Genomic DNA, 107,735 nt, shown 5'->3' on the forward strand with positions numbered 1-107,735 from the left:
TAATTTGCCTGGTCAGACTTCTCTTCCAATGTATTTTTGGGTTCACATCATTGTTCTGCAAATTAAACCATAAGTACATGACTTTGCTATCTCTTCTGATAACTACAACCAGACTATAGCCACTCTAATACTGTACATCAGCCTGTCAGTACTGTACAGTATACTACACAGGGTTACAGTTTCTGAATCAAATGCTAATCTCCCTTGATATTGGTATATGAATATATGAAGATTTTGTGTTTGTTTTGTATTTTTTGCTAAATGACATGCATATTGTTTGAACAAACTGGCACCTAGTTTTACACAATGACTGATACCTCAAAACTAAAGTAACTATGTATTTTTTTTAAAGGAGAGTGGGTAACTTGAGTCCTAAATAGCTTCTGTTTTAGAGCTACTAAAGTAATTCTCTCTCCCCAAGGTTCTATATGGCATTTGGAGATGCACAATTAGTGTGTTGATTTAGAATTGGTGTTGGTTACCTGGAATTCGCATGGCAGTGCAGGACTCAGTGGAGCAATCATATATTTGCCCTGTCCTATTTGGTGAATACTCAGCAAAGGGGGCGCTGACCAGCAACCTGAAGACAAATTAGCAAACAGCTTGTTAGGTTAGCACAAAACCTTCAAGAAACCCCACATTTTCTGTATCAACGAAAGCTGTGTCCACATCCTCTATATCAGGGGTTCCCAAACGTTTTTGCACCGCGGAGTGCGGACTGGTTTAATCCTGACAATATTGCTGTGGATCGGGGGGGGGGTTGGTCCGTTGCGGGCTACACACAGCACATCGTTTTAGACACAGCGCGTATTTTCCTCATATAAACTTGCACTTTAACTCATTGAGTGCCAAGGACGAGTATGTTCGTCAATTCAGATACTAACGTAAAGTGCCAAGGACGAGTATGTTCGTCAATTGCGTTTTTTGACGGTGGGACGTGGATCAAAGCCTCAGGCATCTCCTGTACAAATATTGTAGCTATTGAAGGTGTATAACCTATTTTACGGACTCATTAGGTGGCGACAGTGCTCTCCAGATTAGAGATTAGAGAAATATCTCATGATATTCAGCCTTGACTTTGATCCAGAATGCAGAGATGTTATGTCAAACATTAATTTGCAAACGTCCTATGCCAAGTTGAAAACTTTTTTCTAATTTATTTTCCCAACCCACTGCTCTCAGTGATTCCCAACCAGGGGTATGTGTACCCCTAGGGGTACTTCAGCAGCTTGCAGGGGGTACTTGGAAAGATTGGGGATCACAATGTATTTCCAAAATGGTAAAAACTGATAACTTTTTCCAATTGAAAACTGTCAGAATTGTATTAAAGATGAGTCATTAAAATTATTTTAATATTGAGATGTGTTAGACAGGTCATCTAAAAGTTTAATATAAGTTTAACAAATTTAGGAGAATTATCGACACGCATGAGTGAGGGGTACTATTGGCATGGTAAAACAGCTCAAGGGGTAGATAACACAAAAAAGGTTGGGAACCACTGCTCTAGATCACAACAGGCTAAAGATGGTAGCCAACACATTTGGCCTATAGAGCCATGTTCACCCACACTAATCCATTCTCTGTACTCACCCTGGTCCTCTTTGCACCACCTGGTATCCAAAACCTGCAGCATCTTCACTCAGGGACTTCCAGGCCACAGGATCGATGTTAAAACCAACTGTAGCTTGGAACACTGAGGAATGAAGGAGGTAGAAGTAGACTGTTTATCTGATTTAAACAATTATTTGCACTTTTTAAACTTATTAGGGTTATCTATCTATCTATCTATCTATCTATCTATCTATCTATCTATCTATCTATCTATCTGTTAATCTGTTAAAATGTGAAAATGAAAAAGGGCAACTTTAGATGCAACTCATGTACTCAATGTAACTTCACAACAAGAAGCACCCACTTCAACCACACATAGAACGGCAAAGCTATCAAAATTAAAGGCAAAATCACATGTTCCACTACCAGTGTGATTTACCTGCTTAAGTGCCCCTGTGGATTGGGCTATGTGGGAAAGACTAACAGAGCTTTGAAGGCCCGCATAGCAGAACACCGTAGCACCATACGCACAGGTGATATAAAGAGTCCTGTTGCGAGACATTTTAATGAACTAAACCATCCTGTGGCTTCTCTCTTGTGTTGAACATGTTCTCCCACAAAGAAGAAAAGGAGACACAGAAAGATGTCTTCTTCAACGAGAACTTTACTGGATATTAGGGGTGGGGGAAAAAATCGATTCACCTAAGTATCGCAATTTTTAATGTCACGATTTTTTTAATCGATCTTTTATTCCAGAATCGATAATCGCAAATATATATATTTTTTTTTTGGGTGCTTGCAGTCAGGCCACTCACTGAACAGCAGGCCAGGCGCCGCCTACTGGTTTACTAGTGGTTTTATTACTTTATTAGTTAGTCTGAAGTAATAATTACACTTCAGGGTTAAAGTGGGTGCATCTCATTGTAAAATTGGACTTCAAACGGCCCAAATCTGGCTTCAAACGGCCCAAATTGGGCTTCAAACGGCCCAAATTTCACGCGCGTCGGCCCATATCGGCCTGGCCTGCTTGGTATCTAATGCCCGGCCTGAATTATGATCCCAGTCCACCCCTGTTTTTAACTATATCGCCCAGCTCTACTCATGATATATAATATACAGTCTCTAGTGTATGATTCAACTTTTCCCATGTTCTAATCTCGTGTAAAAAAGCAAACAAACTGAAAAAATAAAAGAAAAAAATAAACAAAAATCGCAATAAATCGTAATATCGAATCGCAATAATCGTAGAATCGCAATACTTAAGAATCGCAATATAAATCGAATCGGCACCCAATAATCGTGATAGTATCGAATCGGGAGATAAGTAAATCGCCACAGCCCTACTGGATATACTACCTACAGACAAGGGCCCCCCGTGGTCTTAATGAAGACTTTTTCATCAAACCCTTCCTGTAAATCCATTGGTGAATGCTATGGGCCTAGAAAACCACATTTTCACCTCTGAGAAAGTCCTCCATTCTGACGCCTCGCCTTCTTTGATTAATATATCTTTTGATAAATCGACGAGTCAATATCTTCTTCCACTATCATGTATTGTTGTTGTTTATATTTTTTGTTGTTTCGTTCCTTATGGGGGGTAGAGTGTTAATATATCTCACGAGATCATAGTAGTCTACCCTCAAGTAATTTTAAAATTTATAGGCCACATGAATAAAACTTAATAGGCCCTTATTGTGTATTTTCGAACTTGATGTATATATTGCTTCTTTTCACTTTATCTATATATTCTTAGCAATGTCAGACTCTTTCTGGGTTAAACATGTCTTTTGACACCTGATATCCACCACACTGATCACCAAACATGATCATGGCCACACCCACAGGTGGGACCCAGACTAGGGCTGTGCGATTAATCGATTTTGAATCGTAATCGAATTAATTAGTTAGGACGATGTTAAAAAAATGAAAATCGTAAAATCGATTTTCACTTTAACTAGGGTAATTACGGTACGGCTCTCATGTCTCCGGGCTGCCGTAGTAACTTCCTCGTCAGTCCGCCCCTCCTTCGGCCCGAGAGCTCTCTACCCCTCTCCAGACACACGTGAAAAGAAATGTAAACATGTCCGCGTTCGCTAAAGGAAGCGAGGATTTTGTTCTTAAAAAGGGCAAAAGCAAGTCAGTTGTGTGGAAATGGTACGGCTTTGAAGTTTCGGATGAAGATCAAACTACTCCCCGCTGTAAAGTGTGTCTGAAAGCCGTGGCTGTTAAAGACAGCAACACGACCAACTTATTTCAACACCTACAGAAAAACCACACACCGGAGTGGGAGCAGTGTGTTGCACAGCGGGCTGCACACGGTAACCCGGCTACACCACCACCAGCTCCGAAGCAGGTAACGCTAGCGGCTTCATTTTCACGTGGTGTCCCATATGCCAAGACAGAAGCGAAGTGGAAAATGATTACGGATGCGGTGGCGTTTCACATTGCAAAAGACATGGTCCCGATATATACTGTTGAGAAGACTGGGTTCAAACACATGCTGAAAGTGTTAGACTCCCGCTACATGCTACCAAGCCGAAAACATTTTGGTGAAGTTGTTTTGCCCCGTATGTACAACGATACACGTAAACGAGTGACAAAGCAGCTGGAGGATGTGCCATTCTACTCTGCTACGACGGACATGTGGTCCAGCCGGACTATGGAGCCATACATGAGTTTGACAGCGCATTTTATCACTGACGAATGGAATCTGGAAAGCATCTGCCTACAAACCTCTTACTTCCCAGATGACCACAAAGGCGAAGATATCGCCCAGGCGTTGAGTGAAGCACTTGAGTCCTGGAACCTGAGTGAAGACCGTCTCGTTTGCATGACAACAGACAGCGGCTCCAATATCATAAAGGCTCTGCAACTGAATGAATGGCCCAACCTACAGTGCTTTGGGCACAAACTGCACAACGCCATCGGTAAGTGTCTAAAATGGCAATGCATAGCTGCATCTGAACTGTAGTGCTTTAAAAATAACTTACTGATTGCTAGATTAATGAAGCAATCAAGCAATAACCAACATTCTTAATTACTTAGCCTACTTACTTAAATTATTACTACTAGTATGAAAAAGGTGATTTTAAGACTTGTATAAAAATATTTGTATTTCATTTCAATCAAAGATACATATTTCCTCAAAATGCACACATGCATAGTTACATGCTACATTACAGCATATATAATAGTATAACATAAAAGTGTGTGTGTGTGTGTGTGTGTGTGTGTGTGTGTGTGTGTGTGTGTGTCCTTTTATGCATCAACATTTTGAAAGGTGAAACAAAATTTAAAACAAAAATAGACATCTGGACTCTGGAAATAGCCTAGCCTCTTATGTGACTGTAGTCCATGTGATGTCACAGTGTTGTCTGTTTCTTCTATATTTCTTTTTATACAGAAAACGGTGTGAAGGACTCACGGGTTGATCGTGCCATCGGGGTGTGTAAGAAGGTTGTCAGTTCTTTTTCATATAGTTGGAAAAGAAGAAGAGATCTGACTGCAATACAGACTGAGCTCGGTCTACCCGTTCATCAGCTCATCACAGAGTCCACAACGAGGTGGGGATCCAGGCAACAGATGATAGAACGTGTCCTAGAACAAGAGAAAGCCATAGCACGTGTCCTGGGGTCAGACAAGAAATGCAGGCACCTCGTGCCCTCCTGGCAAGACCTTGAGGTTTTAGAGTCGGTGAATAAAGCTGTTAAACCACTGCAAGATTTCACTGATGCTCTGTCTGGGGAAAATTACGTGACAGTCTCTTTCATCAAACCAACACTCAGCATGTTCAGAAGCACTCTCCTCAAGCCAGACAACGATGACACTGAGCTCACAAAAACAATCAAAGGAAACATTCTGAGGTACATGCTTGAAAAATACAGTGAGCCTGTCAAAGATGCACTCTTGGACATGGCCTCACTTATGGATCCCAGGTTCCGCACGACGTACATTGACAATGACAAGGTGGAACACATTAAGAAGAGAGCTGTCACAGAGCTGCTGTCTCTGGCCACTGACAACACCACAGCACAGCCTGGCCCAGCTGTGCAGGTGCGCCAGGAGGAGGAGGAGGAAGAAGAAGAAGAAGCAGCAGCAGCTCAGCCCGGCCCTGCGCCGAAAAAGAGGAGGAGCTTGGCAAGCTTCTTCCAGAAAAAGCAAGTGCCCATTTCCTCCCTGTCAGAGACAGACCAAATTAAAACTGAGCTGGCAACCTACCTGTTGATCCCTGAGGTAAGCGAGGATGCTGATCCACTTCAGTGGTGGAAGAAACACGAAGAAAACTTCCCAAGGCTCAGCAAGCTAGCCAAGAAATACCTCTCAATCCCTGCTACGAGTGCCGCGTCAGAGAGGCTCTTTAGTGTTGGAGGGAACATTGTAACATGCCACAGGGCATCCCTCAAGCCAGATTCCGTAGACAGGCTCGTGTTCCTTGCAAAAAACTTGCAAATGTGATGAGTGACTGTCTGAAACATTGTGACTGACTGACTGACTGACTGACTGACTGAAAACAATGTGACTGACTGACTGACTGAAACAATGTGACTGACTGACTGAAACAATGTAAGAGTGAGTGACATTACAGAAGCACCTCTACCTCTCATGTATAATTTTGTTAGCATGATGCAACTAACGTGTTTCATTTTGTTTGCAAAAGTGTTTTTTGCCTCAGGGATACAATGCATTTTTCCAAGCTTTACTTATTTTACAAAAAGTTTTGCACTTTATTCATTCATCTTTGTTTGATCAAGAGGATAGAGAAACCTTTTATTTATTTTTTAAAAGCTAAGTTTGGTGAAAGACAGTTAAGGTTGTCACTTTATTCCCAAAATAGGGAACTTCATCTTTGTTTAATCAAGCAGAACCTGTTATTTATTTTTAAGTGAAGTTTGGTGAAAGTGAGGTTCTCACTTTAATAATCCCAAGGGATTCATCGTTGTTTGGTCAAGAGCAGGGGTCCTCTGAGTTTACAAGAAGATAGCATGGAGCAAAGACAGATGGTAAACATTAATTGTCACTTTATTAATCCCAAGGGGGATTGATCTTTGCCTTAAGCCAGGTTTGCACTTTTATTCCCAATAGGGAAATGCATTTGTTTGCTAATCTTTGAAATAAAAACAACATATTTGAAATAATTCTGTGTCTTTTGTAGTTTTACAAAAAAATCGAAATCGAAATCGAAAATCGGGTTTTGAGAGAAAAAATCGTCAATTTTATTTTTAGGCAAAATCGCCCAGCCCTAACCCAGACCCTTCATGAGGAACACCTGAACTTCTCTTGATTATTGCTGCCTGACCTGACGAAGAGCCTGCAACGGCTCGAAACGTTGTCTTTTAAAATGCAAAATTAAACAAAACATTGGGAGCTATTCAGTGTCGCGAGTAACTTCTTGTATAGTGTCATGATGAAAGTAAAGATACAACAGGGTGAGATAAAGGATACATGCCGCCAATATTCAAGTAGCCTCTAATAGAGTGTGTGTGTGTGTGTGTGTGTGTGTGTGTGTGTGTGTGTGTGAGTGAGTGTGTGTGTGTGTGTGTGTGTGTGTGTGTGTGTGTGTGTGTGTGTGTGTGTGTGTGTGTGTGTGTGTGTGTGTGTGAGTGAGAGAGTCTCCCCCTCCAATGATGATCACAGGTACCCAATATATTGCATGCATTTCTGATCACCAATACCATTATTATTATTTTTAGGGCTTTATAGCATGAATGAGAGATAAATAGAGGGGGCAGCTATTATTGTTTTTGTAAAAATGGCAGCACTCAAAGCAGGCAATAATACAGTCCACAGCAACTAACATAGGCTACTAAGAAAGGCTACCCCAAAACGCCCGGGTTACACACATTAAACTGGGACAGAGAGATGACTTCTACTAACAGTACCCACAGGTAAGTTGGCCGCCCACAGTAAAACCCTCAGACTTTTCTTCCTCTCCTTTTACGCACGACATACAGGAGCAGGGAGGGAATGATGCACGCAACTTTTAACATGAATGAAATGAGGGTTAAAACTAAACTCGCCCAGCTGGCGAGACCCCCCCTCCCCCCAGGGTGCTTATGGCACTGTCCGACTCCCGGGGTAAGCAATGGCTATTGGTCGGCAGTGCTGATAGCGCACGGCGGCGGGCTGGACGCTAGACACAAAACTGGAGAGCGGTGAGTCCTGGGCCCACTCTGCAACACCATCGCCCCAAACGTCTCCTCCCACAGCAGTGGTGTGTGTGAGTCAAGCTGTGTTCACACCGAGATATTTATTTTTCTCTCTGTCGCTCGACTGAACCCTTTGGAATCGCTCTGTCGCTCTGTTTAAATCGCTCATCAATAGGCACAATAATTGACGGACATCTGGGGGCTATAACGTTACGCAATGTCATGATATTTGTCCACTACGAGCCACTGTAGTTGTTTACAAGCTAAGCCTATCAGCGTGCTCCTAATGCGAGCTCTATACCGGTAGTACAGACTTCACTTCATGCCGGGGCGGCTTTAGCTCAGGAGGTAGAGCGGGTCGGCCAACGACGCAAGGGTTGGCGGTTCAATCCCCGCTCCCTCCCAGCTGCCGTCGTTGTGTCCTTGGGCAAGACACTTAACCCTCCTTGCTCCCGATGGTGTGTAGGCACCCTGCGCGGCAGCCTGCCGCCATTGGTGTATGAATGGGTGAATGTAGACTATCTACTCATTGTAAAGCGCTTTGGATAAAAGCGCTATATAAATGCAGACCATTTACCATTTACCATGTCAGCTGTCAGCCTGTCAATGCGGTTTGTTGCCACACAATAAACCAGCGGTTTGTTCCAAGCCAGTGTGATCCTTGACTCACTCTCACACGGCAGCCAATCAGCGTTGAACAGCGAGCGACTGATGCCAGCGTAATTTCGCTCGAGTTGGGATATTTCATCTCGGGCGACGAGCGTATTTTCTCCCTATCGCTCTGTCTTTGTCGCTCGGAGGCTCAGCGATTTTTCTCCCGGGCGAATATACGCTCAATCGCTCGTTTGCATTGACTTTGTATGTAAACTCGATGCCAGCGAAAAACTTTAATAGGTCGGTGTGAACGCAGCTTCAGTGTGTGTGAGTTGAAATGAAGGCAGCGTCCCAAACGGGCAGGGTCAGGCGTATGGAAACAGACCACCCCTTTGGGAAATGAGAGTGAAAGTCATCCAGCGTCCCTGAAAGTGGAAAGCGTCCTTTCCGTTCTATGACTTCGCACATGGTAAAAAAGAGGATGTGGACTAACAGCTAGCAATGGCGTAACTTTTTTTAAACCTGGCTAGCTAAGCTATCAGTTAAGCTATCGATGTTATGAAAGCAGGGTACACAATTACCACCAGTCACCAGTCAAATGCTGGTAAAATATAAATGCAAGTGGCTGGTAGATTTGCTTCACTCACCACTAGTCAAAAACAAACAATGGTAATCTATGGAGTGGCTGGTAACATTTGAACATTCTCCAGCCATTTGGCCGGTGGACAAAAAAAGTCAATTTTGCACCATGTATGAAAGCCATCAACAGGCTAATGAAATATGTCCTAGGAACTTGAGGAATTCTAATTATATGTAATGTCTTTTTCTTTGGTGTCAGATTATTTATAAAATAATGGTGATGAATGCCGGTTGGAGGGCCCCCCAGGGAATTTTTGCCTACGGCCCCAACAGACTCTAGAATTTCCACTGAGAATAATGGAAAAACTGTTTAAAACTACAGTAATTCTATCATTTTTTACTTACAAACCACCAAAAATGAACCAATAAGATGCAGCAGCGATACTTGATGCATGTCTCTCTGTATATGGAGAGATTGCGACTTCTCTGTTTGTCTAGTCTGACTGTCTGGAAGCAGGCTGCGGCACTGGTGTTATTATAGAACCCACTGGAGAGGGCAGAACACACCCTGCGCCCGCCTACGCAGCAGTCAAGCGCCGGGATTGGCCTGGAGCGAGCCTTTTGTTCCCTTTTGACACACACACACACACACTGCGCCCAACTGAATTACTCTTGATAGATGACATTGAACGCTAATGTGGCTTCATTGGATCAATATCGCTCAAACATGTAACCAATATTAGTCTTTTATTTATTTGAGTAATTATGCATCCCACCTTGTACCCAACAATCGGATTTCTGACGATTTGTTTGGTTACACCCTGCCTTTTCGAAACCCCCCCACTCCGAAGATCGACCTCCATTCTTCGTAATGGAGGGGTTTCCCATTTTTTTTAAAGGCACCGCTATTCCGAATGGGGACATCCCCTCCATTTCGAAACTCCCCCACTCCGAATTGATTTTCAAGTCCATATTTCTCCGAGTTTCCTGCATCAAACACTGTTTTTTATTGAAAATATGCATAGGCGGCGCTAGACCATCGGGAATGGGGAAGCTAAATTTCCTCAGATTTTCATGAAACAAAATCAGTTCAACCCGACTGGCATTCACAAATAAGAACATTCACAAATAAGAACGTCCTCATCTTGCTAATATGACTCAATGAACCTTATTCAACTGTGAGCATTTGACTCAAAGTTACAATAAATTTTTTTCAAACACTTTTCACGGTATGAATGTGGGCGTGTGTAACAGCTCACCTTTAGATGTGTAGAAAAGATAATTTATGATTAGATCCTGTCGGCGTGTCAGGAGATATAAATAATCAGTTGAATATGCTGCTGTGGAACAGATCCTTGCGCTCTCGGATTACGCATTTGACAAATTTAACAAACTGTGTGGCAAGACAACATAAATGAACAATGTTGAGTGATTGTAGAGAGATATCTCTGTGCACCTGCAGAAAACTGCGAGCCAGGAATGTGCAAGACCACACCTGGTATTTAGACCAGCAGAGTGGAAAGTCTGTGTGCCAAAAAATAAAAATAAAAACACTGTTCCGGGCCCGATACGCGCTTAACTAGAGTGTGCGTTGTCAAGGTGTAGCCTATTTCTTTGCGGAGTGGGGGAGAAAGCGAGCAGCGGCTCGCGTGATTCTGAACAACACAGAGTGCAAACATGTCTGTGATCCACAGCTGATTTTAGGATGTATCCAACGTTCACATTCCTGTATCTATCTGAATGCAGCAGGCTCGTGTTTACTGCTATAGCGAAATTATTTGAAGACAGTGACATATAATAAAAAAAAACAATGAGTTGAAACGTTTATTTCAACTGCAGGAATGCAGGAAACTCGGACCATTTCTGCCATTGGCTCTGACTCACTCTGACCAACCGGCTCCGACCATTTATGGATTTCCTTTCCACCCCTGTCGCTCTCAAATGCCTCCGCTGCTGTGAAACAACAACGCTAGCTCGTTGCTACACGCTAAAAATGGCAAGTTTTGACAAAGATTTGGATTGTGCAATAAAGCGGGCCTGCTTGGTACTTTCGGTGGATGTTTGTAAAGATAACAGAGCCTTCCCCCCCCCCCCCCGATAGACCAGAGTGAGAGTAACATGATCTATACTCTCTCCTGAGCGTGAAACAGAGATAGTCTGGCAAGTGTGGCGAGAACTTATTACTTACTTATTACGAATAAGTATTTAAAAGTTATTACAATGGTCTTATTTACAGAAACAAAAGTCTTTATGGATCCGGGGCATTGCTACAAGTTACCCTGCATCCCTGAGTTAAGCAAATGACGCCGAGCTCAGGTCAGCCTAGGACACGCGCCCCCCCCCCCTGCCCTGCTGTGGCACAGATGGCAGGCAGCAGAGCAGAAGTGAAACTTAACTCCATGAAAGTGAAAGCAGAAGGTGCTGCTGCCCAGAGAGGATGCTTAATGTTTACAGAGTGTAATTCGAGTAGTATTTGTTAAGCCATTTGCTGGGGTTTTGGTTTTCAGAGCTGTGCAACCACTAAGTTGTTTAATATGTATTGTTGTTTGCCTTGGAGTGACGTTTGTATTGTGTTCTGCCATGCGGTGGACTCGTCCAACATGTGGCTCCTCGTCAATGCTAAATTGCAGTGCCCGTTCGCCGTTTACTGATAGTGCCTTGATTTCACATTTATTGGTGTTTTCTTCATACTAATGTATGTGGGTGCCAATTGTTTGGGCTGTGTTGCATTGACTGTGAGTGTGAATGTGCAACACGTTCTCACTCCGAGCACGTAGCATATTCACGCTTTGTCCCGTCCCTTGTGCGTCACTTGTTACTAACATGGCACCCTTGAGCGCCCCATGAAACGACTTGGGCTTTCCGACTAAACTCAATGCAAACCCATGGAAGTCATCTTTGACGCTTATGGCAACTGCTCCCCCATTAGCCTAACTGCTCCCCCATTAGTCAACTGCTCCCCCATTAGGGTCTGGGGGAGGTTAGGTTTAGGCGTGGGGGGTGGGAGAGGTTAGGGTTAGGGTCTGGGGGAGGTTAGGTTTAGGCATGGGGGGTGGGAGAGGTTAGGGTTAGGGTTAGGGTCTGGGGGAGGTTAGGTTTAGGCATGGGGGTGGGAGAGGTTAGGTTTAGGGTTAGGGTCTGGGAGAGGTTAGCTCCTCCACACCCTAATGGGGGAGCAGTTGACTAATGGGGGAGCAGTTAGGCTAATGGGGGAGCAGTTAGGCTAATAGGGGAGCAGTTGCCATAAGCGTCAAAGATGATTTCCATGGGTTTACATTGAGTTTAGTCGGAAAGCCCAAGTCGTTTCATGGGTCGCTCAAGGGTACCATGTTAGTAACAAGCGACGCACAAGGGACGGGACAAAGCGTCAATATGCTACGCACTCGGAGTGAGAACGGGTTGGCAGTGGCGTGCCGTCCATTAGGCGAACTAGGCAAATGCTAAGGGCGCTTGAGCCGTAAGGGGCGCCAGAGAGGGTTTTTTTTTTTTTTTTTTTTTATATATTTTTCATGATAATAGGCCTACTATTATTTTACAATAGTAGACAAAAAATAAGCACAACAACATCTTAAGTCTTTAAATAATAGTGAAATCATTTTTCTAATTCTGGCTTTCTGGCTGCCTGGGCTGCAGCACTTTCACCATGGTCCCTAATCCATACCACCCCACCCCCTGCGTGGCCGCGCCCCCTTTTACCTGCTCGGAGCTTTTTCCCAGAGTGGGGGGGGGAGCAAGGGAGCTGGAAAGTGGGTGCTGAGGGTGCTGCAGCACCCCCTGGTGGCAAGAAATGGGATTTTCGAAATTGTTGGATTTGGCTGTCTTGTGTTTATAGCACCAACAAAATGCATTAAAAAACAGTTTGTGCTTCCCAGCTCTGATCTTATTTAATATGCTCTCTCTTCAAAAGTGTTTGATTTTCATCATAATCTGGCTTTCCATAATAATAATAATAAGTTCAGTGTGTTGCTGTCTGTTGTAGTGTAAAACGACTAAAGGGAGAGCAGGTGCTTATATGAAAGTGAGTGAGAAAAGGAGAAGATACTGAATAATGACATCACAACAGTATAATCCTAATGTTAATTTAAAATTAAATATTCTTCTGAATATGGATTAAAGTCCAAAAAACATCAAATTTTCTTCGCCGCTGCCCTTGCGGGCAGCACCGAGAGTCCCTTCCTTACAGCACCCCTTCCTAAAAGTACTTCCAGCGCCACTGGGGAAGGGCGATTCTGAGCCTGCACTGCAGTGGTGGAATTCGCTGCGATATAATTTTTATTATATTTTCTTTGGGGGAGGGGGGGCACCAGCACAAATCTTGCCTAGGGCACGAACTTGGTCAGGCACGCCACTGCGGGTTGGAATGTGTGCAGTGCAGTGTCTGCTGTTTGCTGGGTGGTTGGCTTTGTTGGGGAGAGAGATTATATAATTTCTATGTGCTGGAGAATATGCTCAGCTGATGGCATAATGCCTTGTTTATTTAATTATTTATACATTGATGTTTTATTTGCAGATTCATGCTCGAGTAATGCATATTTTTGATGTACGGTATACATGTAAGGATTTCCTGTAACAACCTAAGTATATGCAGATTGTAACAGCTACTTTACTTTGGTTTTCATTTTGTCATTTCATCAACGCTTTCCCACGCCAGCCATATGCTAGGTTTTGACCTAGCCTTGTTTTTTTTTGTCAAAGTAGTTTGTGGAAAATTTAAAAATGTATTTTAAACAAAAAATAATAATGTTGAGTCCCTGATCTGTTTCTCTATCAACCAAGGAGTCCTTGTCCTGTAAAAGGTTGAAGACCCCTGCTCTAGGAACCTTCCTAGAACTAGCAGCCATTGGGCAGCCACCAACTCCAGTTTGATTGCCAGTGCCTTGGTCAAGGGCACTGACAGGAGTATTAACCCTAACATACATAGGGCTGGCAAAATAACCCAGTACCAAGTAGTATATAAAAAAAACTTCTCCAGTCAAACGATACGTGCAGTCTGTGCTGCCGTGAAGTTGAGCACACTGTATTTGACAGTGCTGAGATGCCACCAAATGTTCAAAAGTACTGTATGGCTAAAAAAAGTATCAAAGATATCGAATGAAGTATATTGTATCGGTAGGGTTGCCGCGATATTGACTTTTTCCATACCGCACAAATTAGTGGAGCCAATCAAACCGTCAAAAGAAAGAAAGAAAAGGTTATTAAGTACGGTAATTGTCCTTAAATAAAGGTTTTGGATGCATTTATTCATCTAGTATATTCTTTATATAGTCCGTAGTCTATCTTTATTCCAATAATAATAATAAGAGTACTGCTGTGCAACATAGCTTTGGTCGCCATTCCAGCGCACGCATTCAACACGCATCTATTATTGAAAAACAAATAGGATTACTGAACATACTTGGTTACACTTGTTAGTGCTGCTCGTCGCCACTTGTTGCTGTCTTGGCTGTATTTCTTCACTCTGGCAAAGGCCTCAGATACTCCTCCTATTTGGCACAGTCCCGAGCGCACAGTCCCCTATAGCGCCGTGGGATGAGTGGTCCTCAGATGCGATGCGAGATTTGTCGTGTTTCCTCGGATGGAATTGATTTGATTTACTTGCCACAAACATCAAAGCACTTTCTCTGATCAGAAAACTGCCAATTGGTGAGTGGAAACTTTCATCACATGACAATTATAATGATTATTTAAAAACTAATATTGCATTTATTTCAGATCACATAACTTTTACAAGCCAAAGAAAAAGAAAAAACTGATTATGCGATAATCAGCTTGACCCTGCGGTAGGCGTGACTTTTTGTATAACCGCGGTAATGCGATAATCGTGGCAGGCCGATCTATCGATATCACTTTAAAGGTACTGGTATGCATACTGGACTGGTATCATAATTTTTTAAACAATATCCAGCCATTAGCATACACATCGTTGATGGTTGGAGGATACCTGAGCACCCAGAAGAAACCCACACGAACACGGGGAGAACATGCAAACTCCACACACAAATGACCTGGGACAGACAGGGTTCGAACCCACTGCAACCTTCTTGCTAACCACTGAGTATGTAATATTGTTTTGCGCTACGGACGCTTCATATCCAGGTCAAGTCACACATCTGTGTACATTGTACATTTTATGTACCACTTTTATATGCAGTATATCAATGATACTGCTGAAACTAATCTCAGAAAGACTGACAGACATGTGATGTGCATTGTTTTTGGAAATATGACTCTCATACAGTCTCTAGAAATGTACTGTATGATTCCACCTTTTCTTACGTCTAGTGTTAAAAAAGCAAACGGAAATTGCAATGATTGTAATATCGAATTACAATACTGTACTTGTAGAATTGCAATATTTAAGAATCGCAATACACATCAAATCGGCACCCAAGTATCGGGAGATCAGCATTGTCCCAGCCCTAGAACTGGTCATTGGTGAAATATGGTTGAAAGTCTGTTTCAGGGTGTCAGAGCAGTCGGGTAGGTGAGAAACAAAAGCTGCCAGTAGGTGTGAACATCTGAGTGTTGAGCTTTCTACCCCCTCCTGGGTTACTATAATGCCACATTCATGTCATATCAAATGTACCATAAATACAAGCAGCCGGCTGGAAAAGCCACTAGGCCAACTTTCACATTCAGTGGAAGTGTCAACCATCAACATTTTATATTCACACTAATACAATTATGTCTGCACACAAAAAGCAAGTAATATCTGCTACACTTTGTCTGTGGTTGATTTGAAATGACTAAATAATTATTTTTGACATTTGTGCTTGCACATACTGTATATGCAGCTACATCTGTTTGCTTGTTTTTGCTTATTCCAAAATAAAATAAATAAAAATGAAACAGGAGGTACTTTGACTTACCTGACAAGAACAGTGCAGCAGTAATTATCCAGTCCATTGTGTACTCCCATGGAAGACACAAAGGTGTAATGTGAAGTCTGAACTGTTAGACCTGATTTAGAATTAAACAGGAGGAGACTGTCAGAAGGAAATGCTGAAAGCAAAATGAAGAAATAATAAGTTGGCTGTTCAGAGTCAAGCCAGGCATAAGAGGAGGAACAAACTTGTGTGTAGGAGGGGTCTTTGTATAGAGGGTTTTAACTTGACAGCAATTACAAATGGTCACAACCGAGATTCAAGATTCAAGATTCAAGATTTTTATTGTCACTCCATGGTACAAGTATCACGTGTGAAATTCTTGTGCTGTGGACTCCGTTTACAACATAGTACAAATATAGCAAGGCATATGAGTGCAAAAACAATAAGCAATAAGGCAATAAGCAATAAGCAATAAGCAATGTGCAACAATAAGCAATAAGGCAGTATAGTGATAAGACAAGTCCGAGACAGTGGCATATTCACTGCACATAGGTGCACATGTCATGTGCATACATTAGACGTGCTTAGACATTTTAAATTCGGCGTATTTGACATACAGGTGCAAATAGCATGTACCGTAAATTCCGGACTATAAGCCGCGGCTTTTTTCCCGTTTTTTGGCCTTTTTTGCCCCCTGCGGCTTATATAACGGTGCGTCTTATCTATGGATTTTTCCAGCAAACGGCCACTCGGGAACCTCCAAAATCTATGGATGTTGGTATGAGGCAGAACGAGAGCAAGACAGACATTATGAGAGCGAGACCCTGATTGGATGATGTTGCAAAAAATGTGCCTCGCGACCTGATTGGAGCACTGTGCCACTACTCTCTCTCAGCCACTACGGTAAAACACCCTCCCTCCCTCCTCCCTCGCTCCGGGGGGAAAAAGGCAGCGATTGAGCCTGTAAGACAGTCTGAATGAAATTGAATGTAACATTCCCAATTCTATGTATTACATTCTAAAAAACTAACAGCAACATTTTGGAAGGCTAAGCCACATAACTAGCTCGTTGTAATCTAACATCATGCTTCAAAAGATGGAGAACTGGCTGTGTTACGACGATGGCGGCGATTGAGCCTGAAAGCCATGTCTGAGACAGTAGCGAGACAGGAACAACAACAGCAGCAGCAGCAAAGGATCATGCACAAACCCGAGACGAAAGGGACTGTCCGTCAGGGCGCGGACGACTGTGTGTCAGCAACTCCCTCCCGACTACCAGGAGAAAATTACAAACTTCGGCGAATTCACACAAAGAAAGATCAAGGAATATTCCATCGGACCGGAGCAGATCATAAATATGGATGAAGTGCCTTTGACGTTCGACCTGCCTCTCACTAGGACTGTTAACAAGAAAGGTGAATCGTCCATCACGTTGAGAACCACAGGTCACGAGAGAACGAATTTCACTTGTGTTCTTGGCTGCACAGCAGCTCCCGCCGATGGTGATTTTTAAGCATCTCACAATGTGTGATTTTGTCTGGGGATTAGTGACCTGACTTTTGTTTTGTTGAAATGTTAATAAATGGGAGCTTCCCCAAACAGCCATCTCTTTCCCGACAATCCCCTCTGTGCACGAAGCCTTACATATGGTAATTAAACATCAAAACACCCGCGGCTTATAGACCGGTGCGGCTTATAGAAGAAAAAAATAGTCACCTTTGAAGGTGCGTCTTATAGACCGGTGCGCCTTATAGTCCGGAATTTACGGTACCTTATTAGACATACAGTTAAACATTAGACATACGTAATGGTAGCAGCTGCAGTGCGGTACGGCTACTACACTATTTGTGTATGTTAAGGAGTCTCGTGGCCTGCGGATAGAAACTGTTCCTCAAGCGATTTGTGCGTGCTTTTGGAACCCTGTATCTCCTCCCTGAGGGTAACAGGGAGAACAGGTTGTTGTGGGGATGGTTTGTGTCTTTGATGATCTTCAGGGACCTCCTGAGGCACCGCTGGTTATACAGTTCATGCAGTTCTGGCAACTCACATCCTGTTACACGCCGCGCGCCTCACCCTCCGTAGCGCCCTGCGGTCCATGGTGGTACAGTTCCCGTGAAGCCGCCAGTCAGCAGGCTTTCAATGGTGCCTCTGTAGAAGTCCCTGAGGATTTCTTTCCTTAGCCCAAATTTCTTCAGGCGCTTGAGTCCGTGTATTGGCAGTTGGGCCTTTTTGACAACAGTGGCGGTGTGGCCGGCCCAAGTCAGGTCCTGGTGGATATTGACTCCCAGGTACTTGAAGCTGTCCACCCTTTCCACCACTGTGCCGTTGATGGTGATTGGGGGGTGTGCGCCCCCCCCCCTCCTGTAGTCTACAATGATCTCCTTGGTCTTGGAGACGTTCAGAGAGAGGTGGTTGTCCTGGCACCATTGTTCCAGGGGCCCCACCTCCTCTCTGTAAGCCCCCAGGAATAGTGCTGGGCTGTGAAGCCATTTGAACATGGTGTTGTTAACGTTAGGCCGTGGCTCCGACAGACACAGTAACAACATAGCCTATTTCGGTCTTGTAGTAGTTAGTGGTTGTTGATAGTTGCCATAACATCCACCCCTGTCGGAAAGACGTGCACACGCTGGGTACAGGGCCCGAAATTAGAGCCCGCCACCCACCAATGGCGGGCTGATTTTAGGTTTGGCGAGTTAGGTTTGGCGTCTGTCCGCCACGTGGCGGGTCCCAAAATAGTCGTCATGTAATATTAAAACTGTGTGTAGCCAGCTAACACGAGTGCTTCCTGAGGCTGTTCCATTCTGGCTCTCTCGTATAGGCTACCAAACGTGACTCTGGAATGAAATGCAGTCGTCAATTTAGCGGAGGTAAATTGACAGCCTACGTCGGATGAATCAATCGCTCGCACTTGTTGCCGACACTCGTATGTCACCCGAGCTTTGGGTCTGGATTTGGGTCTGGATCGAGGCAACAAGGAAGAGGGTGTGTGTGGTGTGATGTCACTCAACTGGAAATGATGTTACGCAATTGCTCGACTGTGATGTCATCAGGCAGTTGTGATATCATCAGTGATGTCACTTGAGCAATTTTCTTCTTCTCTTAGTTAAAATTGGTTAAGTGGTATCTGTTTGCACCGCTTACTTCAGCACCTGGGTGTGATTTTTCTATTGTATTTGTCATTGTGGGTTGTATGGATTGATTATAAATTATATGATGATGTATTGAGTATAATGTTGTATTGTATTGTTTTGTATTGCACCTATGGCATTGTGCATCTGATTGTTGTCTGCTGATTGGCTTAGGCCACATCCCTTGATTATTTATAATGGGCACCTGTGTACTCCTGTTTGTTACCCCTGATGAAGGCAGTCGAACACTTGCCCAAATCAGATTTGTGGCAGTGCGGACACACTCCCAAATCAGATTTGGGAAACCAATCAAGATAATGATGATTAAGGATTTTAGTCTTTAATCTATCTTATTGACAGATTAAAAGGCTGTTATTTACCCTTTGTCACCACCTGGTGAGTAAATATATGTGTAACTAAAACCATTAAAATTGACAACAGCTCTGCAACTTTTTTCCCCCATGTATCTACTTGGCTGGTTGGGAACCCCTATGTTACATAACTGGACTTGTAATTCAGGGTACAGCTCAAAAAACATTTTGAAACATATTGAAATTGATCGAATCGGAATCGAATCAAAATTAATCTATTCGCAACCTTGTGAATCGAATCGATTTTTGAAATTTGAACCAATACCCAGCTCTACTCAGAAGCAAACACTGGGATACTGCAACCTCATCGGCTGCACGCACACCGGCTACAGACAGCATGGATATGCAAGTAAGTCGATTAATTTCAAGTTATCCGGGCCTTCTATTAAATTCGGCGTGGAAATGGTTCACCGAGCAGCGCTATTTTTTTCGTATTTATGTTTCATGCTGTCATTTTTCCTGTCATTTACCGCAACCTTAAATTCCCACATTTTTTAACTGAATTTGGCCCGTAAATCCATCGCTGACTGCGAGCTCGTTTTTAAAGCGTGAGTGGTAATCTTTATACCATATGAGAGTAGAAGCAGGGTGTTTTCTCGAGAAATAGATACGCACAGTTCCGCGTGCAGTTCAGATGCAACTTCGCCTCGTCCACTTACATTAGAAATCTAACATGCATAATGACTTTACGTGGAAGTTATGGGGTTTAGGGTTAAGGTTAGGGTCAGGTTTAGGTTAAGGGTTAGGTTAAGGGTTAGCGTTAGGGTTTGGGTTAGTGGTTGCGAGTATGTTAACATAGTTTGCCACCATTGTTGCCGCAAAACTGCACGCCAACTCGCGTTTCCGCGTATCTATTCCACGAGAAAACACCCCGCGTGTCATACATACGCATTTCATGAGATTGGGCTGGAAATTTGGCAGAGAGGTCTTGTGTGTGTGTGTGTGTGTGTGTGTCTGTGTCTGTCTGGAAAGGTGACAAGTCTGACTGAAACATAACGTATAACAAACGGTCATATTTCATTTGCGGCCAGAGAGCAGTGCTTTAATTAAACAATGAATATGTCCGTCCGGTTGGACTGTTTTGGCTCTTTCACAAGTTGTCCTGGATGGACTTCTGCATGTTTTCAAACTTATTTTCAAGCTGCTCAAGCTTCTGAGCTATGTCCGACTTGATGATTATTGTTTCGCAGAGTAAAGGTGTATCTCCAGCTTCCACAGGTGAGTCACCTCCTCGGCCATGGCGGCGATTGCTTTGTCTTCTTCTTTCTGTTTGTTGGTCTTCAGTCTTGAAACTCTTTCAACAGACATTCAATTCGCCCCGCTATTAGCTGGGTTGTTTAGTTGGTTCTGGTCAACCTGTTTAGTTTATCAGCTTGTTAAAACTCACATTGTTTGGTCTGGTGAGTAGCAGCTGTCTAGCTGAGCTCCATTCACCGTCAAAGTCGAGAACTTTATACAGATACATCCAGAGCTCTTCTAGTATGATTTTTTTTATTTAAAATCAGAAATGTGAATTGAATAGACATAAAGGCATTAAATGTTGATTCCACTGCTTTTCTCCCAGTTCATGTTTAGTGTCTCCCTTCCACAAAATAATGGCTACAGCCCCCCCTAGTGTTGGCTGCAGGCCTGGAGCCCCTGCATCTTTCATTCTGTAACTTAAAAAAAAGAAAAAAAAAGAGAAAAAACATAGAATTATAATATGTGTTTAAAACAGATGAATATGGCTGAAAAAACACTATAGAAAATATACTACATATAAATCAGAATGCTTAATAGGACTAGATGTTACAATCCCTGATGAAATCAGCACAACACTTGAGAGATGTCTTCTTGAGTAGGGTTGGAGATGTTCTCTTTGGTGGGGTTGGAACTGGCGATGACCACCAGGAGCCACCAGCACAACACATCGTCAGTTGTGTACCCCAGACTCACTGGGTGTTTCGGCCTTTTATCACAATACACCCTCGTCCGAGGCTGGCCCACCACAGGCTGATCAGGCCTGGGTCTGTGTTGCATGGTTGCTCCTTGTGGTCATTTTGCAGCCCATGCTGTGTCCTTTCGTTTCAGCCACAACCAGTGACTGCTCCTTTCGGCAACAGTGGCAAGTTCTTTGATGACCTTCCGTTGGGCCTGCCCTCTGATCCCTACTTCCTTCAGGAGCCTTGTGGTGGAACTGGCTACAAAGCCTCTGCAGCCCACCTCCACTGGACGCAGCCTCACACTCCAGTTATAAGTCAGTTGTTTATTCTAAACAATAATAGGCACATTTAAGCTGTCGCATAGGGCAGTGAGGGCAGCCTGCTGAAAATATGTTCCCGCACATGCATCTATATAAAATAAGAATACATGCAGATCAGATAGAGTAGAGGAAGTGAAGCAAAAAGGAGAAATGGGCCTCTATATATTATTTTGTATTTAATTTAAAAAAATGTGAAGAGACATTTTTAAGATGTTCTTTGGTGGATGTTGATATGGTAAATGGACTGCATTTTATCCAAAGCGCTTTACAATGTGCCTACATTCACCCATTCACACACCGAAGGCGGCAAGCTGCCACGCATGGCGCTGGTACAGCCATCGGGAGCAATTTGGGGTTCAGTCTCTTGCCCAAGGACACTTCGACATGCGAACTGGAGGAGCCGGGGATCGAACCACCAACCTTCTGATTAGTGGATGACCTGCTCTACCTCCTGAGCCAGAGCCACAGCCGCCCCATATGATATGTCTGTGGTGAAGTTGGAACTGATGATCAAATCAACTGTGATCACTGATAGTGATATGAATTTAACTGTAAGTTGCTAATGAGCACTCAAGGATTTTTTACATTTCATTTAATTTATTCATTTATTTTGGCGAGAGGAGACATCTAGCTGAGCTTCCTTTTTTTAAGGGAACCACCCAAACGTTGTAATGCTTTCCACTGCAGCTTAAAAAACTGGTGTAGCTCATATAACAGAAACACAAGTGACTGTGGATAATCAACATTTGAGTTTCTAAGATGATAATAAAATACTGGAGCTTAATGCATTCACTTTAGAAAAAAAATCAGTTTTTCTGAATTAACAAGATCATTATCTCAGAATCATCAGAATAGAGCTGAACAGTCACGTGACGTCTCTTGCTCCGGAAGTGAGTTCCCCGTTCACTTTCTCCATATAGATATAGAAAAATCCTTATATAACGAGTTTTAAGGCTGGAACCAAGCCAGCCCGTGACCTACTTACTCGTGAGTGACCATAAAACATTGCACTTGGAGCAAAAGCAAAAATAAAGATGTGGAATGTGCACCTGGGCCAGCGACTTGTGAGCGGCTCAGAAGAGTTTGAGTTGTCTTTGGATGTTATGGACATCGCAGTGAGCACCATGACGGGTTTCAACATTGCAGTACTGCAGCTGGCTAAACCAGTCAGCTACAGTGATTATATACAGCCCGTGTGTGTGGACCAAACCAATTCAAGATCCTTCCCCATTGGAAGCCAATGCTGGGTGGCAGGCTGGGGGCAAGGGAACAAGATCAGAGGTAAATCCATGAAGCTTTTCTGCTCATTGTTTGTTGAAATAGTGTTGGTTTGACATTGTAATTTTCTGAGATCTTTCATTATGTCACTTTGTGTTTGACCAGACATTACTGATTGTATGACTGCTTGTATTCATCTGAGTAAATATAATTATTGTAGGCAATGTCAGAGCTGGCTCAGTTCTACGGGACTTGGAGACAAATGTGACAAGTTGTGGGAATGATTCTGACCCTGAGAACATCTGCACTTATGCCATGGACATTCAGCAGGTAAGTTATCACATCTGCCAAGGCTTCTATTTTATGTACCAAACTCTGATTGCCTTGCCATCAGTCTATAGATGATAGATGTTGGTGCATGTTCAGAATAGGAGTATCAGTTGTATCAGGAGGACCAAAACTTTCATTAATGTTCTTTTCTTCTTTATTTCCTTACAGGGCGATCAGGGCGGACCTCTGCTGTGCAAGTCAGATTCCTCTTGGTTCCACGTGGCTGTAGTCAATGTAGAGGAAAGTAGACATGTCCGTTCAGATATACAGACCTTTGCCAAAACATCAAGATTTGGGTCCTTCCTAAAGGAGAAAGTGGGTGACATGCCTTCACCTGCAACAACTGCTACTGGAAATGCATCTGTTTTCTCTGTTTCCTTACTCCTCTCCCTCACTGTCCCCATTCTCTCCATGTTCCTGCTGTCATGCTGATAGTCTGTTGTCATGAGGGGGTGAAAGTACTTTATCAATGCACTTAATAAGTCAAGTTGACTGACATCTTTGTAGATTCTTCATAAGGGTTCATGCAAATTCTGGGTAAAGGCACTTGCACTATACTGTAGGTCAAACTGAAAAAGCCATGAACAAACAGGCTTGTAAAATTTTCATCTTCATGTAAGTAATGAGATACTAGTAAATGTTTATATTTTTTTATTTACAACAAAAATGAAAAACAGCAGTAACTAAGGATTATACATGATTAAATGTTTTCTAAACAAATTCATTGTAAATTTATCTGCAAATACCTCTTAAATATGTTGTCACTTAAAGAAGCTTGTCACTTTAATCTATTCACTGACTATTCCATTGTCGTTCTACATGCAAAATGAAGTTTTTTTCTATTTTGTTTTAAGTTGACTGTCAACTTCTTTCAACTGCAATTGTTAAAGCATAATAAGGTAATTATTTTATTATATGTGAAATAAATATTGATGAAGCATAAAACATAAATGACTTTTCATTGGATGTATGGTGGATTATATATAATTTAATCCAAAACATTACCAATCCACACGCAATTAATAAAAGTTATATCAAATACATATTGCAGCCTTTAGCGAGGAAGCAAAGCAATTAAGCAACATAAAGATACAATTCAATTACTTTAGAGATTAGGCTAGAATCTGAAGATTATAAGTGTTCATTACCCTCCTTTCAAATGTCCTTTATGAACCACACACTAGCGAAGAGAAATGTACATCGTTAAAAAAAAATTGTTCACCCAAAAATGAAAATGCTGTCATTATTTCTACTCACCCCATGGATGTATTAAGATACTAACCCTCATGTCATTTGAAAACATCTGAAAGGTTTATCAGCGAGTTTACGTTAGCTCAGAAGCCCCATATCAGCCTTCGCCAAAACAGCTGGAGTGACCGCCGGGTCCTAGTTCTTTAGACCAGTGGTTCTCAAACATTTTCACATGCCTAAACTAACACAAATTAGACCACAGACCCTTATGATTTCCCCCCAGGGGCCCCCATCTGATAAGATTTTAGCTTTTAGATGTTTTATTACAGAAAGTGTATGAACCCATAACCAAAATATTCACACATTCTGTCATTGTCATACTTATGGATAGAATTATAGTGAAATTAATTATATTAATAGTCAGGGAAGGCAGGGTATGCACTGCCTCACCTAGATTGATAAGAAGCAAATATAAATTATATATATATATATATATATATATATATATATATATATATATATATCGTATATATATACCTATATATATATATATATATATATATATACGGTATATAACACGACATATTATACATCAAACTCTTGAGCAGCCTCTGCTCTCACTCATAATGTAGTCTGGGCACCTTTCACCCCGCTGTTTGTCATGGGGGCGTAAACCACGGAACCAGAATGAACACCGGAAGGAAGTGCGCCAAAAAACGTCTTTGTTGCCGTTAGCTTGACGTCTCTTTCTTCGATTAATTGTCTGATGCAAAGCTTCTGTATTGGCTTAAAATATGTGAGATTGTGAATCCGCAATGTTTCTACAAGAACTTCTTCAAAAACTTCGTTCGGTACGTCCATTTTTTGTTTTGTTATTTGCCGTTCTGATACGTGTGTCTAATTGTCAAGTTAACGTAAAAGTTGCCGCTGTTACTTCCTGTCTAGGGCGGGCTCTAGGCCGGAACCAGGCAGGGTGACAACATCAATTGTGAACGGAGGCCAGGCTCTTCTCGTGACGCGAGGTTACTCATAATGTCAAAATATAAGCGATGTCATGTATAGTTTTTGAGATATTAACGTTTGTTTGTTTGGCACAACTCACATCATACTAGTTAACTGCCGCGGTTCCGGGTGTTTTGAGGTGATTTATTGTTGTTTTGACATCACGCTGATTCCTCGTTATAAGGATGAGGATGCGCTTTCCTGCTTCTCAACAGGTACGGCGATTTCTTGAATTAATTTTGACTCCCTGACACCCGTCTCGCTCGCCGTCCTCTGACCTCTGCACTTGTGGCGGGCTGTGAGTTTTCGCTAGCTATCGCTGCATTGATTTCGCCTACCAACATGGATATTGCCCAGTTAAAACAATTTGCAACATTTACTTTTGTAGTTTTGAGGGGGGGAAAGACCATGGTCGCAAAATGGAAAGCCAACACCTGACCTGGCGGATCGTGAGGACTTTTCAAACTGAATGGTACCGAAAGAATGAGTGGCGCGTGCAGCCAGACTAGCAAGCTGTTGTGCTCCCCGTGTCTACTGTTCTCCACCCAGCGACAGCGTGCATCTACTGCGACCTGAACAATCTACCGAGGGCTGGGCTTGGCTGAAGGCTCAAGGCTGCATGACAAATCCACGACCCTCATACACTCTCAGATAGCCAAGCCATAGCCCTGAAAACATTTGGTAAGACTAGAGTCGCATTGACATTACGCTGCAGGAGACTGTATCAGAGGCCACAAAGCTGGTCTTATCGATAGCTGCTACAACCGCATCTGTGGAGAGGACCTTTTCGGCATAAAACGCATTAAGACTCACAATATACGATGGAACAGGATAGGCTTTCCTCCTTCTTGGCTCTGATTTCAATTGAAAAGGAGAAATTGAGGAATACACCTGATAAGGAAGACTTCTACAATAAAGCATCTTTGTTCCGAGGGGAAGGCGCATGGATCTGCAAATAAAGTGAGTGCCTTGTGGCAGTTCTTACATTATTCGTTTATTTCTCATTTTCTTTCTCTTTTAATGCTTTGCTCCAGTACCGGGGACAGTGCCGTCTGCTCCCTCTTTATCTCTCCCTCCTCTCTCTTTCAAAGTCACCCCCCCCCCTCTCTCCCTCTCTCAGTGCTGCTCCGACACAATTCTATGGTTGATCTTTGGTCATTCAAACGATTAGGTTAAGATAGCCTATGTATTGTCATCATATCCTGCTGGTTCAGGAGTCTAATGATTCGATGCATGTTTGGGTGTTAGGGGTGTGTGATGCTGATATTAGTGCGATAGTGCGTGTGCACTGATGTAGCCTACTTTCGGCTTCTTATATCAAATTCATGTCGACATATATAACTGCATTTTACATCTTTGACAAAGGTCATTTGATTGACTTTGCAGTGGGCTTATTTATTGAGTTAATAATCATTTTTTCGTATGCATGATGGGCTATGATTTGAGCTCTGGCTGCTGCATTAATTGACTATCATGATAATCATCTCTCTGTTTTTGGAACTCCAAATAACCAAGAAGGTGATTTGAAGCTGTGCTAGCTAGCTGCGCTATCGTTAGCTGCCCTGTAGACACAAACTTCACTGCTGTTTCAAACGATGGTGAGTTGACTTATGAACTTTCATTGTTGGGTGAGCCATTCATTTAACCCATTGATACCTGATGCAGCATTTGTGTGTGTATCCCTTTAAGACCGCGAACCGCGTATGATGCGGTTTGCGGTCTTAAAGGGATACACACACAAATGAGGGATATACACGCAAATGCTGCATCAGGTATCAATGGGTTAAGTAGCTACATCATTTGTAACTATTTAAAATCAAATAAAAATAGCAATTTGCATACAATAACAATAAAAAATTGATTTCAGCAAACTTTTGTTTTCTTAAGCCAGTAAAGCCACATGCTCCTCACTGCTCCTACCACGTTAGTACACTTGACCTTTTCAGTAGCCTACATTGAATTGAAAATGTTGGCACGAGGCACGTAATGTTTTTTCAACATAAACTCCAGTAAAATGCCATGGTGCTAAACATTTTCCATTTCATTGAGTGGACATTCAGATGAAAAGTTGTCAACAGGAAGTAACTTAACGCAAATGGTAAAAAGAAAAAAGAAAAGATATAAACCGCACTGTGATGTTGTATGTTGTGATGTTCATGCTGTTTGTGCTTGAGTATGGATCGGGTTTCTTTGTAAGGTCATTATAACGTTATGGTTACTGCTGTAATCAGCATGCTAGCTGTGTGAGTATAGTACAGTATATGGGAATGGCAGGTGTCTGTGGGATGTGATCTGTCCTTGTGTTCATTGTTCTGCTGGTGGTGCATCCCCAGGACCTTGTGCTTCTCCTGCAGCCCCTGCATCATTCTCAATCATCTGCTTGTAGTGACTCTTGAAAAACCCAGCCTGAGAGTAGGAAACACACCGTTACATGGAGAGAAAAGTAATCACAAACACATCAATACAGAATTAGCTGCCCAATAAATAAAAACGTTATAAATAAATTTATAGTATTCTTGACTACTGCTTGTTTGACTTTACGTACTGCCTGGTGTACACACGCACACAGTATTTATCTCATAGTAGCGCTGCCCCCTATTAGTCTATTCATCAATGAGAAGAGTCTTTGTCGACCAAGATTCCATTAGTCGGTTTTAGTCGCGGGAAGAAAACCCACCAACTCCATTCGGGAGCTGTGCCTTGTCGTTAAAAAGTTGTTATACCAGGGTTGCCAACTTTGGGTACCTGACTGGAGTGAGATTTTGATGCCATCAAACTACAAAGCAAGGTGTGTGTGTGTGTGTCCTTGTCCTCGTGTATATGGAGCATATCTTGACAACCCATTTGTCCGATCTACTTCACACTTAGCGGGTGTATTGCTGGGGAACCAAGGACGTGCAAAGAATCAACTAATCGATGAATTGCTTGAACTAATGACTTAGTCGACTAAGAAAATCTTTGGTCGACGGCAGCCCTAACGCATAGATACTGAAAGTGTATACCATAATTCCCCCACACACTGCGATGCAAAACGCATTACAAACAAACCAAAGAACAAATGCTCATAGAAAGCTGGACATCCAATAACAGACCCCAGAAGCCTTCATTGGCCAATCAGAATAGAGTATTCAGAAAAGCAGTGTAATAACCTGAAATATTATCCACAGTGTGTTACCTTATATAAGCCAGCAGTGATCAAAGCCAGCAGAAGCAGCCCTCCCAGGCATGCTCCAATAATCTCTTTGGTGAGGTCTCTTTCAGTATACACTTCTACCTGTGCCTCAATCTAAGAAGTTGGGAGTGACATTTGGATCAAAAATCACATGCAGTCTTTTAAACACTTATAAGTTAAACAAATGTGTAATTACCCTTCTGACAGGGGGGTTATTTTGGGAGCCTGTTGAAAAGAAGATGTACTGGTCTCTGTCGTACTCCAGAGTGGCTGTGCTGATCAGGAGGAATGTGGCAGACATAACTCCAATCTATGGGTTTGAGACAAAGAGGGAGTAGGATGAGCGCTAATTTTATTTGAGCTTTAGCTCTGCAGATTTAACATAAAATATCATGAATCAATGTGTTCAATATTACAGATAGAATACACGTTACTTACCTGTTCTATCCATCCAGAACTAAGATTGGCAGAGATATTGTAAATGTCGCGGTCATCTTTCCCCATGAACTTATTGCATTTGAACACTGAGCACCTGGCTACAGAGCAGTCCTATGGATGATTAAGAGAGGTAATAGATTTATTACTGAAAGCAAATAAAAGTCTAAGACAATGTAATGTATTTTTTTGGGGAGTATTTTGCCTTTATTAGACAGGAGGACAGTAGGCAGACAGGAGAGGTGGGGAGAGAGAGGGGATGAACATGCAGCAAAGGACCTCGGGTCGGATTTGAACCCGCGTCAGCCGCGCGAAGGACGTAGCCTCCGTGGTACGCGTGCTACCAGGTGAGCCACCAGGACGCACAAGCAATGTAATAGTTTTAAGAAATATGCCTGCATATCTACAAGCAGCTACAGGTACAACACTTACTAAATGCCATAATATAATGGACATTTCTAACTATATGGCCTGTTTCCATTTTTCTAAGGAACATTGCATATGAAAAATATTTACCACGGTCTGATTTTTCTTAAGCTGATCCACAAAATCTGGGACAGTAGGTTCCTCATCTTTGTATCTTTGGCAGCCTTGAATCTGAAATAGAGCGGTTTCATGTTAGTCCAACTGAGAATATGATGTGAACCCATGACGAGAGGACGTTTCACCTCAGTCACCGGAGTCATTCAGTTATAGAAGTCACTTGAAAACGGCAACCTGGACAATTTATCGGCCAGATCAGGACGCCCCAGGACGAGGACGGCCGGGAAGGATTATGGACGAATTAGCGGACGTTATTGTGGCGTGTTTGGTTGCGTTGGCTAAGGGGAAGTGGACACTAACGTTAGCATGAGCCAGGAGCTAACTGCCTGCTTCCACTGGGGCTGATGTGAGCTGTACGCGACCAAACAAACACGGAATTGATCTGTTACTGCATTCAAACAATGTTCCATAAGCATCACGGTAGTAAATCCACACAAGATAATGAGTTATTTTAAGGCACAGATTTTTGTAATTTTCATAGGATTTGTTGGCAGTAAGCATTAATCAATGCATTAAAAAACACCAGCCTTGTTCGTTAAACACTTATAACTATAACTGCATGAACAATATAGCCACACGAGACATGTAGGTTTCAGCAGCTTTGAGCTTCCACATTATGTCACCTGGATACTTCTAGGATTCACCCAGATGTCTTTGTCACCAAGCTTCACTGGCACCTTGAACACCACAGTCATATTGAGCCCTCTCAAAACATTTAACACCTGACAGGAGAGGGAGGACAAATGACAGATTAGTCAGTAATAAATCCCAGGCTGGATCAAGTCAATGAAGCTTAAAATCATTCTATAAGATATTTTACCTTGATTGAATGTTGGACTGGTTTCTGCAAATTATTATTTCCAAAACTGAAATTGGTGTAGCTGAGTGAGCTGAAAAGAAAAATTAAGTGAGATTTCATTATGTAACACAGTTTAATTTTAAAGTTCTAAATTAAATGATCCATCGTATATGTTTGTGATGTATGTAAAATAGAACAGGAAAAACACAAACCTCTCAATTGAAATTGAAGCAAAAATGCTGTACTTCACAGCGATTTCTTTCATTTTGTAAAGTTCACTTTCTTGGGAGTGCTCATTTCCGCTAAAATAGATGAGAAATTCATTTCATGTATGTTAAGAAATGGTGTGTGCACACACACACACTAGTGATGCGTGGGCCGCAGTTATAACCATGCTGACCGCGGATATCCCGCCCTGCGGGCGGGCCGGATCATAAAAATAAACATTCTGATTAATAGCGGATGGGTTGCGGGCGGTTGAAACGATGTATCATTAATGAGGACAAATAATATGAATTACGTTGTCTAGTCTATTTAACAAATTTACCACGAGAGGAAGGTTCGCCTCGTGCCACAACCCTGTACCAGTGGTAAATGTGCCCACAACCCCCGACCTCGAGTGGTAAATTTGTTTTCTACAACAGCTACCAAATAATATAAAAAATACACAATTGTAACATCCAATTCACTTCCATCTCTTTCTCTCTCTCTCTCTCTCACACACACACACACACACACACACACACACACACACACACACACACACACACACACACACACACACACACACACACACACACTTATTCACAGAGACACAAACACATATAGTACCGTACACATTGACCCAGACACATGTAACACACACATCCATGCACGCCGCAGTGTTTACATTTCCAATCCCCTCTGTAAACACAAGTGTAGCCATACGGTGAGAGACAGGATGGTCCAGACAACGACACAAGGAAACAGGGAGTGAGAGAGCAGTGACTGAGAGAATGGCATCGGAAAACAGATTACACCTCTAATCTGTCCGCCCAACCACGTCTCCTCCTCCTCCTGTATCACATATCATTGAGCCAGTTCTCCTGTATGCTGCTTTTTCAACATGCTGACATTTGTTAATAAGAACAAACTCCTCCAGACTCCAATAACTACAAGCTTTGAATAGGAACACTCCCCGTTCCTGGTGAATATTTAACAAATTTACCACGAGAGGGAGGGGGTTGTGGCCACATTTACCACTGGTACAGGATTGTGGCACGAGGCGAAGCCGAGTGCTATAAACCCTGTACCAGTGGTAAATGTGGCCACAAACCCCGACCTCGAGTGGTAAATTTGTTTTCTACAACAGCTACCAAATAATATAAAAAATACACAATTGTAACATCCAATTCATTATTTACAATCATTACTGGTTTCAGAATACATTTATCCTTCCGCCACAGAATATAGTTCCATACACAAGATCAATAATTGCACTAAACATTTAGTTGCCTTTGAGCCAAAAAACAACTAACCTATTCCTTAACGGGATTCACAGTTATTGATACATTGCCTGTAAAAGTACAGTTATTTAAACAGTTATCTAAAGCAGCCCATTTTGGTGGTGGTGTGTTGATATCTGGTGACGGCAGAGGGCGTTTGTTTGTTTGACAGTCCCAGGTTCGGGGTCCGGGCGCTAGTCCGACCTCCCGCTAGTCCGACCTCCCGCTAGTCCGAACTCGTGACAACTCAAGCTCAGCCAGTTCTCTCTCCCCAATTTCACCATGTCGTTCTTTGTTCACTTCACCTTCATCTTCATCTAACCACTGCTCAAAACTCAATCCACCCAGTAAATCAAACGTTACTACGAAATCGGACATTTCCTTGTTAGAGATCGGCCATTTCCTTGTTAAAGATTTGCAGACTGACAGGCTAACAGTGGGCGGAGTCAGCACAGGGAGCGGAGTCAGCATCAGGGAGCGGAGTGATACTGCGGTTGGAGCCGAACTGTAGATTGTTGGCGTATTTACCACTGTTGCTAGCCAATCAGAATCCAGTATTCACTCATGCTGTTGTAGAAGAATGTATTTAAGCTACATTTTTCATCAGGCACATTCTTAGTAGGGGTGGGAATCACCAGATGCCCACGATACGATACTAAAACGATACTTGATTCACGATACGATAGTATTGCGATATCGCCGATATTGCGATATATTGAATATTGAGATATTTCGATATATTGTCACTCCTAACTAATTTTCCTACCTTTTCCTTGAGCTCACCAGAATTAAAAACATGCAGTGTTTTTTTGTTTTGTTTTGTTTTTGCCCCACACGTACTGTAGGCTACATTATTAAGCTTCTCTGGACTCAATACGCCACTGCAGGCGTGGACTGCACCATCGGGCGCTTCGGGCAGATGCCCGGTGGCCTGGCATGGCATGCTTGTTTTTTTTGCAATATCGATACTTGGCGTCCAAATATCGATACAATATTGTCAGGCAAAATTTCGCGATGGTGTATCGATTTTTTTCCCCACCCCTAATTCTTAGTCGCCTATTGTAGGTCCCCCAAAGGACCCACGGCCGTAAACAAAACAATAGCCATGTGCTAGGTCGCTAGGCTCCACTTTTCATCCATATATGGTCAATGATGTCACCCTCAAAAAGGAGTCTCCGCTGAAGACGTGTTTGAAGAGAAGACCCGTTCGTATTTTCCCATACAATGAGGCAATCAAGTAAACTAAACTTAAAGCTATAGCGTTAGCCGAGTAAACTACATGAGGGCAAGTGGTGGACTGGATATAATACAGCATGGAAGTTTATTTGGAGTCTTGGACTGCAGCGATCGCACCAACGGCAGCAGAAACCGTTAGTTCGCTCCTTTTATAGCGTTTTATAGCGTTTATAGCATCGGTTGCATGGTGGGCGCGGATCTATAAATAGTATGAAATAATTTGCGCGGATTTATGGCGGGCGGACGGTTCATGCATACACGCGGATTAGGATGGCATAAAAGCTCATCCGCGCATCTTTAACACTAACACACACACACACACACACACACACACACACACACACACACACACACACACACACACACACACAGTTTGTAGTGTTTCAGATTTCCAGATGAATAGTACCTGGTGGCATTTGCAGTAATATGGATCTTCCTGTCAAGTTGACTGTTGCTGTCTAGTATCCCATAGGAGACGATGAAGAGAGCCTAGAATGAAACGGATGAGAGGATTTTATTCGTTCACTCAAAATTCTGTCTTGTATTCACAGCGCCTCCTGTGTTGGTTAACGGTCACTGCAGCAGTGTGAGACCTGAAGAAAGGCTTGGGCACAAAGGACGAACCTTGGTGTTGCTTTTGAAAATAGGCTTGTCAATGGTGCAGTCAGTCTTTCCCCTTCTGTCTTCACTGTCTACAGAGTTGCATTCAACTCTTCCAACTCTTCCCTTTATGAAAATGAAGAAAACAAAAATGTCAACCAGAAACACTGCATGATGTTCACATCACCATGAAGGATGAATCTGGGAAGATGACCCTGAAACTGATTGATATATGTTACCTGCAGTGATAATGCTGTGAACTTCCTGTACGAGAGCTCAGCTGGGTATGTGAGAATGACGCGACTGTTGTAAGAGTTTTCCTCTGTGTTCTCCACTGACACGGTGACATTCAACAATTCATCAATGCCCACTTTAACCTCTGAAGATCTGACAGATGATATGAGAAAAGAGATGACTGAAACATGTCACCCCCCCACACACACAAATAAGGCTGGCACACCTTGTGCTAATCCATAACAAAATGCATCATCTCTCCACGTTCATCAAGATTAGATTGAGCAGTTATTCAAAAGTTTGCACTTTAGTTAAACAGTAGCAATACCACTCATACTTTTTCTATGCCAGAGCATAGTGACAAAATGCATCATCCCTGCAAGTTTTATCAAAATTGGACCAGTGGTGTCTGAGATTAAAAAAGAAAATACAATTGAGCCAATCAGTGTGATGTTTTGTCCCAAATGAATCATGTTACCAAGTTTCATCAGAATGAAACAATCACAGTGCACCCATCAGGCTTATCAGTGTCATTGTTTAAATGCCAGAACACAGAGCTACAATGTATCATATCATCCTTCCTCTACACAGCCCAACCCTCTCACCTGGTGAAGTTGAAATCCACTTTGAGCTTATCAACACATTTGCCATCAGCGCCACAGTTGATCTCAAACTCCAACTGTGATACAGGGGATGAAGTCAACCATGTGAATACAAACGGTCTGTAGCAAACAATAAACAGCCAACAATGACTTGATGAATGATAAAACTGCCTACTGTCATGCATAAATTGAATTTGCATTGAAGTTTGTTTAAAAAGATTTCTGGCCATTCTGTTTGCACCTGAAAATACTGGTTACTTGACTTCAAACTAAGTTTATATTGTCTCACTAGGGCCTGTGAAACTCATCAAGAACTCACTAAATAGTGTAAACCACACAACCTTTAAATAAAAAACAAGTTGTTTTCTTAATTCCACAAAACTTGTAAAAGATGTATGATAAAGTTGTAAAAGATGTATGTATGTAACACAGGCCTTCTGATGACATGCAATGTAACAGAAAGCTCCTTATTTTATTTATATTCATAAAAAATTCAGTTTATGAACTAAGACTCAGTAAAGATCATCCACATGCCAGAGATGTTAGCAAATAATTAAAACGAATAAATAAAGGAAATCACCCATAAAAGAAAACTTACAGGATGGTTGGTTTTGGTCTGAGCCTGCTGGGCAAGACTTGGCTTGAGCTTCTCCACAGAAGGTATACCCTCAAAGGTGAATCTAAGCTCATTAGAAAGTTCATTGAGGGCATCATCTGGACAAGCCTGTAACAAGAGAGCATTGTGATGAAAAAACTATCAGCGCTGAAGAACAAAACTGCGATTTTTCAGTAGTGTGACATTACTGTTACTATTGGGACAGGCTCTGGACAGCAGGTCACCCAGCCGTCCCAAGGGTCCTGTTGTTGTAGTAGTTCATATTAAAAAATGCACAGAGGACATAGTCCCCACAAAAACAGTTAAAACAATGCCAAACCAGAAACCCTGGATCAACTGTGACGTCCGGGCTGCACTTCACGCCCGGACCACCGCCTTCAAGTCCGGGACGCCAGAACAATACAAGCAGACGAAATACGCCCTCCGAGCTACAATAAAAAAAGCGCAGAGAGAATACGGAAGGCAGCTGGAGGCAAAACTGGACTCCAACAACCCCAGACACCTGTGGATAGGGCTCCATGCTGCCACAGACTTCAAAGTAGGGCTGCACGATATATCGTTTACACATCGTCATCGCAATGTGCGCATGCGCGATAGTCACATCGCAGGACGTGCAATGTCAAAAGCAAATTAACTTGTCATGTTGCTTGATAAACTCTCACTTTAGGGGTAGCCTACTGAGTGAAATGAGGTTCTCTCAAAGGAGAGAGACGCCCCACTATACTCACTCATTTAGTGCTTAGCTTCAACACAACAAACATGCACAGAGCTCAATTGAATTGTTTTTGCTTATGTTGCGTTGCTGACAGTAGCCCGTCTGTAAACGATGTGATTGCGGAGGCGGACTTGTCCACAGCTTGCAGCGCACTAGTATACAGCAGGCTGGCTGCTGTAACTCATGTCCGTGGAGTGGAGAGATTTACTCTTGAAACTAGGGATGCACCGATTGCCATTTTCTTGGCCGATTCCGATTTCCGATTTTTGAATAGTCTGACTTGCCGATACCGATTTTTGCCGATTCCGATTTTTTTTTCTAAAAACAACAATTGACAGCTTACACAAACGTTTTTGTAACTTTGTTTGAAAATTAAGATTCATAGAACAATTCTTACATGTAATGGGGATCCAAATAAACAAATAAACAATTCTTATCATTTGCATGAAGTAGGACCATCTCACTCAAACACATCTCAAAATAAAAGTGTTCCAGGTTAGGCTACTGGACAGAGCTTTTTTGTGCAAATACAATGAATACAAAAATTAAATTAAATCCAATAGCCTATATCCCACAGCTATCATGCATTTACTTTTCCAAAAGAAAACAGGTGCAACAGAACATCAAAATGATCCATGGACAAGGAGTTTATAGACTGGCTCCAGACCAGTCCTCCTGAGTAGAGGGGAAATGAGTTTATGAGTTACAGTAACGATCTTCAGTCTGAATATCAGGCGGAGTTTACACACAGTCCGAAGTTTGGTATGCGTATTTTTATCTGCCATCCGAAAAAATATCATCACGCACAGAAAACGTTGCACACTTGTGAGTCCGATGCATTTTTATTATTATGTCCGTCGTTCTTATGTCGTTCTATTTGCAATACGAAACAAATAGTCTCTCCTGTATCCACCACGTTGCAACATGAGTGACAGGCTGAGGCAGCAGCGCTGATGTGGAATGGAAAAGGCAGGTCGGGGAATGGTTATACTGGACACAATGCTCACGTTCACCTCGCCAAGCCGGCTGTGCGCGGTGGCGGGTTGCTGGAGCACCGCTTCCCGGGGAGAGAGAGCAGAGAGAGAGGGGCCAGTGAGGTGAAGCGAGCCGCTCAAACTGGACTCCAGCCGAGCGGGACTCAGCCGCACCTCTGTCTCCACGGCTTATTTTTGACTTGCATGTGTGACAAACTGTGAGCTTTGTCTACTTCACTGACGGTGAAAAAAATCCACAACGAGGAAGGTATGCTGGCGTGTGTGGCGTGGTGGCTGGGTGCCTGTCTCGGTGCTTTGGGGTGCGCGCACGTCATGTGAAAATCGGCTCACAGAATCGGCTATTTAGAGTGACCGGCGCAGATCACCGATCGAGGCCGATCACGTGGAAATCGGCCATTTCCGGTCACGTGCCGATCGATCGGTGCATCCCTACTTGAAACACCAAAAGGCAAGACCGCAACTTATAATGACACGAAGGCTGAAGTGATTACTGAGAAGTTGTCCGTGTATCACCGCAGCTCTCTCTCCCCCTCAGTCTCTGATGTTGCATCACATGATAGCAGTAACGTTACGGTAGAGTTAATCATACATAGCGACTCATTTACACAAAACATGTCGGTGAAAATAAAAAGACAATAGACATAGCTGGGCAATTAAATGTATATTTATTACTTTTCACGAATGAATTGTTTGTCACCGGTCGGCTGCATGTGAATCCTCGTCTCTCTGTACTGCCCTGCGTGCGCTCAAAAACCGGAACTCCCCAAATGCGGCGCGTACCACTTGGTAGTTTCTGGAGGGGGGTGAGACCAAGTGTGTGAAGTAACCATGTGTGAAGTGGCAGCGGTGTTTCATTGTTGATTTATTGAAACGTTAGAAGAACGAAAGAAGTTGAAAGCAGTGGTTATAATCAATTAAATCTAATGTTTTTCTGCAAATAGCATCATTGGGAGGTAGATTCTGGCACTCAATATTAGGGGTGGGCAATATATCAAATTTATATCCATATTGTGATTTGAGACTATATGGTCTTAGATGTTGGATGGTAATATGGTGATACAGCATACATGTTGTCTTTCCCTGGTTTTAAAGGCTGCATTACACTAAGTGAAGTATAGGCTAGTGACATTTTAAAGTAGAATGTCATAACTCACTCACTTTTTCATGTATGTAAGTCATGGAAATCCATTGGTCAAAATGTGTATGCACCCTGATAGATGACGCTCTGAGGCCTACCAGTAGGTCACAGCCCAGTGGTTGAGAAACATTAAAATACCTAATTTCTCCTCCAAAATCAGATGGACTCCTCTACAAAATCATCCCAATCATTCTAGAAGTATTCTTTTCTTTCAAATAGAGCTATTCTGGTAATCTGGTGAAAATCTGTATTTTTTCATATCGCAATATATATCGCATGGGCGGGGAATATCGCAATGTCAGTTTTTTCCAATATCGTGCAGCCCTACTTCAAAGGGGAAAAACAGCAAAACGCCAACGCGTCACCCACCCTGCCAGACGAACTCAATGCATTCTACGCCAGGTTCGACCCCTCTGCCAGAGCGCCTCCCCTCCTCCCCCCCTCCTCTCCTACCCCTCTTCTACAGAGGCACCATTGAAAGCCTGCTGACTGGCTGCTTCACCACCTGGTACGGGAACTGTACCACCATGGACCGCAGGGCGCTACGGAGAGTGAGACGTGCGGCCCAGCACGTAACAGGATGTGAGTTGCCAGAACTGCATGAACTGTATGAACAGCGGTGCCTCAGGAGGTCCCTGAAGATCATCAAAGACACAAACCATCCCCACAACAGCCTGTTCTCCCTGTTACCCTCAGGGAGGAGATACATGTACAGGGTTCCAAAAGCACGCACAAATTGCTTGAGGAACAGTTTCTTCCCGCAGGCCACGAGACTCCTTAACATACACAAATAGTGTAGTAGCCGTACTGTACCGTACTGTAGCTGCTACCATTACGTATGTCTAATGTTTAATTGTATGTTTAATAAGGAATATGCTATTTGCACCTGTATGTCAAATACGCCGAATTTAAAATGTTTAAGCACGTCTAAAGTATGCACATGACATGTGCACCTATGTGCAGTGAATATGCCACTGTCTCTGACTTGTCTTATCACTATACTGCCTTATTGCTTGTTGTGTCTTGTTGTTTTTGCACTCATATGCCCTGTTATATTTGTACTATGTTGTAAACGGAGTCCACAGCACAAGAATTTCACACGTGATACTTGTACCATGGAGTGACAATAAAAATCTTGAATCTTGAATCTTGAAATCTTGAATCATATTGAACTACTATTAGTAGATTTATGTAATGTTATTCAAAACCCAACAGAAACAAACTGCCATATAAACAACACACCTTAATGAAGAAGTTATGATTAAAGCATTGTTGTCGTTGGAGGTCAAGAGTAAAAGATTTGGTCTCCTCTCGTTGTTTCCAATCAATGTCCACTGAAGCTCGGTGGTTTGGGGGCTTGCGGGTGAAATCCAGTGTGAAAGTATAATTAATCCTTGCTTGAGCTGGAACAGATTAAAGTTTCATTAAAGGGTTAACATCATACATAATGTAAGTATTCAGATAGAGAGAACATGGCTCAGTGGTTTATAAAAAGTAAGGAAGGTCACAAACCTTTCTGTACTTGTGAGTGTGGCGTCATGGTAAAGCAGATTTCAGCTGTGTTCCTCAAGGGATTTGAGCAGTTCTCGTTATTAGGAAGATGAATTTTGGTTGGGTTGAATGACACTTGTGCTTCTACCATTACTATAGGCTGTGATCTGGAAGTGGGCAGAACAGAGGAAGCAAACGTAAGCGAAATATATGAATAATTTCCTTTCCTTTGTAATTCTTATAGTTGAATAGTAAGAATTTGATTAGTCTTTTTATGGTACGATAAAATAAGAGGGATACCACTCAAATTGAGAACTGGTGTATCTTCTTCTAACTGCCTGATACCACCCAGTCAGTATTTGTGAACAATAATATGTCCTAAAGTTAGTAACAATACAAGAGACTACTCTGTGTCTGTGTCTAATGTAGAGATGGAAGACTGTCTTTGTGGGCTCATGTTTGTCTGAGCTAAAGTTTCAGCCAAAGAATAGCCTATAATATGATGGTATTGTTACTGGAAGATGTGCCCTAAAGGCCGTTTCACACCGGTGCGGATTTCCGCGTGAATAATCGGCACGGACATTCACAAAAAAATGTTTTTATTAGTTGTAATTGAAGCTTGCACACCGCGGCCGAACATTCGTGTGGCATTTTATTTTTCCGGATGGACATTGACGTCTGCACGGAAAAATACGTTTGACCAATGAAATCCTTTGTTTACAGCTGATGTCATACCTCCACTACTCTTATTGCCAAACCCGGCTCATCAATTTGGTTTCTCAACATCCAATTTTATATGACAAACATCATAACGATCAACACCGAAATCAAGGACAATAGATCTTCAGATCGCCCAGCAGCTGGGATCCACTGAAGATGGAATGCAGCTGTTATGTAACAAATTCCTACTTGCTAACGTTGTAAACCACTGTTGTAAATGGATGGAGCTAACGTTAGCCACTTGTATCCAAGTGCTAACTAGCAGTTTAGCATCAAATTTGGGGTCCGCGGCGCTGCTACTGCCTCCATTTTCTCTTCTCATTGTTTTTTCAGCTGACGGAAATTTCCCTGCCTCCAGTTTCTTCTCATGGCTCATCTCGCTGCTGTCTGTCTGTCTGACATTAACCGACTAGTAGCTAGCTTGTGGGTAGGCGGTGCTGTCCTACTAGATGGGAGCCCGGGAGGGACACTAACTACTGGTTACACGGAACACTGTTTTTCCACTGCGGTAAATGAATGTGGGACTGCGAATAATTTGCCACTGGACCTGTGTGTATAGGTTGCAATGCGGAAAATTCGCACGGAATTTCGTACCACATTCCGCCTCTGCATTCGCACCGCATCTGTGTGAAACGGCCTTTATCTCGCCCGTTTGTTGTCTATGAGGTTCGGAATAGTTGGCTTTCACACTCGTCAAATGTTCCGAAACTGGGGTCAATTTGGGGACAAGTGTGCTCGGGAACGGTACCTGGGCGCCAGTGAGAAAGCACCCTTACTGTAAGGTTGTAACTGTATTGATACAACCTATTTTAATTATTCGCTTGTTTATAATTGTCTTGCCTTATTATACCTTTGGTCTTTGGTGTGCTTATTCTGATGTACAAGCACTTTGTAACCTTTTAAGAAAGGTGCTATACAAATAGTTTATTTTATTATTATTATCATAATGCTGATTTGGTGGACATATCCCACAGTGTATCATCATAAGGCAAGCAGATGACAGTGTTCTGAATAAACACCTGCAGCATCAGAGACAATAGTGTTTGCCCTAGCTGCATCCAGTGAAAATCACCGACCAAAGACTAATAAACGTTAGACACTGGGTGTTGTTGAGTATATCCAGGTAACGTTGGCTGCTATTTGTTTGATAAAGGGAGCAAAGATTGTTGAAAGCATAGCCGCATATTAAGATAGCTGCTAAATTATAGATGGTCTACCAGACAGCATGCATAATAATAATCAGATAGTCAAGTCTTTAGTCAAGCTAGCTGCTTTCACGACTGTGTTGTCACATACAGTACGCTGCGTGTGTGAGCAGCATACTAGCTGCTAATGATAACATCGCTAACGCTACCCATCAACAGTAAAATGCTAACTAGCAATCTCATTCATGCCAGCCAGCTGACGCTACCTACTGTAGAACTATTGTCTGCTGCAACTGTAGCTTTGTCTCCCATGTACAAAACCATCGTCTGACACATTTTAATTCCATCTGTTTATGCAAGTCTTCATGCCAGCTAGCTAACACGTAGTTGGCTTGTTTACAGAGTGGCAGAGCCCTTCCGCTCTTCCGCTGATGAGTGGATCACATGCTTTTTTCAACGGACACCATTGGTTCCATGCAGTGTTGTTGCCTTCACGTCCAACTCGAAAAGACAACCACAGCATTAAAAATTAGACATTGCTGCCTGCAATACGAAGAAGAATCGATTCTTGGGAGTTGGGAATCCATCCAGGAATCGTGGCATTAAGAATCGCGATCCTTTTAAGAATTTTTTGAAGCACCCCTAGTAGGAACCCTGTAGTATGATGGGGAGTGGACCCTATTCTACTGACCCTGCTCAGCCAAACCAATTTATTGCCAAATGCTTTGGGATTCAAAACATTAACATTGATTTCCATGGTCAGAAAAAGTCACCCGATTTTTTGCTAGTCACTTTTGAGAAATAAAGTCACCAGGGTGGTCTGAAAAGTCATTAGGTCTCGTGATAATGTCGCCAAGTTGGCAACACTTGGTGCGCCTGTGGTGTGTGTGTGTGTATGTTATCATAAGTACTGTGTGTGCTACACAAAATGTGTGTCAGCTTCATTTTCATCGGTATTCATTGTAAAGTAGGCTTTTTCTTTATTTTTTCAACTTCCGTCCCAAATTCGTTCCCAAATTAATTTATATCCTCCCCGACTGTATTTTTATCATCCCTGGGATGACACGAGGTCCTGAAGCTAGAGCCCTGCTTCAGCTGTATTCCACTTCAAATCGTGGAACTCACAAAAGTGGAAATTCTATGCTTACAATCTCATACAAAGTGAAAATACAATACACATTATATAGGGAGTACAACAATAACACAGTTACCTGAGTAAGAGCACTGTGCCCTTTGAGCCCACTGCCAAATCAGGAAGCCCGTCTCCGCTAAGATCCAAAGAAGACTGACTGATCGACAGGCCAAAGAACTGCAGTCCTGACTGGACTTCAGAGCCAGCAATTCTCTATGCAAATGGAGGAGAATGTTCTCATTTACGTGATCAAATTGCAATCTCTGGCTTGTATTTTCATAGCTATGAAAATAGCTTCAGTTTCGTAGCTGCTGTAGCTTTGATTCTCACACACCTGTGATGTAGGGTCGATTGTTCCTCTTCCACCATTGAATATATAAATGCTTCCTTGACCATCATTCTCCAAAGGTGCCCCAACAGCCAAATCATTGAATCCATCACTGTTAAGGTCAGGCAGTGGGGCAAGAGACGACCCAAACCGTCCTTTTCCAACTGCATCCCCTTTCAATATTAGTGGAGCTTCGAAGTGACAGTCAAGTTTCTGGTGTGGGAAAAAAGATGAGAATTAATGTTTTAATCGTCACGCCCAATAGCAAATGGACATGGATTTAAAGGCCCAAAATAAAACCACCATTTACCGAAACAGTTAGGCTGCAGATGTAAACCCTTCCCTCTCTATCTGTGTCCATGAACATAGGAGCAGATATGAGGATTACGTCAGTGTACTGGTTAGGGTCACCATCCACATCCATGGCACAAACCTCGGCCCCAAAATATGCACCAATCTGAAACTGTATAAGTCATAAATCATCCATATAAACCAATACAAAGAAGGAAAAAAAAGTGAATGTTTACATTCAAGAGCATCTTTTTCTGCTTTTTCAAAGAACATCAATCCAATTGTTTGAGCACAAACCTGGGAGTCAATCATTTGGTTAGGCCTTTGAGAGGGGTCAATCATTTGTCTAGTAGTAGTTGTTGAGAGTGCCATTACTATCCCGCTGTGATTGCATCTTGGTGCGCCTGCAATTGTTATAATGCCATTCTGTGTTTTGGCAATTGCCATGGAGTAACCTAGGATAAAAGAGCACAGATGAGGGCCAGGATGTATTTGGATTTGTAATTCTGGTACATATCTTGCATTGCAAGAAGTTTCCTGGAGATTTTTTTTTTATGTTCAGCAAACAGTGAATGAGGGGACTTGTCGGTAGTGTAGAGGCAAAAGCACTCGCCTACCACCACGGAGACCCGGGTTAAATTCCCAGCAGTGGTACTTCGGACTTGATCAGATGTTCCCACAGACACATTTGGCCGTGTCTGGGTGGGAAGCCGGTGGGGTTATGTGTCCTCGTAGCTGCACTAGCACCTCCTCTGGTCGGTCGGGGTGCCTTTTTGAGGGTTGGGGAACTGGCAGGTATAGTGTGATCCTCCCACACGCTACGTCCTGCCGGTGAAACTCCTCGCTGTCAGGTGAAAAGAAGCCGCTGGCGATTGTACATGTACTAGTACTAGTACAACGGGGGGAATTGGCCAAGTACAATTGGGAGAAAACAAGTCAAGTCAAATCAAGTTTATTTGTATAGCCCTAATTCATAAGCATGTCTCAAGAGGACTTCAAATAAAATATGTCTAGAGAGCAGGGAAAAGGAGGAGGTGGGAAGGGAATGGGAAATGTGGGGGAGGAGAGAGCAGGGAATGGGAGGAGGTGGGGAAGGAGCAGGGGAAGGGGGAAAGAGGAGAGAGCAGGAAGAGGGAGGAGGGGGAGCAAGGGAGGGAGAGCAGGGTGATGTGGGGGAGGAGAGAGCAGGGCAAGGGAGGAGGTGGGGAGGGGACAGGGAAAGTGGGGGAGGAGAGAGCAGGGAAAGGGAGGAGGTGGGGAGGGAGAGGGGGATGTGGGGGAGGAGGGAGAAGGGAAAGAGGAGGTGGGGAGCAGGGAATGTGGGGGAGGAGAGAGCAGGGAAAGGGAGGAGGTGGGGAGGGAGCAGGGGAAGGGGGGAAGAGAAGAGCAAAACAAATAATATGAATATACTGTGGCTAGGCGATATGGTAATAGTCACAGGGGACAGTAAAATTTAGCAGTCAGATTATGTATTTACTTATCAGGCAAAAAGAGCCAATGAATAAGCAAGAAATTAATTGACATTTATCACCCAGCCCCAGGTAGCAACGGCACACTGGAACTAGCAGCAGAGTGGCCAGGCCAAGTGAGCAGCAGTTCAGACAATCTGACTACTATAGCCATTAACCGGAACTAACTAGAACACAGGGAACGTAGCTAATCTACAGCCTAGTCTGCCCTGTCCTATTCTACTCTAGTCTGATTTGAGCCTAAAGATTATAACAGGTCTACAGCCAGCTAATCTAACGCCTAACCTAAGCTATTCTAACCTACCGGCATCCCTTGACCAGTGATGGAGAGCACCGATGCCCCCCACCCCGGCCCCCGCCCACACACACATAAGGCATGAGAGAGAAGGCCAGGCCGGGACACACCTCCACCCCCCTCCACCCCCAGTGCGCACAAGGAAACCTTTCCACCCCATGGATTGCCTCAGTGACTGGCTGAGGAGGAACCTTGTGAGGGCCGATGTACTGTAGGGGCCCAACTATATGGAGCCCAGCTGGGGACCCCCCTCCGGGATAGGCCGAGATGATGCCGGGCTAAACATTTGACAAGAGTTTCAGATATAGAAATAAAATGTACAAAAGAACAGAAAGTTGAAAATGTAAATAAAAGTCCAAAAAATGAATAAGACAATTTTGTCTTTAAATGTTCATAAGTTCAGGGAAGAAAGTTGAAAATGTAAAAAGGAAGAGTCCAAAAAAGAAATAGAAAATTGAGTCTTTAAGTGTTCATAAGTTCAGTGAAGGGAGGTAATTAGCTAGGTGAAAAGGGGAAAATTAGTCTCTAATGATCGAGACTAATCGGGGACTAGGTCAAAAAAAAAATCAAACAGCAAATGAGATTGCTACTGAGCAATTGCTGCTGTGCCACCATACAGCCCAGCTAAGGACCTGAAACACAAGGCAATATTTAGGGCTGAAGTGAAGGAAAAACAAAAGATCCGCACACCGTGGTGTGATCCAGCTCCTGCAAAAGGCTCTTGGCAATATATCGATACTATTGATATTGTGATATGAGACTAGGGATGCATGGTATACCGGTACTACAATGGTACCGCCCCCTCCCCTCTCTCTCTCTGTCACGGCTCAAATTTCACTCCTCTCTCTGCAGCCTCCCCCTGACAGAGTGACAGAGCGAAAATGGCTGTGGCTTCTTCTGACTGAGTACAAGCAGTCCAAAGCTTGTAGAGAAAGCAGATGCACGAAGCGAAATATGGAAGTATTTTGCTTACGTTGCCGACAGCGAAGGCAAGCCCCTGGACACATCAAACTAAGCCAGTCTGTAAAAAGTGCTTCAACACGACGCAGGTGAACGGATAAACATCGAACCAGGCTATTTCTCGCCGACAGGGATCCCAACTTCTTCAACGATTTCAGTTCAAAGACTGGTAAGCGAATGTGAAGGATATGACATACATACCCTCTTAACACATTCACTGCCAGCCGTTTTTTTTTACTGTAGGTAGCTTCTGCCAGAGGGTTTTTTTGAGGATTCTGGCTCATTTTACAAGAGGCGAGGATTATTTTCTGCTTGGACTTTGTGAACACAAAGTTCACAAAAGTACTAATAGAATGTGTGCTTTCTCTGTCTAAAAGAGTTAGTTTGTAGAGTTAGTAGTTATGTAGATATTAGCCGTTGAGTACAGCATGGTTTCAGCGTCTGAGACTGAAAGCTGAGATAATCGCAGTTTTGTGAAATTCAATCAAACAGGCAGAACAGTCACTTTAACCATTTATTTTTGGCATCAGTGAGAGATCAGACATCTAAACAATATAGTTCTGAACGCCCTCTCCTTCAAACTCCTCCCTCCGTGGGCGTGTCTGGTGGCTTTCAGCAGCGTTTGTCACAAGCGAGTTTCTACTGCCTGTCTGAGCAGTGAGCAGCCTCCCTCCCTGGCGCCCCCCTCGTCGGCAAGTCTGGATGGGGCTCACTCGTTTCTTGGGTTTGAGAGCTTTGATGAAGCTTTGTGCGATTCTAGGCTTTATGCTGCGTGTTTCAAAGTGTGTTTTCCACCCAGTCTATTTTTGGAACCCCCCACCGTTGTGCGCCCGTGTGCACCAGCGTGAAACCGTTTTCGCCTACAGTATGAGAATGAGGCTCGTTCGTTTCTGGGTTTTCGGTTGAGCTCAGCTGCAATGAAGCTGCGTGTGATTGTGGGCTTTCTGCGGGTGTTTCAAAGTGTGTTGCACGCATAATCTATTATGCAAATTTGCAATCCCCCACCGCCAGCTCCCAGTGCGATAATGCGCGAAAGCGAAAGCGTTTTCGCCAATCCATTTTACAGTATGAGAGAATGGTTTCCTCGCGCGTTCCCCTGCAGTTTTGGCTCTGCTTTTTCTAGTCTGGAGAGCACTGTCGCCACTTAGTGGGTCGGTGGAATGGGTTGTACACGTTCGGTGGCTCCAATATTTTTATAGGAGACGTGGGGGGCGTTGATCCACGTCCCACCGTCAATTTTTTTTTTTTTTTTTTTTGACGACTCAACTCGTCATTGGCAGTCAACTGTTGGATTTTTTTTGACGACTCAACTCGTCATTGGCAGTGAACGTGTTAAGTGAAACGAGTGTGATTTATTGTGTGACAAATGAACTTGTTTCACCATCTGAGTTTTGACGAGGCAATTAAGGCAATGCATCTGTGCTGCCTAGTAGTAGGCTATGAGCACAGGTGGTAGTCACGACGGTGTATATAACGTAACTATCAAAGAGATCATAAACTCAATCCAAAGGCCCCAATAACACCATGGCCCTGACTCAAATATGTACTAAATAATTAAATCAAGGCCATAGAGTGTCAATAAAGCCCTTACATGGCATGCAGCAATCTAATGTCCCCCATAGTAATATTTACAATAATACAACTATAATGTTATAGTAATTAATTGTCAAAAACACACCTACATGTATGAAAAATTACACCACACAATAAACCACTGTATTTCAATAGCCTATTTATTGTGCATGCAAATAATAAACATAAATGACCTGAACTGTAAATCTGGCACTTAACACATTGACTGCCAGCCGTTTTTTTTTGCTGTAGGTAGCTTCTGCCAAGCCGTTTTTTGAGGATTCTGGCTCATTTTACAAGAGCCGAGGATTCTTTTCTGCTTGGAGTTTGTGAACATACAATATCTCAAAAGTACTAATAGAATGTGTACTTTCTCTGTCTAAAAGAGTTAGTTTGTAGAGTTAGTAGTTATGTAAGCATTAGCAATTGAATACAGCATGGTTTTAGCGTCAGAAAAAATATTCAGAGATAAACGGCTTTTTGTGAAATTCGATCACTTTAACCATTCATTTTTGGCATCAGTAAGACCTAAACAATAGTTTTGAACAGTAATTTCCTCCATAACAGCAGGAAACTCCCCTCTGCTCAACTCCTCCCTCCGTGGGCGTTCTTCTTGGCTGCAGCGCCGTGTCACAAGCACTTTCCTACCTGTGCAAATGCACTTTCTCATACTCTCGACCTCTCAAATAAATTTCTGAATAGAAATTAAATTACTCTAAATTAGAGCGAAAAAGAAACAAAAAAGAATGGGTTGAAAATCCCATTCTAAAAGCCTTTTATGGCTGTTTCCAATTTGCAAAATAGCCTGCTGCACCACAAGCGTGTCACCAGTCTCACTGCCCCGCTGCCGCTGTGCGGCTGTGCCTGGCTGTGCCTGTCTGCGTGGCCGCTCCCCGAGGAAGCCCGGCTGGACTCGCCCGCCTCCCGGAGCCCTGGCCGAGAGCTCCGATGAAGCCCCTGCGACTCTGGTCATATTTACGCTGCGTGCCTCAAAGTGTGCTCCATCCGCAATCCACCATGCACGTTTGCAATCCCGCACCGCCAGCAATCAGCGCGGAAACGAAAGCGCCTCCGCCAATCCATTTTCATGAGAATGGAAATGGATCACACTGCTTTTTGCTTGCCTTCCTACTTCCTTGTCGCCACTTAGTGGGTCGGTGGAATGGGTTGTACACGTTGTACACGTCCAATACTTATATAAGAGACGTAAAAGGGTTAGATCAACGTCCCACCGTCAAAAAAAAAAAATCGATTCTGAAAACGTGTTTACACGTCGCTGGCAGTCAACAGCTGGATTCTGAAAACGTGTTTACACGTCGTTGGCAGTGAACGTGTTAATGTTGATGAAGCTCAAGCCCAGGATGATTAGCCCACATACAGCACTGAGCACACTACAGTTGATGTGCACTAAAGTAGACTGAACACAAAATGAAATACACCTTGGCAGAGTTCTGCACTCTACTGAGCACATTTCTCCTTTTCTATTAGTCAAATTTAAAATGTAGTCAATTAGACTTAAAATGACAATGATATCAAACTGAAAAATTTAACATATTATTATTATTACATTCCAGAATTTTTCCTGATGTTTTAGGTTTTTGCCGTGGTATCGTTTGAGTATCGGTATCGAGATACTTAGGCAGGTATCGGTATCGAACTCATAATTTTGGTAATGAGACTAGATATCATATAGAGGGTATGCATGTGATGTCACAGAGGCAGAAGTCACTGTGGGGTCACGCCCACTGAGTCACAGCAAGACTGAGCTTGAATGCAGTAATCAGCCTAGATAACTGACACCTGCTGCTCAGGGAGGAACTTGACACTCATTTTGACACTCATTCCCGATTGAGGGGGCGTGTTCCAGTGGGTGTGCATACCCTCTATTAGATTTTGGATATCGTAATATCGTGATATATGGCATACAGTAAGTGTTGTATTTTTCAGAACTCATCAGACTATTCCAGCCGTTCTATTATTTGCCTTTACCCACGTAGTTATTATAGCCACATTACCAATAATTATTTATCAAAAATCTAATTTTATTTTGATCACAGTCTTGTTTTAATGAAATGCATGTGACATGATGTCACATGTTGTTTTGATTTACATCTGAACATTTAGCCCACTTTGTAGAAAAGAGATATATTGTAGGGATCGACCGATTATCGGCATGGCCGATTATTGAGGTCGATATTGAGCATTTTGCGATTATCTGTATCGGCATTTTCATTGGCCGTTTGCCGATATAATAAATTAATTAAAAAATGCGCTACTTTGGCTCTGATGCAGCTCCAGCAGCCTCTGTGTCAGTTCTGTGCTGCTGAAGTAATGTCCCGCCCACAGCGCTATCTGATTGGTTACACATTGAGTAATAGCCTATCAGAGTGCTTCTCAGATGAAATCCTCCCTGCCTTCTTTCAGTAGTTTTCAGTAGCTCTTGGCTGCCTGTGTGCCTCAGTGTGCCTGTATCTGAGCGAGTGGACTGGACAGACTGGAGCGGTGGGCAGATAGGCTATTGCTAGCGGGGCACTAGTTTAATTACGTCTTCTTCAGTAGCATAGCTCCACATGGCCATTGGCCAAGGTTGTCGAGAAGCTGTCGATCCAAACCGTAGCATCCACAAAATACATTTCCCCAGGCATTTCTAGAGCGGAGCTTTCTGTTCTCTGTCTGTCTGGGTTCGTTTGTGGTGAGAATGTGATCCGACACAACTTTAATAGTGCGCGTCTTTTCGGGGGCTCATCACATCAGCAGTTTGAACTCGACCAACTAATTATCTCTGGTCTCCATTAAATATATGAAAACGAGTCGTGGTAATCAGAGCCAGCCTTCTTTGTGATAATATTCAGACAATCAGACTGATTGCATGTCTGTCTTCCTCGCAATGTCCGTAGGCTATTAACTCATTGAGTGCCAATGACGACTATAGTCGTCAATTCGGATAGTAACGTAGAGTGCCAATGACGACTAAAGTCGTCAATTGCGTTTTTTGACGGTGGGACGTGGATCAAAGCCAGATCCATCTCCTGTAAAATTTTGGGGCATGTTGAATGTGTAACCTATTTTACCGATCCATTAGGTGGCGACAGTGCTCTCCAGATTAGAGAAAGTTGAGTAAAAAACAGAGAAGAAGTCGTTATGGAAACGGAAACGGCATCGGTATGCATCGATATGCATGAAGCATAACGTTAGCTGTGCCTGTGAACAGCAGTCAATCTGCTGCCACAATTGAGCCCCTCCGTCTCCGCTGCGATAGCCCCTCCATATGATTTAGTTGCCGACACCAGCGTCTTTCTGAAAAGTTACATTATTCTCAGCTGGGAGCCGGCGACACGCTGTGAAAAAGCGGGGTGCAGCACACTTTTCAGTGCAGAGCAAACGCACAGCAAACGCAGCAGAGCCACCAGAGACACTCCCATGGAGGAGGAGGAGGGGGGTGGGGCACGCAGGGCAGCATACAACCATTGACAGTAAACACAGACCCAGACAGCAGGCTCGATGGACAGAGACAGGCAAACAAGCTAGAATATCTGATGCCCACCAGCAGTAAATCAAGACCAGCAAGAAGGTGTAGGGTCTGCGCACGCAGGGGGCAGCGCTGCTGGTTGCAGCTAAAAAATATTATTTGGCCAAACAAAATTCCTTTTTGAAAAACCGTTTTCACTGTTTTATTGAAGGAAATTATTTTTGAGGTGTCACATCAGAAAATATTAGCTTCAGAGTCAGTGAATGTGCTTGAAAATGCTTCATTTCACAAAAGGCTGACTATCTCAGCTTCTAAATTGAAACGTGTGTTTTTGCTGAAATCCACCTATCTTCTCCGGCTGATAACTAAAGAACGGAAAATGATATCAATAAACTTTTTTTTGCTGATGATGGAAGAGAGTCTCCTCGTTCTTTGTGCGTGTTCAGTGTTTACATAGTAATATCACACAATATTCTGTGGGCCTCGAGAAATCACTGAAAACGCTCTGAAACTCTGGCACTGGGAGCGTCCGTTCTCCAAAAGTGACTGGCACTCAATGAGTTAAATTATTTATTAATATTTTATTCATGACAGGACAGTTCATATGCGTAATCCACATTACATTACATTACATTACATTACGTCATTTGGCAGACGCTTTTATCCAAAGCGACTTACAATAACACATTTTTTGTCAGCAATAGAGCAATCAACTATGGAGCACAGTCTATGACAACTACAACTTCTGAAGGAACAGTGGTACAAGTTTAGGTTATTTATTTTATTTTATTTTATTTTTTAATAAGGAAAGAGAGAGAACGAAGTTAGATCAAGAAGGGCCCAGATGGAGCCTGAAAAGGTGTGTCTTTAGTCTTTTCCGAAAGATCGGCAGTGATTCAGCTGTCCTGACCGAAGGTGGAAGCTCGTTCCACCATTGAGGTGCCAGGGACAGTCACGAGAAGAGTCGAGATCGGGATGAGAGACTTTTGAGCCCCCGTAGCGAAGGAGGGGCGAGGCGACCTGCACTGGTGGAGGAGCGAAGGGAGCGCTGAGAGGTTTGGAACCTGACCATGGATTGCAGGTACAGGGGAGCTGACTGGTGTACTGCCCTGTAGGCCAGTACCAGTGTCTTGAATTCGATGCGGGCTGAGATGGGAAGCGCCTGGAAGAGGGGAGTGACGTGAGAGAATTTGGGTTGGTTGAATACCAGACGGGCTGCAGCGTTCTGAATGAGCTGAAGCGGTCGGATGTCGGTGGCAGGTAGGCCGGCCAGGAGCACGTTGCAGTAGTCCAGGCGGGAGGAGACAAGAGACTGGATCAGGAGTTGAGTCGCTTCTCTTGTGAGAAAGGGACGGATTTTGCGGATGTTGTAGAGAGAACCTACAGGAGCGTGCTGTAGCAGCTATGTTGGCAGAGCAAGACAGCTGGTTGTCAAGGATCACCCCAAGGTTCTTAGCTGTTTGGGAGGGAAGTACAGTGGTGTTGTCAATGGAGATGGAGAGATCTGCGAGAGGGCAGTCTTTTCCTGGGAGGAAGAGTAGCTCTGTCTTACCAAGGTTGAGCTTGAGGTGGTGGGCAGACATCCAGTCGCCAATGTCTTTGAGGCATGCAGAGATGCGAGCCTCGATTTGAGTGTCGGAGGCGGGGAAGGAAAGGAAAAGCTGGGTGTCATCAGCATAGCAGTGATAAGAAAAGCCATGAGAAGAGATCACATAAGCAAGAGATCTGATATAGAGAAGGAAAAGTAAGGGGCCCAGGACTGAGCCCTGGGACACACCGGTGGTAAGAGGACAGGATCTGGAGAGGGACCCTCTCCATGAGACCTGGTATGAGCGGTTCGAGAGGTAGGAAGCAAACCAGGAGAGTGCAGAACCTGAAATGCCGAGGTCAGACAGAGTGGAAAGAAGGATTTGGTGGTTGACTGTATCGAAGGCAGCAGACAGGTCAAGGAGGACAAGAACAGAGGAGAGGGATGAGGCCTTAGCAGTGTGAAGGGCCTCTGTGACAGCAAGAAGAGCTGTCTCAGTGGAGTGAGAGGCCTTGAAACCGGACTGCAGAGGGTCCAGGAGGTCATTTTGGGAGAGATAGAGAGAAAGTTGTTCGGACGCTGCTCGTTCGAGGGTTTTGGAAAGGAATGAGAGAAGAGAGACAGGTCTGTAGTTGTGAATAGCAGTAGGGTCAAGGGAGGGTTTCTTAAAGGCCGGCTTTACCGTGGGGAATATGAATATATATTAAATCTCACGCCCCTAAGGTTTTCGAATCCGTTGAAATTTTTGAAATTGGTTGTTTCCCGCCAGAGATATCACCAGAAATCCACTCTGTGTGGAGGGGGGGGGGGGGTGGTGGAGGGGAGGGGCGGGTGCGGGGACCCGAAATACTACATTTCCCACAATGCACTGGGCTCGCGTGGCCTTCATTTTCATGCCCACCCCTCAGGCATTTGGCTGATATCAAACTCCAGTAGGTGGCGGTAATGCACATATGTTTGCCAACCGCCATAAAACTCAAAGAAGAAGAAGAAGAAGAAGGCTTCGACAATAAAAGATACAAAGAAGAAGAAATAAATCGAAAATAAAATTGCCTCCAAATTGCACCAAATGTAAACGGTAGTATATATGTCGGGAGATGTCTTCATAAAATTTTTTTCATGCATTTTAAGGCATTTTCGTAGGAGTTACGCGCATCTGATGTTGTAACTATTTTCTGTAAAAATGTGTAAAAATGGGTACATTGCTCAGCGTTGATTTCGTTACTTCAACTCACCTACTACTAGATGTAAAATTTGACGAGCTTTCCAATGCCGCCAGTCCCGTGTCTTTTGGTGCTTCCGTTCCAGAGATATGGTCTCTTGGCAAGGAGCTATGGAAAGCTAACCTAGCTACAGTATGCTAAGCGGGTGAACAAGATGGCTGCCTTTTGCTTTTCGTCGAGAGCTCTGAAGGGGCGTGGAGGACCTCTAGAGGCGGGACCATGGCTCACAAGACTTGTAGTTCATAGGCGCTCGAGTTCCGCAAGCGGGGAGGGAAGCCGGGTGACGCGTAACGCGTCATCCGGCTTCCCTAAAAATGTGAGAGATGCCTGATAGGTCAGGCAGTGAAGCTCCAATTTCAAAATATTTCAACGGATTCTAAAACCTTAGGGGCGTGAGATTGATATATATTCATATTCCCCACGGTAAAGCCGTCCTTTAAGCAGAGGCTTGACTCTTGCAGTCTTTAGAGCAGGTGGAACAAGACCAGAGGACAGAGAGGAGTTAATGAAGGTAGTGAGGAAGGGAGATATGTTAGGTGAGATGGTTTGGAGGAGAGAGGAAGGGATAGGATCGAGGGGGCAGTAAGTGGCTCGGTTCGAGCTGATGAGTTTAAGCACTTCATCAGGAGAGAGGGGAGAGAAGGAAGGAAATCCAGGGACAGGGATCCAGGATTGGAGTCGGGAGTGTTAGTGAGGGTGCCTGGAGGATGGAAGGAGGAGCTGATGTCATCCACCTTTTTAGTAAAGAAGATTACAAAATCATCAGCAGAGAGGGAGGAGGGAGGGGGAGGGGAGGGAGGGTTGAGGAGCGTGGAGAAGGTGGAGAACAGTTTACTGGGATTGGATGCAGAGGACTGGATTTCAGAGATGAAGAAGGAGGTTTTTGCTTTGGAGACAGCATCAGTGAAGTTGGAGTGGATAAGGTGGTAGGAAGAGAGATCTTCAGGGAGATGTGATTTTCTCCATTTTCTCTCAGCTGCCCGAAGCTCAGTTCGATAAGTTCGCATTGATTCAGTCAGCCAAGGAGAAGGGGGAGAAGATCGGGCAGGCTTAGTGGTGAGTGGGCAAAGAGAATCAAGAGCGGAGGAGAGAGAGGAGAGAAGAGTGGTGGAAGCCTCGTCAGTGGACAGGAGAGCAAATTGCTCGGCAGGGGGAAGCAGGGAGAGGACGGTAGAAGAGAGGGAGTCGGGTGAGAGAGATTTTAGGTTGCGTCGGGTGGTGGTAGAGTGAGGGGTTGATGGGTGGGAGGAGGGGAGGGGGATGGGAAGGGAGAAGGTGATAAAGTGGTGGTCGGATACAGGAAGAGGAGTCACAGTGAGATTAGAGGTGGAGCAGGATCTGGTGAAGACCAGGTCAAGCACATTCCCTGCTTTGTGAGTAGGAGGAGATTGAGAGAGGTAAAGGTCAAAGGATGAGAAGAAGTTAAGGAAAGGCAGAGATTGTAAGGTTACTGGCTGGATGTTGAAGTCTCCCAGAAGGATGAGTGGAGTACCATCCTCAGGAAAGACGGAGAGGAGGGTGTCCAGCTCGTCCAGAAAGTCACCAAGCAGACCAGGCGGGCGGTAGATTACCACAATGTTGAGTTTGATGGGTAGAGATACGGCAACTGCATGGGACTCAAAAGATGAGATAGACAGATGAGAGAGAGAGGTGACAGTGTAGGTCCATTTGGGAGAGATGAGGATACCAGTGCCTCCGCCACGGCCAGAGGCTCTGGGGGTGTGCAGCAGAGAGAGCTGCAGGAGTAGCAGTGTTTTCAGGAATGATCCAGGTCTCTGTGAGAGCTAGGAAGTGGAGAGTTTGAGATAGAGCATGAGCCGAGATGGTCTCAGTTTTTTTAACAGCACTGACAGTTCCAGAGACCTCCGGCAATAGTAAAAGGACTATTTGCGCGCTTAGGGTAGGAAAGATTACCGGGGTTACTACACCTGAAGCTTCCGTGTCGACGGCATCTGTGGGCTGATGTTACAACAGGGATGGGGAGAAAACACATAGTTAGGTAGATGAGTAGTTAGAATAAGAGAGGTAGTAAAAACCCTATTATCTGGCCTCCCCTCGATAGACTCCCGCAGAAAGACTCCCTTGTCTTTGTGCCAAGTCTTCGTGCCAGAGGCTTTGTGCTACTTTACAGCTGCCACTTTAGACTGACTATGCTAAGAAATACTCGTTCAGCAGGGGCTCAGAGCTCCGCCTACGCCAGGTGTAGCAATCAGAGGGTCGTTGAAAAAATGTGTTCTGATAAGCAAGCCAGGTGGAGCACTTTTAAACTACAGTGACTCCTCTCCTCACAGCAATCAGAGGGTCGTTGAAAGAGGTCACCTGATACCAGTCAGCTGATTATCAGAGCCCACAAGACACTTTTCTTTTAAAATACAGTAAAGCTACTAAAAGTCAAACTAAACTTACCAATTATACCAGCAGAGTAGAGTAGAGTAAAACAGATCAGTACAGCACACTAGACAGCTTAGAGCAGAAACTCAAATGTGTTCTGATAAGCAAGCCAGGTGGAGCACTTTTAAACTACAGTGACTCCTCTCCTCACAGCAATCAGAGGGTCGTTGAAAGAGGTCACCTGATACCAGTCAGCTGATTATCAGAGCCCACAAGATACTTTTCTTTTAAAATACAGTAAAGCTACTAAAAGTCTAACTAAACTTACCAATTATACCAGCAGAGTAGAGTAGAGTAAAACAGATCAGTACAGCACACTAGACAGCTTAGAGCAGAAACTCAAATGTGTTCTGATAAGCAAGCCAGGTGGAGCACTTTTAAACTACAGTGACTCCTCTCCTCACAGCAATCAGAGGGTCGTTGAAAGAGGTCACCTGATACCAGTCAGCTGATTATCAGAGCCCACAAGACACTTTTCTTTTAAAATACAGTAAAGCTACTAAAAGTCAAACTAAACTTACCAATTATACCAGCAGAGTAGAGTAGAGTAAAACAGATCAGTACAGCACACTAGACAGCTTAGAGCAGAAACTCAAATGCGTAATCCTCTGAAATCTCTGTGATAGTAATAGCAGAAGTTGCGAGGGTCTTTGATCTTCTATCTCCAAATTCCAGATAGATAGCCTAAATAATATACATACCGTAAATTTCGGACTATAAGCCGCGGCTTTTTCCCCGTTTTTTGGCCCTGCGGCTTATATAACGGTGCGGCTTATCTATGGATTTTTTCAAAAAAAAAAAACTATAAATCCACTTCTGTTTTAATTTCCTCTCTTGCCCTCTTTTCACCACACCGCGGACACTGTGTGCACTGTAAAAAAAAACACAGGTGGTGTTGTGTTATGTTGTTTTGTTGAAATGTTAATAAATGGGAGCTTCCTCAAACAGCCATCTCTTTCCCGACAATGCCCTCTGTGCATGAACCCTTACATATGGTAATTAACACATTGAGTGCCAGCCATTTTTTCAATCCTGTAGGTAAGTTGTGCCAGGTTTTTTTTTGAGGATTCTGGCTCATTTTACAAGAGCCGAGGATTATTTTCTGTTAAGAATTCGTGAACACCAATCATCTAAAAATAACTAATAGAATGTGTGCTTTCTCTGTCTAAAAGAGTTAGTTTGCAGAGTTAGTAGTTATGTAGATATTAGCCGTTGAGTACAGCATGGTTTCAGAGATTTTCAGAGAGTTTGGAGATAAATGGATTTTTAGAACCACCTCACGTGCCTGTGATTATGGGTGCCCTTGTCTCCCACTCTGTGCGCTCTCTCTCTCTCTCTCTCTCTCTCTCTCTCTCTCTCTCTCTCTCTCTCTCTCTCTCTCTCTCTCTCTCTCTCTCTCTCTCTCTCTCTCTCTCTCTCTCTCTCTCTCTCTCTCTCTCTCTCTCTCTCTCTAGAGAGTGTGTGTGTGTCTCCAAACTCCTCCCTCCGTCTGTGCTGCGCAGTGCTCTGCTGCTGGGAGTTTGAGCAGCGACTCTCCCTGGCAGCGAGTGTGGATAGGTCTCACTGTCTCTTGGGTTTGAGAGCCCCGATGAACCCCCGTGCGACTCTAGGCTTTATGCTGCTCACCCAGTCCATTTCTGGAACCCCCCACCGCAGCAGCGCGAAGCGTCCCCGCCTACAGTATGAGAATGAGGCTCGTTCGTTTCTGACTGTAAAATCGCCAAGCCATTTCCGCGGGAGGCGGCTGCTTTTGGTCCACGGGTCCCGTGGCTGTGGCTTTGTCTCTGTCTCTGTCTGGAGAGAACTGTCGCCACTTAGTGGTCGGTAAAATAGATTATACACATTCTCTTGCTCCAATAGTGATATAGAAGACGTAAAAGTTGTTGATTGATGTCCCACCGTCAAAAAAAAAAAATGTTTATGTAAGACGAGATATCTCGGCTCTGGCACTCAAGCGTTGGATTATGTAAGACGAGATATCTCGGCTATGGCACTCAACGTGTTAAACATTAAAATACAAAAAAAAAAAAAAAAAAAAAAAAAAAACATTAAAACACCTGCGGCTTATAGTCCGGTGCGGCTTATATATGTAACAAACAGGCAATTTTGCTGCTGCGGCTTATACTCCGGTGCGGCTTATAGTGCGGAATTTACGGTACATGAATAAATAAATAAATAACTTTATCCCTCTCTCTCTCGATCCCCCCCTCTTTCTTTCTCTCTCTCTCTCTCCTCGCACAGAGATGCTTTTTGATCCATATCGCCTTGTCCTAACAATATTTCTATCTCATTCCTTCTCCAAAGCTCTTGCACCATCCAAGTGTTTCATGTTGCCTTTTCCAGGGAAAGGGGACGGGATTGCAGAGGGGCAGTGCATACAGCATATCACAATTCACAGTTGTCTATTCAATTCATAGTTTGGTATTAATGTTCTTACCTAGATAACTGTCGGGCTCCATATAATTAGCCCCATGGGTGGAGGTCATCTGGCCTTCACTGGAGTATACCTGGTAGCCCCCCCTCCATTCGAAGGCACCAACAGTAGCCATCTGAATCCCCCCCTAAGTAGACACAATCTTTATTGAACAATCCTGATCCATTTCGTTCCATATGTCCATAAAATTCTAAACAAATTTATGATGAAGTACAAGTGTGTTTGTCACGAATAAAATCCACATTATCCACATTAGTAAAGAAGTAAATATATACAGAGAAATACAGTTACATTCTGTATTATTACATTCTGTATTATTGGTCTCTTTTTCAGCAGCAAAGTGAGGCATGAGCGTGCGTGCGAGCATGCACGTGTGTGTGTGTGTGTGTGTGTGCGTGTGCGCGCGTGTTGATTACCTCAGGCTCATAAACTGCACTGAATCCCTCCTGAGCCATTTCCATTTTCAGCGAGTCGCCACTAGATTGAGATCCTGTGATAGCAAAATGAATGGAGACAGTAATGATTTCTTAATGTAACATTCTGTGTCCATAACGAGCCATGCATTTCACTTGATTTCCATACAGTGACAGACTTCATGAAACAATTTATGTAAATGCTTACATTCAAATACGATAGTATATGCTCGGAGTCCTCTCTGAACTTCCCAACAGCTGTGCAACAATCTCTGACACTGGGGACAACTGTTGCTAAAATACTTATTCTGAAGGAATGGAAGTCCTCCTCTTCACCTTCTTTTCAAATGTGGCTGATGGACATGATCTCTGTCATACAGATGGAGAGACTCAGGTCCCTGAGAACCAACTCGCTCAAGAGGTTCTCAACTATCTGGGACCCGTTTTTGGCCTACTTTAACGAGGTTAAGAATGTTAAGTGACTGAGGTTAGGGTCGGTGTCTTGTGGACCCCTTGTGTGGGATCTTATGTGCATTGTCTTTTGCAAACACATAAGCACTTTGTGCGGCTGATAGCACCAAGTTGTAACAATGAATGTCAATGATGTATTATTTTATTTTATTTTTGGGGCCGGTGTGCATGTACAGCAGGGCCCCTACATTCGACTCTGTCGCCCAGATTTGAGCACGGATTCAGGTTCTAAATGTCTTTCCACACTCCCAGCATGCATTTCGGCATAAGCAGAGGCAGAACGCAGCAGAGAAGACGCCATAAGCTCCGGAAAGTTTTTTACAATTTAAAGTTTTATTTCATCACTAAATTAATTTCTGATGACTTTTGATGCCTACAAGCAGGGTAGTAGGTTTCAATAAGTGCCACTTTACGAACATTTATGGCGAAAAATGGCAAAAAGTTCCAGAGCACAATTGGCTGCATCTACATCAGCTGAGCTTTTTATTTGTGTAGTACTGCAGGCGGCCTCTGCGCTGGTATTGCGCAATACCATCAAGAACGCATCGTCTCAAACTGCCAACAGCGTCATGTGTGCTTGTGACCTAGCAAGTTAATTCTTCCAAGAACGACTAGCAAGAACGTTCTCCCCAAGAACACAAGAACAAAAATGCATTCTTGGTATTGAGAAACGGCCCAGGTATACTGTGGCTAGCTCGTTACACGGAGGACGCTGCAGCTCCACAATACTTTTTTGCTCGTTACACGGAGGACGCTGCAGCTTGACATGCCACAGTAAGGGTAATGAATATGCTACGTGAACGTTAGCAGGTACTTTAGCCTATGCAGTAGGCTAAGTAATAGGCTATCATCTCATTGTTGCTAGGTATGTCTCCACTATATGCACTCGCCGAGTGGAGACATGAGGAGTCTTTGTTTAGAAAGAGCTGGGGGGAGGGGGGTGCTGGCGAGTGGAGTCCGTAGCAGTTGTATAACATAACACAATAGACAGGCAGTAATTTAAATGAAATCTCCATAACGTTACAGCGTATAATAGCGTATAATAACCAATTGCCCGAACGATTAATTAATATGCTACGTGAACGTTAGCAGTCCATAACGTTACAGCGTAAAATAAGCTATTCCCCGAACGATTAATTAATTAATATGCTACGTGAACGTTAGCGGGTATTTTAGCCTATGCAGTAGGATAAGTAATAGGCAATAGGCTACCATGCACCGGCCCTATGCCAGGTTTCCACCTGGCCTTGTTTCCCCTGTGTCTGAGCCTGTTTGTCTTGTTTGTATGTTCTATAAAAATAAAAATAAAACTGTAGTATGTACATTTGCTCAAAATTTGATTGTACTTATGAAGTAATTAGCCATTGATTATTATTTCTTTGAGTAAAAAGGTGGTAAGTATAAGTACTTGAGTCTTGCTCATATTTTCCTCTTCATTAATCTATAATTACATTCTGGAGAATTAATTTGAAATGAAACTCCCCAATTAGCCGCATGAAATAATTACATTTTTGGAACTCGAACATCTCAATTCAGCTGAGAATGTAATGTTAATGATTAAGTAAGTTAATCTAAGTAACTATTGTGGGAACTATACCTTCAATAGAAAAGAGTCTGTCCTGCAAGCTGTCCTTCAGTTTTTTAAGTGCTTCAAAGTTGTCCACTCTAAACACATGCTCTGGTTTTGGAGAGGATCCAATGGTGTCCAATTCTTTTCTTGCTGTGTCAGACGTAAATGCGTTCCCCACCTAGAGATATTAAGAAAAGGTGTTTCAGAGTTATACTGCACTGTGTGACAGAGTTGATCTGTTTAATGATATCATAGAGGGCAGGTCACTAGCTGGGTTTCCATTTGACTGTTTTTATTCGCATTTTGAATATGCACATCAAAAAAGGTAATGGAAACGCCCAAATTCTGGGGGGGAAATCCTCTGATTCGCAAAAAAGTTTTACGCTCGCTTGAGGTGGATTTAGACTAATGCGAAAAAGAGTTAATGCGCATAATCTGAAATGGAAACACATTTTTCAAAAAAACTGACATGTCAATATAAATCATATAGGCAGCGCGAGTGCATCACGCATGGGACAAAAGCACATAAGCTCAACTTGCACTATATAAGATAAGAAAGGCCACATCTGGCCATGAAATAAAATATTAAATTATGATGCATAATTTGTGTGCAGGTCTCCATGCACTGCATTCCACAACAAAACAACATCGCCAGCTCAGATTTTTAATTTGTTTTGTTTTCTCCAGATAGTCCCGTATACTGGTTTAACACGTTTTCTCTAACTTGGCCCAGTTGTCGTTATGGCGTTGTGGCCGCTGGTAGATGCATTCCATAAACACACAGTCAGAATGTAGGCTATTCTGTTGCCCACTGAATGTATTCTGTTACACACTGTTAATGAGTTAATTGTAGCAATATACAAGTTCATATTCTCGCTTGTGGCATACGAATCGGGGGCTGTAACCAGGGCTCGACGCTTACCATTTTCCCAAGGAGCACATGTGCTACTGAGTTGAAAAAGTTAGGAGCACATAAAGAATTTTAGGAGCACAATTACAATTTGATACAGAACAATATATAGCATGTATTCGATATGATTCTATTAATCTCTGATACGTTACAATTAAGTTTAATTCAATTCAAAATATGATCATGATGCAACATGCATTTCCTACCAGAAGGGCTCAATACAGCGCATTGGCTATTGTTCTAATTCAATTATAATAAACCTTTATGTAGTCATGTTTGCCTAACAATGTGTCCATACTATCCACTTTTTTTTTTTTTTTTTTTTTTTTAATGGCTTTCCATTTGTATTTACAGCTTATTATAATTCTTCTATGCTTGTTGGTTGTTTAAAATTGTTTATCCTTATTATACCATTGGTCGTTGGTGTGTTGGTGTGTTTTGCCCTGCATGACGCCGGGATTCCACTGGTTGCATTTGCGTTGCGTTGCGGTTATGCTACGGTTTTGCTCCGTGCTCTGTGCTCCGCCAACACTCACTGGCTGCGTGCAGAGCACGTCACGGCCCCGCTCCGCCAGACAGCTGGAGTGACGAGACCGACAAGTTCTCGCGGTGAAATAGCCCGCATTCGCGCGAGACAATTTGTATGTGGGATAAATACAAGAACAAACAGGCAGAAGATCATTGTTCCCAACTGGAGAAGCAGAGGAGGGGTGGACTTGCTTGGTGTTGTCCTTGTAAAAAGGATGTGTCGTGTCATATATTTTGTGGTTTTCCACTTCAATTATGAACTTTTCCTCATACATGTTTGTCCTCTGGCTTGATCTTGAATGCTGTAAGCACCTCTAGACCTGTTGACTCCATGCCTGGCTCCGCCCAACTTGCTGCGGCTTTGCTCCGACATCTGTGAAAAATAGAAGCCTTGCGTATCTGCTTCGGAGAGCTCCGGATCGTCGGAGCTGGGACGGAGTAGACACGCAACGCAGCGGAGTAGGTAGGAGTTGACACATTGATTAGAGTGGAAACGTATCGGCTCCGAAGCCGTACCGCAGCGCAGACGGACCGAACACGGACTCAGTGGAATTTGGCCGTGATGCAGACTGCATCCAGTCAAAATCACTGACCAGTCTAGTAGTAACGTTAGATACTGTTGAAAACCATAGCTGTGTAACATTATCAGATAGCTTTTTGAAGACGTTAGCGAGTGGCATGCTAACGCTTGCGTTGCTAACACAAACATTAGCTGCTAAATAACTAGCGATGTCATTCATACAAGCCAGCTAACGCTAGGCGCTAGCCATAACTATCGTCTGCTGCAGCGGTAGCTTTGTCTCCTGTGTACAAATCCATTGCCTGACACATTTTAATCCCATCTGTTTATGTGACTCTTGTCTTGCCAGCCAGTAACTGGCTAACGCGTATCATTACAGAGTAGACACTTTTCTGGCTGTCAGTCTTTCGTCAGCCAGCCGACTGACTGACTGAGCCGAGCCAGGGTCCTTCTGGTGACGAGTCGATCACATGCTTTTGTCAACGGACACCATTGGTTCTGCGCAGTGCTGCCTTCACTACACACACTACACACTGCAACAACATTGAAACTGAGTGTGACATTAAAAATTAATTGAACGGTTGAATTCTGTATTCGCACACGTGCCCCTTATTGCGTTTTACAATTTGCACTGTTCTATTTTTAGTAGCAAATGTGATCAAAATTATCGCACTGTCGAGCACTGGCTGTAACAGAGATTAAGCGGCTGGATCAGGTGAGCTGGCGCAATTACGCACAGGGGTGAGACCACGGCTTCAATGCGCAGATGAAATATCATCAAAGTTGCCAATTGATTTGTACTGCCGCCACCCACGGCTCATCCAACGGGCATTTCTGCACTCCTCCAGTTTGCCCATGACAAATATTCAGGTGTTCATCGTTTTTCTTCCTTGGGAATTTTAGAGAAGTTCAGTCATCAAGCCTTATTTCCTATTGAGTGACGAGACCTCATTGGCGCCTGGACAATTCCAGCGCTTGACTGCTGCGTAGGCGAGCACAGGGCGTGGTTTTGCCAGAACGTGCATTGTTTATTTGCGCTTCGACCCATTTAATGGAAACCTGATGGAAACGCACCTAATTCGCATTTTAAATGGAAACATGGCTAATGTTGTCGATGTTACAATGTGAGCTATTTATCTCCTAAGGTTTTACAGTCTTTTGTTCTGACCACATATCATTCTGTAAACTTGGTGATTATCCTGGTTGACCAGAAATCGACCACAGCTCCGACCAATCGATTGGTCGAAACGGGGTCTAAAAAAAATTAAAAAAGAATTGCAGTGTACTTTTTTGTTTTTATTTTTTGCAGTGTACTTTTTTTTCTTATTTTGTGCAGTGTACTGACTACTGAGCACACTATACCCGATAGCTGATAATTATAAATAAAAGCTATTTGCAGTGTTGTAACGTTACCGGAATGGACGGACTGATCAGCGTGCCATGCAACACCTGGCCACCTGCTCAGTTCAGAGAAAGCCTGTGCGATGGTTATGTAACGTTAGCACACGTGGCATGGTTAATTAGTTGGTAGAAAGAATAGCTAGATGGCTTTTGCGATTTATTTCAGTAACATCTTATAACAGCCTGTCTAACATTATCGGAGTTTGAGTTTATCAACTGTGAACTGTGAGTGAAAGCGGCTGGACGTCCAGTCTCACTGATGACTCAGTCTCATCTCATAAGGTGCATACTACGCTCGTTAACAGCTTGTTAACAACTGATGGCTGACGGCTGCCTGCTGCAGGCTGAAACGTGTCCATTGTTTGCGCTGATAGCTGAGCCATTTAATTGTTAATTCCATCACTCTGCTGGTTCCTCTCCTTTCTGCTAACTGTTGTTGCCTGTCTCTAGCCTGGATCACTCCCTGTGTGCTTCTAGAAAAGGTCCGTGTTGCAACTTGCTTCCACTACTTTGTTCCGGATCGCTTTTATTTTTATGAAATTGAATTTCTCCTATGAAATTATTAATAACAGCGATTGCTCGACCAACGTGAATCTTGTCGACGGAGCACGTCGACCAAACAATCGACCAATCCTACTTGGTGCACAAGGGCCCAGAACTCATATTCAAATGTAAAGAGAAAGTAACCCACCTTCTTGTCTCTGCTCTTTGGTTGTTGTTGATTCAGAATAGAGTATCTCACTATTGATCTATACTATGTTAAAGTGAGCCAAATAACTTACCCCAATTGCAAATCGGACAATGCTTTTTCTATCAGCTGAGTCTGCTGCATCTTGTAATAAATCCTTATCATGAGATTGTCCATCCGTAATGACTATCAAGACCTTCTTCCTGTTTAGTCTGGATCCCCTTGATGTTGAAAAGACGTCTTTGCTGTCAAAAGAAAGATGCAATGTGGTACTGGTTAATTGGCCAATATTTTGTGTTGTTAATTAGTTAAAGCTGCATTCAGCGATGTTTTTGTGTTAAAATAAGTGTTAAAGGGCTCTGTATTCTGACAGCAATCACTTAAATAGAGTGTTTGGTCCGTGACTTGAAACCCCCAACCCCCCACTGTCCTCTATCTCTCTCCTGTAGTCCTGCAGGCAGGGCGGACGTATCTCTGCAACCGTAACTCGTAGAGACTCAGGGATGGCGGCATTGGATTCCGTGTGAAAAAATACATATAGGTTGTGTCTGTAATGCAAGGAAGCTTAATATCATCTAGATACCTACCTAACTAGATGATTATTTAATTAGGTATCTCATTTTAATATAGGTGATTAAAAAAAACTTGTTTCAGACATCCTCATTCTTGAAGGTAGCATCGCACGCGACAGGTCGCACTGATGCTGTTTCCATTGAATAGACAGACCTTTTCTGACCAAGCTTGATGAAGTTGTTTCCCAAAGCATTTGGCAATAAATTAGTATAAAACTGCATGGCTGATGGCAGTTTTCTCTAACGTTATTATAATCCAAACAGGTCAAGGCTTCACAGGCGAACGTTTCATTGTTACACTTTTAATTTGAAGGCGAAGAAGTGAAATGGTACATGTGAAATGATAGAATTGACAGACCAGTGTCAATTCAATCTACTCAAACCATTTCCCGTTTCGGCCTTAAAATTAAAAGCGTGAAACCAAGCTAACGAAAACGTTGCATTTCACCAACAAATTTGTAACGTTACTTAAGCAATGACAGCTTGTCATTTAATAAAGCACGGTTAAAACAAACTCCACTTACACTTGAAGGTCTGCCATGCTGCTATCCTCCTGGCTCTACAGTGTAAGTCCTGCTTTGGGGCATGCGGAGTGGGTTTTCTAAACTAATGCTAACATTAGCTAGCAACCTAACTAGCCGGCTGCTGTCCAGAACAGTCTCAGGTAAGATGCTTCCTACTATTGTTCAAAAGTGACTTTCCTGACACTGTACAAACATCTGACTGCACTGAAATTAAGTAAAGGTTGACATTATTGACTATTCTAGAATAAAAATTAAAAGAAAGTGAGTGACAGATGTTTGTTATTTAGCCAACAATGTTTCACTTTTTCTGATGTGGGAAGCTTTGTGGGCGCCGCCATTAGGGGCTTGCTCGGGCTTGCTCCGTTCTTCTTCGTCGTTTTGGAAGGGGCGCAAGGTATTATGGGATACCCTAACCTAGGGCTGGGCGATATGACCATATTTCGTCTGGACGAAATAAAATGTATTTAGTCTCATATGATGCTCTATCGTTTATATCGTGTTGCAAATCACACTCTTTATGGCGATATTGTCCGTCATTTGGATGACGCTGTGCTTTCTTCATTCTGTTTTCTCTTTTTACTCACGTCCGCCACACACGCACCAGACTCTTGCGTCCCTTTATAACTGGCACAAATCAGCCGGTGAGTAGGCTAAAGAGCAGGGAGATGTTACCTCCACTCCGTCCGCCTAGTCTACCCAGGCATTTGCGCTGTGTTAAGTCCGAGTTTGATCCATATTTGCATGTGTCCTCCTAACGTTAAACCTGGCAAAACACCTCCTCCCATCATCCCAAGGAAATCCATTGAGGAGACGACAACAAAACGTCTATCGTTAGCTTTAGCTTATAGCTTTCAGAGTTGTGTTGGATAACCGTGAAATCCCGGATTGGAGTACTTTTGTTGAGTGAACTGAACTGGAAACATGGAAATCCCGAAGTGGAGCATTTGTGTTCCTTTATAAACGAACTGAGAGAACTGGACTGAACTGGACTGAACTATAGGCTAAATAACTTTTATTCTACCCGTTTTGCTGTAATGTAATCTTTGAAAATCGAACTGGTGGTGTGGTTCAGTTTGTGTTTCATTCTACTGCCCTGCAACTAATTATTATTATTTGTGTTGTAAAGAATAGCCATGCTTATCTGTATTCTGAATGGATGTATCCTTTGTGAGGTTTGACAACATTTTAACTGGTTTAACTGCTACATAAATAAATGACCAGGTGGTCATTTTATATAAACTATAAATTGAATTTACAGAAAATATGCTATATCGTGATGTATATCGTTATCGGGATATGAAATTACCTATATCAGGATATGAGATTTTGGTCATATCGCCCAGCCCTACCCTAACCCACCAAAGTATGCATGGTATGGTTCCTCGAGAATTATCCATAACCAGGTACCTAGAAAGGTACCTCCCACCCAGCTGCCTTTGTCACTCACTGACGGTGACGTAATAGTCACTGACAAGGCTCGCATGCTCAATATTTTGAATCAGCATTTCATCAAGTCTGGTCACATTTTTGACTCTGCCAATCCTGCCTCCTCCTCTCGCCCTGCCCAATGCAAGAGCCGGGAATCCTTTGACCCTCAAAGCCCGGAACCCTCCAGTCATTCTTCTCACTCCCCCAAAAAACCTGCAGGGTCTGACGGTCTTGACTTTGAGCCTTTCTTTTTTAAGCTTGTGGCCCCCATCATCGCAGCTCCAATAAAGGAACTCTTTAACCTGTCCCTCCGCTCAGCAGAGATTCCATCAGCATGGAAGGAAGCGATAGTGTGTGCACTCTTCAAAGGTGGTGATCAGGCTGACCCAAACTGCTATAGACCCATTTCAATACTTCCCTGTATCTCAAAAGTAGGGTTGCCAACCGTCCCTTAAAATACGGAATCGTGCCGTATTTGTAAACAAAAAGACGTGTTCCGTATTGAACTGATACGGGACGTGCTTTGTCCCGTATTCCAGAGACACTGTAGTACAAAGCTATTTGAGCGAGTAAACTCCACAGAGGAGTCTCGTCCGCTGGCAATGGCACCGCTGCCTTTCCCCCTATGTAGCCGGTGACACCGGCCCGATGTTATGTTACAGCAGCCTAGCGAGAGGCTGTGGACAGTGTCAGCCAATCAGAGGCAGAGAGGGGCGATTCATGCATTCGCCTAGCCTTCGCCATCATGGGGAAAAAAATATTGCGCGCAGGACACAGGGAGCACTCAAAACAAGTTCCTCACTCACCAGGCATCACAATGCCATTGTTTTTTCACATTGTCAATATATTTAGATGTGATAATAAAGGCTTCGAGAGCCTGGTTTAGGTACCTTGAAAGTGATTGAATTACTCTTAAAAGCTGTAGCCCCTGCTTAAAACAGTAGGCTATTGCAGGTGTGAGACTTGTTACAGTAATCAGAGATATCCTCAGTCTAATCCATACTTTTCAATAGCCTAATTGTCCTTTTATTCAGAAGATTTCATCTGAAATCTAAAATGTTTTGCACTAATGATGTAAACTCTTGCAGGTCTGTCTATTCAAAAAAATAGCTATGTAAAATTGCTGTTTGCACTGTTGAAAGACATTTCTTGAATGAGTAGGCTACATGTGAAGATAAATTAGGCTACATCAAAATGTCACCTGTTTATTGTTTTTCTTAAAATGTTGAACTTTATCCATAGCACAAAAAAATGCAAAAACTGATCAAAACCAGGTCTGTGTGTTTGCTTGTATTAACTCATTGAGTGCCAGCCACTTTTGGAGAACGGACGCTCCCAGTGCCAGAGTTTTCAGAGCGTTTTCAGTGATTTCTCGAGGCCCACAGAATATTGTGTGATATTACTATGTAAACACCGAACACGCACAAAGAACGAACTGGCTCTATTGTATCATCAGCAAAAAAAAGTTTATTGATACCATTTTCCGTTCTTTAGTTATGAGCCGGAGAAGATAGGTCGTTTTGAGCAAATACAGCCTTTTCAAATTATTAGCTGAGATATTCCGCCTTTTGTGAAATGCAGCATTTCAAGCACATTCACTGAGTCTGAAGATAATATTTTCTGATGTAGTGACCTGGTGTAGTTGTGTGATGCCCTGCGTGCCCCACCCCCCTCTCCCCCCCTCCCCTCCTCAGCTGCAAACTCCTCCCCACACTACACAGCCTCACGCACCCACTCTATTTTCGGAGTGCTCCGTTTGTGTGTGCCGGGCGGCTCCCAGCGCGATAGAGAAGAGCCAAACCGGACTGCTGAATGGTTTGGCGTCGGGTGCTGCTTTTCTGGTGGCTAATCGTGTGGAGAAACTATACAGACAGACAGACAGAGACAGAGGGGCTCAGTTGTGTGCGCGGATTGACTCATGTTCGCAGCCAACGTCAGCTCCAGGCAGAGCAATCTATATGGCTCTGGCTGCAGCATGCATCGGTTTGTCTTTGATCACGGCTTTTTCCTCCTGTTTCTCAGGACCTGTCTCTAATCTGGAGAGCACTGTCGCCACCTAATGGGTTTGTAAAATAGGTTATAGACCTCCAATAGCTACAATATTTGTACAGGAGATGCAGAAGGCTTTGATCGACGTCCCACCGGCAAAAAACGCATTGGACGTCGAAAGACGTCCTTGGCACTCTACGTCACTATTTAATTGGACGTCGAAAGACGTCCATGGCACTCAATGAGTTAATGGGTTGCCTAAATGGTTGAAGCCAAAGCCATTAGTTAGCAGCATATTAGGTCCAACTTTGTTTTCTGTGTATATAAATGACTTAGCTACCTCTGTTGGTGATTCACTCATTCACCTATATGCCTATGACACCATTCTGTACGCCTCTGGCCCTACCCCAGATGCTGTAGTCACAATGCTCCAGTCTAGTTTCAATAGCTTACAACAGGTTTTCTCCTCCCTACGCTTCATCCTAAACACCTCTAAAACCAAGGTCATGTGGTTCAGTGAAAAGGGCACTGTGCTCATGTCACCACCTTTGATCAGTACCCTCAGTGGAGCGACCCTAGAGCAGGTCTCTGAATATAAATATCTGGGCATATGGCTGGACAACACTCTGTCATTCTCTCAACATATCAAAAAGTTGCGAGCCAAGGTCAAAACAAAAATTGGATTTCTTTATAGAATGCGCTCCTCTTTCACTCACTCTGCTAGACTCACCCTGGTTAAAATGACAGTTCTTCCCATGTTAGACTATGGCGACACCATCTACCGATCTGCCTGCAAAACTACTCTGCAAAAGCTAGACACTATCTATCACTCTGCCATCCATTTTGCTACAAATGCCCCTTTCAGAACTCACCACTGCACTTTATATTCCTCTGTTAACTGGCCATCTCTACATACCCGTCGCGAAATACACTGGTTCATGCTAATTTACAAAACTCTCCTTGGTCTGTCACCCCCCTACCTGTGTAGCTTGTTGCATACTGCTCCTGCCGCGTACAACACCCGTTCTGCTAACCTCATCCTGCTGAAAGTCCCCAAAACTCACTCTGTAATCGGTCAGTCATCTTTCCATTCTGCTGTGCCCACAGACTGGAATGGCACAAAAAACACTAAAACTGGACAATTTCATCTCCAAATCAGCTTTCAAGGACTCTATCATGGACATATTCACTGACACCTGCAACTGCTTCCTAAACTAACTCTATTCCCCTGCCTGTCTGCTCCGACTGTTTTTGTTTTATTTTATTTGCTCTGTCTGTCTTGCTATGTTTTAACTGCGTTTTAACTTGTTTTAATTTGTTCTAAGTAACTTTGTATTTATTGTATCCCCTACCCCCTATCCCTCAAAAGGCTGTGCCTTCTGCCAGGTCGCCATTCTAAATAAGAATTTGTTCTTAATTACTTACCTGGTTAAATAAAGGTTAAATAAAAATAAAATAAAAGAAAGGTTGCAAATTCAGTGAACTTATGTATCAAACTGGCCTAATTACAACTTCTTACCTAGAAATGCCACCTATATAGCTCGTTCACTTGAGAATCAGACAGGCCCATAGTCCTTACAGGGATCGCGATCTGACCTTCCGTTTCCAAAAAATGTCAATTTTTCTCTGATAGGATAGTTTGAGGTCGGCGCCAATTTTGAACCAATCAGAGAAAAGTTGACATTTTCTGAGAAACGTCCGCCCTGCCTGCAGGACTACAGGAGAGAGATAGGACAGCGGGGATTGGGGGGTTTCTAGTCACTGACCAAACACTCTATTTCAGTGATTGCTGTCAGAACATAGAGCCATTTAACACTTATTTTAACACAAAAACATTGCTGAATGCAGCTTTAATCCAAGATTGCCGTTTGACACAATATAACCAAACACTGTTTCATATCGATTTTGTTTATTTCTGATCAAATTAATTGGCCACACCTCTGACCAGACAACCAATAGGCTCGTTCTGTGATCATCTTTGTGACATTCAGATACATGATAATATACAACAAGGCTATCTTTGTTGGCAATGTTTTTTGACAAAAGCATTAAAACAAGCAAATAACAATATTCTCCAGTCACTGGCAGATAGTTACTAGCTACAAATGGTTCAAAGCAAATCTCAATCTCAGGAGAGCAGAAGATTATAGCGTCAATTTTCACAAATCCTTTGATCCTCTGTTGTGTGTCCCCATCACTGGTACTGGACGGCCATCCCTTGAAGAAACGAATGACACCGTTAATCATTGTATAACTGTATTAATCGCTGTATAACGTTAACGTTTGTTTACCCAACACTACGTGCGATTGGTAAGTACCGTAAATGCAGAGGTGGATAAACTATCTAGAGTAGTTTAACCCCCTTGTTCCCCCTCATTGATTGATACAGTTGATCTAACATTAGATAGATATAGATGAGTATATGCTCTGCCTCATCTCAAAGAGGTAGGTAAGCAGAACTGCGTTTGTTTACCGTCTACGTCCGAATCTGTGCAGCATGTAATAATGTTTAACATTAGCACGGTAACTTCTGCTACTCTAATGTTAGTCCTCCTGTAATGACAAATGCACATGTAGCGTTAATGTCATGCTATGCTATTACGCTAGCAAATAAGATTACCTCGATTTTGTGGAAGATAGGAAGATGTCAAGCGGCAGGCTGGTGACGCGAGGTCTGGAGATAATATCCACACTCTGGCGTTTTCTTCTGGCTAAAAGTTACCCAGCAACAGCTAGCATAGACTACTGTATGCACTGTGAGAGCAATGGAGCAAGGCTAGCAATAGCAACTAACGTTAGCAACATTCGTTAGCAAGCGTAAGCGAGGACAACAAAGATGGCTGTTGTGGCTGTGAGAAAAATGTTCAGAGAGCAATTTGGACACTCCCCCGACTCCCGCCCATGCCTTTCTTGTATTTGCGGCTTGTGACAGTAAAATTATTGATTGATTGCTTATTAATTGGTTGTTGATCATTATCAACTCTGTTCCATAATGATCTATGGCTCTTCTAAGATGTCTTTTGTGGACTCTGCTCTCCATCCTGCAGAGAATTCCTGAAGCCGATAACATGTATTTTGTCTTGTGACTAGACCAAGGTTGTATTGTCTCTTATGAAAGATCAAGGTAGCTGTGGACTGGGAAGTGGAAATATACTGGAACCTCTATGAGCTAATGGAATTTCACAGCAGAGATCAGGGTGGAGTGCAGTCACAAAACTTTACAGGTCGTTGACATTAGGGCTGCTGCGATTTGCGATCAAATCGTATATTGACGATTGAAGGGAGTGATCTCCAATTGGCTTTTCTACAGCGATATTTAAGGCGATTTCCCCCCCCCCAATATTTTATTTTACTTTTTCTGAACATAAAAAAACAAATCAAGAACAGGAAAAAAGGAAAGGAAAGGAAAACATATATACATACATTCAACATTACAATGCTACAAAATGGTGCTACCAGTCATAGAAAATATGCTTACAAAAAAAAATAATAATAATACTGTGCAAGGGATCCAAAAGAAGTCAATTACCGCTTTTAGCCTGATCAAAATAGGTCAGAACGGCTCCCAAATAACAAAAAATGTGAATTTGACCTCTGGAACCTGAGTCTCTCCATACGTATAACTGAAATCATGTCTGTCAGCCACAGCTGACAGACATGATTCTTCAGAATTAATTCTTCAGAATTAGTTTCTTGGCAACCGTCATTCTCTGTGTCAGAGATTGCTGCACAGCCGTTGGGAGGAGCAAAGAGGACTCCGAGCAGCCGAAGATGGCGAGTTCCGCCTCCAGTTGGAGGGTTATTTTGTAGGCCTAAAGCCCAATTTATGCTTTGTCTGCCGACACTTTTGAAACGGTCGCCAACAGAAATGAGGACTTGAGTCGACACTTTCAAGTGTCGGCTACCTAGTGAAATTTCTAGTGTCGCTGACTACGTCACATAATGTCGCGCAAGTGTGATTGGCTATATACATGTAGACGGGCACGCGCTTGACTTCCTTGTTTTAGTTTTCGCTGAAATGAAATGAATGAACGTGTCCCCGCTATTTTTATCAGCATGTCCTTGATGTATGACTTCGTGAAAATCACAAAGAACACCGTGACCAACTTCCCAGAGAGAGAGGAGGTGAGTTGTGTGGTTGTGTGTCGTTATATGCGGCTGCAGTTACATCTTCCGATGTGGGTTCACTGACAGCATTCCCTTTCTTGGCTGTCTGCACTAGTTCTCTGCCTCCCTCTGTCTATAGCGTCACGTGACCATTGAGCCGAGGAGAAAGCATAAATGCAGCAACATGAGCGACACTTTATTTTTCGTCTGCGACCATGTGCTGAGCGACACTTTATAATAAGTATAAATTAAGCTTTATATTTTTGCCCAGAATCCTGATAGTGAAGGGCAAAACCAAAAAGCATGGGACAGAATGACTCAATGCAGCTCATTGGCTATTGTCATTGAATTATCACTAACCATTTATTTAGTTATCTGTAGTTTGCCTAACATTATGTAATGGTGGTCATGATTGTAAACGTTCATGTTACTGTGTGATTAGTGACATATCCCACAGTGTGCTGTGAAATGATAGTCTCACTGTGCACTGCAGACAGTGAAAAACCGTAGCAGATAGCTGCTCTTAGATGGTCTAACATTAACAGACAGCATAGTCATATTGTCAACAACACATTTTAGCGATCTTGAATTACATGTTGGGTAACGTTAGTAATCCCAGAATTTGCTTGATCGTTAGCTAGCATCCTGCTAGCGATGCTAACATTAGACGCTAAGATGTCATTGTCATGCCAGCCAACCTAACGTTATTCAGAACTCGTCTGCTGAAGCCGTAGCTTTGTCTCCCGCGTCTGACACATTTTAATTCCATCTGTTTGTGACTCCGATTCCGGTACGAGTGAGTCTGGCTGGCCGGTCACACCTGTCCTGTGTTGTACTAGTGATAAGGACGATACGACTTCCAAGAGCAGGGTGAGGTCCATCCGTACGTCCATCTGTCCGTCCGATGTTCGTTAACTCATTGAGTGCCAGCCACTTTTGGAGAACGGACGCTCCCAGTGCCAGAGTTTCAGAGCGTTTTCAGTGATTTCTCGAGGCCCACAGAATATTGTGTGATATTACTAAATCAAGTAAACACCGAACACGCACAAAGAACGATGAGACTCTCTTCTATCATCTACAAAAAAAAGTTTATTGATCCCATTTTCCGTTCTTTAGTTATGAGCCGGAGAAGATAGGCTGTTTTGAGCAAAAAGACACTTTTCAAATTAGAAGCTGAGTTATTCCGCCTTTTGTGAAATGCAGCATTTCAAGCACATTCTGAGTCTGAAGATAATATTTTCTGATGTAGTGACGTGGTGTAGTTGTGTGGTGCATGCGTGCCCCACCCCCCTCTCCCCCCCCTCAGCTGCAAACTCCTCCCCACACGCACCCAGTCTATTTTCGGAGCCTCCGTTTTTTTGCGCCGGCTCCCAGCGCGACAAGGAAATGGCAAACCGGACTGCATGGAAAGGTTTGGCCCTTCGGCGTCGGGTGCTGCCTTTCTGGCGGCTAATCGTGTGAAGAAACTATGCAGACAGACAGACAGAGGCAGAGGAGCTCAGTTGTGTGCGCGGATTGACTGCTGTTGGCAGCCAACATCAGCTGCAGCCAAGCTGCAGTCAGAGCCATCTATATGGCTCTGGCTGCAGCATGAGCGGTTTCTCTTTGATCACGGGGGTTTTTCCTGCAGTTTTCCGGACCTTCCTCTAATCTGGAGAGCACTGTCGCCACCTAATGGGTCTGTAAAATAGGTTATACACCTCCAAAAGCTACAATATTTGTACAGGAGATCCAGGAGGCTTTGATCCACGTCCCACCGTCAAAAAACGCATTTGACGTCGATCGACGTCCGTGGCACTCAATGAGTTAACGCGATATCTGAGGAACGTGACGGAATTTCATCAAATTTGCCTCAAACATCGACTTAGACTCAAGGATGATCTGATTAGATTTTGGTGGTCAAAGGTCAAGGTCACTGTGACCTCTCGAATGCCATTTTCAAGCTTGTTAACGCGGTATCTCAGGAATGCCTTGACGGAATTTCATCAAATTTGCCTCAAACATCGACTTGGACTCAAGGATGAACTGATTAGATTTTGGTGGTCAAAGGCCAAGGTCACTGTGACCTAGGACTTGGTATCGAGTTTCGATACTTACTTGGCACCGAAATGAAAGCATCGATACTAAGGGGTATCGAAGCCTCCCTTGTCAAACGATACCAATTTTCGATACCAAAACAAAACAGCGTCATTGAGCCTATAAGCATGCGACATGCTTGCACACCGCGCTCTAATACGGCTGGTGATTGGCTGTCATGTAGAGGCATGCAAGAAACGTTACGCCCACTTTAGCCGGTGTGTTTGTTGTGAGCCAGGCGTGCGGTGCCGATATAGTATACAAGAAGTTAGCCACTCAAGCTAGTCCTATCCTGGAGTATATGGCGAAGATGATGAAAAGCAGGGAAAGAAACAAAAACAACAAGGACTGGTTTCCACAGACAAGAGAAATAATCGCGAGGTGGGTCAGCTTACCACAAATTGTTGTTGATGTTAGTGGTTATCAGATCCCTCAGTCTGACAAATCCATGCATCTGGCTGTGAGTTGTCGCTAGCATTAGATCGTTTAATTAATTGCCGCCGTAACGTTATGCGCAAGCGGGCATTGTGTATTTTTAGCAACTCGTTAACAAACGCTGATGTCATGATAGTTTGTTGAATGTAAATGCGATTCATTTATATTGATAGGCTAGTAAGTGAATGCATGAAGTGGAGCTGTCTCGTCAGATTGGACAAGAATGACGTTCTGTTGCAGCAGTGAGCATTAAACACTGATCTGCAATGCTAGCGTTAGATGTTTCATTAATTAGCGTTAACGTTATGTGCAAGCGGGCAGTTATCACCCATTATGTATTTTTAGCAACTCGTTAACAAACGCTGATGTCATGATAGTTTGTTGAATATAAATGGGATTCACTTTGTGCCATTATTGATAGGCTAGTCAATGCTCAACTAGTCTCCCATGCATGAAGTGGATCCATCTCATCAGTTTGGACAAGAATAGAGTTCTGTTGCATCAGTGAGCATTAAACACAGATTTGCAACTCTCTGTTTTGCACTGAAAACTATTCCACTGATTTATTTGTTTTACATTTCTTTCCTTTGTAGTACTCCAATATTTTTTGTAGGGACGGCAATAAGTTTAGACAACTTAAAGTTATGTTAAATACAGTAGGTTTTATTTTTTTCTGCTGTAAAACTTAAGATGGGGGGAAAACTAAAGATTTGTAAAATAATTTCAATGTGTAATGCAGTTTTATTTTTGTTCAAATGGATTTTTCTAAAAATTCGTATCGAAAAAAGTATCGTTCAGGAACCGGTATCGAAATCCAAGTATCGAAACGGTATCGATATCGAAAAATTTTGAACGATACCCAGCCCTACTGTGACCTCTCAAACGCCATTTTCAAGCTTGTTAACGCAATATCTCAGGAATGCCTTGACGGAATTTCATCAAATTTGCCTCAAACATCGACTTGGACTCAAGCATGAACTGATTAGATTTTGGTGGTCAAAGGTGAAAGGCTAAGGTCAATGTGACCTCTCGAACGCCATTTTCAAGCTTGTTAACGCGATATCTCAGGAATGCCTTGAGGTCAAGGTCACTGTGACCTCACAAATGCCATTCCCAAGTTCGTTAAAGCGATATCTCAAGAACGGCTTGATGGAATTTCTTCCAATTTGGCTCAAACGTCTTGGGCGCAAGGATGAACGGATTACATTTTGGTGATCAAAGGTCAAAGGTCAAGGTCACTGCGATCTCTCCAACGCCATTTTCAAGCTTGTTAACGCCATACATTTTACCCCCTATGAACCGAAGTGCCACTTACGAACTCATTCCTGCGCTACTCTATTGAGAGAAGCACAACTAACTTTTCATTGTCTGGACAAGAAATGGTGTCAGAAAAGCAGAATTTGGGTTCCAATTCTAACCAACAACAACAAAAAAGCAGATTTTGCATTTAATGTACTACAGCAGAATCACTTAAACTTAGAATGTTTTCATGCTTGTTAATGCAATATCTCAGGAACGCTTTGACGGAATTTAATCAAATTTGCCTCAAACCTCCACTTGCACTCAAGGATAAACTGATTCCTGTGATTAGACTTTGATGGTTAAAGGTCAAAGTTCAAGGTCACTGTGACCTCACACACCCAATTTCCAAGCTCTGTAACGCAACACCTCAGGAGCGCCTTGACGGAATTTCTTCCAATTTGCCTCAAATGGCGATTTGGACTCAAGAATGAACTAATGGTGGAGGCATAAATCCGCGGTGCAGTCGTTCTAGTTAAGGCTAGAAACGGAAGTGGTTGTGTTGTTTGCCGTGTTCTCTCTGCAGCCATACCACTGAGCTACTGTATATGGAGCCATGCATGCACCTGTGAATAACATGGCGTTCTTGTTCAAAAGTTTACTTCAGCCTGAAGAGTGCAACAGTTACATTACCTTACAGCCGGTGTTAAATCATCCAAAATGAACATGAAAAAGGAGACAGCAGGAAAAAAGTCATGAAGAGTTTAAGCAAGCATGAGGCGACTTCAGACCGCATGCATGATCGGTCTCTCTTTCATCTTTTCTCTTATAAATGCTGTATTCAATAATATGATCGATTGTTTTCTCCCTCCAAATTATTAATGCCATTAAAAAGGAATAGGTCTATTTATCAAAAATAATAATAATAATTAAAATGACGGCCAATTAATAGATTATCATCAATCGCCAATCTCTAATGACCACGATTGGACGATATGAAAATAGGAACGATTGAGCAGCCCTAGTTGACATCAAAATGAAGTCCAAGTTCTAAAATCGATGTGATCCTCACACACACACACACACTTTACGCCCCTGCAGTGGGTTGCACCAGTAAGTTGAAACGTAAGCTAGTTTGAACGTAAAGTCTCACTAAGTCAGAGTTTACGCACTACTAAAAATATTTGGGTTGCACCAAGTGAAATAGTTACAATGTAGGCATAAGTTAGAACTTAAATTTTACACCTACGTCTTACTAGGTGTAAAGTCCTCCGTAAAGTAGGTAATTGGCACAGCTGGCAATATTGGCACCATGGCGCAGCGTTGTTTTGTGTCGTAACGTGTTCTCCGTGATAAATTACACCCTTTGATATTTATGACTCACGCTTTTGTTTTCCACAAGCTGCGTCACAGCATACAAATTAAAATAACAGCAACAATTTAGCGAGGCAGGATGGTCGTAAATTAGCCTAAAATGCTGATGAAGAGCTCACAGATAAACGTTAACAGTAGCCTATTGTGAACCTAAACGTGTTATTGTAAGTCACTTAGGATAAAAGCATCTGACAAATGATGTAATGTAAACTAACGTTACTCAATAACGTTCTCATTTGGTTAGTGTTGATGAAATATGAAAGCACTAATTTGCGGTGGGGGCAACATGTCGCGACTGTTTTCATTCCACTTAATTAAACAACGGTAAATAAACACCGTTTCCACCGTGCTTGACACTATTTTGGCTAGTGTGAGGTTTAAGGACTAGTTAAGATGTACCTTACGTCTCCATGGTGCAACTAAACAAAGACACAACTTTAGTGTCAAACTAACTAGTTTGAACGTAGCAGTTAGTGTGGACTTTACACCCTAACTTAAGACAGAACTTACGTTCAGCTGGTGCAACATGCAGGCTGCTGGCCCGCATTCATTTTAAGTCGCAGACATCACGGCTGGTGTGATCAAATTGGAAGATGGTCTCAACTTTCAATTTCCTGCATGCATGTTTTTTTTTACAACCACATGAAAGTTTTTCCAAAAAAACGTTTACAAGTGAAATTAGGCCTTAAGAAAACTATTGACTTCCCTTTGTAGCTGTGCAAGGGCAATGTGAGTACTGGGAGTTGTGGTACATTATCATTGCAAAGGCACTTACACAACCCGTTGGATGGCTTCAGCTGTGTAAGTCATTCCACCCTGTTGCTTAATTTTACCAATGTTCTCTTCCCAAGATCCAGAGCTGAGAAAATTATCAAAGTAATAATGGATTTCAGTCTTGGATCGTGATGAAAACTGGACAATTGCAAACTGAAAAAAGAAAGAGAAAAAGTTGTGAAATATGTATTAAACACTCCTGTTGGAAGAATTAGAAATACATTGGTGGTATATAATTTATTTTATTTTATTTAACATTGGACAAAGAATGAATTCTCTGAGTCATGCTATCTGGCACAGTGGCACTATGAACATAATCCCACCTGTGTCTTTTTTCCCAGTAATGAGTGGATCAGATCTTTCACAAAAGTCTTCATTGTATTGAAGTCTTCGCGCGATACGCTGCCTGAGCCATCCAGTAAAAATGCAATGTCTGCTTTGATGATGCACCCTGTCAAAGAAAATAAATGGGTTTGCGTCAACAGTTTCTATGTCAATTTGAAGTACCATTAAGAGGCTGTAGTGAGTTAAGATTATCAAACTCAAAGAAACACAGATGTTACAGTCGTCCCCCTTCCCGCGTAGATATGATAATATTCACTTCTATTAGTTGTGGCTGATTTGTCTTTGATGTGTGTGGTGTTCAGTTGTAAGGACAGTAGGGTTGGCATGATGGATGATGACATCGACCATCGTGATGGGCCGACCCCCTATTGACCTCTGAGCCTTCTATATTGGATCATCGACGTGATTAATTATCTGTTCGAATTAGAATTTTGCCGTTTTAATCATAAAAAAGACCAAGTAGTCCACTTACCCAGCAAGCACGGACGGACCCGGACGAACAAGTCAGATCTGACCCAGATTATCACTGTATAATCACTATCCAACTAATTTCACTCACCAGTCACCACTGAAAAATCCATGAGGATAACTAAATGGTTGCAATCAGTCACGTATTTCTCAGCCTGGGCTATGTATTTATCCAAAATCCGAGTGATCAGCACTTGCATGGGGACAATCTGCGCTGATTAACAAACTGTTTATTCGTGGAGGTGGGACTACGAGGAGATGAATTGCGGGGAATCCTGCAATTGTCTGCAATGTGTTTCGGGGTTCTTCTTACACAGATTGTAGACGGTTACACTGTGATGTCAGATCCAAGACTTGACGCCAACGTTTTAAATATAAAACAAGTTTCTGCCATAATCCTACATAGGCTATATTTGTGTCTCATAGCCTAACAGGAGCACTGGGTAAACAAACGTTATAGGGTGACACTTGCCAATTTTGAGGGAATTCCTCAATGATTCTTCGAGATTAAAGCAGCTACGAGCAAGATTTTCGATTGTTATTAAACAGTATAATTACAATATTGATGCATCACATCTTACCTATAATAGTAGCTGAGCCCAAAGCCGTGTGAATCGGAGATTGCTCTCTTAAGTCTGTGTCTGTCTAAACTCGCGTCAACAGCGGGCTCTCTCTCTCTTTCTCCTTACCGCCGGACCGGCTAAACCCGGAAGTGAAACCCGGAAGTGAAACGCAGCTGCCTGCATTCCCCCATTCGCGCTGCCTAGCAACATACCATAAACAAGGAGAACGCAATGCATAATCTCGTGAACATCTCTCGTTATATTCTAACAGGTTTTTTGGAAGTTATTTTGTGGTTATGGCCGAAGTGGCTGCTGCAAACCGTTTCATTTCACTTCCTGATCTGCCCTGGCCACCGATTCACTCGGGGTTCAAGCGAGACTACTCTGCGTTGGTCTCGTCTACTATTAGAGGTAAGATGTGATGCATTGATATTAAATTTAGACTGTTTAATAACAATCGAAAATCTTGCTCGTAGCTGCTTTAAGGTTTGAATTAAATTAGCTTTCGTTTGTATTAAAACTGTCCCGACTCCATGGATGTATACATGGATGTATACCGGTATAAAAAGAACAAGGGGTCCATGTTTTGAAACGGTAGGCTATATTACGCCAAGATACAGCAGATAATTTCAGCAAACAGTTAGCGTAGTGGTAGAATAGCCCTTCCATAAATTGTAGATCCTGAGTTCAAATCCCACACAGGGTGGTATTTTATTTTTTGAAAATGTAGCATAAATTGTTAATCTGGACATAATTATAGCTTTATGTATAATGTTGCTGAATACACTGTGTACATAGCAGAATAACTGAACATTCATCCATTCATGGTAACGGTCATATTTCGACGTCAGCTTGACGTTCCCGCGTAGACGTCTAAATCATCCCCAAATCACCCTGTGATCCGGCCTAGTCCTGAACGTCACTGAAACACGTCATCACAACGTTATCATGACGTAATTTTGCTTGCTGGGTACCGTGACACGTGGGGGACGTGCCGTCGGCATTAAACGAGCGCACCCAGTTGAGACTCAGAGAAGCCTCCCCTCCTCCTCCTGCGCTCTACTGCTTCTCTGAAGTCTGAACTGGGTGCGCTTGTTTATGTCGCCCGCGCGTGAGAAGTCAGTTGTTTTGTTGTGAAAACTTTTAAGACAAAGAAGAAACTTTACGTTCTTTCCTGTTCTCAACCCAAACTGAGTACAAGTCTTCAACTGTGAATTTAACTCGCCTGTTTCCAAAGTGAAAGTTGAAGTCGCTCCATTACAGGAGCAGCAGCAGCTGTTTCTCTCTCAACTCTCCTCAGTCTCCTCAACTCTCTCTGTCATTAGGTTCAAAAGCCCAGGCGAATCTTACGTTATATCCGCCAGTAATTCTGTCAGTTTTCTGCCAGCTAGTTAAATTCAACAGACACGTTGGTCAGGATCTGTAACGTTAACGTTATTTGCTCTGCGCCGTTGGTTCAATATTGCTGGTATGACAGCCACTGCTTCAGTTGCCTGGCTCATGTAGAGCTCAGCTGTCCTGCTGTACAGCACCACAGCAACGACACCACAGTCAACGACGATGCCATCGTCCATCACGATGTTTCACTGTGGAACCATCACGATGGCTATTTGGTTGACATCTCACAACCCTAAAGGACAGGCGGCGCCTTTTCGTCTCACGGGGCTAACGTAACTGGGGGTTAAAGTGGCCGCCACGCTTGCGCGCTGGGGATCAGTCATAGAGAAGACTGGGGCCACGTACGGTCGACAACGCAGTTTGTTGACAACCTATGCTGGGTTATATTTTCATTGTGCACTATCCACTGTCTTTATGTTCCGTCCCACTTATGAGACTATGAGCGCGCAAGAGGACTGCCTTGGATGCCTCACGCATAAAACAGTGGAGCTGGCCCAGGATCGGGACCAGTCAGATGCTTCTGGAGGCTACGACAGTAAAGCTAATGAGTGAGTACCCGCATTTCTCTGACAAATCAGCCTCATTCATTGTTTCTGTTCATCATGTTAGGGATCATAGTGCTAGTCAACCCCTAGACACGAGAGTATACGAGCCAGAATTTGATATTTGAGTGAACGACTGGGCCGATCTTGTAACACAGACATATTCATTCATAACTGTAATATCCATTGTCTGTTTACACTTGATAGGCTTATCCTCCAAATAGTCTATTGCAACATATTTAGCCACTTAACCTTCAGGCCATGTAAACACACAGGGCTCTATCTTCCGAAAGGCGCTATCCCCTAATAGCGTTTGCGCACCTGTTTGCGCGTGCCTTAAAGCCCCAATCAGTAAGATTTTTGACATTTTTCACTGTAATATAAGATCTTTTTAGTCTTAGGACATGGTAGATTGACTGGTAATAGGGAGACTCTCGGCTTTATTTATCCCACACCGCCCTCCATTGGCCAGCACTGGGACTAAGCAGTTTGCTGTCAGCGTCCCGTGTCAATAAAATCGAAAAAACGAAAAGGATGTGCGCATGCGCTGTACAGCGTAAGCGCTGTCTGCCTGAAAGCAAGGAAGTAACTCGATTCGGATTTGCTACGAAAATGATGTTTCACGGAACTATGGATTATTATTTCATCACGTGGTGAGTACCCGATGTCACAACATGTACATAGAGCTTTCTGGCGCTGTGTTTTGTTGACTTTGAACGGCGATATCATTATCGATACTAATGCACGCAGAGGGCGCAGTTGGAAAAGTTACTGAATGGGGCTTTAAGGCACGGAAGATAGCATTTCGCCTTGCACCGTCCGCCAGGTGTTCTGCCGAGTTTTGCTCCCCCGCCGAGCAGCAACAAAAAGCATCCCCACCTCACGGGAGCATACTTGTAATGATTTATACAGAAATGTAACTGTTTAAAAGTGATATAATTGTCTGGTAGACGTGACCTCCCTGATTTCTAAGTTAAAACAGCCCCGAAATATGTTGGGGATGCAATTCTCGGCCGGGATGCGGAAAGGTTCACGGCACGTGTCGCAAGCGCAAATTAGAGCCGTGCCAAAATCATCTGCGCCCCAAAATGCCTGCGCAAACGGGATTTGGGGCGGTCTTAACTACCAGAATTATTCACAGGCGTGGCCAGGCAAGGCTGGGCATTACGTCAATCAAAACCAATCAGATTCCCGTCTTGCAATGGCTGTTTGCACGAGGCATGCAATATGCTGTAATTCTCTCCATGCGTAATAGAGTGTACTCACTCCTGCAAGGACAGAGGGAGCTTATTGACAGATCGTCTGTGGTGCCAACGACCCTTCGGGTTATGAAGGTAATTAGCCTATGTCCATTGTCCAACACGTTTTCTCAATTCATTTCCCTCTTTGTGATGTGATAAAAGTTTCTCAGTGAGTTATAGTTGATTGCCTCACTGAATTATCTGCGAATACCCAATTTTAGCAGCATAATTTGATGTCTTGGCATGGCAAGGCTGTGCGTAATGACATATCAAAAAGGAATTCCACTTTCCACTGCGCAAATATCTCTGCATTGGAAGCGCAGCCGTAATCTCTGTGCAGCGCACCCAGCGCAGAGAGGTATTTGCGCGTAAGAGGTCCTTTTCAAAGCTCTTAGCGCAAAGTAATCGCGCGCTGCGGACGATAGGGTAATGCCATCAATCCCACATTTTAGCGCTGAAACGCCTGCTTTGGCATGGGGCAGCAAATGCCCAGTACAATTATGACAGGCATGCGCTTGTGTCCACCCCCAATTTGCATTGCGCACGGCGTTAAATGAGCGCAAACGCTAAATTAGCGCTTTTGGGAAGATAGAGCCCATAGGCTTTAACAGGCCCAGGGCAGCGCCACATTCAAACAGAATCACCAATATGTGCACTTTATAAGCTTGTGTATGGCTGTATCGTGTTTGAGGGCATGTTATAGCAATTGGTGCACACATGCAGAGTAAATCGAGGGAACAAATTATCATGCGCATAACAATCTTCATTTTAACCAGATCGAGGCAACAAATTGTGTCTCATGCGCACGAGAACAGAAAACGAGAGTTTGAATTGCATCGTGAGGTTACAGTAAATCATATTGTGCAATTACAGTAAATCATATTGTGAAGTTACAGTAAATCATATTGTGAAGTTACAGTAAATCATATTGTAAAGTTACAGTAAATCATATTGTGCAGTTACAGTAAATCATATTGTGAAGTTACAGTAAATCATATTGTGAAGTTACAGTAAATCGTGGCCACAAGAAATTCTCTCCATACTATACTGTTCTGCTTGGAAACATTACATCAAAGTGATCAACTCATTCCCCGCCATTGACGTTTTTTTTTTTTACATCAATCCATGTTTTCACCGCCATGTGATAGATGGCGCTCTTTGCCCCTTTATGAAGTGCTAATATATCCTCCTAAACTCGCCAGCCAGCGGAAAAAGCAATGATCTCCCTTCATGGAGGAAGCTCATAAAACACATCCAGCCTGGTGCCTCAAAGCGGTCAGACGGACTATTGACAGTCACTCAAAGCTGAAGGATTTTTTCTCACCAGAAGCTGGTAAACGCACATCAATCACTTCTGTCATTTAGATTAGTAATCCGCGTTGTGAACCCTCACAGTGTACATTTCATTTATCAAATATGCCCCCAGCTTCTTGCATTCCATATCAAACATATTTACCCTCAGGAGAAGAAGGCATAGAGAGTCCAATCTTATTATTATTTGCATCTATCTGCAAGCACATGCCGTTGTATTTAGTGATACTTTTGCAGTCTTTTGGAATGGTTGGGCCACATGCCTGAAAAGAGAGAACGTCATGTCTTGATTAACAGACAGTAGAAGCCAAGCAGAAAGAAAAAGAGCAAAAACACATTATTTAATTCTCCCTGTCCCTGATGTATACCTGACATTATGTGGCCAATACAGCAAACTTTTAAATGCACCTAGCAGGTATCATTGAATGCAAGAAATGAACAGTTTATATTCATATGTATTTTGGGTAGTAGCCTGATGGGTAGACAAAACTCATTGCATCAACAATTATTTTTGATACCCATTTAAAAAGATTATGAATTTGAAATGATCCTAGTAACTAGCAGTTTTATTTAATCTGTGGACAAATTACACATAGCCTTACACGTGCACCTCAGAGGTACCTCAGAGGCAAAGCAAAGACATGTAGTGCCAGATCTGTATGTATATGCACTAGTGTAATTTGCATGGCACCAGTATCCATATTATATTTCTGAAACAAAGAAACAATTTGCTTTTTATCAGCAACATACTTTATACATACTATACATAGGACCCGTGGGCTGATATTTGAAATGTAAATCGTAGTTTACCAGCTCACCATAGTCTTTTTTGTCTTTGGGTCACTCGTCATTGTCAAACCAAGGGTCATATTGACTGCAAAACCTGGCAAACCTGGGTGGAGAAAGAAAGATAATATACCACAGTAGGGATGGGGGCAGATCCGATCCAATATCGGTATCGGGTGCCAATATTGGCACTAATTGACGGATCGGAATCAGGATTTATTTTATTATTATTTTTTTGAATTCCAGCGCGGGCCACACAGCCGGACGTAATTTGCCCGTGTATAATAGTATCCTTCTTTGCCTTGTATATTTTCTTAATTTTGTCTGCTTTTGCAAGGTATATTTAAAAAAAAAATCTTTAATTGGCCAAATCTTTGCCTATACTGTATATTCAAGAAAAATATTGGTATCGGCATAATATCGGTATCGGCAGATATCCAAATTCAGGTATCGGAATCGGATCGGAAGTGAAAAAATGTGGATCGGTGCATCCCTATACCACAGGGTTACACTGTTTCTAAAGAATCAAATGCTAATCTCCCCTGATACTGGTGATAACAATATGAATATAAAAAGACTTTCTTTGCTAAATGACATGCACATTGTTTGAACAAATTGACATCTTTTACACAATGACTGATAGATCAAAACTAAAATAACTTATGACCGAATCACCGTGACGTCACGTTAACAACAACGGTCGCTTCCGGGAAGACAACTCCCGATTGATTTGAATTGCGAGGATATCAAACTTGTTTATTGTTTATTTATGTTGTCATTTTCAGTCGTAATTGTAACGTTAAATATATAAACCCCAGTTAAACACTGTGATCCTACCTATCTGTCGTTTCGTTGTGCTTATTTCATGTACTGTGTTGACAGTGACATCTCACGGCTGGTCGCACGAGCCGCTAGTTTTGGGTGAACTCAAGCTGTAATTGTTTTTATTCTGTTGCCCAACAGGTAAATTAGGTCTCCAAAGCTAACATTAGTGAAAGTGTTGTTAATTAATGAGATATGATATGAAAGCATCAAACATGCATTTTAGAATTAACCATTTTGTAAAAGGGAGAGTGGGTAACTTGAGTCCTACTGTAGGTTTGCAAAATAACTATCATCTGTTTTAGAGCTACTAATGATTTACTTGTTTGCTTGTTTATTTTATTATTATAATTTTTTCAAGATGTATAGCATTTGGAGATGAACAATTAATGTGTTGATTTAGAATTATTGTTGGTTACCTGGAATTGTTATGGCAGTGCAGGACTCAGTGGAGCAATCATATATTTGTCCCGTCCTATTTGGTGCAGCAAAGGGGGCGCTGACCAGCAGGCTGAGGAGAGGGACCAGAGACAAATTTGCAAACAGCTTATTAGGTTAGCACAGAACCTACAAGAAACCCCACATTTTCATCATCCGTGAATACTGGATGCCTACATCCTCATTATTTCAAGGGAAAAAGACATCTAGATCACAGCAGGCTAAAGCCCCACACACACGACCCGCGGGAGAGCGGTGCTTCTCAACTACATGTATGTGGCAGTGGGGAGAGCAAGTATTTGATACACTGCCGATCTTGCAGGTTTTCCTACTTACAAAGCATGTAGAGGTCTGTAATTTTTATCATAGGTACACTTCAACTGTGAGAGACAGAATCTAAAACAAAAATCCAGAAAATCACATTGTATGATTTTTAAGTAATTAATTTGCATTTTATTGCATGAAATAAGTATTTGATACATCAGAAAAACAGAACTTAATATTTGGTAAAGAAACCTTTGTTTGCACCTCGTGGGGCATCAATGATCATGAGAAAGGTGAGGGATCAGCCCAGAACTACACGGCAGGACCTGGTCAATGACCTGAAGAGAGCTGGGACCACAGTCTCAAAGAAAACCATTAGTAACACACTACGCCGTAATGGATAAAAATCCTGCAGCGCACGCAAGGTCCCCCTGCTCAAGCCAGCGCATCTCCAGGCCCGTCTGAGGTTTGCCAATGACCATCTGGATGATCCAGAGGAGGAATGGGAGAAGGTCATGTGGTCTGATGAGACCAAAATAGAGCTTTTTGGCATAAACTCCACTCGCCGTGTTTGGAGGAAGAAGAAGGATGAGTACCCCAAGAACACCATCCCAACCGTGAAGCATGGAGGTGGAAACATCCTTCTTTGGGGATGCTTTTCTGCAAAGGAGACAGGACGAATGCACCGTATTGAGGGAAGGATGGATGGGGCCATGTTTTGCGAGATCTTGGCCAACAACCTCCTTCCCTCAATAAGAGCATTGAAGATGGGTCGTGGCTGGGTCTAACAGCATGACAATGACCCGAAACACACAGCCAGGGCAACTAAGGAGTGGCTCCGTAAGAAGCATCTCAAGGTCCTGGAGTGGCCTAGCCAGTCTCCAGACCTGAAACCAATAGAAAATCTTTGGAAGGAGCTGAAAGTCCGTGTTGCCCAGCGACAGCCCCGAAACCTGAAGGATCTGGAGAAGATCTGTATGGAGGAGTGGGCCAAAATCCCTGCTGCAGTGTGTGCAAACCTGGTCAAGAACTACAGGAAACGTCTGATCTCTGTAATTGCAAACAAAGGTTTCTTTACCAAATATTAAGTTCTGTTTTTCTGATGTATCAAATACTTATTTCATGCAATAAAATGCAAATTAATTACTTAAAAATCATACAATGTGATTTTCTGGATTTTTGTTTTAGATTCGGTCTCTCACAGTTGAAGTGTACCTATGATAAAGATTACAGACCTCTACATGCTTTGTAAGTGGGAAAACCTGCAAAATCGGCAGTGTATCAAATACTTGTTCTCCCCACGTGCATGCGGCAGCAGTGCTACCCTTGGCGTCACGCACCGCTCGAATTTGCCACCATGCGCTGCGCTCAAAGTTCTAATTGTTTCAACATTGACCCACTAATATAGAATAAATTAAAGTAAGAGTTCTTGAGTCAGAGATTTAGCTTTACTTGAATATATTTAATATGATTTAAGGTCTCATGAGAGGAAGAGAATGCCACTGGCACAATGGGCAGGGAATACATTTTCTTCAAACAGAGAGAAAAGGTTACAGTGTTTTATAAGGTGCAATGACACATACAGAGAGCTGACATCATAGATAAGTTGATACAGACGCATATGGTAGTTATAGTACAGTACAGTACACTACAGTACAGTAAGTTGTGACACAGAGATTTCATTGTGTGGGATGAAAACGTCCGAGATAGTGTGGAGACAGTGGTATTGCTTTGCTGATGAAGACAGGGCATGTGTAACCGAGTGAATCAGCTCAGATTCCTCGTGAGTCTCGTCAGTTAGCGAGTAGGTTGGTTAAACTCACTCCCCCAGTATAAAGGACCGTTAATCAGCTCCGCCAAGGGAGCTAGCTCTCTTGGTGTAGTGGTTAGCCTGTGCACTTTGGAAGCAGGATGTCGGCGGTTTAAATCCACCCCTGGGCAAGTCCTTAACACATTGACTGCCAGCCGTTTTTTTCTTGCTGTAGGTAGCTTCTGCCAAGCCGTTTTTTGAGGATTGTGGCTCATTTTACAAGAGCCGAGGATTATTTTCTGCTTGGAGTTTGTGAACATACAATATCTCAAAAGTACTAATAGAATGTGTACTTTCTCTGTCTAAAAGAGTTAGTTTGTACAGTTAGTAGTTATGTAAGCATTAGCAGTTGAATACAGCATGGTTTTAGCGTCAGAAAAAATATTCAGAGATAAACGGCTTTTTGTGAAATTCGATAGAACTGTCACTTTAACCATTCATTTTTGGCATCAGTAAGACCTAAACAATAGTTTTGAACAGTAATTTCCTCCATAACAGCAGTAAACTTCCCTCTGCTCAACTCCTCCCTCCTGTGGGCGTTCTTTTTGGCTGCAGCGCCATGTCACAAGCACTTTCCTACCTTTGCAAATGCACTTTCTCATACTCTCGACCTCTCAAATAAATTTCTGAATAGAAATTAAATTACTCTAAATTATAGCGAAAAAGAAACAAAAAAGAATGGGTTGAAAATCCCATTCTAAAAGCCTTTTAGAATGGGATTTGTTTCCAATTTGGTGTCGGACTAGGGGGTAGTCCCCGCTTGTCACCAGTTTGCTTTGCTGCTGCTGTGCGGGTGTGAGCCTGTCTGTGCGGCCGCTCTTTGAGGAAGTCTGGTTAGACTCGCTCGCTTCTTGGAGTTTTGGTTGAGGGCTTTGATGAAGCTTTTGCGATTCTGGTCATATTTATGCTGCGTGTTTCAAAGTGTGTCCCACCCGCAATCCACTATGCAAATCTGCAATCCCGCACCGCCAGCAATCAGCGCGAAATGAAAGCGCCTTCGCCAATCCACCTTCATGAGAATGGCTTCAGTCACACTGCTTTTTGCTTGCCTTCCTCTAGTCAGGAAAGCACTGTCACCACTTAGTGGGTCGGTGGAATGGGTTGTACACGTTGTACACGTCCAATACTTATATAAGATATGTAAAAGGGTTAGATGCACAACCCCCCGTTAAAAAAAAAAAATCGATGCCAAGAACGTGTTTACACGTTGTTGGCAGTCAACAGCTGGATTCTGAAAACGTGTTTACACGTTGTTGGCAGTGAATGTGTTAACATGGGTTGCTGCATCGACCATCAACACAACGCCGTTACAATGGTGCCATGAACCCAGATGCCCAGTGAGTGTGGGGTGAGTTTAGGGGAGTGAGTGTAACCGAGTGAATCAGCTCCAATTCCTCGTGAGTCTTATCAGGTAGTGAGTAGGTTGGTTAAACTCACTCCCTAGTATAAAGGCCCATTAATCAGCTCCGCCAACATGATAGATTAGGATTTCTGTGAGGTCATGTTAGACAATGTGTGTGAATGTTGAGCAGAGTACAGTATGTGTATGAGGATACAGTACTGTACATAATGTGTGTTTGTATTTAAATTAATAACTGACAATTTGAAGGGGGGATACTGAACTGTAGTGTTGAGTCTAAGAAAACTTTCTCAAGACCTATTTACCGCTGACCTTTCTCCGCTCTACCTCGTGGTGAGAGAAGAGTGAAGGCAGCTTAAAGCAGGACTAACCCCCAAAACACTTTTTTTTCAGCTTTTAACCGCAATATATATGGCTTTTGGTGTGGTGTGTGAAGGATTCTGGTCAAAATTTCCACATTTGAGACCAAACTAGGGCTGCACGATATTGGAAAAAACTGACATTGCGATATTCCCCGCCCCTGCGATATATATTGCGATATGAAAAAATACAGATTTTCACCAGATTACCAGAATAGCTCTATTTTAAAGAAAATAATACTTCTAGAATGATTGGGATGATTTTGTAGAGGAGTCCATCTGATTTTGGAGGGGAAATTAGGTATTTTAATGTTTCTCAACCACTGGGCTGTCGCCTACTGTAGGCCTCAGAGCGTCATCTATCAGGGTGCATACACATTTTGACCAATGGATTTCCATGACTTAGGCTACATACATGAAAAAGTGAGTGAGTTATGACATTCTACTTTAAAATTTCACTAGCCTACACTTCACTTAGTGTAATGCAGCCTTTAAAACCAGGGAAAGACAATATGCTGTATCACCATATTACCATATCCAACATCTAAGACCATATAGTCTCATATCACAATATTGATATACAATTGATATATTGCCCACCCCTAATATTGAGTGCCAGAATCTACTAGGGCTGTGGCGATTCACTTATCTCCCGATTCGATACTATCACGATTCTTGGGTGCCGATTCGATTTATATTGCGATTCTTAAGTATTGCGATTCTACGATTATTGCGATTCGATATTACGATTTATTGCGATTTTTGTTTCTTTTTTTCTTTTCTTTTTTCAGTTTGTTTGCTTTTTTACACTAGATTAGAACATGGGAAAAGTTGAATCATACACTAGAGACTGTATATTATATATCATGAGTAGGGCTGGGCGATATAGTTAAAAACAGGGGCGGACTGGGATCATAATTCAGGCCGGGCATTAGATACCAAGCAGGCCAGGCCGATATGGGCCAACGCGCGTGAAATTTGGGCCGTTTGAAGCCAGATTTGGGCCGTTTGAAGTCCAATTATACAATGAGATGCACCCACTTTAACCCTGAAGTGTAATTATTACTTCAGACTAACTAATAAAGTAATAAAACCACTAGTAAACCAGTAGGCGGCGCCTAGCCTGCTGTTCAGTGAGTGGCCTGACTGCAAGCACCCAAATTTTTTTTTTTTTTTTTTTTTTTTTTAATTTGCGATTATCGATTCTGGAATAAAAGATCGATCCAAAAAATCGTGACATTAAAAATCGCGATACTTAGGTGAATCGATTTTTTCCCCCACCCCTAGAATCTACCTCCCAATGATGCTATTTGCAGAAAAACATTAGATTTCATTGATTATAATCACTGCTTTCAACTTCTTTCGTTCTTCTAACGTTTCAATAAATCAACAATGAAACACCCCTGCCACTTTACACACTTGGTCTGACCCCCCGGAAACCCCCTCCAGAAACGACCAAGTGGTACACTCCGCATCTGCGGAGTTCCGGTTTTGAGCGCAAGGCTGGCAGTACAGAGAGACGAGGATTCACATGCAGCCGACCGGTGACAAACAATTCATTCGTGAAAAGTAATAAATATACATTTAATTGCCCAGATATGTCTCTTCTCTTTTTATTTTCACTGACATGTTTTGTGTAAATAAGTCGCTATGTCTATGATTAACTCTACCGTAACGTTACTGCTATCATGTGATGCAATATCAGAGACTGAAGGGGAGAGACAGCCGCAGTGATACACGGACAACTTCTCAGTAATCACTTTAGCCTTCGTGTCATTATACTGTAAGTTGCGGTCTTGCTTTTTGGTGTTTCAAGAGTAAATAGCCTATCTCCACTCCACGGACATGTTGAGTTACAGCAGCCAGCCTGCTGTATGCGAGTGCGCTGCAAACTGTGGACAAGTCCGCCTCCGCAATCACATCGTTTACAGACGGGCTACTGTCAGCAACGCAACATAAGCAACATAAGCAAAAATAATTCAATTTAGGTCTCTGTGCATGTTTGTTGTGTTGAAGCTAAGCACTAAATGAGTGAGTACAGTAGCGGGGCGTCTCTCTCCTTTGAGAGAACCTCATTTCACTCAGTAGGCTACCCCTAAAGTGAGAGTTTATCAAGCAACATGACGAGTTAATTTGCTTTTGACATCGCACGTCCTGCGATGTGACTATCGCGCATGCGCACATTGCGATGACGATGTGTAAACGATATATCGTGCAGCCCTAGACCAAACTATAATAATGTACAAACTGTATCATTTTCAGGCAGCAAAGTGCCCTCTATGGGTTCAAACCTGCATTTTTTTGCCCTCCAAAATAATGTGGTTGTATGTTACTGTAGGTCACTGCCAACTCCCGCCTTTCCCACTCATGTGAAACATGTTTTTTTCATGTGATCATTACTGTAGTTCACGCCTAGCCTGGGTAAACCCAGCCTTCAACGTGACGTCACAGGCTATGCCTGTTTCTTCTTCTTCTTCGTGACTGATAGCACGTAGAGGTCACGTGGAGGCTGGGTTTACACAGGCTAGTTCACGCTAGAGCCATAATAGGAGAGTTGCAACATCTCCATTCACTCCAATGGACCCGTTTTTAGCGCAAGCCCTTTAACAGCGCAAGGCATCATGGGTAATCGGCTACTGTGGCTAATGTTAGCCGCTAGTTAGTTAGGTTACATGGCAGTAAAACGCCACTGAATGACCAAATTGATAAGTAAGACTGTTTCTATATGGACCACCAGCATTGGGTAGTTGTTCATAACATGGCTATATTTATAACATACTCTATCTCTGATACACTCTGATATAACGTTTTTTCCTCTATCCGGGGAAAAGTGTCATGGCACCGTTTCCGGTTTATTTTTCCGATCTGAATGTTCTGAACACAGCCAAAGAGTGTAGTGAGACAAGAGGAGACGCTCTTCTGCTTCTGCTTCTTTTTTTGTCTTCTTTTTTTTTTTTATATCAAGCAGCATGCTGTTTTGTCACATATCTGGGGGGGGTAAGTCCTCCTTTAAAGATGGTAGTCTACAGTGGCTGTGGTAAAGCCGTGTTCACCCACACTGATCCGTGCTTTCTCTGTACTCACCCCGGTCCTCTTTGCACCACCTGGTATCCAAAACCTGCAGCATCTTCACTCAGGGACTTCCAGGCCACAGGATCAATGTTAAAACCAACTGCAGCTTGGAACACTGAGGAATGAAGAAGGAAGATTAGATTGTTTATCTGATTTGAACAATTATTTACACTTTTTAAACTTATTAGGGTTATCGCTCTATCTCTCTCTATCGATCTCTCTCTCTCTCTATCTATCTGTTAATGCAAATTCTTAGTAATATCTAATTTAAAACTTAATGATCGGTCGATTTGTCCAACTTCTGACATAACACTTGTTTTATTGACAAGGATCCATTTGTATCCAGATGAATTGATAGATACTTTATTTATCCCTATAGGGATAAAAACCAACTCTGGATAAATGTTGCACAAGTAAGAGTAACTGAAAGCATTATTTAATGCAGTTTTTGTTCCTTTTTTCAGCATTGATTCATTCAAGAAAGATGACAAATGTGGTGATAAGCTGACACACACACATACACACACACACACACACGCAAACGGCATGGGAATTATACTTTTGAGTTTTTTTTAATGAACAAAAATAAACTAAACTAAAAATAAACTCAATCCGCTTATAGTGATCACAGTTATAGTGATCAACCGCTTATGGATCAAGCTTGGTATAGAATCATTCCTATACAGATGCTGTTTGAATAAGTCGCTTATAGTAATCAGGAGTCTGCTTACAGTGATCTTTTCCCCCCTCATACATGAGAACAATCAGAGGCATGTGAACTGCAGGCAAGGCAGGCAACTGCTCGGGGCCCCAGGCCGTTAGGGCCCCCGAGGGCCAATTTGGAATGACATAGGAAACCTCTCTAAAGGGGCCCCATGTCATTCCCATCAAATGTACATGATTCACATGTCTCTTGAATTGAAAGTGAATCATTCAAGAGACATGTATGTGGATCATGCAAGTGTGTCTGGAATGATTCACGGTCATTCACTTTCACTTTAAACTCAAGAGAATGTATGAGAATCATTCCTGTCAAACTTGCATGATTCACGTATTTTGGATGAAGGAAATGAAGAAGTTAAGTGTATCTGGAAGTGAAAACAAAAGAGAACAAGAGCTAATTCTGCCCCAGACCACGTGTGGCAACCGCGGGCGCAGGCATCCCTGGGTTGTGGCTAGATGGGGTACAGCCATGGATGGAGTGATGTGAAATTGTGGAAATTGTTATTATTTGAATAATTTGGCAATTTCCATGTAATTTGTGTTACTTCTTGTATAGTGTCATGACAAAAGCAAAGATACAACAGGGTGAGATAAAGGATACATGCCGCCAATATTCAAGTAGCCTCTAATAGTGTGTGTGTGTGTGTGTGTGTGTGTGTGTGTGTGTGTGTGTGTGTGTGTGTGTGTGAGTGAGTGTGTGAGAGAGTGAGAGAGTCTTCACCTCCAATGATGATCACAGGTACCCAATATGTTGCATGCATTTCTGATCACCAATACCGTTATTATTATTTTTAGGGCTTTATAGCATGAATGAAAGATAAATAGAGGGGGCAGCTATTATTGTTTTTGTAAAAATGGCAGCAATCAAAGCAGGCAATAATACAGTCCACAGCAACTAACTCACAGCTCATTTCCACCACATTTTACAGCCCTGCACAGCTCGTCACCACTCGGCTCTACTCGTTTCGACCCGATGGATGTTTTGCTTCCACCGCTGCTCGATCTTCCCTGCCCACACCTGGTCGTCATAGCGACCGCATATCTGCCCTCCGCCCATAACCGAAGTAGGCTATAACATATAACGTTAAAATTAAATCCATACACAGAACTTTTAAACTGTTTATGAAATACTGGTGCCTCTAAATGACCTACAGTGTACATGGGCAAATGTGACAATCGGCCAGGAGAATGGATATCACTTTGTTGTTAGTCAAACTCACATGCATGCGCTGCGCGAGGGACGGGGGTTGCGCTACAGGGAGAAGTGAAGCCTCTACCCCGGCGGCCTCTCACCAGGCAAGACCGCGGCTTCATTAAAGCCCCGCCTGCGGCCGAGCGGAGCCGACGCTGCACACAACTACAAGGGCTTCCTGAGGAGCGGACTTTTTTCTCTCTCAAAACAATTGAAAACCACTGTCATGTTAAAGCTGAGTAAGGAGATCGATTTTATTTCACCAGAGCCGAAGGCAGCAACACAAAAGACTGATGGAAATAACATTAACAGAAGAGAAGGTAAGCCCCACTAAACTATGCAGCATTGACAGTCAGTAGATACAGTAAACACAATTCTGCCTGACCAATCAGTCGTCTACAGTGTTTTCACGTCACGGTATGGTACCGGGTCCACAGCGCTGGAACCTCAACAAAGCAGGGACCAAAACTAGCACGACTCAACCCCGACTGTCCACATTTTTGATCGGTGGAATGAGACAAAAAAGCGAGACGAGCTGGGCGGGGCCGCGTTGATACCAGCGGTGGAAATGGGTCCCTAAATAGGCTACTAAGAAGGGCTACCCCAAAACGCCCAGGTTACACACATTAAACTGGGACAGAGAGATGACTTCTACTAACAGTACCCACAGGTAAGTTGGCCGCCCACAGTAAAACCCTCTGACTTTTCTTGCTCTCCTTTTACGCACGACATACAGGGGCAGGGAGGGAATGATGTACGCAACTTTTAACATGAATGAAATGAGGGTTAAAACTAAACTCGCCCAGCTGGCGAGACCCCCCTTCCCCGACCCCCCTCCCCCCGGGGTGCTTATGGCACCGTCCGACTCCCGGGGTAAGCAATGGCTGTTGGTCGGCGGTGCTGATACTGTAGCGCACGGCGGCGGGCTGGACGCTAGACACAAAACTGGAGAGCGGTGAGTCCTGGGCCCTGTCTGCAATGCTGTCCCCCCATACGTCTCCTCCCACAACGGTGTGTGTGTGAGTCAGTGTGTGAGTTGAAATGAAGGCAGCATCCCAAACGGGCGGGGTCAGGCGTATGGAAACAGACCACCCCTTTGGGAAATGAGAGTGAAAGTCATCCAGCGTCCCCGAAAGTGGAAAGCGTCCTTTCCGTTCTATGACTTCGCACATGGTAAAAAAGAGGATGTGGACTAACAGCTAGCAATGGCGTAACTTATTTTTAAACCTGGCTAGCTAAGCTATCAGTTAAGCTATGAATGTTATGAAAGCAGGGTACACAATTAGCACCAGTCACCAGTCAAATGCTGGTAAAATATAAATGCAAGTGGCTGGTAGATGTGCTTCACTCACCACCAGCCAAAAACAAACAAACAATGGTAATCTATGGAGTGGCTGGTAACAAATTTGGAACATTCACTAGCCATTTGGCCGGTGGACAAAAAAAGTTAATTTTGCACCATGTAGCCTATGAAAGCCATCAACAGGCTAATGAAATATGTCCTAGGAACTTGAGGAATTCTAATTATATGTAATGTATTTTTCTTTGGTGTCAGGTTATTTATAAAATAATGGTGATGAATGCCGGTTGGAGGGCCCCCCAGGAGATTTTTGCCTACGGCCCCAACAGACTCTAGAATTTCCACTGCGAATAATGGAAAAACGGTTTAAAACTACAGTAATCATTTTTTACTTACAAACCACCAAAAATGAACCAATAAGATGCAGCAGCAATACTTGGTGCATGTCTCTCTATATGGAGAGATCGCGGCTTCTCTGTCTGTCTAGTCTGACTGTCTGGAAGCAGGCTGCGGCACGGTGTTGTTATAGAACCCACTGGAGAGGGCAGAACACACCCTGCGCCCGCCTACCGGTATGCATCAGTCAAGCGCCGGGATTGGCCTGGAGCGAGCCTTTTGTTCCCTTTTGATGGCTCAAATCTCCCACACACACTGTGCCCAACTGAATTACTCTTGATAGAGGACATTTAAATAAATTATGCAAAAATTATGGATAAATTATGAACGCTAATGTGGCTTCATTGGATCAATATCGCTCAAACATGTAACCAATATTAGTCTTTTATTTATTTGAGTAATTATGCATCCCACCTTGTACCCAACAATCGGATTTCTGACGATTTGTTTATCCTCAGACAATTCGACTTGAGTGCAAGACTCAAGCCCCGTGAGACAAATGGGAAGAGGTAACCAGCGTTATTCAGGTTTTAACATTATATTGAAGTTACTGTCCTGCGTTCTGGCCATGTATTTTTCCCTTTCTCCATTTCACGTTATAGTTCTGAATAGCAGGCATTATCTCCTCAAGTTTTCCGATGCAGATGTCTGAAATGGAATACTGTGAATAGGCTAATATGGTCTAAAATATATATTCTCTTCAGAAAATCTGACTTGATTGCAAGACTCAAACAAAAAAGAAGTTGCCTTAAATGAAAGCTAAGAAGGTCCCCTTTAAAATAGATTGAAAAAGATTGACAAAAGATTGAAAAATGCCCTGACCATGTGCCTAACCCAGGATATGCACCAGCGTCTAAAATGCAATTTACTTTAGGGGTGGTTCACTTCACAAGCTGGTAACTGTGTCACAGCTACCACTAAGGAATGGCTATCATACCAAAATATCATCTACAGACATGTGTCTTATAAAAAATTATAAGCAAGTTTTGCCACCTTGAGTGGTACCGGAATCTGGACTGGACCATGGACTAGAGAGTGTGTGGGAGATTTGCGCTATGTGTGAGCCTTCTCCTTTGAGAGAGAGTCTGTGGTGACGCGAGGTTAGTGTGAAGCCTGAGCTGTCAAAAATGTGACTTGAGTTGCTCGCTCCAGGCCAATCCCGGCACTTGACTGCTGCGTAGTCCCGTAACGCGGGACTAAGCCCTCGGACCATTTCTGCCATTGGCTCTGACTCACTCTGACCGACCGGCTCCGACCATTTATGGATTTCCTTTACACCCCTGTCGCTCTCAAATGCCTCTGCTGCTGTGAAACAACAACGCTAGCTCGTTGCTACACGCTAAAAATGGCAAGTTTTGTCGAAGATTTGGATTGTGCAATAAAGCGGGCCTGCTTGGTACTTTCGGTGGATGTTTGTAAAGATAACAGAGCCTTCCCCCCCCCCCCCCTGATAGACCAGAGTGAGAGTAACATGATCTATACTCTCCTGAGCGTGAAACAGAGATAGTCTGGCAAGTGTGGCGAGAACTTAACATTTACCCTTAAATAAGACCAATAAGTATTTAAAAGTTATTACAATGGTCTTATTTACAGAAACAAAAGTCTTTATGGATCCGGGCCATTGCTACAAGTTACCCTGCAACCCTGAGTTAAGCAAATGACGCCGAGCTCAGGTCAGCCTAGGACACGCCAATTGTTTGGGCTGTGTTGCATTGACTGTGAGTGTGAATGTGTGCAGTGCAGTGTCTGCTGTTTGCTGGGTGGTTGGCTTTGTTGGGGAGAGGGATTATATAATTTCTATGTGCTGGAGAATATGCTCAGCTGATGGCATGATGCCTTGTTTATTTAATTATTTATACATTGATGTTTTATTTGCAGATTCATGTTCGAGTAATGCATATTTTGGTGTACGTATACATGTAAGTATTTCCTGTAACAACCTAAGTATATGCAGATTGTAACAGCTACTTTCCTTTGGTTTTCATTTTGTCATTTCATCATCATCATTTTGGCATTTCATCCATTTTGGCATTTCATCAACGCTTTCCCACGCCAGCCATATGCTAGGTTTCGACCTAGCCTTGTTTTTTTTGTCAAAGTAGTTTGTGGAAATTTTTAAAATGTATTTTAAACAAAAATTAATAATGTTGAGTCCCTGATCTGTTTCTCTATCAACCAAGGAGTCCTTGTCTTGTAAAAGGTTGAAGACCCCTGCTCTAGGAACCTTCCTAGAACTAGCAGCCACTGGGCAGCCACCCAGGGACCAACTCCAGTTTGATTGCCAGTGCCTTGGTCAAGGGCGCTGACAGGAGTATTAACCCTAACATACATAGGGCTGGCAAAATAACCCAGGACCAAGTAGTGTTGAAACTTTATATTGATATTGACCCGATATTGACTTTCCATACCGCACAAATTAGTGGAGCCAATCAAACCGTCAAAAGAAAGAAAAAAAAGGTTATTAAGTACGGTAATTGTCCTTAAATAAAGGTTTTGGATGCATTTATTAATCTAGTATATTCTTTATATAGTCCGTAGTCTATCCTTATTCCAATAATAATAATAAGAGTACTCCTGTGCAACATAGCTTTGGTCGCCATTCCAGCGCACGCATTCGACACGCATCTATTATTGAAAAACAAATAGGATTACTGAACATACTTGGTTACACTTGTTAGTGCTGCTCGTCGCCACTTGTTGCTGTCTTGGCTGTATTTCTTCACTCTGGCAAAGGCCTCAGATACTCCTCCTATTTGGCACAGTCCCTAGCCGGTACCTATAGCACCGTGGGATGAGTGGTCCTCAGATGCGATGTGAGATTTGTCGTGTTTCCTCGGATGGAATTGATTTGATTTACTTGCCACAAACGCAACACACAGACTCATCGAAATTCTTTGGCTTTCCATCTTCATCGGGCAGAAAGCCGAAATGCTCCTAAACGGTTGAAGTAACGTTGGGTTTCGCCACAAGAGCCATGTTTCAGTACGGCCACTGGCGAATCAAACATCAAAGCGCTTTCTCCGAAAACTGCCAATTGGTGAGTGGAAATTTTCATCACATGACAATTATAATGATTATTTAAAAACTAATATTGCATTTATTTCAGATCACAACTTTTACAAGCCAAAGAAAAAGAAAAAACTGATGATGCGATAATCAGCTTGACCCTGCGGTAGGCGTGACTTTTTGTATAACCGATAATCTTGAGAATCGATAATCGTGGCAGGCCGATCTATCGATATCACTTTAAAGGTACTGGTATGCATACTGGACTGGTATCATAATTTTTTAAACAATATCCAGCCATTAGCATACACATCTTTAATGGTTGGAGGATACCTGAGCACCCAGAAGAAACCCACACGAACACGGGGAGAACAAAGCAAACTCCACACACAAATGACCTGGGACAGACCAGGGTTTGAACCCACTGCAACCTTCTTGCTAACCACTGAGTATGTTATATTGTTTTGCGCTACGGACGCTTCATATCCAGGTCAAGTCACACATCTGTGTACATTGTACATTTTATGTACCACTTTTATATGCAGTATATCAATGATACTGCTGAAATTAATCTCAGAAAGACTAACAGACATGTGATGTGCATTGGTTTTGGAAATATGACTCTCATACAGTCTCTAGAAATGTACTGTATGAGTCCACCTTTTCTCACGTCTAGTGTTAAAAAAGCAAACGGAAATTGCAATGATTGTAATATCGAATTACAATACTGTACTTGTAGAATTGCAATATTTAAGAATCGCAATACACATCAAATCGGCACCCAAGTATCGGGAGATCAGCATTGTCCCAGTCCTAGAACTGGTCATTGGTGAAATATGGTTGAAAGTCTGTTTCAGGGTGTCAGAGCAGTCGGGTAGGTGAGAAACAAAAGCTGCCAGTAGGTGTGAACATCTGAGTGTTGAGCTTTCTACCCCCTCCTGGGTTACTATAATGCCACATTCATGTCATATCAAATGTACCATAAATACAAGCAGCCGGCTGGAAAAGCCACTAGGCCAACTTTCACATTCAGTGGAAGTGTCAACCATCAACATTTTATATTCACACTAATACAATTATGTCTGCATAAAAAAGCAAGTAATATCTGCTACACTTTGTCTGTTTTAATTCCAAAATAAAATAAATAAAAATGAAACAGGAGGTCTAACTTTGACTTACCTGACAAGAACAGTGCAGCAGTAATTATCCAGTCCATTGTGTACTCCCATGGAAGACACAAAGGTGTAATGTGAAGTCTGAACTGTTAGATCTGATTTAGAATTAAACAGGAGGAGACTGTCAGAAGGAAATGCTGAAAGCAAAATGAAGAAATAATAAGTTGGCTGTTCAGAGTCAAGCCAGGCATAAGAGGAGGAACAAACTTGTGTGTAGGAGGGGTCTTTGTATAGAGGGTTTTAACTTGACAGCAATTACAAATGGTCATAACCAAGCCCCCAGGAATAGCGCTGGGCTGTGAAGCCATTTGAACATGGTGGCGAAGCTCTGTATTGCAAGTCACGTGACGCCATGCAGCCCAGAAAGGAAAATTCCCATCCACTTGCATGGGGACCCCGGCAGCTGTTAAACCCAGGGGAATTTTTTCCGGCTGTCACTCAAAGTATAAAACGACTCTTTTAATTATCAAATAATTTTTGATGGGGTCATTTTTTCTTCAGAAGCCACTAAGAGCCATATACAGGTGTATTTCCTTCTTTTAATAGATCTATGGGTGGGAGGGGTGGGAGACGTCATGGAATACATCATGGCACACATGCGCACTTCGCCTTGGGCCGCATGGTCAGGAAGTAAAACCAGGAAGAAAAACCCCCCATGATGGCTTCATGCGCCAGTGAGCAGCCTCCGTCCGAATGCATGGGTGGGTGTGGCTCGTCCCCTATCCAGTTCTTTTAATACATCCATGGTCACAACCCACCTGAATATCCGGTTTACTTCCTGTATACATAGCTGAGTGCAGGCTGATATTCGGCTCATATTAAATGTTAACGTTAGGCCGTGGCTCTGACAGACACAGTAACAACGTAGCCTATTTCGGTCTTTATGTCTTGTAGTAGTTAGTACTTGTTGATAGTTGCCATAACAACCACCCCTGTCGGAAAGACGTGCACACGCTGGGTAGTACAATAGGAAGCGCTGTCGTCCGGTGCTAGCCTGAGAGGCTCATAAAAGCTCTGCGTATTGCTGCGTATTTATCATTATTTACTGTGTGTAGCCCTATTGTGTAGGCTACACGGCATGTCATGTTTTGCAGTGATCAAGGCATACTGCGTGGTTTTTGAATGGAAAGACAACGGAATATCGTTTAATCTGTTTCCACTGCATGTATCGCATTTTCCTTTTATCGATACACCCGACTTTTCCACCTCCCTCAAGCATGATTTTTTTTTGTGCAAATTTTGCAGCGTTTCCACTCAGTTTTTTATGCGCAAATTGAAATTTTGCATAAAAACAGGTGGATGGAAACCCGACTAGTGGTTCCCCTGAACAGCTGAGAAAGTGGACACTGTAAATAGTGGATGCCAACCGCCATAAAACACAGAAGAAGAATCTGAGAAAAAGGAAGTGCTGTGGGGTTGCAGCTGGTGAAAACCGTCTATTGACACACTCTTTATAGACACACGGCATAAACATTTTGTAGGTTATGCTCACATCATCAGAAATCCCGATTTTTTTTTTTGTCCAATGACTTAGGACCATGGCCATTGTTCTCTTTTTAAGCGGTGCAACCGCTTCTATAAGTGACTGTGTAGTCACCTGAAAAGTGAGCATGAGATGTAGTCACCTGAACAGTCACCTGGGTGAATCCATCTCGTGCTCGACTGTGATGTCATCAGGCAGTTGTGATGTCATCAGTGATGTCACTCGCGCAACTGTGATCTTATCATCAGTGATGTCACTCGAGCAACTATGATCTTATCTTAATCACAATTTGTGACGGAAGTGATGTCAGTCGACAGTCGGGCAGTTGTGTGTGTGGTGTGTGTGTGTGTGTGTGTGTGTTGAATGCATTAGCAATTGGTCAACTGTGATGTCACCCAAGCTTTGGGTCTGGATCGAGGCAACAAGGAAGAGGGTGTGTGTGTGGTGTGATGTCACTCAACTGGAAATGATGTTACGCAATTGCTCGACTGTGATGTCATCAGGCAGTTGTGATATCATCAGTGATGTCACTTGAGCAATTTTCTTCTTCTCTTAGTTAAAATTGGTTAGGTGCTGTCTGTTTGCACCGCTTACTTCAGCACCTGGGTGTGATTTTTCTATTGTATTTGTCATTGTGGGTTGTATGGATTGATTATAAATGATATGATGATGTATTGAGTATAATGTTGTATTGTATTGTTTTGTATTGCACCTATGGCATTGTGCATCTGCTGATTGTTGTCTGCTGATTGGCTTAGGCCACAGCCCTTGATTATTTATAATGGGCACCTGTGTACTCCTGTTTGTTACCCCTGATGAAGGCAGTCGAACACTTGCCCAAATCAGATTTGTGGCAGTGCGGACACACTCCCAAATCAGATTTGGGAAACCAATCAAGATTGATGATTAATGATTTTAGCAGCAAATCGGATTTGCCTGTAATGTGAACATGGCCTGAGTGCCTTGGATTTTTGTAGTAGCGCCCATTGCCTCCTTCCTTATTCATACAGAAGAAACATTGTCAAAAAGGTAATATTATTCCTTCAGTTGTTTCTACTGTCATATTTTTGGGCAGTGATATTGGATATTTGTTATCACTGGGTTGACTGACATGCACTGGTGCTTTCTACAGGAGATGCATTATTGGCATTGTTCGATTGATCTGGTGTTGTAGCTGTGAATGTGATGCATATGGATCATTGTTGTGCGGTCGACGTTGGACGTTTTATACTGAGTATTTATGTCTTCCGCTGCACAGGCAGAGGTGTGAGTTTCATGTCACACAGTGCACACGTGTTAAAACGATGCAACCGGTAATCTATTGAAAATGTATCTCATCTCACCGGTGAAATTAGAACAGTTTTGACTCATTCTAAAGGTGACAACTCGAACTCCCACGGTGTTGTTTGCCCTTGATATGTTGAAGACCGTTCAAATGAAGAAGAAATAAATTATATATATATATATATATATATATATATATATATATATATATATATATTTATTGTATGATTTGTGGCCATGGTGGCGCAGTGGTAGCGCTGTCGCCTCACAGCAAGAAGGTCCTGGGTTTAATTCCCACCTGGGACGCTGTGGGCGCATTCCCATGTCCTCTGTGCCTACGGCCAGGTGGGGTCATCAAAAAGGGCCTTTCTGTGTGGAGTTTGCATATTCTCCCTGTGCTCCCCTGGGGTTTCCTCCAGATAGGAAACCCGCCGCAAAAAAAAAATGCAAAAAAAACCTTTATATTGTGTTATGTCTTTGTTATAGCCAGACAAGACTGGAGAGAGATGGATGGTTGTATTTTTTGTGGAGGTGCACATGAGTCTAGCTCTGTTGTAGAGAAAATTAGATGTGGCTCACAGTTTTTCTGATGCACACCCACAGTCTTTTTTTACGCTAGTGGTGGTTAGACACTGATCTTGGTTCATAGCCCTCAGATAACTACAGCAGCAAGTAATCTTATTGGATGTTCATTTGTGGCCAATATAGGGAAATGCCAATAAAGGTGTTTGCTTTTCTTGGTATAATGTTTAGGTGGTTCCCTTTTAAGAGAGGAACTTAAAATTCATATCTGTGATCTCATCAGTTCTAACTTCACCACAGACACATAACCACCAAAGAACAGCTTAAAAAAGTTATGAAAAAGAGGTTCATGTCTCCCTTTTGCTTCACTTCCTTCTTTCTACCTTATCTGATCTGTGTGTGAGAAAACTTTGGTCGGTCCGTTGGTCCACAAAAATGTCACCACCCTTTGGTGGTTGCAGGCCTGGAGCCCCTGCATCTTTCATTCTGTAACTTAAAAAATAAAAATAAATAAAAAAAGAATTTTAGAATTATGTGTTTAACACATTCACTGCCAGCCGTTTTTCAATACTGTAGTTAGCTTCTGCCAAGGTTTTTTTTTGAGGATTCTGGCTCATCTTTCAAGAGCCGAGGATTCGTTTCTGTTAGGATTTTGTGAACACACAATATCTCAAAAGAACTAATAGAATGTGTGCTTTCTCTGTCTAAAAGAGTTAGTTTGTAGAGTTAGTAGTTATGTAAGCATTAGCAGTTGAATACAGCATGGTTTCAGCGTCTGAAAATTTATTCTGAGATAAACGGCTTTTTGTGAAATTCGATAGAACAGTCACTTTAACCATTCATTTTTGGCATCAGTAAGACGTCAGACATCTAAACAATAGTTTTGAACAGTAATTTCCTCCATAACAGCAGGAAACCCCCCTCTGCTTCAAACTCCTCCCTCCGTGGGCATTCTCCTCCGCCCTCCTTGGCTCTGCAGCGGGTCTGTCACAAACGAGTTGCTGCTGCCTGGCTGCTGCCTGGCAGTCTGGATGGGGCTCGCTGGATGGGGCTCGCTCGTTTCTTGGCGTTTCGGTTGAGAGCTCTGATGAAGCTCTTGCGATTCTGCGCTTATTTATGCTGCGTGTTTCAAAGTGTGCACCCAGTCTATTCTTGGAACCCCCCACCGTTGCCACCGCTGTGCGTCAGTGCGAAAGCGAAAGCGTTTTCGCCATCCATTTTACAGTATGAGAACGGCTTCCTCGCGCTTTTCCCTGCAGTTTTGGCTCGCCTCTTCCTACTCTGGAGAGACATGTCGCCACTCAGTGGGTCGGTAAAATACATTATACACATTCAATACCTCCAATATTTGTATAGGAGACGTAAAAGGGTTGGATCCACGTCCCACCGTCAAAAATATATATATTTTTTTTTAAGCCGAGATATCTCGTCATTGGCAGTCAACCGTTGGATTTTGTAAGCCGAGATATCTCGTCAATGGCAGTGAACGTGTTAAAACAGATGAATATGGTTGAAAAAACACTATAGAAAATGTACTACATATAAATCAGTTATAAGTCAGTTGTTTATTCTAAACAATAATAGGCGCATTTAAGCTGTCGCGTAGGGCAGTGAGGGCAGCCTGCTGAAAATATGTTCCCGCACATGCATCTATATAAAATAAGAATACATGCAGATCAGATAGAGTAGAGGAAGTGAAGCAAAAAGGAGAAATGGGCCTCTATATATTATTTTGTATTTCATTAAAAAAAATGTGAAGAGACATTTTTAAGATGTTCTTTGGTGGATGTTGATATGGTAAATGGTAAATGGACTGCATTTATATAGCGCTTTTATCCAAAGCGCTTTACAATGTGCCTACATTCACCCATTCACACACCGAAGGCAGCAAGCTGCCACGCATGTCGCTGGTACAGCCATCGGGAGCAATTTGGGGTTCAGTCTCTTGCCCAAGGACACTTTGACATGCGAACTGGAGGAGCCGGGGATCGAACCACCAACCTTCTGATTAGTGGACGGACGACCTGCTCTACCTCCTGAGCCAGAGCCACAGCCGCTCCATATATGTCTGTGGTGAAGTTGGAACTGATGATCAAATCAACTGTGATCACTGATAGTGATATGAATTTAACTGTAAGTTGCTAATGAGCACTCAAGGATTTTTTACATTTAATTTAATTTATTCATTTATTTTGGCGAGAGGAGACATCTAGCTGAGCTTTTTTTAAGGGAACCACCCAAATGTTATACCAAGAAAAGCAAACACCTTTATATTGGCATTCAATAAACACAAGTTTCAATAATGAGAGACTAGAAGGAAAGTACGATAAACTTTAATGATAAACAAACAACACTTAGATTTGGAGAATGACTCCATGGTATGATGACGCTCCTCTGAGCCGAGAGGAGGACGTCAGTGATTTATAGGATAGAGAACCCCATAGGGAGTTCTACTGGAGTCATGACGTTGGTGGTGTTCAGGGGAGGAGGAGGGGCGAAGCAGCAGCTACGCAGGAACAGCAGCTATATGGGTGAACAAACAGGGTGAGTTACGACTTGCAAGAGTCTTAAATAGAACTTCATTTAGGTGATTGGCCAACGGCCGAAGAGAGGGAAAGCGTGGGAGACATTGATTGGACAGGGATAAAGAGGGCGTGCAT

At 43.0% G+C, this 107,735-nt stretch overlaps 1 protein-coding gene across 1 annotated transcript; it reads right to left on the minus strand.

Moving 5' to 3' along the window:
* Positions 1 to 26,930: 26,930 nt before the first annotated feature.
* On the minus strand, positions 26,931 to 101,866 carry LOC310776003 (integrin alpha-M-like). Its single transcript, XM_083636141.1, has 30 exons — positions 101,791 to 101,866; positions 94,007 to 94,109; positions 87,111 to 87,202; positions 85,902 to 85,975; positions 85,229 to 85,346; positions 79,539 to 79,666; positions 79,217 to 79,368; positions 64,792 to 64,942; positions 60,678 to 60,828; positions 58,613 to 58,686; positions 58,200 to 58,323; positions 43,153 to 43,310; positions 42,875 to 43,027; positions 42,571 to 42,777; positions 42,316 to 42,449; positions 39,261 to 39,406; positions 38,991 to 39,151; positions 34,883 to 35,008; positions 34,288 to 34,361; positions 33,688 to 33,835; positions 33,473 to 33,574; positions 33,255 to 33,337; positions 30,341 to 30,430; positions 30,150 to 30,219; positions 29,953 to 30,051; positions 29,303 to 29,383; positions 28,790 to 28,900; positions 28,548 to 28,661; positions 28,355 to 28,465; positions 26,931 to 27,585 (listed from the first exon to the last, which is right to left on the minus strand). Exons 1-30 carry the CDS (start codon positions 101,825 to 101,827, stop codon positions 27,484 to 27,486), a joined length of 3,474 nt encoding a protein of 1,157 aa, XP_083492267.1. The 5' UTR covers positions 101,828 to 101,866; the 3' UTR covers positions 26,931 to 27,483.
* Between the last annotated feature and the right edge of the window lie 5,869 nt (positions 101,867 to 107,735).

Source organism: Poromitra crassiceps, assembly GCF_964638095.1.
Source record: "Poromitra crassiceps genome assembly, chromosome: 4".
Lineage (NCBI taxonomy): Eukaryota > Metazoa > Chordata > Actinopteri > Beryciformes > Melamphaidae > Poromitra > Poromitra crassiceps.

Coding starts and splice junctions, on each gene's coding strand:
- LOC310776003 (XM_083636141.1), bottom strand. CDS start 101,827: ATGGACTGGATAATTACTGCTGCACTGTTCTTGTCAG. Junction 42,450..42,570: donor CAATCGACCCTACATCACAG/GTGTGTGAGAAT, acceptor CCATTTGCATAG/AGAATTGCTGGCTCTGAAGT. Junction 30,431..33,254: donor ATTACTGCAAATGCCACCAG/GTACTATTCATC, acceptor CATCTATTTTAG/CGGAAATGAGCACTCCCAAG.